A 141,546-nucleotide genomic window follows, 5' to 3' on the forward strand; every position below is an offset into this window, starting at 1 on the left:
GGATCTTAGCTCTGTCTTGACCACCTTTGGAGGTGTGTCCCATTTTGACTTTGGGACTTCCAGTTTGTACTCAGCACAGATGTTCCTGTAAACTATGCCAGCCACTTGGTTATAGCGTTCTATGTTTGCCCTGCCTGTTAGCATCTTGCATCCCGCTATTATCTGCTGTATTATTTCAGGGGCATCTTTGCACAGCCTGCACCTGGGGTCCCGCCTGGTATGGTAGATCCCAGTCTCTATTGATCTTGTACTCAGATAGGCAGACTGGATATATATATATATATATATATATATATATATATATATATATATATATATATATATATATATATATATATACAGTACACAAAATATAGATATGTATCTAGACTTGTCACTGTCCTTGGTAATAAGGTGACAAATAAGGAATGTTGCATCACTGCTGGGCTGAAAAGTGACATTTGAACTCAAAACTTGGTTGTTTTTCATTTTGACAAATTTAATTTTCTGATAATTTGCTGCAATATTGCTTCTGTGGAACTCTTTTCAAATCCACTAGGACCAAAAAGGAACAAATGCTGCATGGTTTTGAACTCATGATTCCATAAGAACTTATTAGTATGATTTGGGAGTGATTTGAAATCATGGGTAAATCCAAGTCCATTGCCTACATTTATTTAACTTGTAGATATCACACTCAAGAATGCTCTAAATTTTACGTCATCTGTATTTTTCATTTGTAGACTTAATTTGACACAGATTTGATTTATAATCAACATCCCTGTGTGTTTTTGCTCCTCTTTCAGACATTCACTCTGACGTCACTCTGCCATGTCGAAGTCCCAGAAACAAATCCATCACAGCTGTTATGTGGACCCGATCTGACCTGCAGCCAGATTCAGTCTATTTGTACCAGGATGGACAGACTGATCTAGAAAGACAGCATCCGTCTTTTAAGGACCGAGTGGAGCTGAAGGACAGGGAGATGAAGAACGGAGACGTGTCTCTGATTCTGAAGAATGTGACAACTGATGACAATGGAAGATATAAATGTGAAGTCATTCACAATAAAACAAACTGGAAGACGGGCGATTTGAACACTGTCCTCGTCAATGTTATCAACCTGACAGTGGTTGAACCAGGTGAGTTAATTTGTGTGTGTGTGTGTGTGTGTGTGTGTGTGTGTGTGTGTGTGTGTGTGTGTGTGTGTGTGTGTGTGTGTGTGTGTGTGTGTGTGTGTGTGGATCAGAGTTGAAGCTGCTTCCTGGTTGTTGATGTGAGAGTGAAACATCACAGATCAGATGTTGGTGTTGATGAGACTTTGTAGAAAACAGCTGGTATGAGTGATGGGATCAAAGTGCAGTAGATAATGTCTGACAGGAGTTTGAAGAGGAAATGGATTCTGTTGTGTTCTTCACTCATCACCTGGTTCAGATCAGCAGAAAACAACATGAGCAATTGAAGTTATGTTAGTAGGCTTTACTGTACGATCTTTAGAAAATGCAGGCACCATTAATATCAATCTATTTACTAAGAAAAGACACATGGTATTTAGTGACTTTAAGAAACATTCATGGTAAAATCCAAACATCTAATTAGTTAAAATTTTAACATTGTTTTATATAAAGATTCATATATACAGACAGTACAGTGGTGAATGTGGTTATAAAATAAAAGATATATGGTGCAGCAACAGTAATTGCTGAAGGTTTGGCAACTCACAGGTTTCCAGTTAGGTTCAAATTTATTTTATTGTTAAGGTAACATTTATTTTTTGTTAGGTAACACTCCATCTTCTTATTGTGTGATGAGAATCATCGTGGTGTTCTGTCCTTACTTCATTTCTACACTTCTCCTGATCTCTTTACATCTACGTAGAGCCACAGGTATGTTCAAATCAATTCAGGCTGTGAGGAGAGGAGCTCATGCAGCACTGTCCCTCAGCAGTCTATAGTAGCACTATGATATTCATTTACTCTGACATCAGTTAGACATGTTAACATCTTTGTGAGGCTTTGATCTAAATGCTAATATCAGCATAATAACATTAGCTAATCAGCAGTAAACACAAATCACAGAAGATGCTAATGTGCTAATAAGTGTTAATAGTTCTGCAGATATGAAGCAACAAAATGATTAACAACATGACCTCTGAACTCTGCAGGAAGAAACACACCTGTCTCCATGACAACACCTGCACCGAATGAAGAGAGCGATGGGTTGTATGAAGAGTTTGATGAGGCCGTGGCCCACGTCACCACTGAGCATCATTTCTAAGATAAAGTGGAACATTTACCATTTTCTGTTTATAATATTTAGCTTCGTTGTTCTGCACATTTTATTCAGTTTACTGTGTAATATGTTAACGTTTGCCCCCATGTCCATCAACCCTTAAACAGCTAAATGTATGTATTACATCATGTGTTACTTTGATTTTGTTACCTGGAAAAAAATAGAAATTGAAACTTGATAAATTCAATTCAAATATAAATAATATATTATATTATATATTATAGTTTAATAAAAACAAATATGAATTTGTTTGATGATCTAAATAATTTAAATTTGACAAATAAAACAAAAACTAAACTAAAAATAATTGTGTTTTGTTTTCTCACGTTATGTTATGTTATGTTATTTTATGTTATGTTGTGTTATGTTATGTTATGTTATGTTATGTTATGTTATGTTATGTTATGTTATGTTATGTTATGTTATGTTATGCTATGTTATGTTATGTTATGTTATGTTATGTTATGCTATGTTATGTTATGTTATGCTATGTTATGTTATGTTATGTTATGTTATGTTATGTTATGTTGTGTTGTGTTGTGTTGTGTTATGTTATGTTATGTTATGTTATGTTATGTTATGTTGTGTTATGTTATGTTATGTTATGTTATGTTATGTTATGTTATGTTATGTTATGTTATAGGGGAAACCTCCAGCATAGAAACAACTCTTCATTAAATAGTTGGAGCTCCTTCTGTAAGGTCTGTGTGTGTTTTCATTACTGCTCCACTGCTGTTGTGGTGGTCTGCTGCCAACTGCTGGTGAATGACTGACAACTGCTTTAGTTCACAATAAAACATGTTACAGAGCTGATGAGAGTAACGAATGAATGAAGTCCTCTTCAAACCCTGGATGGTGACACCTTCACCACTGTTATGTGGAGGTTGTTTTTAAGTTTCCTCCTGATTCTTCTGTCATCAGCTGTTGATCGTTCTTATTGACCGACCTCTTCCGTGTATGTTGCTCAGTGCACCAGTGGTTTTTTACATTGTCAGACACTTGTTGGCCTGGTTCTCATTAGATAGAGCATTGACCTGTGATGTGTTCCTGGTTCTTGGTTCAAACCCTGTTTTTTTCACCAGGTGTGTCCTTGAGCAAGACACTCCATGCTAGCTTCCTCCGCGGGAGCTATTTGTGACCACTGCTCCCCCAAGGTATGGGTTGAATGCAGGGGCAAACGTCTTTGGAACATGTACATGTGACACATGACAGAAATAAGGCCTTCGTATTCTACTGGCTTTACTTCATGTAAATCAAAGCTTAACAAACATTTATATCTACAGACAACTTTAATATGACACAGACATGTTTCCAGGAACCAAGTGCTGGACAGATTCTCAGTACTGAGCATTTCAAGTGTTACACACTTCAGTGTCTGGAGGCTGTTTCCTTCCTCTATTTGAGAGGCACCATCTGAACTGAATTTCACGTGTCCTTATTACAATATCAGCAGATTGACCATATTATGTCCAGTGAAGATGTTTAATAATAAATTACTGAAACAAGTTTTTTATGAGGCAGGATTTTCAGATTTGAATTGAAAATGTTTTTTCTTTCATTTAAACCTTGAATATGTTCAGACTGTATGTTAAACCCACATGTTATTGTGTAAATTTTGTGTACGAGCATCATACCAACGGGTAGAATCAATGTAATGACACATGAGAGCTACACTGAACTATACTGAACCCATTTAATGATTATAAAGTAACGGGAATGCACATGTTCAGGTATTATTGTCTTTTCCAGCAACAATCATGTTTTAAATAGGGAAACAAAAAGCAAAGTTATTTGTTTAGAAATACACAGTGAATTTTAAAATAAGTCAGTTTGTAATGATACTACTGTAAAGTGTAATTAAACAGTGATTCAGACTTTTTTTCTGATAAAGTCAGAGCCCCTTGATGCACTCACTTAACAAACTGTCATAACCTTTGTGTCTTCTTTACCTGACAGTTGTTCTTTTTCTACAGACATTTTATAAAGAATATATAAAGAATATTTATGTAGGACTTGTAGAAATACAGTAATTTCTTTCTTCTTTTAGCACCACAAAGAAAAGCAGTAAGGACTTTATGTTTGCAGTTGTGCAGTTTGTACAGTTTAATTCACGCCTGTGCTGTGTTTGACCACCGAGGAGGGTATTTCTCAGAAATAGGGAACTGGGCACTCAGAAAAATGTGCGTTCAACTAAAATAAGTTGACACATTTCAACCAAAGGCACAAACCTCCAAGAACCAACCAAGAGTCACGTGATGTAGAACATCTTCAGCCAAAGCAGATCTGCTACTGATCACCGCCTGGTGTACATGAGGAAGTTGCAGCTGTGGTTTCTCTGTCTGCTAGTAGTAGTGGACAAAGTTTCTATAACATGTTGACTCAAATGTCTTTCTAAGAACCAAATTTGGGTCGATCTGCTGCTGAAAACAGTCTTTGACAAAGTCACAGTTTCTTCCTCTTTGTTTGATTAAAAGCCCGCTCTCTTCTTCAGGAACAGCCGTGATCAAACTAATACAATCAGAGGGACTTGAACACGACTGTTAAATCTCGTCATGTCGTATAAAGCAGGTGTCTTTTTTTCCTGCAGGGATGCAAAGTAAATATGTTACTGCATCATAACTGATATGTGAACGTTTCTGTGTCTGTATCTCGGCCCTTTGATAGACCGACGTACAGAGACTCCTGCAACCCTCAAAAGGAGAAGAGGTTAAGATGATGATGATGTCTAAACATGTTTAAAGTTAATTTGGATCTAGTGTTTAAACTCTGCCTGTTCTGTTTTCTTCAAGATCACTGTGGGCAGGTCCGTGTCAGATACTGAGACTGAGATGCTGTGAGATAAGTAACAGTATAAGGAAGAGGAAAACAGTTTGTCTTCAGCTCAGACATCAACTGTTTGCTCTCATGGCTTTAACATTCAAATCTGTGTCATGTGTGGCTCTTTTCTTGATCTTCTTCCTGACTCATGAAGGCTCTGGTGGTGAGTGATGTGTGATATTTATTTCACTTCTTTTAGCTTCTGTATGTTGTTTGATGAGCTGCACACTCTCATGACTTTCTGCATTTTTGAATTATATATGACCTTTTCTAATCTTCAACAGTCAGTAATTATTACTTCTTCTAACTACTAATATTGTTTTTGCAATTAAATATTCAGTCAATTTACTAATATTTTATAAGAAGGAGGAAGAACTCCAGAGAATTATTAAAGATCCTTTACTAAGGATCTTTCTCGGTTTTATCTTTAGCCAGCTACAAAGATAACAGTTTGTTTTCTGTTTTCAGGGACAGACATCGACTTCAACAGCGACAACAACCAGACTGTCACACAAGGCAAGTTTGTGGAGTTCAGTGTCCCTCAGTCAAAAACTGACTTCAGAATTCACATAAAACTGAAATAAAAAGAAGCTACAGCCTGAAAAATTTCGGATCGATATACTAATGAATGTTTCTGACCTGCTTATAATAAACTACTTTTCATTAGAGAAAGAGCCAATTAAAGAAGAAACTTAAAACATGTCTGCTCACACTCTTTACAGCTAATGAACTGAAGGGAAAACATCATTAATACGTTAAACAAAATAGAATGTAAACTGAACAGCAGTAAAAAGAAGCTAACTTACTCCAATTATTCAGTCTGACACATTATTCCTGTGGGTGATTTTTATTTATTCCAAAACGCTTTGTTGAGAAATACAGTGTACCTAAAGGCTCTCTTTGGTATTACTACCATAGTCCAGCCCACTATCATTTCTCTAATGTGAAAATAATAACTATCTGAAGCCCTGTGTCGAGCGTGGTGGAGCACAATCAGGGAGAGAGAGAACTGAAGTAGGTGCATGTTTTAGTTTTATTAAAGTTAAAAGTTAAAGTTTAAATTTAAATTACACAACTATATAACGTGCAGGTTTTTAAAGAAATGTTAATGTTGTTCCACAGATCATTATAGTTAACTTGTTTTAGTTCAGGCCTTATAATTGGTTGATAATTAAAAAAATAACTTCCAAACTGGTTAACAATGAAATTAACACAGTAATTTAACAGTAATTTAATCTAATAATGAAAAATGTTGTAATAAGTCACTTACATAGACCATTTACAGTACAGTTACATTTAAATCATCTCTTTCTTTGTTTTCAGAGCAGTAGAAACAGTGGGCTACTATTAAAGGTTTCTATGTGTTCTAATATGTCGTGTCTGTCTCAGCTCCTTCTAAATCTGCAGCTTCTGATCCAAACCTGTCTGTGATGATCTGTGTTATCCCGACGCTGTTCTTTGTACTTCGTACACCATGAACCACAGGTAACGCTCTGAATCCGTCACTGACTCTACAGTTTATCAGGTTAACTTGTGATTTATTAAATGATAGCTTCTCTCTGCAGGAATTAACCTGCTTGCTTCCATGATGACGTCTGCACCAAATAGGGATGTGGGATACAAACAGTATGATGACGCCTGTCTGAGCACCATTACTAAGATACAGTGTAAAATAACTGTGCTGTGCTTTGTGTGCTGCTTTTATCTCTTCCGAACTTTTTATTTACCTTGTGCTTTTTCGGAGCTGGGTCACAGGGGCAGATGCCCAGACTTCCCTCTCCCAGACACCTCCTCCAACTCGTCTGGTGTTTCCAGGTCAGTTGAGAGACATAGTCCCTCCAACGTGTCCTGAGTCTTCACCGAGGACCTCCTTATTTACAAAGACAGACCTGTACATCAACCATTACTGCTGCCGATGCACTGATCTGTCAGTCTTATCCTTCATCTTTCCCTCACTCATGACCAAGACCCACGAGATACTTAAACTCCTCCACTCCAGGTGCTGATTCTCACCTAAGCTGCTTTGCACTCGGCTGCAAACCGCCCCAGTACAGGTCCTGGCTTGATGAAGCCAACAGGACTACATCTCCTGCAAAAAAAAGACCCCCATGTTTATGATGGTAGTCTGCTGTTGTAGCTGAAGCTTGTTTGTGTCATTCAATAAATATAAGAGATAATTTTATCGCTATGTTTTATTGTTGTTTTTTCATTTTTAAAATAGTTTAATTTTCCCTTTTTGAAATAAAAATCTAATATATGTCTTAACTAATTTCTACTTTCTAAACTGGAAGAAAAACCTCACGCCTATCAGCTGATGTGTGTAAGTTATGTGTATTTATAGTTAAAAAAATGATAAATGTTTTTTATGGAAATAAAAATCCAAATATTGAGATTATACTATAAAAAAATAAATGCTGATTGAATGAATGAGAATGATTTAGGTCCCCCCAGAGTTTCCAGATAGGAACCAAACATAGAGACTTTAACCTATTAAGGTTTCTAAATTAAAAATAAATAAGAAAGGTCCATTAAAATCGAATGTCCTGTCATCTGTGATTTTAAATGTATTTGCGTAGCTCTGGATGGTGGACATGAGCAGTGACCATCATCAGTAGTTTATTCTGTAAAGTGTAACGATCAAATGATTTGGTGCAGTTTTGACCCTTTGACTGAAGAAGTGACCTGCATAAAATCTAAATCTTAAGAAAAAGAACAAACCTCAAACAGAGTGGCACCATCTTGTATATGTAGCAGTCCAACGTTAATTGAATCAATACCATCATGTTGTGATGATGTGCTCCCACCTGCTGGTGACGTCCTGTCCACAGGTAACACAGGTGACAGTACTGTACATACCATATGCTAATGTAAACTGAACAACAACAGTAAACAGCCTAATTTTAAGATGGAACAATATATAATATGTTATTTAGAACATTTTCTTTTTTTTGTCTCTTTGCTTCTGCGTGATCACAAATCTCCCATTTTAAAGTAAAGAAACAATAACAGAAGTGCAACAGTTGTATGCAGATGGGAATTATGAATATTTTGCTAACACCATTAATATTTTTGTACATCTTTACATAGAAAAAGTAAGAATTGAAGTAGGTGGTATCAAAATTACTTTACCAATAAACCTGGTGAAATAAATAAAGTGAACATTTGGTTTGAATAAAAAAACAAAATATAATTTCTTTCTGCTTGTTCTGCCATATCTGTCATTTCTTTATTCTCTAATAGGAGAGCACGTCTTATACCTCCCCGTGCTGTGTAAAACATACCAAGCCGATGTGAGACGCTGTTTAACTCACTTTAGGAGGTTGTGTCAGAGGCGAGTTCATCCCTGTTATGTAACAGTTTTATCGTGAGACCAGATACTGTGACTGTTTCACTGGAGGAGAAGCTGTTTTTGATTTGAAGTCAAGCAGAGTGGTCATATATTCTGTCCCTTATGTTAATGGTTACTGTTATATTCGGCTTTGTTTAAGCAATATGTTCAAGTGACCAGACATAACGCTCTGCTGGAGAACTGGAAGATAAAGAACTGCTGTGATGTGAAGTAGTTGGATGAAAGCAGCAGAACAAGAATTCCACCATTCCAGGTGACTACCTCACGAGGCTGAGAATACCACGAGAAAAGCTGTCATCAAAGCAAATATATCTGTCCTGTTTAACATGTGTTCATTTACTAGATAATTCAATGCATGTTATTTTATAAGTTGGATGTCTTTAGTATTGAAAAAAATAAAAGTGAGGGGATCAAAACAAAGAAGGAGAAGTTGTGTCCAAACTTTTGAATGTTGCAGTGGTGCACATGACCCTGCTCTCCTGAGAGAGATGTAATCATGGTGCAGAGACAACACACATTCAGGTGTCATGTGAATAATCCATTCAACTGGCAGAATACCATCAACAGGAAAATCGCTAGGTGACACTTTGTCACCGTTTCAGCTCAGCACCTGCTGAACTGTTTTCCTCCTCTCTTCATCTGGTCTCCACCCACCAGCCACTTCTCTCCCTGCTCTCCTAGTCATTAATTGCACATTGGCTCCACCTGTGTCCCCCTGTCCCTACAAAACATCTCCTCAGTCCTCTCCCCACTCTCAGGTCGTTGTCTATTCCCAACCTGCTCCTAGCCATCGTCCTCAGCCCTGCTTTCTTCCCCCCGGATCCTCTGGACTTTGCCTCTCTGACCTTTGGACATTACTTAGTCACCAGTTTCTGTGAGTTGTTTTCCTGCCATTGAGCAGTGGTTTTCTGTTGTACTTTGGTTTCTTGATTGTCACTTTGTTTCCCGCCACATTGTTAGTTTTATGTTTTTACTTTGTCTTAGTGTTTTTTGTAGTGTCTGTTGACACCCCCCTTAGTTCCCCGTTTTATGTACTCTTTTATAAATAAATCTAGTTGTCGTTTATCCCTGCCTCGTCTCTTCCACTTAATTTGTGACAAATTTGCATCACTGACCTTTCAAGCAAATGGCTTCATTCAATTGTTGTTATTGTAATTAGCCATAGAACATATGATTATTGTTGCATTTTAAAATATTAATAATAAAAGTAACTGTGTTGGTGGTGAGTTGTTTCTCTTATTGTTCATGTTCTGCCTCTTACACCACTACTGTAATAGATAACTGATTTCTAAGTCTATCACACAGTGAGTGTTTCCTTGTTGGCCACAACCAAACAAGAAGAAGTCAAAGTTTCCATCTGACTGTGTTGTGAAACTCACACAACCACATGACACAAACAATACATTTCTAAAAACTACCACTTACTGATTCTGCAGAGAAAATAGGTCATCGCTGCAACTTCAACAGCATGTTCAAAAACATGACTCAAATATAAAGAACAGGAAAGTTAACAAGGACGTTGACTTTAAAACAAACAAATCACTACACAGTGCCTGTAAAAAGTATAAATCCCCTTTGAAGTTTCATCTTTGTATTGATATTGTAAATCAATCATGGAAAATGGAGAAAAATACCTCAGTAATGTCAATGTGAAAACAGGTTTCTACAAAGTAATGTCAATAAATAAAAAATATATAAGGTGAAATCAGTGTGGGGAGAGTGTTGAGAACATGCACGGAGTAGAAAATGATGAGTAGATCAGATAGTGGATCAGGAAGTGAGGGGGATTAGTAAGGATGAGGTTCAGAAAGTTATGAAGAAGATAAAGAACCGATGAGCACTTGGACCAGTCGGTCAGTCAGTGAGCAGCAATAGGATATGTATGAACAGAGGGTGACGGTGGTTATGTGTGCGGTAGGAATAATGGAGGGATTCAAGCTGAAGATGAGTTTGTTTCAAGAAATGGTTGAGATCTCTTGGATGGAGTCGAGTGTCAGGACAAATACTCTACAGATCCCTTCAAATCAATGTGTTCTTAATCTTGTTTCAGGTAAATGAAAAAATTCCTTTAATAAATACAAATTAATCACATATTCAGTCTTAAATGACCAAATGAACTGACAACAGTAAGTAACAATGAGGCACTCTTTCCTCATAGTGCGGATGTGGGCAGGCCCCTATGAAACAAAATCAGTGGTTTAGGAGAAAGGAGGAAACGTCTGCTCAGTTCCAGCTCAGTCAATATCAACTGTTTGTTCTCATGGCTTTAACATTAACATCTGTATCAAGTGTGGCTTTTTTCTCCTTTTTGTGGATTTTAGCTCCAGCAGCAGATGAAGGTGAGTATGTGTGCTCGGACAGCAGTCATGCTCTATGTGTGGTATAAAAAAGGTTTTAGAGTGTGATAGGCAGTTCTAACAGGATAGAAAAGCTCTGTATAACATCAGTGTGTGTTCTCAGTGTGTGATCTGGGTCAACACCGCTGTGGTGACGGTCAGTGTGTACCCCAACACTCTCTGTGTGACGGAGGCAACGACTGTCTGGATGGGAGTGATGAGTTCAACTGCTGTGAGTAACTGCGAAGAGCACATTGGATGGAGTGAGATTAAGATCAATTTATATAAGTAACTTGTATAAACATATCATTTTTTTCCACATGTTCATGGATGTGAAGCTCTGGGATTTGAAGTAACCGAGGGTAAGGGATGTGTGTGTGTCTTATTTCAATCTATGTCACGTCTTTTGGCCAGTTTATCTTGTAGCTGCACATTTGAGTTGATTGATAGATTTCTACCTAATTATAAAACAGTTTGTTCTCATGGCTTTAACAATAACATTCCTATCATATGTTGATTTGTTCACATATTTATGGAACACTTTTATACTTGTTATTATTACTACTAGTATTGTTTTTGCAATTAAAGCAACATTTTCATCAGTTGTTCTGGATACAAAAGCACTATAATGTTATAAGTGTTTCATTTCTTTCAGCTGTCAATGGGGCAGTGATGGCATAAAGGTTAGAGAAGGGAGTTTATGACTGACAGGTCAGACTGTGATGCTGCCAGGTTTAATTAAGTTAAACTGTCTGAATGTAATCAGGGCAGAGGAAACTCGTCTCATTGTTCCTGAATGAGTAAAAGGTTAAAAAAAGTTTTACATTTGCTGAGAATCTTAATAATCTAAAATAAAATGTCCTCTAAATGCTCAAGATAGGAGGTGAGTGTCAACACTAAAGAGTACAGGAAGTAAATTACTAACGTTTCTGATGTTTCAGCTCAGACAGCAGTGTTTGCTCTCACACCTTCAATAACATCTGTCTTATCTGTGTCTTTGTTCACATGTTCATGGATCTTTGTCCTGACTTATGAAGTCTATTGCGGTAAGGGATGTGTTTCGGTTCTTTAGATTCTGTATTTTGTTTGATGCGCAGCACATTTTTGCTCATCTAAAAGCAGCATCTGGCATTTGGCCACAATGTTTATTATGTCATTGTTTACGTCCAGATGTAAGGAAATGTAGAGATACTGGAGGTTTTCATGACAGATTTGTCTTGTGATTGGCTCCAAATCAGCCGTAGCTCACCCACTAGCTCCAAAATCATATCACTGGACAATGTTTGTATTATGTTTTTTTTTTTTTTTTTTTTTTTTGGACATTCAGAATATATAAGCACATGTGGTTCCTCACAAATTATTCCATTTGTCCAATGCCCCTCCTCCTAAAAAGAACAGTTCAACTACTGGAAGAAGTTTCAGCTCTCACAGCTTCATTAACATGTGTCTCATCTGTTTCTTTGTTCACATGTTCATGGTTCTTTGTCCTGACTAAAGAATTGGATGAAGGTAAGGGATGAGTGTGTTCTTTCAGTGTATGGCACTTCTTTTAGCTTCTGTATCTTGTTTAATGAGCTGCACATTTGAGAATGACCATGTTTGTAAGTAATGATTTTAGAATTCTTAGAAGTCTCCTTACTCACCATCAGAATAATGAAGCTGTTTTTTTGCTGACTGAGGGTATTTGACTACAATGTTGGTTGTGACATTGTAGCAGTAACAAACAATTGATGTAAAGAAATGTAGAAATGTTTTCACAGATTTGTCTTGTGACTGGCTCCAAATGGCCTCTCCTCCTTACGGGAGGATTATTTCAACTACTGGAAGAGGTTTCAGCTCAGACAGCTGTGTTTGGTCTCACAGCTTCATTAACATCTGTCTTATCTGTGTCTTTGTTCACATGTTTATGGATCTTTGTCCTGACCTATGAAGAGTATTACGGTGAGGGATGTGTGAACATCAAGACATTAGTGACTTTTATTTCGTAATGATGGTTTTTTGGTGTTAAGACTGAAGATATGTGTGCACATGCGCGCAGGAGATATTATGACACTTGTCAAGTGCATAAAGTCGCCATCTAATTTTCAGAGGATCAACCTGTCTTTGATTCTGAAAAATGAGACAATCAAGTGTCATAACATATCCCACATTCTCTGCATCCAAAAACTGACTTCAGTATTCACATAAACTTCCTGTTGATGAAGCTCCAGGCTGAAATATATCAGATCTATTGACTAATAAATGTTTCTGCCTTGCTGATAATACAACTTAATACAATATAATAATAAAATACATTATTTGCTATTTGTATGTATTCTAATATGTCGTATTTGTCTCAGCGTTTTCCAAAGCTGCAGTTTCTGATCCAAACTCTGTGATGTTGGTTTTCCTGATGCTGTTCTGTCCGTCCTTCATCTCCACTCTCCTCATGGTAAGATAAGATAAGATAAGAAAACCTTTATTAGTCCCACAATGGGGAAATTGCATTTTTACAACAGCTTAAATACTAGAGTGTCAGAAAGACAGTCTGACCAAAGGAGACGAAATACTAAACTGGCACAGTCCGAGATAAATAGGCTATGAAACCTGACAGTATAAACAGTTCAGTAATAAATAAAATATATACATGTAAGTATAGTATATGTAGCAGTATGAGTATGTACAGTATATGGATATTACTAGATGGCAGTATTGAAAATGTACATTGTGTAAGTTGGTTTATGATTATTGTCCAGGTGTAATATGAGTATCAGCAGTGTTCATTGTACATGGTGTGACATTATGAACCACAGGTAACACTGAATTATTCACTGACCTCAGAAACACTGTATTATCTTATGGTTTATTAATTTAATGCTTATGTCTGCAGGAATGAACCTGCCTGCTTCCATCAAGATGTCTCCACCCAATCAGGATGATGAGGGTTTGAACGAACAATGTGATGACGCCACCTCTGAGCATCGTTGCTAAGATAACATTTAAAATAGCTGTTCTGTGCTTTTGTGTGATGCTTTTTGCTCTTCTGTACTTTTTATTCAACATGTTGTGGAATATGCTAAATTAGCTCTCTTTTTACGGTGTCAGCTTTTATTATTAGCTGTTAGTCATGTAGTTGAACATATTCCGTGTGTCAGGAAAGTAAACAGAGCACAAACAAAGAAATGAGTGGATTTTTATTTAATGATTTGCTTGGATTTTTGAACACATGCTTTAAGGGGCTCATCATGTTTATGACAATAGTCTGCTGTTGTGTAGCTGGAGTTGGTTTGTGTTATGCAATAATTATACAAAAATTATTGCAAAGTAAAAGTAACCTGCATGAAAGCATATGTCAAAGAAAATCTGGAGCCTTTTTAATATTTTACAGTAACATCTTAGAAAAGAGAATAAACCTCAAACAGAGTGGCACCATCTTGTATATGTAGCTGTCCAACAACAATTTGATCAATATCAACATCCTAATAACAAACAGAAAATGTGTTTCATGCTTTCATTACTGCTCCTCCAATGTTGTGGTAATGTGCTGCCACCTGCTGGTGATGTCCTGTCCACAGGTGACACTGGTGAGTTTGAGCTTCACAATAAAACAAGGAAATATGTCTGTGTACAGATGGTAGTACTGTACATCCTATATGCTATATGTAAACTGAAGATCAACAGTAAACAGCAGCAGTCTAACTTTAAGGTGGAACTATACGTTTTGATTGGATTATATATATATATGTATATATATATACTAATCAATATGTACAATACTTGATATAAAATAATATTAATATTTTGCTACATACATTTTTCTTACTAATCAACTTACTTACTAAGAAACACTGTTGGTGGGATATACTCCGACATGTATTCATTGATTTCAAAAAGTCAAACGGTAAAGTCAGGAGGTGGAGGCGGATTTAATCTGTTCTACCGTGTCGAAAACAGGAAAAAGAATAGAGTCATCATGAAGAAGAACAAGTATAATGGACATAACAAGAGCATCTGATAATATGATTGGTGTGAAAATGGAAATTGAAAGGGAAAGAGTTAGATTCAATTCAATTCAATTCAATTCAGTTTTATTTGTATAGCGCCAATTCACAACAGAAGTTATCTCAAGGCACTTTACAGTGTAAGGTTTAAGACCTTACAGACATTAATTATACAAAAAATGATACAGAAAACCCAACAATCACATTTGAGCAAGCTTTAGGCAACAGTGGAGAGGAAAAACTCCCTTTAGAGGAAGAAACCTCCAGCAGAACCAGGCTCATAGTGGGCGGCCATCTGCCTCGACCGGTTGGGGTGAGTGGAAAGAGAAGAGAGAATGAAACAGCAGGCAATAAAGACAACAACAAGCAGCAAGCAACATTGGACAGGACAACTGGATTCTGGAGATAAGTACAGAGAGAGGGAGACAGAGAGGAGGAAACATAACTATAGGAGAGAGAAGACACAAAGTTAATGACATGAAATCGTAGAATTAGAATGAATAGACAAGAGGATAGGAGGGGAGAGGAGCTCAGGACAACACAGATGGGAAGAGTTTTGCAATTCCACATAAAAATATTTTACAGTTGTAGAAATCTTTCATGTAGTGTAAAGAGATTTACTAAGGAGAAGTGTTTCAGTTTTTGTTTTTTTAGTTTTCATTCACGCCTCTGTTGTGAGTGACCAAAGAGGGAGGGTATTTCTCAGAAATAGGGTAGTAGTTGCAGTGATATGCATTTCTAAGAAAAAGTTCACATATTTCAAACAACTGTACAAAATACACACATTTTCACACACTGTAAAACCCGATAAGTTAATAGAACTCAAAAAATTAGTTGAAACTGATTACATAAGAAATTTTGATTTAACATAACTTGTTTTTATAAGTCCAAAAAACAAATGTTATCAAGTGAGTTCTACAAATTAGTTTTAATTGATACTAACTTGAGTTTGTAAGTTCTAAATACTGCTTTTTATCATTGTTTTTAACTAGTTATTTTAAGTTCAGAATACAGAACTAATTTAAGTATAGTTAACTCTTATATATCAATTACAAGTAACAAAAAATAATTAGTTGCTCAGTAATAGATTTTTCAAGTAAAGCGCACATGTTAAATAAAGTTGTATGCACTCTACTCTAACTTAAAGCTTTGCTTAACTAAAACTCAAAAATTAAAACACAATACTTAAAATTTCTTTTGAAACTGATTACATAAGTTTTTTTAAGTAGCTTAACTCAATTTGTTAAACCCATACACTTTAACAGTAGATTACACAACAGAATAATAGGCAGTTTCAAAACAAGTTACTTCTTTATTAAGTAACCATTACTCAAGTCCATTACTCAACATGCATGACAAAATAGCATCATAAAACAGTGCAAGAAATACTTGTAAACACTTCTAACACATATATAAGTGTTACATATTAACCCACAGTGATCAATGTAATTACATACTACAGTATGGCTAAACTTCTTCACATTTACCTAATTTAAAAATGATCAAATCACAAAAAATACTTCAATTGCTAACTATATTACAAAAGTGACTGTAGTGCATGTGTACAATCTTCAAGATAATAAAGTCACATCAGATTACTCCACTGATAAAAGGTCCTTTTTAAGACTCAGCACCCTGGGCCTTAACTTCCCATCATCTAGGCCCATCAACACATTCTGGATATAGTTAAATGTGTTGGCCAACTTATTTGGGTAGCTCAGATGCAGGGCATAAATGAGTGCCAAAAGCATTACAAAAGCATCAGCCAGTGTGGTGCAATCAACAACTACATTACCCTCAAGCACAACTGAAATCCTATCTGGAGAGAAGAATGTTGCTGGAGGTGGAGTTGATTAAGAGGAGTCCAACTGGTCACCTGTGTCTGGTTGTTCAACCTGTGACAACTGAAGAGAAAATAAGGTTACCTTACTTGGGGTACATCGCCTATGGTATCTCCAAAGGTAGACAGTATCAATCAAATTGAGCCATACAATAATGGTGTAAGGGTCAACCCATTCAGATGTGGAGAGTGCTGTCTGACTTAACAGGTCGACACAAAATGGGCTGTAGTTGTTAAAATGTGTTTATCTGGAATAATTCACAACATTTTCATATTAAAGATTTAGTGACCCAACACACAAATTGTTGCTTATCTCCCACATCCTCTCATACTGTATAAACATCTAACTAATGCCTCCATATTGATCACATTAAATAAGTAAAAATTAGGTAAAAGTACTTGCATGAAGGAAAAGCATGACTTTAACATTATACTCTTTTAGTTAAACAGTCCATGAACCAGGTTGGTGGATTAGTCCAATTAATGAGGAAAAAAAAACTCTCTTGTTGATAATTAAATGCAACTTTAATCTGAATGTGATGAAAATCTGAAGGTTTAATAATGTGCCCTAATCACACCAGGCATATTGCACGTTATTCTTTAGCATAATGACATTTGTTTATATAAATGAACTGTTGCCTAAACTATAAACAATGTGCTAACTTACATCTCACATCTTAAGAAATGTTGAGTCATCCTCATGCAGATATGCAGGAAGAGCTTGAAGGACAGCAGCACGTCTCACATCAACATCAATTTGATCCTTGAGTGTGAGAACAGAACTTGTTTCAGCATGGATGGTAAAGGTCACAGCAAAAAAAAACGTATAATAATGTGTCTCTTTCATTTCTTTGTGTGGTAAACCTAAGATTCCCAATGTTAGTATGTTCAGGTACCAATTTGTTTAAATAACTTACCTGAAGGTCATAAATCCGGAACAGCTCCAGAACTTCAGCTACTTTTCCTGAACGAATGAAGAATGTATGGTCTGTGTTGAAAAACCACACATAGCAGAATATTAGAATATATATATTTGAACATTTGTTATAAGTTGTTTAATGTAAAAACTGAAAGATAAACTGCCAAAATATATCTAATGGTGGCTGAAGACATGAAAACCATCTTTATACTAGCACAATTCATATGCCAGGTGTTAAGTGAAACTGACCAAGATACTATTGACACAAATAATTACATTTACCTAGACAAATAGATGAACTAAGAACAACATTTTCACCTGTGACTCCAGTTTAAGGGCAGGCCAGCGTTCCAGTATGTCATTAACAGGCAGGTCATCACAGACAACCTCTTTCCGCAGCAGGGCAAAGGTGGTCTGCGTTAGCTTAGTGATCATAGGAAGATTTTTCTCAATCTTCTGAACTTCTCCAACAATTTGCAGTCTCAGTTGTTCAAGGATCACAGCATCTTCACTTCTTGGGAAGTTAGGAAGGAAATCCACTTCGGTCTTTTAATGTTAGTATGGGGAGCTTGTTTGTCTGGATTGTTTCTACTCCTCTTGCCTGAAAAGTAAATATAATCTTTTATCAATGGTGGTAACACAAAGTTTGCACCTCCAAGTCATTTCATCGGTTTCAGACAGACGCGGTCAGTGGTGTGATGGTTCGGTCCGGAAAAAGATGGTGCTGCCTGTCTGACCCTGTCTGACCCGGTCCAGTAGGAGCTGGTGCTGTCTGTCTGACCCTGTCTGACCCGGTCTGACCCGGTCCACCACCTCAGTTCACTTTCTCCACAATGCGAGCAAACAACATCGCGGACTTCCGCGCGCGCTTCGAGTTTGAACCGCGTGACGTCAGACAGAAATGGTCAAAACATTTGAGTTCAATGACTAAATTTACTCAAAGAATTTGATCAGTATAAACTTAAAAATAAAAAACTGTTCAAATGACTCAAAATATTAAAGGTAAATCAACTTTTTAAAATTTTTGAGTTAATAAAACTCAGTTCATTTGACGAGCTTTTACTGTTCGGTCTTACAGTGTACTGAATATATAATATCACTATCTATCTTCATGACATGAAGTGTGAAAGTACTGAGGCAGAGTGACAAGTTACTGGTTTGAATCCGCACATGGGCTTAATTTAAGTTTAGTTCAGGAAGAACCTCCTCCTTTTCAGCCAACTTAACTGGTATGACCTCCAGTAGTTGTTAGTTTTTATACTTCAGTAGGTGCAAATTGTTGATTACGCTCCATCAAAATTTTGTAGTAAGTATAACAGGAGCAACACTGACAGTTGCTCTTTAAGTAACTTGTTTGGTACTTTAACCCAAACTTTCTTAAACGTATCCAACACATATTTGTGCCTAAACCCAACCACGTTTACTGTTGTAACTGTTATATTGTAACTGACCTTACAACAAATAACGATATCTGAACAATGTGATAACATCCAGTGCAGGTGTTTTGTTGTTGTTGTTATTTTTTTTAACATGGATGCAAACATAGCTGTGGAGAAAACTGTGGATCAGTTGATATAAAGTCATCTACCAACACCAGGGTTGACGTTGCGACTCACAGTTCCCCTGATGAAGTGTCCCTGGACAAGACGCTGAACCCTGAACTTTGCCTTGAATGCAGCTGCCTGTCAAAAGAATTTGGACAGGGATTAATAAAGTATCAATATAACATCATGCATATTTAATATTCTGTTTTCTTTTTTATTATACTCCCTCCCAGTGTTTTGACTAACTCACTGTAAACTATAACAAATTAAAAAAGTCATGTTGCAGGATTCATGTTACTGTTTAAATCTAGGTATTCAGTTTTTGTCAAGGTTTTTATTTGAGGCACTTCTTCCTCTAAAGCCGGATGTGGGAAGGACCACAGTACAATTAAGTCAGAGGTTTAAGAAAAGGAAGAACACTTCTGGTTCCTGCTCAGTCAGCAACAACTGTTTGCTCCCATGGCTTTAACATTAACATCTGTGTCATATGTGGCTTTTCTCTCATGTTTATGGATCTTAGCTCCAGCAGCCGATGAAGGTAAAGTATGTCTACATATACTCAGATAGCAGCTATGTTATGCTAAGCTATGCTAAGTTTTAGATCTACTTATCTAAATGGTACAGACCAGTTGCTGCTTAATATTTAAAAGAGGAAGTGTGTCAGTGTTAAACCTTATATGTACTGAATTACTAAATTTACTCTTGCAAGAAATATGTGATACCGCTGTTTTTCATTTTCAGGTTTACCTTAATTAAAATTACACAAACAAACACAATATTTAGGCGAATAAAACACAAACAGTCATGAAATGTCTTTATTAACACATCAATTAAACAGAGTGATGGTGGAAAAAGTTAGTGAAACAGTGTTTTATTAACAGTAGCTTGTTTCCCACATATTTTAAGCTGCTAGTTTTTAAATTTGTGTTCTTAACTGTGTTATTTATGTCTTCTTCTAGATTTTTTGTAGAAATATTCTCGAAAAACATACTTTAAAGTGAAGAGGTAAAAATTAGTATATGAAGAGCTGCTGAACTTTTGAAACTACACTGTCCCTCACTTTCTCATTTCACACTGCATCATAAAGTCTCTCTGATTCTACTTAACTCACAGTTCATAATAACTGAACCATGCGTTTCTCCTGCACAAACATGCAAACATTTTGCCTTGTAACACAATATAATGTGAACTGTACATTGTTATTGATTTGTTGCAAGTCTGAGACATCAAGACAACCTGCAGGCCATTGAGCCAACACTGTTTTATATTCAGAGTATTTATAGATGCAGTATTTGTTTATGTATCTGTGATGATAAGGATGATAATGTTGAATTTCATTAACCAGATCACGCTATTAATGAGATCAGAATCAGTCTCCTGTCAGAGAGACTGAGAGAGAGAGTCTGTCAAAACAAATTGAGGATGTGATTAAAACAGTTACATTTAAGGACTAAAACCAATGGAGTCTGACAGTGAATGAAATGCAGTGTTGAGGAACGTAGTATCAGTCAGTTACCATCTATAATGACTAAAGCTTAGTCTGAAGTTTTACTTAGACCCTTTAACCTCTCTGATCTGTTTTTTTATCTCCTTCAGTCCCAATAACCATCACAGTAGAACCTGGTGAGACTGTCACTCTGCCATGTGAAGATTCCAGGGAACGTCGTTTCTATGCTGTAAGGTGGATCAGACCTGACCTGGTTCCAGAAAATATATTTTTCTTCCCACCTGTTCCTTACTACTTTTACATGTATGGTGGTCGCTATGATCTAGATGATCCACATGTATCTTTTAAGAACCGGGTGGAGCTGAAGGAAAGGGAGATGAGGGACAATAAAATGTCTTTGATTCTGAGAAATGTCACATTTAATGACACTGGAACATATGAGTGTCATGCCTATTATCAACCCAGAAGATCTAAGCTCATCAGCATCATCCACCTGGATGTTCATCTACCAGGTGAGTTAGTGTGTGTGTGTGTGTGTGTGTGTGTGTGTGTGTGTGTGTGTGTGTGTGTGTGTGGATCAGAGTTGAAGCTGCTTCCTGGTTGTTGATGTGAGAGTGAAACATCACAGATCAGATGTTGGTGTTGATGAGACTTTGTAGAAAACAGCTGGTATGAGTGATGGGATCAAAGTGCAGTAGATAATGTTTAAAGAGATCTGACACAGTTACAGTAGTAGTAGTAGTAGTAGTAGTAGTAGTAGTATAGTACTATATAGAACAGTATATTACAGTAAACTTTATCTAAGTTGAATCAGTCTTGGAGAAAACACTTCACACCTAAGACTATGTGGTGTAAGGAACTCGAGCTTCAAAACTAAAGGATGAGCGTTAAGGTAGCTCTTAAATTTTTACCTTTAGGTGTAGACAAACCACAGGAAGATAAAATGGCAGCATGGACATAGAGGTCTAAACATTCTAACTATAGCAGTTTTACCCCATCTATTATTGTCAGGCATTTAGCAGTAAAGTGCACACCCCCTCTCCCGCCCTGTTGAGTTGGTTTACATTAGTCTGTGTCTGTTTATTTTATTTTACAGAAACCAGACTCCAACACCTCGAGATTATAAAAGATAGTGTCAAAAGGTTGTCTGTAGCTCAATGGATGGTCTTGGTAAAATCATTGTACAGTACATTTAGAGTTAGATTTGAAACACTATGTCAGACAGACACTGACTCTGATTGGAGTGAAGTGAAGAGATGAACTCGGACTCTTCAACCTCTGTGCTCTGCGTGTTTATTGTACCTCAGTCCAGATAAACCTCACAGCTGAACCTGGAGTCACTGTCTCTCTGCCATGTCGAGCTCTCACACACAACACCACTGTCAGCACTGTAAAGTGGATCAGACCTGACCTGGAGCCAGAAGACATCTTTTTGTACCAGGACAGCTGGTTAGTTCCAGAACAGCAGCATCCATCTTATGTGGACCGGGTGGAGCTGAAGGACCATGAGATGAAGGATGGAGACGTGTCAGTGATTCTGCAGGATGTGACTGTTAAGGACACTGGGACATTTGAGTGTCATGTTGTCCGGAAAGAAACAAAACACAGACTGAGCATCGTTCACCTGGATGTTAACTCAGGTAAGTTTCCTCAGAGTCTTTTTCTCTAGCTAACAGGCTAACAGGCTAACTTGCGCTCTACTCTGATTTTAATCATTATCTAACCAGGTGTGTTTGATTTCTTTACTTCCAAAGTCCAAACTCCAGCTGATCTAAATCTGTCTTTGGTGAGAATCCTCCTCCACCTGGTGGTGTTCTGTCCGTTCTTCATCTCCACTCTCCTCATGGTGTCTTTATATCAATGCAAACCCACAGGTAACTCTGAATCAGTCACTGACTCTCTGTCCAGGTCTCCAGGTTGAATTAAAACCATGTGATGACTAAATTATCTCATAATCCTGCAGGAAGCAATCAGCCTGTTTCCATGACGATGTCTCTGTCCAACCGAGGTGGGGAGGACTTGAACGAACAAGATGATTATATCATGGATGATGTCACCATTGAGCATCGTTTCTGAGATCAAGTGTAAAATGACCATTTTCTGTGTGTTATGTTTTTCTTCTTATCTACTCTTCATTCTGTTTTTTTTGTGTGAGACTGTTTGATGGTTACTGGAACACAGTTAGTGGGGTTTGTTGAATTAAAGTATAAATTTAACCACCAATGAATTTCTAAACCTGACACATCAACACCATAAATATTATTGTCGTTTATCCACTGTCTCCGTCACTCAGTAGTAATTTTATAAGTTCATCATCAAGTTATTGGCTGTAAATTCACTTTTATTTGTATAACGCCAAATCACAACAGAAGTCATCTCAAGGCACTTGACAGTGTTTAGGGTTTAAGAAAAAAATATATAGAAAACCCAACAATCCCTTTTGAGCAAGCTTTGGGCAACAGTGGAGAGGAAAAACTCCCTTTAGAGCAATGCTTCCCAATTATTTTCTGTTACGCCTAGACTCTTGTTTTCAGTGGCCTGGTCGTTATAAAATTGACTACACTGACAGTGTCAGTCGTGACCTCACTTAATTCAGAGGAAATGTGTCTTGATGCCAGTTCTTCTCTGTGTATAACACAGTGTGTCCACTCAGCATTAGGTGAGGCCTTCTTGACGAGTGCCTGAAGTCGTTTTGAATGCAGTTCTCACACTTTAGCCCATTGTCAGTCAGGAAGCAGTCCAGCATTTTGATTAGGTCTTCAGCTGTGATTCTGTCTCTGACATATTTACAACAAAGCAGATCCTGGTGTCTCTTAAGTGTTTGTTCACTGCATGTCACATCTCCGGCTCCGTGCTGTGTGCGCTTGTTCAGTGCAAAAACCCTACTTCCTGTGGCAATAAGAAGCATGTTCCTGGGGTCACACACGCCCCCCTGGTATCACTTCGACCCCCCCAGGGGGATGAGCCTCACTATTTGAGAAGCACTGCTTTAAAGGAAGAAACCTCCAGCAGAACCAGGCTCATAGTGGGCGGCCATCTGCCTCGACCGGTTGGGGTGAGTGGAAAGAGAAGAGAGAAAAGAACAGCAGGCAACAAAAAAGAACAACAATAAACAGCAAGAACATTGGGCAGGTCAACTGGATTCTGGAGATGTACAGCTCCAGGCTGAGGATACCTGCAGAAAAGTACGGAGAGAGGGAGACAGAGAGGAGGAAACACAACTACAGGAGAGAGAAGACACAAAGTTAATGACATGAAATGGTAGAATTTGAATGGATAGAGGAGAAAGGAGAGAGGAGAGGAGCTCAGGGCAACAAAGGTGGGAAGAGGTTTACAAGTCCACATAAAGATATTTTACAGTGGTAGAAACCTTTCATTTAGCATTACAAAGAGATTTACTAAGGAGACATGTTACAGTTTTTGTTTTGTTTTTTTGTTTTCATTCACACCTTTGTTGTGAAGGAGGCTATTTATCAGATATAGGATACTGAGCGGTTTCAGAGAGGTGCATTTCTATAAAAAAGTTAACATATTTTAAAACTTGCAACAAAATATGCAGACATTTTTACACTGCATATATAATGTCACCATCATCCTGACCTTTAGCTGCTAATGAACCTCACCAGCCACCAGAGTAGGGAAGTGAGAAAGAGCTGAGGCAGAGTGACACATTACTGGTTTGGATCTGCACATGGGCTTATTTGAGTTATTCCGTCAGAACCTCCTTGAACCTGCCTTTTCAGCCGATTCAGCTGTTTGTTATATAGTGTAATTGTTAGTTGTTATGCTTCAGTTATCAAGATTCCTGCTTGTTCTTTCTCTCACCTGGCCAAACTCATGCCTCTGCTCCTCAGCCACTTCCTGCTATGCCCATATATGGACGGATTTGCTCTCTTGTTGTTATAGTAAGCAACACTGACAGTTGCCCTTTAAGTAACTTGTTTGGTACTTTAACCCAATCTCTCTTAAAGTTAACCTACATGTTTTTGTACCTAAACCTAACCAGGTGTAACAACAAAGGTTGAGTGCATTATGTCACAGAGTTTACTAGAAAATTGAGGAGTGGGTTTACAACACGCTCTCATATCTGTAGGATATGATAACATTCAATGCAGATAGCTTTTTTCCAACAAATGGCAGAGTTGGTAGGGCAGTCGTCTACAAACCCCAGGGTTGATGGTTCGACAAGAAGTTATTTCCTTTAGTTAAGGGGATTAATAAAGTATCAACATAATTAGCTATGAATATGCATATTTACTATTATTTATTTATGTAGTGTTGTGACTAACTGGCTGTTTGAGGCCCTCCTTCCTGTAAAGCAGTATGTGGGCAGGTCCACTGTGAAATAAAGTCAGCGCTATAAGAAAAGGAAGAACACTTGTGGTTCCTGCATCAACTGTTTGTTCTTATGGCTTTATCTGTGTCATATGCGGCTTTCTTTACATGTTTGTGGATCTTCAGTCCAGCAACAGGTCAAGGTAAGGGTTGTGTACTCAGTAAGCAGCTGTGTGTGATACAAAACAGTTTCAGAATTATCTAGAATGTCACTAGTACAGACCAGATGCTGCTAAATATTCAAGAGAGGAAGTGTGTCAGTGTTGAGTTTTATATGTACTGAATTACTAAATGTACTGTTGCAAGAAAAGTGATGACACTGTTTTTAATTTCCTGGTTTACCTTCAACAACATCACACATATTAACAAATGCAGTATTTAAATGAATAACACAAATTAAATAGAGTGACAGTGGAAAATGTGAAAGTGTTTTATTATCAGTTGCTTGTTTCCCACAGATTTTAACCTGCTAGTTTTTAAATGTGTCTTCTTAGCTACAGCAGCTGCAGGTTGTGGTGAGAGAGAAATGTAGAGGAGTCAGCAGCGGGTTAGACTCTGATCAGCTCTGTAGAAGTAGAAGCTATAAATATCTTTGTCAGTTCCCGTTCTTATTTCTTCTTATAACTTCATCTTCTCTTGTGTTTCATGCTTCTTTGTGTAAGAAATACATGAACAAATAAGTTGTTTCTTGTGAATTAAAGTACTTATTAAAGCAACATTTAATTTTCTTAAGTGATATTTTATAGTACAATATAAAGGTTTTGTCTCCAGTTCTCTCTCATGGTTCAGTTCTGAACCACTGTGTCCTATCATCAGTGTTTCCCCAGTGTCTGTAAAAAGACCTGAAGCTGTGAGGGAGTGAAGTTGTACTGATGTTTAAGTGTGAGATCAGATGATTTCTCTTGGAGACTCCACCATGTACACTGTACTTTGTGGTCATGAACACAGTTATTCAGCTTGTTTTAAGTAATCAGACAATGGTTTGCTGAAGGAGAACTAAGAAGACTGATCATCAACATCTGTACTGGTTAGACTAAAGGTTTTAAATGTTTTACCTGTGACTGCAACACTTTAGTTTCCTCTATTTAAGATCAGATCAGTAAAGGTTTCTGTGATTTTCTCAAACATTGTGTTTTTAGCATGTGACAATATCTTTGAACATCGCTGTGGTAACGGACAGTGTGTACCTAAACGCTTTCTTTGTGATGGAGATGATGACTGTCTGGACAGGAGTGATGAGTTCAACTGCTGTGAGTAACTGGAGAGCACATCAATAACATATATGGAGTTGATTTGTACTGTGATTATTTTTTAGTTTTGTAAAGCTTTGTAAAGTTTAATATAATGTTTCATAGTTTTATTAAAATACTGTATTCCAGCCTTCATGTCACTTTTTAAATACTTCTGAACCAGATTATAGATGTGTTAATACAGTGGGCACTGAAAGTATTCAGACCCCCTTAAATTTTTTACTCTTTGTTATATTGCAGCCATTTGCTAAAATTCTTTTGCACTGAGACCCTTTGCTGTGACACTCATATTTAACTCAGGTGCTGTCAATTTCTTTTGATCATCCTTGAGATGGTTCTACACCTTCATTTGAGTCCAGCTGTGTTTGATTATACTGATTGGACTTGATTAGGAAAGCCACACACCTGTCTATATAAGATATTACAGCTCACAGTGCATGTCAGAGCAAATGAGAATCATGAGGTCAAAGGAACTGCCTGAATCTAGCCAAGGTTAAAAAAAAAGGTTACAAGCCTCCATAATCCTTAAATGGAAGACGTTTGGGACGACCAGAACCCTTCCTAGAGCTGGCCGTCCGGCCAAACTGGGCTATCGGGGGAAAAGAGCCTTGGTGAGAAACCCAAAGATCACTGTGGCTGAGCTCCAGAGATGCAGTCGGGAGATGGGAGAAAGTTGTAGAAAGTCAACCATCGCTGCAGCCCTCCACCAGTCGGGGCTTCATTGCAGAGTGGCCCAACGGAAGCCTCTCCTCAGTGCAAGACACATGAAAGCCAAATAGACATTTTGGCCTTAATTCTAAGAGGTATGTGTGGAGAAAACCAGGCACTGGTCATCACCTGTCCAATACAGTCTCAACAGTGAAGCATGGTGGTGGCAGCATCATGCTGTGAGTGTGTTTTTCAGCTGCAGGGACAGGACAACTGGTTGCAATCGAGGGAAAGATGAATGCTGCCAAGTACAGGGATATCCTGGACGAAAACCTTCTCCAGAGTGCTCAGGACCACAGACTGGGCCGAAGGTTCACCTTCCAACAAGACATTGACCCTAAGCACACAGCTAAAATAACAAAGGAGTGGCTTCACAACAACTCAGTGACTGTTCTTGAATGGCCCAGCCAGAGCCCTGACTTAAACCCAATAGAGCATCTCTGTAGAGACCTGAAAATGGCTGTCCACTAACGTTTACTGTCCAACCTGACAGAATTGGAGAGTATCCCCAAATGAAGGTCTGAAAAACTTGTTGCATCCTTCTAAAAAAGACTCATGGCTGTATTAGATCAAAAGGGTGCTTCTACTAAATACTGAGCAAAGGGTCTGAATACTTATCCATGTGAGACCATGTGCTATTTCAGTTTTTCTCTTTTAATAAATCTGCAAAAATGTTAAAAATTCTGTGTTTTTCTGACAATATGTGGTACTGTGTGAACATTAATGAGGAAAAAAATGTTAAAATGTTAAAAACTTAAATGATTTTAGCAAATGGCTGCAATATAACAAAGAGTGAACAATTTAAGGGGGTCTGAATACTTTCCGTATCCACTGTATATGACTGTGGAAACGACTGTTTCCTTTCATGATTTAATTAATGTCTGTGTCATTTTTTGTTTTTTTCACATGTTTATTGATCTGAAGCTCTGGGATCTGAAAGTAAGAGGTTATGCTGATACATTTTTCATATTTAGCACTGTAATATTACTGTGATTATTACAAATACAGCACATTTCTTAGATATTACCAGTAGAAATATTATTTAAAACATACTTAAATAAAGAGTTGCCATTAATGCAACTTGTGACCCACAATTATTGAACAAAGGACTGCAGACAAGTGATTGGATGAAGTGGATTCAGGATTCAGTGTGTGACAAGGCTGATGTACATCATTGTGGTGATGGTCACTGTGTACCCAAAAGCTATCTGTGTGATGGAGACTATGACTGTATGGACAGGAGTGATGAACTCAACTGCTGTGAGTAAATGTACAGAATGCAAAAATACAATGTGAGGAGTGATTACATTTCTAACTAGAAATCATCAATATCTGTAGTGGTTGGACTAAAGGATTTAAATGTTTCACCTGTGACTGTAACACTTTAGTTTCTTCTTTTTGAGATCAATAAAGGTTTCTGTGATTTTGACAAACATTGTGTTTTCAGCTTGTAATCTGACTTTTCAACATCATTGTGACGGTCGCTGTATACCCAAACGCTATGTATGTGACAGAAGCAATAACTGTTTGGACAAGAGTGATGAGTTGAACTGCAGTGAGTAAATGTACAGAATACAACAATACAATGTGTGGAGACTGTAGATAAGTTTATTTATATAATTTACTTGTTTATTGAGTTTTGTAAACCTTGTATTATAAATCTGAGGCAGGTAAGCCAAAGTATATTATAGAGAAGTTGAGTGAACAGGTGCAAAATTACAAAGAGTGAGTCACTGTTCAAAAACTTCTGAACCTGACTGTATACATATAAAATTATATATGTTTTATACACCATTATACAGCATTATACAGGTACAGTAGCAATATAGCATAGAAATAAGTTTCAAAACGTTCCTTAATTTAAAGACGTCCTGTGAACGCCTTCTGTGAAACAGACTCAGCTTGGAGGAGACAGGAAATATCACAGTGTTATTAGTGAAGGGCTGGCATGGAGAGTAATAGAGCAGAGAGAAATTAACTTCCTCATTCATACACCATGTTTCACAGCACATTTCATTTTCTAAAATTTATGTTGCTGGAATATTAAAATCTCAATTGAGCAAGTTGTTTAAATGTGTAAAACTTTTACATTTACTTTTAATTGAGAACCTTTTCACTGGTCACTTTGTGGTCATGAACACAGTTAGTCAGCTTGTTTTAAGTAATCAGACAGCTTAGCGACATTGATTATCTATTCACATCTTCATTCATCAGGATCATCCACCTGGATGTTCGTCCATTAGGTGAGTTAGTGTGTGTGTGTGTGTGTGTGTGTGTGTGTGTGTGTGTGTGTGTGTGTGTGGATCAGAGTTGAAGCTGCTTCCTGGTTGTTGATGTTAGAGTGAAACATCACAGATCAGATGTTGGTGTTGATGAGACTTTGTAGAAGCTGAAAAGAGGAAATTAATAGGGCTGGGTCCTGTTGCATGCTGCACACAGTGCTGTGTCCTGCCCGAACAGTGGTTTTACAGTAACAGATGTGACCCACTGCTGTATCACGTTGTCTGGTGAACAGGGGTGAAAGAAATCTTAAAATGACAGAATACCTACAGTATATGTAAAAAAGAATATAAATAATTAGAAACATGTAACCACACTTACCCTACCTTAGGATATTTGAATACATCTTTAGACAAACACGCAGTTAAACTTGTTATTAAAACGTCCATGACGTGTTGGACGACACTAGTAGGTCCACACAGAGGACTCTTCTGCTCAAAACTTTACAACGTGATGAAGTGAAATGAATGATGCTGCTAATTCTATGAGGCGAAAACACAGGAGACTTATGTTTAGCTGTTGCAACAATTCAGTTGCTTTTTTAATTGTGTGACGACTAAAAGATTCATTCTAGTGAGAAATACAATTAGCATTAAGTTAACAAATAACCCATTTCAATCAATATTGTTGTTGCTGTAAATACAAGACACAGTTCTGTAATAGTTTGAGTGATCACTCTGCTCATGGAAGGTTGAAAATGACCCAAGACACACACTAAACATCAGACAATGGTTAACAGCATTAATAGTCAAATAGTTTTCATTAATTAAAAATGTAACCAGGCTGCTCACCATAATTCCTCAGCGTTAGGCAGCAGTGAGACTTGTTTTATCTTTAAAGTACCTGAAAGTCTGCACAACCTGTTGTTTCTCAGTCCAGATAAACCTCACAGCTGAACCTGGAGTCACTGTCACTCTGCCATGTCGAGCTCTCACACACAACACCACTGTCAGCACTGTAAAGTGGATCAGACCTGACCTGGAGCCAGAAGACATCTTTTTGTACCAGGGCAGCTGGTTAGTTCCAGAACAGCAGCATCCATCTTATGTGGACCGGGTGGAGCTGAAGGACCATGAGATGAAGGATGGAGACGTGTCAGTGATTCTGCAGGATGTGACTGTTAAGGACACTGGGACATTTGAGTGTCATGTTGTCTGGAAAGAAACAAAACACAGACTGAGCATCGTTCACCTGGATGTTAACTCAGGTAAGTTTCCTCAGAGTCTTTCTCTCTAGCTAACAGGCTAACTTTCACTCTACTCTGATTTTAATCATTATCTAACCAGGTGTGTTTGATTTCTTTACCTCCAAACTCCAGCTGATCTAAATCTGTCTGTGGTGAGAATCCTCCTCCACCTGGTGGTGTTCTGTCCGTTCTTCATCTCCACTCTCCTCATGGTGTCTTTATATCAATGCAAACCCACAGGTAACTCTGAATCAGTCACTGACTCTCTGTCCAGGTCTCCAGGTTGAATTAAAACCATGTGATGACTAAATTATCTCATAATCCTGCAGGAAACAATGAACCTGTTTCCATGACTATGTCTCTGTCCAACCGAGGTGAGGAGGACTTGAACGAACAAAATGATTATATCATGGATGATGTCACCATTGAGCATCGTTAAGTGAAAAATTACCATTTTCTGTGTGTTATGTTTTTCTTCTTATCGACTCTTCATTCTGTTTTTTTGTGTGAGACTGTTTGATGGTTACTGGAACACAGTTAGTGGGGTTTGTTGAATTAAAGTATAAATTTAACCACCAAAAATTTCTAAACCTGATACATCAACAGCATAAATACCATTGTTAGATTATGTGTGATTCTTAAATATAATTAATTTAATCACTGCTTTTACATTTGATCATTTGTACAAAATAAATACAATAAATAAATGTATTGATATTTCTCAAACAAATCTTGAAATCCAAACACTGAGTTTAACAAACCTTCTATATTTTGTAGATTAGCTTGATCTGTGTGAACATTTCTCAGTGTCAACATGTGATGTGTTGTATTCATACTATTTACAGTCAAAGTAAAATAAAAATATTTGCTAATTCATTCTCTTTCTTATTTATATTTTTCCTAACATGTCCCAACTTCTCCAGGTTTTTACGACTGAGAAATTGTAACATGCGATGACCAACTTGAATTTAACCTTATGTAACTTTATGTTCTACTTTACATTTTGAATTCTCACTGTGGGAATAAGTGAACATGTTTATGTTTGTCGTCTATCTCCTGTATCTGTCACTCAGTGGTTTAAAAATACTCACAGTGTAAAAAAAGTTCATCATTCATCAAGTTCTCCCATTTAAAAATAAAGTAACAACAATTAAAGTACAATGAATTAATAAAAAGCAGTGCAACAGTAACTTTCTAACAGACTTTGTGACCGTCTGCCTTTACACAGCATGAACAGAAGCCATGGTGACTGAGATTATTGAGGAGAAAACGCCAGCAACGACATAAATGACTTTTTTTTCGGAGTTCATAACAGATGGACAACATTGCCGCAAAATTGAGGACACACTTTAAATGGGTAATAATAAATGCTATCAGCACATATGCCCTGAAAGTAGGATATGAAATAGCAAAAAGAACATTTCTCGAGTTGAAAAATGGTGGAGGGTGTACCGAAGGAAGAAAGAGTGGTTATTGGAGTGGACTTCAATGGACATGTTGGTGAGGGGAACAGAGGTGATGAGGAGGCGATGGGCAGGTGATGTGTCAAGTAAAGGAATAGGGAGGGGCAGATGGATTTAGCAAAAAGAGAGGTGAATCGAAATTTAAAGGAAGAGGAGCACAGACGTATAGACTGTTCAGACTGTAGACTGTAATGTGGTAATAGTGGATAGTTTAGCTAGACAGAATATGATGGTTGTTTGTAAGATGATTTAGAGGTGAAAAATAGAAAGAGAGGGAGGACTAAACCAGGGATCAGGTGGTGGTGAATCAGGGTGGACACAAAGTGAAGGTGGATCATCAAAGTTATTGATCATGATGAACAAGTTGGGATGGACAGTTGAGAAAACTAAGATGGGAGTACTAGGAGAAGTAGAGGAAGGTGAAGGAAGAGGTGGTGAAGGTTAAAGGAAAAGGCATATGAGGAGTACAAGAAGGTAAATACTAAGGACTTAGATCAAAAGGACTTCCATTGACTGGGCAGACAGAGGGACAGAGTTGAGATAGACATGATACAGGTTCGGATGATGAAGAGTGCAGAAGGAATGTATTGACAAGTGATTAGAGAGTGTTGAGAACCTGTAGGGAGTACTATGAAGAAAATGATGAGTAGATTAGATAGTGGATCAGGACGTCGGGGATTCAAGAGGAGTGGAGAAGTGGACTAGTTCAAGTTGAGATTCAAAGAGCTACAGCAACTGCAGCAGCAACTGTGGAAAAGAGTAGTGGAGGCTACACTGACAACAGAGATGACAGTAAGTCAGTCAGTGAGCAGCAATAGGATATGTAGGAGGACAGGGTGTGTTGTAGAAATGTTTCCTCTTCCTCTAAATGTTGTAAAATCTTAGTAGACTTCAAGGAAGGACTCAGTGTGATGAACCATCTCAGTTTAATTCGTACATGCCGGCATGGAGAAAACACCACAATCATGTAAATGTCTTCTGCTCTATCACCCTCTAACCCTCATACTTATACTTCTCAGGGCCCCCTCCACATAACATTCCTAAGGAACTAAGTACATGTGTACCTCACAGAAAACATACATTTCTTCTACATATAGGCTAAATGTTTATACCATAAATTCCCACTACAGGTCTGTTTTTTCACTCATGACCTTGTGACCCAGAACTCCTCTCCTCCCCATGTCCTATCTGTGAACCCTTGTCCTGTTTAATGTCTCCTATCTTCTTTCACACTGAAGTAGCTCTTTTCTCCTGCAGGTGACATGTGTTAGGTGTGTGGTAAGAACAACAGAAGATGACATTGTGATTTTTAGGGTCTGTAATGAGCCTGAAGAGATGGAGGTACACACTGGAGAGAAGATGAAAGGAGGAGCAGGAAGAAGTACATGTGTGTAAAAGAGAAAGAAGGTGGAGGAAGGAGTAGATGTGGAGAAGGTGGAGAAGGTTTAATACTTAGGGTCAGCTGTTCAATGTCATGGGGTGTGTGGTAGAAAAGTGAAGAAGAGATACAGGCAGGATGGAGTGGGTGGAGGTGAGTATCAGGAGTGATCTATGATAGAAGGGCGTCTGCATAGTGAAAGGGAGGTAGTTGAGTTAAGCATACTGCTGGTATTAGAAATTAGAATATTAGAGGGACAATTCAAATTTGTAGTTGGTTAGTATAATTGTACAGAAAATGTCATTGAAAACCCAACAATCCCATTTGAGCAAGAACAAACCTCCAACAGAACCAGGAGGAAGCACAACTTTAGGAGAGAGAAGACACAAAGTTAATGAAATGCAATGGTAGAATTTGAACGGATAGACAAGAGGATAAGAGAGGAGAGGAGAGAGGAGATGAGCTCAGGACAACACAGGTGGGAACAGGTTTGAATGTACACATGAAGAATATTTTACAGTTGGAGAAATAATGTATTTTTCATGTACCAGTACAAAGAGATTAACTAAGGGGACATGTTACAGTTTTTGTCTTTATTCACACCTCTGTCGTGAAGAAGGGTATTTCTCAGAAATAGGGTACTGAGCAGTTGCAGAGATGTGAATTTTTATAAAAAAGTTAACACATTTCAACCAACGGTGCAAAATACACAAACATTGTCACACTGCATGTAGAATATCACCATCACCATGACACGTAGCTGGTGAGAAACCTCACCAGCTACGTGTCATGGTGATAAACCTCACCAGCTACCAGAGTAGGAAAGTGAGAAAGAGCTGAGGCAGAGTGACACATTACTGGTTTGGATCTGCACATGAGCTTAGTTTGAGTTATTCAGTCAGAACCTCCTTGAACCTGCCTTTTCAGCTGATACAGCTGTTATCACATATTTGTTAGTTGTTATGCTTCCGTTGTCACGATTCCTCCTTGTTCTCTCTCTCACCTGGTCACATTCACACGTTATGTTGTCTTTCTTCATTGGCGTTCCCCCACCACACTACATTTCCCAGCATTCCTTGCTCCCTGAATCCTATTCCTGTCTCAGTTTTCTGCTTTGTACTCCTTGTTGCCACCCAAGCCTCTTCAATAAACCTGTATTTAATCTATTGTAGTGTTGTTGAGTCCTTCTTGTAACCGGTCGAGGTAACAACCCTTATGTAAGTAACTGCAAATTTTTGATTACCCTCCATCGAAATGTTTTAAGTACGACAGGAGCAACACTGACAGTTGCCCTTTAAGTAACTTGTTTGGTACTTTAACCCAATCTCTCTTAAAGCTAACCTACATGTTTTTGTACCTAAACCTAACCAGGTTTACTATTGTAACAGTTTTAACAAAAGAGAAAATTGAGGAGGGAGCTCACAACACGCAAGATATGACACTATTCAATGCAGGTGGCTTTTTTCCAACAGATGCAAAAAACAACCATGGCAGAGTTGGTAGGGTAGTCGTCTACAAACCCCAGGGTTGATGGTTCGATGGTGGGATTAGTAAAGTATCAACATAATTAGTTATGATATGCAGTGTTGTGACTAAGTGGCAGCTTGAGGCCCTCCTTCCTGTAAAGCAGTTTGTGGGCAGGTCCACTGTGAAATAAAGTCAGCGCTAGAAAGAATAGAGAAGAAAAGGAAGGACACATGTGGTTTCTGCACAGCAACAACTGTTTGTTCTCATGGCTTTATCTGTGTCATATGCGGCTTTCTTTACATTTTTCTGGATCTTTGGTCCAGCAGCAGATCAAGGTAAAGTATTTCTGCATGTACTCAGACAGCAGCTTTGTGTGGTACAAAGGTTTTAGACCTACTTAGAATCTCACTAGTACAGACCAGTTGTGCTAAATATTCATCAGAGGAAGTGTTAGTGTCAGTGTTAAATCTTATATGTACTGAATTACTAAATGTACTGTTGCAAGAAAAGTCATGACACTGTTTTAAATTTCCAGGTTTACCTTCACGAAAATCACATATATTAACAAATTTATTTGTTATGTATTTAAATGAATAAAACAAAGTGATTACATTTCATGTTTTTATTGAACACACAAATTAAACAGAGTGATGGTGGAAAACATGAAACAGTGTTTTAACAGTTACTTTTAATCTACTGGTTTTTAATTTTGTGTTCTTTGCAGCTGGAGTTTGTGGTGAGAGATGAATGTAGAGGAGTCAGCAGCAGGTCAGACTCTGATCAGCTCTGTAGAAGTAGCAGCTATAAATACAGTTCCTATTCTTATTTCTTCTTATAAATTCATCTTCTTTTGTGTTTCATGCTTCTTTGTGTAAGAAATATATGAACGTATTAGTTGTTTCTTGTGAATTAAAGCAATATTTACATTTCTTAAGTTATAATATTTAAGTTATACTATTTTATATTCATGAGTTTTAGGTGAAGTACAGTTCTCTCTCAAGGTTCAGTTCTGAACCACTGTGTTTACCCAGTGTCTGTAAAAAGAGCTGAAGCTGTGAGGGGGTTAAGTTGTACTGATGTTTAAGTGTGAGACCAGCTGATTTCTCCTGGAGACTCCACCATGTACACTATCAGAGAAACAGCATTTACACCACATTCAAACTCAAGCACAGTTGTCATACATGATGTTAATCATGGTCATGAACACAGTTATTGAGCTTTTTTTAAGTAATCAGACAACGGTTTGCTGGAAGAGAACTAAGAAGACTGATCATCAATATCTGTACTGGTTAGACTAAAGGTTTTAAATGTTTCACCTGTGACTGCAACACTTTAGTTTCCTCTGTTTAAGATCAGTAAAGGTTTCTGTGGTTTTGACACACATTGTGTTTTCAGCGTGTGACACGTTTTCTGAACAACGCTGTGGTGACGGTCAGTGTATACCTAAACACTATCTTTGTGATGGAGACGATGACTGTCTGGACAGGAGTGAAGAGTTCATTTGTGTTGTGATTAGGTTTTAGTTTTGTAAAGCTTAAAAATTCTAAGCAGATAAGGTTAATATAATGTTTGTTTCCTGTTTTACTAACATACTGTATTCCAGTCTTCATGTCACTTTTCAAATACTTCTGACCTATACGTTAATATATGACTGTGACAACGACTGTCTGCTCTCACGATTTAATTAATGTCTGTGTCATTTTGTTTTTTCATATATTTATTGATCTGAAGCTCTGGGATCTGAAGGTAAGAAGTTATTCTGAGTCATTTTTCACATTTAACACTGTAACATGTCATTATTACAAATACAGCACATTTCCTAGATATTATCAGTAGAAATATTCTTTAAAACATACTTAAATAAAGAGTTGCCATTAATGTAACTTGTGACCCACAATTATTGAACAAAGGGCTGCAGAAAAGTGATGGGGTGAAGTGGAATCAGGATTCAGTGTGTGACATGGCTGATGTACATCATTGTGGTGATGGTCGCTGTGTACCCAAAAGCTATCTGTGTGATGGAGACTATGACTGTCTGGACAGGAGTGATGAACTCAACTGCCGTGAGTATCCATAAGGAATGCAACAATATAATGTGTGAAGACTGTAGATAAGTTTATTTATATAATTCACTTGTTATTTGAGTTTTGTAAATCTTGTATTATAAATATGAGACAGTTAAGCCAAAGATTATTAAGTATATTATAGAAAGGTGTAGTGAACAGAAAAAATTACAAAGATTGAGTCACTGTTCAAATACTTCTGAACCTGACTGTATACATATATATTTGTATATGTTTTATACACCATTATACAGCCTTATACAAGTACAGTAGCAATATAGCATAGAAATCAGTTTCAAAACATTCCACAATCATCAATATCTGTACTGGTTAGACTAAAGGTTTTAAATGTTTTACCTGTGACTGCAACACTTAAGTTTCCTCTATTTAAGATTACTAAAGATTTGTTAATTCCATAAACATTGTGTTTTCAGCGTGTAACAAGTTTTCTGAACATCGTTGTGATGACAGTCAGTGTGTACCTAAAAGCTATGTGTGTGACAGATTCAGTGACTGTGTAGACAAGAGTGATGAGTTCAACTGCTGTGAGTAACTGTAAAAACACACACCAACATTTTTACTGCAATTATTTTTTCTTTTTACTTTGTAAAATTTGATTTAAAAATTAGAAGGAATTAAACCAAATTTTAATCTAATGTTTGATTGGATTTTTTGAAAAGCATATATATATACATATACACACATAATATATATGCTTATGATTCTACTAGGTCTATTATTACTACTACTACTACTCTCACACTGAGACATTGAGCTGGTATTAACTACTAGTACTAACTTGCTTATGGATCTTTATTCAAATAATATATTGGCAAGTGGATTTAGTAAAAACTTTTTGTTAAGGCAAACTTTTTTTTTCTTTTTTTTGTTCTAGAAAAAGATCTCCGGGTTGTATTAATTCTTATTATAACTCTTTCTGTGAACATTGGGACAACATTCAGGTTGTTAATCATTTAACTCAAACATTTACTTCAACTTTTACTAGAACTGTAATGACAGTCAGTCTCAGTCCAAAGCCTCAAAAAAATGTTTGGTGCTTTAGACAGAGACAACAATAAATGATTGACACCATAGAATAATAATGATATTTCTTCTTCTTCTCTTTGGGCTTTTCTTTCTACCCTAACACTAGCCAACCTCACGTCCTCTGTTAAGACATCCATATATCTCCTCCTTGGTCGTCCTCTTGTCCTCCTGCCTGGCAGCTCCATCTCCAACATCCTTCTACCAATATATTCACTATCCCTCCTCTGCACATGTCCAAACCATCTCAGTCTGGTCTCTCTAACTTTGTTGCTAAAGAATAACAATGATATTTATCGTGTCATATTGAAATTTGTGAACATTTCTACTAGACTGACTGTAGAGCTGCTGAACTTTAACTTTTTAAAACTGCACTGTTCCTCACTTTCTTATGTCACACTGCATCTTGAAGTCTCTCTGATTCTACTTGACTCACAGTACATGAGACTCTAGAAACTATGAGACTCTCTAGCTTAAATACATTTTGCCTCACCTCTACTGTGTTGGTACATAGCAGTGTAGTGAATAATAAAATAAATCTGATTAAATTTGGTAAAATTATTTTCTGAGAATCATCAGAAATCATCTAATTTAGTGGAAGTTTTAAATGTCAAATGTTGAGGGAGTGATTAAAACAGTGAGTGGTTTATTTACACTTTGACTAAAACCGATGGAGTCTGACAGTGAATTAAATGCAGTGTTGAGGCAGTTTCATCAGCATCTACATGAAAGTTAAACTTACCCACTATGATGACTTTATCTGTACTAGGACTAAAATAGCATTTCTAAAACTTTAGTCAGGAGTGTTACTTCAAACCTTTAACCTCTCTGATCTGTTTTTCTTCTCTCCTTCAGCCCAGATAACCATCACAGCAGAACCTGGTGAGACTGTCACTCTGCCATGTGAACAGCCTCACACCAGGATCCTTGCTGTAAAGTGGATCAGACCGGACATGACTCCAACAAATATCGTTTTCTCCCCACTTGACCCACACCTTTTGTTCAGAGAGAATGAAGATAACTATAATTTAGAGCATCAGCATGAATCTTTTAAGAACCGAGTGGAGCTGAAGGACAGTGAGATGACGGATGGAGAAATGTCTTTGATTCTAAGAAATGTCACATTTAATGACACCGGAACATATGAGTGTTGTGTGTCAGGACACAGATCACGACGTGTCAGTTCTCAGTTCATCCACATTGATTCTCTGTACACATCTTGGTTTATCAGGATCATCCACCTGGATGTTCGTCCATTAGGTGAGTTAGTGTGTGTGTGTGTGTGTGTGTGTGTGTGGATCAGAGTTGAAGCTGCTTCCTGGTTGTTGATGTTAGAGTGAAACATCACAGATCAGATGTTGGTGTTGATGAGACTTTGTAGAAGCTGAAAAGAGGAAATTAATAGGGCTGGGTCCTGTTGCATGCTGCACACAGTGCTGTGTCCTGCCCTAACAGTGGTTTTACAGTAACAGATGTGACCCACTGCTGTATCACGTTGTCTGGTGAACAGGGGTGAAAAAAATCTTAAAATGACAGAATACCTACAGTATATGTAAAAAAGAATATAAATAATTAGAAACATGTATCCACACTTACCCTACTTTAGGATATTTGAATACATCTTTAGACAAACACGCAGTTAAATTTGTTATTAAAACGTTCATGGTAGGTCCACACAGAGGACTCTTCTGCTCAAAACTTTACAACGTGATGAAGTGAAATGCTGTTGCAACAATTCAAGTGCTTTTTCAACGTGTCCTCCAGAGACAACAGACTAAAAGATTAATTCTAGTGAGAAATACAATTAGCATTAAGTTAACAAATAACCCATTCCAATCCCCTCTGTTCACACAGTGCACAGCAGCTTCACTGGTGTTGTCGCTGTAAATACAAGACACAGTTCTGTAATAGTTTGAGTGATCACTCTGCTGATGGAAGGTTGAAAATGACCCAAGACACACACTAAACATCAGACAGAGACTAACAACATGAACGTTCAAGTTGTTTTCATTATTTAAAAATGTAACCAGGCTGCTCACCATAATTCCTCAGAGTTTGGCTGTGGATGTCATCAGGTGTGAGACTTGTTTTAGCTTTGAAGTACCTGAAAGTCTGCACAACCTGTTGTTTCTCAAAGAAAGAGCTTACATGACAAGAATTATCTAAACTATTTTCAATCTGGAGAGCAGTGGTTGAAGTCTCCCATAATAAAATTAGAGGTCTAAAGGCACAGCAACTCAAGCGTCTAAACTGAAGGATGAGCATTAAGGCAGCGCTTACATTTTACCTTTAGGTGTAGACAAACCACAAGAAGATAAAATGGCAGCATGGACATAGAGATCTAAACATTCTCACTATAGCAGTTTTCATTTAGCGTAAATGTGCACACCCCCTCTCCTGCCCTGTTTAGTCGGTTTATCTTGGTGTATATCTGTTTATTTCCTTTTTCAGAAACCAGACTCCAACTCCTCGAGATTATGAAAAACTGTTTTAAAAGGTTGTCTGTAGCTCAATAGATGGTCTTGCTAAAATGACTGTACAGTACATTTGGAGTTAGATTTGAAACATTACAGTGGTGTGAAAAAGTGTTTGCCCCCCCTGTTAAAATATAACTTAACTCTGGTTCATCACACCTGAGCTCAATTTCTCTAGCTGCACCCAGGCCTGATTGCTGCCATACCTGTTTGCAATCAAGAAATCACTTAAATAGGATTTGCCTGACAAAGTGAAGTAGACCGAAAGATCCTCAAAAGCTGGACATCATGCCGAGATCTAAAGACATTCGAAAACAAATGAGAAAGAGAATAATTGAGATTTATCAGTCTGGAAAAGGTTATAAAGTCATTTCTAAAGCTTTGGGACTGCAGTGAACCACAGTGAGCCATTATCTACAAATGGCAAGAACATGGAACAGTGGAAGACCTTCCCAGGAGTGGCCAGCCGACCAAAATGACCCCAAGAGCCCAGCGATAACTCATCCAAGAGGTCACAAAAGACCCCACAACAACATCCAAAGAACTGCAGGCCTCACTTGCCTCAATTAAGGTGAGTGTTCATGACTCCACCATAGGACAGAGACTGGGCAAAAATGGTTTGCATGGCAGAGTTCCAAGACGAAAAACACTGCTGAGCTAAAAGAACATAAAGGACCTGGAAGACTTGCTGTGATAAATGGAACAATGTATTCTGCTGTGTAACAAAATATCCTGAAGAAGAATGTCCAAATCCAATTGGGATACTGTGGCGAGGCAGTTCATGCTCGAAAACCCTCGAATGTGGCTGAATTACAACAATTCTGCAAAGATGAGTGGGCCAAACTTCCTCCACAGCGCTGTATCAGACTGATTGCAAGTTATCGAAAAAAGGCTTGATTGCAGTTGTTGCTGCTAAGGGTGGCCCAACCAGCGGAAGCGTCAGCCCTTGTGTGAAGACCGATTTGGGTAAAGACCTGCGAGTCTACCTGCGTGAATCCACCGAGCAAGGACACCACAAGACGCAAGGTTTCCAACCTTTTTGCACTTCTTTTCTTCACTTTAACTCCCTTCCGCTTTGGAAAGCCTTTCTCTTTCTTTTCTTTCAATGTGTTTTTTAGCAGATTTCAGTTCTCCTCGGCAGACGCAGGACATGGCGTTCTCCGAGAGGACGATGCATTTCCCACCTGCGGCCCCTCACCCAGAACACCTCGCCGTCGGCCTCTTTTTCTCTTGCCCTGTGGAACTGTCAGTCGGCAGTGAACAAGGCGGACTTCATTCCAACCTTTTTTTACACACTCAGCCGCTCAGCTGCTTGCACTTACGGAGACCTGGATTACACCCCAAAACACGGCCACCCCAGCCACGCTCTCCACCGGCTTAGTTTTTTCACACACTCCTCGCCCATCACGTGGGGGGGGACTGGTCTCCTCGTAGCTGATGGCACCCTTTAGTAATCTGTCTTCATTAGAATATCATGGCTAGGATTACAGCACCGTCCGGGCCAGCTGGGGGACTTTTGTGATGAGCTGGATATGCTATTGTCTCAATTCCCTGAAGATGGCACTCGTCTCATCGTCTTAGGAGACCTCAACATCCACCTGGACAAACCACAGGCAACTGATGTGCTCGCTCTTCTGAACACGTTTGACCTGAGACTAGTTTCCACTCCTCCAACTCACAAAGCTGGTAACAACCTGGACCTCGTTCTGATCCGGAACTGCGCTGTGGACGACATCTGTCACTCCTCTGCATTTGTCGGATCACTTCTTCATTCAGCTCACAGTCTTTATCTCTAGACCGTCACATTCTTCCACTGCACTGGAAACATTCCGCCACAACCTCAGATCTCTCAACCCGGAGCAGTTTTCTTCCCTGGTTTCTTTTGGTTATATCCACCTTTAACACAGACGCAGCCACGGACAGGCTCTGCAATACTTCATTTTGCCCAGATAGTCTCTGCCCGATATCTACTAGATATCTACTAGACCTGCTCGTCCTTCAGCTTCCAACTGGCTCACTGACCAGATCCATGAACAACGCACGGTGCTCAGGAGTGTTGAGAGGAAGTGGCGCAAATCCAAGTCTCAACCTGCTCTAACTGATTATCAGGATTTGCTTCAATCCTTCTCTGACAGTGTCACCAGGGCGAAGACTGAATACTACCAGGACAAGCTCAGCAACACCACAGACACCAGAAAGCTGTTCTCCACTTTCAAATCCCTACTCTATCCACCCCCACCTCCACCACCCACCTGTCTCACAGCCGACAACTTCGCCTCTTTTTTTACCAACAAGGTGGCAGCCATCAGCTCCCAGTTCACTCCTCCTGACAATGACATTCTAAACCTAACGACGCATCTCTCTTTATGTTCTCAACCCTGTCAGAGGACGATGTATCCACCCTCCTCCTCTCAAGTCGCCCGACCACCTGCTCTCTGGATCCAATCCCCTCTACTCTTCTTCAAGCTATCGCACCAACACTAATACCAGCCATTACACAGATCATCAACACCTCTTTCACAACAGGCACCTTTTCACCCCTCATTCAAGCAGGCCCAGATTACTCCACTGTTGAAGAAGCCTTCTCTGGATCCCTCCCTTGTGGAGAACTACAGACCGGTCTACCTTCTTTCCAAGACTCTGGAACGTGCAGCCTTCAATCAACTCTGACTTTCTTTCCCAGAACAATCTCCTCAATGTCAATCAGTCTGGCTTCAAGAGTGGTCACTCCACAGAAACAGCACTTCTGACTGTTGTGGAATCCCTACGGGTGGCTAAAGCTGCAAGTAAATCTTCTTTCCTTATTCTTGGACAGACATTCGACCTATCTGCAGCCTTTGACACTGTGAACTATCAGATTCTCATGACTGCACTCTCAGACCTGGGCATCTCTGGATCAGCTCTAGCCTGGCTTCGGTCATACTTGTCCGAACGAACCTTCAAGGTATCTTGGCAGGGGTGTGTCTCTGACTCTCATAACCTCTCCACCGGTGTACAACAGGGCTCAGTCCTTGGTCCTCTTCTTTTTTTAATCTATACTTCTTCTCTAGGCTCTATCATCCATTCTCATGGTTTTTCTTATCACTGCTATGCAGATGACACACAGCTCTTCCTGTTCTTTCCGCCGGATAACTCAACTGTCTCATCTCGCATCTCTGCCTGTCTCTCTGACATCTCTGCCTGGATGAGAAAAAGACACCTTCAACTCAACATACCCAAAACTGAACTTCTAGTCTTCCCTGCCAGACCTTCAACTCAACACAACATCAGCATTAACATTGGATCTGCGGTGATTGTCCCTACTAAGTCATCCAGAAACCTGGGGGTCATCATTGATGACCAGCTGACCTTCATGGAACACATCGCCACAGTCTCTAGGTCGTGTAGATATGCCCTCCACAATATCAGAAAGATCAGACCCTCGCTGACAGAGTACACGACCCAACTCATTGTACAGGCGTTGATCTTATCTCGCCTGGATTACTGCAACGCACTTCTGATGGGGTTACCGGCATCCACGACCTACAGATGATCCAAAATGCAGCAGCACGCCTCATTTTCAATCAACCAAAAAGGTCTCATGTCACACCGCTCTTCAAATCTTTGCATTGGCTTCCTGTGGCTGCAAGGATCAAGTTCAAAGCTCTGTCTCCTACAGAGTGGTCAACTCCACAGCTCCATCTTATCTCAGTTCAATCATTCACGTCTACATTCCCTCCCGTCCACTGCGCTCAACCAGGGAACGTCGTCTGGTGGTACGAGCACCACACAGTCGACACCAAGGAAAACTGTTCATCTCAGTGATCCCATGATGGTGGAATGAACTGCCTATCTTTGCACGCTCAGCCACCTCACTTGCAATCTTTAAAAAACTGCTGAAAATAGAACTCTTCCACATCTTCCTATGCACTCTTGAAACAGAAAAACTTTTTTGATAGAACTTTGCTTTGATGTTTTTTCTCCTTGACTTAGATTTTGTTTGCTTGCCTTGTTCCTCACTTGTAAGTCGCTTTGGATAAAAGCGTCTGATACATCACTAAATGTAAATGTTATTAGGTTTATGGGGCAAACACTTTTTCACACAGGGCAATGTAGATTTTGATTTTTTTTTTTACCCTTAATAATAAAAACTCAGACAGACACTGACTCTGATTGGCTGCTGTCAAAGTGAAGAGATAAACCTATTGTTTCTCAGTCCAGATAAACCTCACAGCTGAACCTGGAGACACTGTCACTCTGCCATGTCGAACTCTCACACACAACACCACTGTCAGCACTGTAAAGTGGATCAGACCTGACCTGGAGCCAGAAGACATCTTTTTGTACCAGGACAGCTGGTTAGTTCCAGAACAGCAGCATCCATCTTATGTGGACCGGGTGGAACTGAAGGACCATGAGATGAAGGATGGAGACGTGTCAGTGATTCTGCAGGATGTGACAGTTAAGGACACTGGGACATTTGAGTGTCATGTTGTCTGGAAAGAAACAAAACACAGACTGAGCATCGTTCACCTGGATGTTAACTCAGGTAAGTTTCCTCAGTGTCTTTCTCTCTAGCTAACAGGCTAACAGGATAACTTTCACTCTACTCTGATTTTAATCATTATCTAATCAGGTGTGTTTGTTTTCTTTGCCTCCAAAGTCCAAACTCCAGCTGATCTAAATCTGTCTGTGGTGAGAATCCTCCTCCACCTGGTGGTGTTCTGTCCGTTCTTCATCTCCACTCTCCTCATGGTGTCTTTATATCAATGCAAACCCACAGGTAACTCTGAATCAGTCACTGACTCTCTGTCCAGGTCTCCAGGTTGAATTAAAACCATGTGATGACTAAATTATCTCATAATCCTGCAGGAAGCAATGAACCTGTTTCCTTGTCGATGTCTCTGTCCAACCGAGGAGGGGAGGACTTGGACGAACAAAATGATTATATCATGGATGATGTCATTATTGAGCATCGTTTCTGAGATCAAGTGTAAAATTACCATTTTCTGTGTGTTATGTTTTTCTTCTTATCTACTCTTCATTCTGTTTTTTGTGTGAGACTGAGTTTAACAAACCTTTTATATTTTGTCGATCAGTGGGATTCTCAGACTGTCAGGATGCTTGATCTGTGTGAACATTTCTCAGCGTCAACATGTGATGTGTTGCATTCATACTATTTACAGTCAAAGTAGAATAAAAAAATATTTGCTAATTCATTCTCTTTTTTTATTTATATTTTTCCTAACATGTCCCAACGTCTCCAGGTTTTAATAACTGAGAAATTGTAACATGTGATGAACAACTTAAATTTAAAGTTAATTGTTTTATAAACTACTTTATATTTAGTTCAGAGGTAGCCCCATGTGTGCAAGTTTAGCTAACTCTCACTGTGGAAATAATTTAACATGTTTGTTGTCTATCTACTGTATCTGTCACTCGGTGATATTAAATAATAAAATTAATAAAATAAAAGGAAAATATAATCAGTATAATCAGTAGAATAACATTCATTAAATCCAGTGAAGATCATATGTTACTGTGTAAACATTTTGTACAAACAGGAAAAAGTAATAAAGGGAGTAACAAATTTAAACTGATAAATAAAATGCACAGTACATCATCATTAGTTTATTCAGTAAATTAAATAAATGAACTTTACTCTGCAGTTTTTAAAATAAACTGATGATATCGTTTAGGATTGTATCAAATGTTACCACATAGCCATAATCTATATATTTATGACATTTCATTATTATTTAATATAAAATGATTATCTGGTCAAAATTATGTTTGTAAAAAAGTTCACTTGTTCGTGAATGCGGAACCTTTTCTATATTTTACAATAACATGTTAAGAAAAAGAATAAACCCTCAAACAGAGTGGCACCATCTTTAGTATGTAGCTGTCCAACAACAGTTGATCAATTCCAACATCATAATAAAAACAGAAAATTACTGCTCCACTAATGTTGTGTTAATGTGCTGCCATCTGCTGGTGATGTCCTGGCCACAGGTGAGTTACAGCTTCTCAATAAGACAATGGAACATGTCTACAGACAGATGGCAGTACTGTACATACTGAATGAAGACCAACAGTAAACAGCAGCAGTCTAACTTTAGGGTGGAACAATATTTTCTGTTTGAATAATATCTTATCTAGAACAGTTTAATCAATATTTAAACCTTTACTACGGTAAAGTGTCCTTGGACAAGAGACTGAACCCTGAACTGTGCCTTAAATGCAGGCTGTCAAAAGAACTTTCCTAAGGGGATTTTCTCCCTCCCAGTGTTTTGACTAACTCACTGTAAACTATAACAAAGTAAAAAAAGCCATGCTGCAGGATTCATGTTACTGTTTAAATCTAGCTATTCAGTTTTTGTCAAGGTTTTTATTTGAGCACTTCTTCCTCTAAAGCCGGATGTGGGAAGGACCACAGTGCAATTAAGTCAGAGGTTTAAGAAAAGGAAGAACACTTCTGGTTCCTGCTCAGTCAGCATCAACTGTCTGCTCCCATGGCTTTAAAATTAACATCTGTGTCATATGTGGCTTTTCTCTCATGTTTATGGATCTTAGCTCCAGCAGCGGATGAAGGTAAAGTTTGTCTACATGTTCTCAGACAGCAGCTATGATCTATGTGGTTTTAGAGTTTTAGAGTTATTTATCTGACTAGAACAGACCAGTTGCTGCTTATAATTCAAGAGAGGAAGTGTTTCAGTGTTAAATATTATATGTACTGAATTCTGAATTACTAAATGTACTGTTGCAAGAAATAAGTGATGACACAATATGTAAGTGAATTAAACACAGTCATGAAACGTAGTGTCTTTGAGTCAGAAGCTGGTCAGACTCTCTGTAGCAGAAGCAGCTATAAATATCTTCTTCAGTTCCCATTCTTATTTTATCACCACTAACTTCATCTTGTCCTGTGTTCATGCTTATATGGTTACATTCTTTTGGTTTGATGCTGGTGTTTTCTGTAACAAATGAATTGGATCAGCTGTCATTGTTTGTGTACTTCAGTGTCACCTCCTTACACCGAACAGAAACATTTGAACAAATCAGTTGTTTTTTCTACAGTTGGTTACAGTCAGCTTGTTTTGAGTAATCAGACAGTTTGCTGGATTAGAAGCAGACAGACTTAGAAAGAACTGCTACAACATGCAGGTGATTAGATGAAGGCAGCAGAATTAGGTGGTCAGTGTTTCTAGTAACAGAGACCAACCAGTTGGTCCAACTTTAACTTTATCCAGCTATATTTTTCTACTCCAAAGCTGTCGCTGCCTCTTCAGCAGTCTCAATTTGGTCATAGTAACCAGTCCCCTAAAAGATACCTAAACCCAATGTAAAGTACTTTGAGTATGTTGCTAAAGGAAAATTAAGTGACAAAGTTTTATTTGTTTTGGCAGATTTTGTTAGATTTTGTCCAGTAGTGGTCGATTTTTTAGTAAATAAATTTAATGTGAATGGAGCACAATAAACAAAATCAATCTGTGCCCCCCCGATGCCCCAATTGGGGCATTGAAAGAACAATTGAAGCTAATTGCAATACGACGAGAAATACAAACATTCCAATGCTTTTATCCAGTGAACATTAGCTCCTGGGAACTCTGCTGCAGCAACATTTTTGGATTAGTAAAGGTCTATGTGAGTGTTTTCAGGGTGATGAGGTTCTTGAACATCGTTGTGGTGACGGACTCTGTGTATCCAAACACTTTCTGTGTGAAAGTGTTTCTGTTCAGACCAGAGGTGTCAAATGTATGGCCTGCAGGCCAAACCCGGCCTGTTAGGGGATTCAATTCGGTCCGCTGGATAGATTTTGAAATAAAAAAAATGTATTAAAGACACAAACTCGAAATTATAATAATAAAATGTTATTCCTTAATATCCCCTAGGGGCGCTTCCTTCACCCTTTAACACAGTGCTTCTCAAATAGTGGGGCGCGCCCCCCCGGGGGGGGACTAGAATAAAGTGTAATTGTACATCCAGCACAGTAGATGGCAGTGGTGCTCTCAGAGTGTGCGCAGAGCGTATTAGCTCTACGGTGTTATTGCACCAAGGATGCGCACACACTACGACAAAGGTTATGTAACGCTTGGCTTCACTGTTATGACGGTGGGAGACGAGGAAAGATCGGTGTGTTTACTGTGTCTAAAAATGTTGGCAGCGGACAGCATGATGCCAAATAAATTAAGGCGTCACTTAAACACTTCAGTAAACCAGCGAGCACTGTTAGCATCATATAAGGTACCCTACCAAATTGCTCAATGCAAAAAACCCCACACGATAGCAGAGGAGTCGATACTGCCTGCAGCAGTAGACATGGTCTCTGTCATGCTGGATGATGCAAGTGCTGCAAAAATAAAAACTATCCCTCTGTCCAATGACACTGTCGCAGACGTATAAATGAGATTGCTAACGATCCCCAAGAACAGCTGGTAGATAAACTCAAAGACAAACGTTTTGCCTTACAATTTGATGAAGCAACTGACAGCAACAAAGACTGTTTGTTTATTACTTATGTACGATCTGACATGACAAACTACCTGTGTGAGGACCTACTTTTTTGTAAATATGTCAGAGACAGAGCCACAGCTGAAGAATTATTCAAAATATTGGACTGCTTCCTGACTGAGAATGGGCTAAAGTGGGAGAACTGCATTGGTGTTTGCAGTCATGGTGCACAGACCATGGCAGGGATGAGAAAAGGACTTCAGGCACTCATCAAGAAGGTCTCACCTAAAGCTGAGTGGACACACTGTGTTATACACAGAGAAGCACTGGCATCAAGGCACCTTTCCTCTGAATTAAGTGAGGTTATGACTGACATTATAGGTGTAGTTAATTTTATAAAGACTAGACCACTAAAAACAAGAGTGTTCTCTGCTATCTGTGAGGAGATGGGAGCTGAACATTAAGCTGTGCTGTTTCACAGTGAAGCATGATGGCTGTCACGAGGAAAAGTCTTGTCCCAAACTAAATCTACAGCTTCAAGGGAAAGATGAACACCTCCCTCAGGTCACAGAATAGATCATCTCTTTCACTCGAAAGCTTGCAATGTGGGGCAGGCGACTTGATGAAGGAAACACAGATTCATTCGACAACCTGCATGACTTTGTTAACACTACTGACTATGATGCCACCTCAGTGACGCCATATATCAAGCAGCATATTTCATCATTGATGGGATGCTTTAAAAAGGACTTCCCTGAAAACAGTTCTCAATATGACTGGGTGAGAGATCCTTTCAAAGCACCAGCTCCAACTGGTTTCAGCTCTGCAGAGGAGGACCAGTTCATTGATATGACGTCTGACTCCACATTGAGACTGAGGTTCACATCACAGACACTGAGTGAATTCTGGCTGAGTGTAGAGAAGCAGTATCCACTCTTAGGGCAGAAGGCTACGGGCATTCTTCTTCCTTTTGCAACGTCTTATCTTTGTGAGATTGGCTTCTCTGCTGTTGCTGCACTGAAGACCAAGTACAGATCCCAGCTAAACATTGAGCTTCAAACCCCGCTTTGAAAAGCTGTGCACTGCAAAACGTGCTCATTGTAGCCATTAATCCTGACTTCCTTATTTTGATAAAAGAAAAAAATCAGCACAAATAGTTTTATTCATTTTTGTTTTGTAGGTTAAAGTGTTTAATATATTGTGCTCCCGAGTTAATGTTGCTGATCACTTTGAATTTATTATTATTTATTGAGTTTAATTTCATTTTTCAGTATCAAATGTTTCAAGTCAGTCCAAAATGTTTAGAGTTTAGGTAAGGATTTAATTTCTTTAATATTTCAGGCAAATTGCTGCACTTTAATTTTTTTTTTCTTACAGACTAAAAAACAATGTTAATAAAGTTATTCTTTATTGTAAGTTGATCTATATTTCTTTATTTGTTGTTTTCTTTTATGTAAATAAGGATAAAGTGTTAAACATAGGTGTACTTATAAAAAATTTATAGACAAATGATACTACTTATAGTTGTGGGGGGGGCGAAAATGTTTTTTTTTCTTCCTAGGGGGGGGCATAACAGAAAATAATTGAGAAGCACTGCTTTAACAGAAGGACAGCACCCTGAGCTCATAACTTTACTTCCCCAAGTTAATTAATGAACACACCTTTAAGTTTAAAGAACAACAGAATGAAATCAATTAGTAAAATACTCCTTATAGTTTAGTAAGTCCTTATATAACAGTCATGCAAAACAGTAACTAAAGTCTGTACTGAACCAAAAGAAAACATTGATTAGTATCACCTTCTTACTTTAACTCAATTTTGTGGACTAATCACACAGCGCCGACCTCCTCGTCGTTGTTTAGAGTCAGTGAACTTTAAATCAGCTACTTAACTTACTGTAGTCCACTGTGCTGTAGCTGGTGCAACAACAGGACTAACAAGCACAATATTCACCGTAAAAACAGTACATTTCCTTCTTAGTGTCTCTGTTTCTCTCGTTTACATTTTCTTTTCGAGCGCAGCCTGCCGCTCTCTTTGCTGACCTCTCGACCTCTGTAACTCCCGCCCCTTAGCCAATCACACTACTAAACCGCTGTCATGACACGTCAATCACATTAACAGGATTAAACATCATTGGTTGTTCAAACAAAAGCACATTGTACATTTTACATTACAACCAAACTACAACATACACTTTAACCTCAATGTAAATTATTTCTATCGACTTCAACATCAAATGAAGAAATAAAGAAACAACACATCTGTAACCTTTTTATAAAGCAAAAGAACTGTTTATGCATAGTTATCTGCATGTAATTTAGCTTCCCAAGATATTATTCTAGGGGCTACACTAGAGAAAAAAAATAAATAAATAAAAAATGTGTCTTTGGGAAATGTAATATCAACCATATTGTGTGTCCTCTTTACTTAATGATCACAAACTGTAACGTAAAAGACAAGTCGCAACTATACTGACCAAAAACAACTTTCCCATCTTCCAAAACACTATTTTTTTAATTGTATGCTGGGAGAAGATTAAAATCCCAGTCGGCCCGTGTCTTATAAGTTCAAAAGTTTTAAACGTGTAAGGAGACATCTGTCTTTGTTCTCACATTCAGTTACGCATTGTAAATTCCTCCTCTGGTCAAAAAGGGGAAATATTTAGAGTGAAAAGAATCGGTCCAAGCACAGATCCCTGTGGAACTCTGTAGCTGACTTTGCTGTGCATGGAAGACTCATCATTAACATGTGCAAACTGAAATCTATCTACGATACGATTTAAACCATTTAAACCAACCGTGATTAAAGAGTTGTTTAGTTACACTTTGAGTAAAACCAATGGAGTCTAACAGGCAATGAAATACTGTGTTGAGGAACTTATTATCAGCATCTACACGGATGGTAAAGTTACCCACTATAGTGACTTTATCTGTACTAAGAATTAAAGCAGAAAGTCTGAAACTTTGGCCTGGAGTGTTACTGAGAACCTTTAACCTCTCCGATCTGTCTTTCTTCTCTCCTTCAGTCACAATAACCATCACAGCAGAACCTGGTGACACTGTCACTCTGCCATGTAAAGATCTCAGCGAACGTCATTTCATTGCTGTAAAGTGGATCAAACTTGACCTGGATGAAGAAGAAACCTTTTTCTCCTCGACTGACCCAGACATGTATAATGATTTTGACGTGAGTTCAGGTGATCTGCCTATATCTCTTGAGAACGGGGTGCAGCTGAAGAACAGTGAGATGAGGGCTGGTGAAATGTCTTTGACTCTGAGAAATGTGAACTTTTCTGATACTGGAACATACAAGTGTCTGGCCTTTGATCAAAACACAAGTTCACATCAGCTCATCAGCATCATCCACCTGGATGTTCGTCCATCAGGTGAGTTAGTGTGTGTCTGTGTGTAGATCAGAGTTGAAGGGCTTGGAAATGTTATTAATAATGTTATCTATTCCTCTAGCTAACCGGCTAACAAGCTAACTTGTACTGTACTGACTGGAAATCTTCATACTAATAAGTTATTACTGCGCAGGTGGTCACATAATTGCTTAGAGACTACCTTTTCAGATAATATGAAGAATGGATATCCAGAGTATCTTTTTGAGTAGAGGTTTGACTACAGCAACCTTAAAAGCCAGTGGTACGTAGGCTTTATGTAAGGATATATTGATCTGATCTAATATGGACGTGCTGATCAAAGACAAGACATCTTTGAGGAGTCTAGTCGGGATGGGATCTAAGAGACATGTTGATGGTTTAGAGGAATTCATTACTGAAATTAATTCAGAATGATCTACAGGGAGGAAGCAGTCTAAGTAAAAGCGTGGTCTTACAAATGAATCTAGAGGTGTTGTACAATCCATGCTATATGCAGGGAGGATCTGATCAATTTTATCTCTAAAAGTTATGATTTTATCTGTAAAGAAATTCATTAAATCATTGCTGCTGAGAGTTGAGGGAATACTAGGCTCAACAGAGCTATGACTCTTTGTCAGCCTGGCTACAGTGCTGAATAGAAACCTGGGGTTGTTCTTATTTGCCTCTATTAATGAGGAGTAATATGAGGTTCTAGCTTTAAGGAGGGCATTTTTATACATTATTAAACTATCTTTCCAGGCTAGGCAAGATTCATCTAAATTAATGGAACGCCACCTCCTTTCCAGCTCACGTGATTTCTGCCTAAAGCTGTGAATTTGTGAATTTTACAGAGGAGCTAACTTCCTCGGACGACAACATCATAATCCATAAGTATCATACGTAGCATTATTAAACAGATAATCTACTCATAAGCGCATCAAATTTTCCAATAGTATTGTAGTGGCCTGAGGTAAAGCACATATGTATTTTGGTGTTTGATGCTGTTGTTTCAGTTGCTGCTGTTATTTGTTGTGTGGTTCTCTTGGTTGGTTCTTTTATTGTGTAGTGTACATAGTTGAGTGATGTCAGGTGGGGAGGAGAGAGGGGACCTGGGAGAAGTAGGCGGGAGACTGTAATTTCCGGACTGTAAGACTGAACTGGGACTTGCTGTCACTGTCTTGTGTTCTAATAAAAATAATAGAGTTGTTCACTCAGAGGCTCCTTAAAGTATTTTTTTTAAATCATCTGTTCTGTCATCTGGTCAGATAAAAAAAAGGCTTTGGGGGAAACTATGAAATGTTGAATTTTAATTCCATATGTTAAAACCAATTGAGGATGTGATTAAAACAGTGAGTTGTTCAGTTACACTTTGAGTAAAACCTACGGAGTCTAACAGGGAATTAAATACAGTGTTCAGGAACTTATTATCAGCATCTACACGGATGGTAAAGTTACCCACTATAGTGACTTTATCTGTACTAAGAATGAAAGCAGAAAGTCTGAAACTTTGGTCTGGAGTGTTACTGAGAACCTTTAACCTCTCTGATCTGTCTTTCTTCTCTCCTTCAGTCACAATAACCATCACAGCAGAACCTGGTGACACTGTCACTCTGCCATGTAAAGATCTCAGTGAACGTCATTTCATTGCTGTAAAGTGGATCAAACTTGACCTGAATGAAGAAGAAACCTTTTTCTACTCACCTGACCCAGACATGTGTAATGATTTTGACGTGAGTTCAGGTGATCTGCCTATATCTCTTGAGAACGGGGTGCAGCTGAAGAACAGTGAGATGAGGGCTGGTGAAATGTCTTTGACTCTGAGAAATGTGAACTTTTCTGATACTGGAACATACAAGTGTCTGGCCTTTGATCAAAACACAGGTTCACATCAGCTCATCAGCATCATCCACCTGGATGTTCGTCCATCAGGTGAGTTAGTGTGTGTCTGTGTGTGGATCAGAGTTGAAGGGCTTGGAAATGTTATTAATAATGTTATCTATTCTTGCTGCAGCCGATTTACCGCTGTTCTCATCTTGTGTTGTCTTTTTCTGTATTTTTATCTTATTATTTTTATTCTTTTGTGTAGATAAGTAACTAGTTTTGAAATTAAGTTTTACCCTCTCAGATCATGTTGTTCGAGAGAGTTTTTATCTCCGTTTTTACCTTTGGATTCATTCTCTCACTAATCCGAAAGACCGGAGCGCAACAGCTGCTCCATCACCATGGAGCCAACTCCTTTGTTTACACTGGGGATCAGCTGATCTTACTGAGGACGGCCGGAGTAAAGGATCAAACTTTGCCCGGGACTTTAAACATCCCAGAGGAGATCAGAAGAAGGACAACGAGGGGATGTAGAGGAGGCAAAAAACAGCAAAAAGGAAATAAGGAACGGAGAAGAGCGATGTTCAGAGAGAAGGTGAGAAGATTCAAACCTCATCTCCCCTCTCTGATTATGGGTAATGTGAGATCACTGGACAATAAAATGGACGAACTGACAGCTCTAGTGAGGATGGAGAAAATCTTTACAGAGTGTAGTTTAATGTGTTTCACAGAGACATGGCTGCATGATGGTATTCCTGACTCCAGTGTTAATATAGACGGTTTTAGCACCGTGCGCTGGGACAGGAGGAGAGAGGAGAGCAATAAGAGGAGAGGAGGGGGGCTCGCCGTTCTCATTAACAACAGGTGGTGCCATCCTGGTCATGTCACTGTGAAAGAGCGTGTATGCAGCCCTGATATTGAACTTTTGGCTGTAGGACTTCGTCCATATTATTTGCCCAGAGAGTTTTCTCACTCCATATTAATGTTTACGTTCCTCCATCCGCTAACGCCGCTGCTGCGTGTGACGTCATTCAGACGGTCACCTCCAACCTGCAGACCAGACACCCTGACGCCTTCTTTATGATCTCTGGAGACTTTAACCACACCACCCTCACTAAGACACTTCCTACCTTTACCCAGTTTGTGAGCTGTCCCACCAGGGGGGAGAGGACATTGGACCTGATGTATGCTAATGTTAAAGATGCCTACAGCTCCACTATCCTCCCCCCTCTGGGAAAGTCGGATCACAACCTGGTACATCTCCTCCCACAATACACACCTTTGGTTCACAGGCAGCCTCCCACCATTAAAACTGTAAAGAGGTGGACAGAGGGGGCACACCTTGCCCTGCAGGGATGCTTTGAAGAGACAGACTGGAAGACTCTCTGTAAACCTCATGGTGAGGACATTGATGGACTGTCAGACTGCATCTCTGACTACATTAATTTCTGTGTGGACACCCAGGTACCCACAAAAACCATTTGCTGCTTCCCAAACAATAAGCCCTGGGTCACTAAGGACATTAAAGCCATCCTGAATGACAAAAAGAAGGCATTCAGATCAGGAGACAGGGAGGCACCAAAGAGGGTCCAGAGACTGCTGTCTGTCAGGATCAGGGAGGGGAAGGAGGTTTACAGGAAAAAACTGGAACAAAACCTTCAACAGAACAACACCAGGGAGGTTTGGAGGGCATGAGGACCATCACTGGCTACAAGTCCAGCAGCCAGGAGAATGCGGGGACTGTGGACCGAGCCAATGAATTTAATAATTTCTTCAATCGATTCCAGGCTGATCCACAGAGCCCACTTCAGTTCACCAACTGCTCCTCAGTCCCTCCCCCACACGACTCAGCCACCACCCTAACAATCTCAGCTGAGCAGGTGAGAAGAGAGCTGCACAGGCTTCACCCCACAAAGGCTGCAGGTCCTGATGGGGTCAGCCCAAGGGTGCTGAAAGCCTGTGCTCCTCAGCTATGTGTTGTTCTCCAACACATCTTCAACCTCAGCCTGCACCTGGAGAGAGTTCCTCTAGGGTGGAAAAAGTCATGCCTGGTTCCAGTGAATAAGACGCCACGTCCCAGAGTCCTCAATGACTTCAGACCAGTGGCTCTGACATCACACATCATGAAGGCTTTTGAGAGGCTGATCCTGGAGTCCCTCTGTCCTCTAGTCAAACCCTCACTTGACCCCCTCCAGTTTGCTTACCAACCCCATATTGGAGTGGATGACGCCATCATACACCTTCTCCATCGCACCTACACCCACCTGGACAAGCCTGGGGGCTTAGTGAGGATCATGTTTTTTGATTTCTCCAGTGCATTCAACACCATCCGGCCTGCACTGCTGGGAGAGAAATTAAAAACCATGCAGGTCAACACTCCCCTGATTTCCTGGATCATGGACTACCTCACCAACCGGCCACAGTACGTCCGCCTGCAGAACTGTGTGTCTGACACTGTGGTCTGTAGCACAGGTGGTCCACAGGGGACAGTTCTGTCTCCATTCCTCTTCACCCTGTACACCTCAGACTTCAGGTACAACTCAGAGTCCTGTCATCTTCAGAAGTTCTCTGATGACTCTGCAGTTGTAGGATATATTAAGGGTGGAGATGTCACAGAGCACCGTGGAGTGGTGGACAGTTTTGTGGACTGGTGTGGACTCAACCATCTGCAACTTAACATCAACAAAACAAAGGAGCTGGTGATGGACTTCAGGAAATCTGGGAGTCCTGTCATCCCTCTCTCTATACAGGGGGAGGAGGTGGAGGTTGTGTCCGAGTACAAATACCTGGGAGTGTACTTGGACAACAAACTGGACTGGACCAAAAACTCATCAGCATTGTACAGAAAGGCTCAGAGCCGGATGTACTTCCTGAGGAGACTCAGGTCCTTCAACGTCTGCAGCACCATGCTGCGGATGTTTTATGAGTCTGTGGTTCCAGTGTCATCTTTTATGCTGTGGTCTGCTGGGGCAGCAACATGAAGGTGGCAGACACTAACAGACTAAACAAACTGATTAGGAGGGCTGGCTCTGTTCTGGGGGTGGAGCTGGACCCTCTACATGTTGTTGCTGAAAGGAGGATGCTGTCCAAACTCCTCTCAATCTTGGACAATCCCTCCCCCCCACTGCACAGTGTGTTGGTTGGACAGAGGAGCACGTTCAGCCAAAGATTTATTAACATTAAATGTTCCACAGAGCACCACAGGAGATCCTTTCTACCTGTGGCAATCAATCTGTACAATTCCTCCCCCCTCTGTAAGGGGTGGGGGAAGTGAAACTGTCATAACCTTGCTGTGCATATATTGACCCAATTTCATTTATCTATTTTACATATTCTGTATATATATTGAGTTTTTCGGTATTGATGTTATTGTGTATTTATGTTTGTGTATTTATGTTGGTGTTGGATCTTTCCTGGTTGTGGTTCCTTTTCTTTCTGTCTGTTTTGAGAAAAATTGTAATGAGGCAAAACAATTTCCCTCTGGGATCAATAAAGTTTTTTGAATCTTGAATCTTGAATCTATTCCTCTAGCTAACCGGCTAACAGGCTAACTTGCACTCTACTCTGATTTTAATCATTATTTAACTAGGTGTGTTTGTTTTCTTTGCCTCCAAAGTCCAAACTCCAGCTGATCTAAATCTGTCTGTGGTGAGAATCCTCCTCCACCTGGTGGTGTTCTGTCTGTTCTTCATCTCCACTCTCCTCATGGTGTCTTTATATCAATGCAAACCCACAGGTAACTCTGAATCAGTCACTGACTCTCTGTCCAGGTCTCCAGGTTGAATTAAAACCATGTGATGACTAAATTATCTCATAATCCTGCAGGAAGCAATGAACCTGTTTCCATGACGATATCTCTGTCCAACCGAGGAGGGGAGGACTTGGACGAACAAGATGATTATATCATGGATGATTTCACCATTGAGCATCGTTTCTGAGATCAAGTGTAAAATTACCATTTTCTGTGTGTTATGTTTTTCTTCTTATCTACTCTTCATTCTGTTTTTTGTGTGAGACTGTTTGATGGCTACTGGAACACAGTTAGTGGGGTTTGTTGACTTAAAGTATAAATTTAAAACCACCAACAAATTTCTAAACCTGATACATCAACATCATAAATACTATTGTTAGATTTTGTGTGATTCTTAAAAAGTATAATAAATTTAATCACTGCTTTTACATTTAATCATTTATACATTAGGATAAAAATGAATATATTGTTTGCTCTGCTAAAACTCTCAACCCATCTCGACACACAGTTCGGGGTTCTCACATGAACAATCAAAGTTACAACACTGCACTGAAATTTAACATCATGTTTTGTAAACTACTTTACATTTTGTTCAGACGTAGCCTGGGCCCCGTGTTTGTACGCTTGTACGTTTAGTGAACATGTTTCTTGTCTATCTACTGTATCTGTCTCTCAATGTAAAACATTTATGAGTTCATCATAAAGTTATTGGTAGATTAAATTGTATCATGGACATCATCCGCTTCTTGTTTTATTTTGAAAGTTCCTGTCATTTCCTGTCTTTTCCCTGCTTCAACTCCATAACTTTATCTCTAATCAGTCTAATTATTTTCTCCTGTCCCTCCCCCTCTATAAGCAGCACCACACTCTCCCTCTCTTTACCAGATTGTCTGTTCTTCTTTCAGAAGTGGCTCGCCTGCTTTCATTATTTGTTTGTTTATGTTTGTTGACTCTGATTCCTTCCTGTTCCTCACCTGACTATTTTTTGTGGCTGTGGACTTCCACTATCTTTTTTGATTTCCCCTGTCTGGATTAACTGGACCTGTTGGAGTCATCTCTGGTTTCTCCACCCTCTGTGTTTCAGGAAGAGCATTGTGTTTTGACTTGTTTTATTTTATTTATTTATTTTTTGGACAGTGGACACGTGTCCCCTCTGCTGAGTTATACCTTGTGTGAGAGGAGCATTGATTCGAGGGCTTGCTGTGTACTGTGTGATGCCACCGGTGGAAGCTGACATCTTGACCTCATCCTTCAGCGGATTCTCGTGGGCAAAAACTCCCCTTCACTGCTTTTGGAACACACACGAGGTCCGCTCTACTGCTATTCACTTCTGCTCTACACTTGTGTGCAGAGGTACAAATCACACAGGTGAGACATGATGTTTCCTAAAAGTGGTATTTACCATGTATTCAAACATCCACATGATATTTGCCCTTCCTGTACAAGCATTAACTTGGGTTTCCTCAAAGTATTAAACTTTGTTCTTCGGCATCTGAAAGCTGTTTATACGTAATTAACAGACATCTGACCTCGATTTTACTATAACAAGTTTATATAAGATCAGGTAAATTACATTAAGATGAAACTTTATTCTGCAGTTTTAACCTTTGGAAAGAAAAATAATAAACTGATGGTACAGTTTGGGATTGTATCAAATGCTACTACATAATCTTAATCTATACATTTATGACATTTCATTATTATTTAATATAAAATGATTATCTGGTCAAAATGATGTTAATAGAAAAAGTGCACTCAATATGTAGCTCTCCAACAACAACTGAGTCAATTTCAAGATTAAATTAAAAACTGAAAATTACTGCTCCACTGATGTGTTAATGTGCTGCCATCTGCTGGTGATGTCCTGTTCAACTTCTTCATTAAAACTTAATATCTATAGTCAGATGGTAGTTCTGTACATACTAAATGCTAATGTAAACTGAAGACCAAAAGTAGCAGTCTAACTTTAGGCTGGAACAATATTTTCTGTTAGAAAGTATTTTATCTAGAACAGTTTAATCTACTTTATGGTCACAAAAATCCCCCAAATTTAAAAATAAAGTATTAATTAAAGTATAATAAATGAATATAAAGCAGTGTAACAGCTATATTTAGATTTAAAATATTAATAATTTTCGAATACTAACATCTTTCTTATGAATGTTCTTGTGTAAGAATATAAAATAGGCAACCTCAGAATAAACACTTACTGAGTAAATATAATAGGTGACAATCCATCAGATTTTAACATAACTGTAATGTATAACTTAATGTCATGTTGAGAGTCCAGTACTGAGAATGTTTAAGTGAAGGTAAATCTCACAGGTGAAATAATTAAAATAAAAATGCTATTATTTGCTAAAACAGAGAAACAATTTTCTTTCTGCTTCTCGTCACATATGTTGCTGCAGGGAACTGAATCTGCCACCATATAGTTAATGATCATGTTGTACTGAACACACATCAACTGGGTTTTGTGTTTTTTTGTGGTCAAATCATTTCAAGTTGATTTCAAAGCTCAGTCACTAGCGTGAAGACTAGGGCCTATTATCTCTGACAACAGAACGTCTGTCTTTGCACAACATGAACAGAGCCATGGTGACTGAGATTATTGATGAGAAAATGGCAGCGATGATATAAATGGCTTTTTTTATTTCTGACATGACAAATGATGGAGGAAGCAAAGTTGAGGACACATTTTACATATGGCAACATATGTGCTACATACTGTTACGTTTTAACATATTAATAATAATAAAAAAGAAGCGATCAAGTGACTATGTTGGTAGTGAGTTCTTTTATTTTTCTTCTTCTGTCATTGATGTTCTGCCTCTTACACTATTACTGTAATGGATAACTGATTTTTAAGTCTATCTTTAAGTGAGTATTACTTTAAGAGATTAAATGGATGAGTTGTTATTGGAGTGGACTTCAATGAACATGTTGGTGATGAGGAGGCGATGGACAGGTGATAGTAAAGGAATAGGGAGGGGCTGATGGATTTCGCAAAAAGAGTTGATATTGATATGGCAGATGAATCGAAATTCAAAGGAAAGGTGTTAAAGGACAAAGGAAAGGCATATGAGGAGTTGTGTCATAATTCCAGCCCCTCTTTCCTGTCTTGCCCTTAGCAAACTTCCTGTTTCCTCCCTGTCTAATTACCCTCACTCGTCTGATTGGCTGCACCTGGTTTCCCCTGGACTATACATAAAGACCTGTTTGCCTTTCTCCCTTGTCAGATAGACTCACATCTTCCAAGAGTTAGGGTTGGGGTTAGTTAATCTATTCAGCGTTCTTCATTTTTCATTAACCATTACCAGATGTACCCAACCTGACCCCGACTTCTACTTGTTCCCTTGGTTCCGTGAGTTTACGCTCTTACGGACTTCTCTTTAACCTGCCCCTGTACATAACCCTGGAATTCAATTCAATTTTATTTGTAGAGTGCTTTTTACAATTGACATTGTCACAAAGCAGCTTTACACAACCAAAGAACAGTACATGAACAGTGAATGTGTAAGAATCATAAATATCAGATTGTCCCTGATGAGCAAGCCGAGGGCAACGGTGGCAAGGAAAAACTCCCTGAGAAGGCAACAGGAAGAAACCTTGAGAGGAACCAGACTCAACAGGGAACCCATCCTCATATGGGTGATTACATGCTGTGTAGGCAGCAGTCCAGTATAACAGTTAATGTCTTTTAAGTTAATGTGGAGTCCAGTTAGTTAATTGCAGGCAGACTTGTTCCATTCCTGGACTATCGAGCGTTGAGTCGAGACCTCCAAGAAACAGCTTCCGACGTCCGCCGAGGCCAAGACCGACTTCATAGCGTGTGACCAACTCCAGTCTCCAAACGCATCCCAAAGGGCAGACGGTGGATCCAGGCGACGAGATCTCCAACCAGAAGTTGGGCATCAGGACGAGTCAGACAGGTCCAGAGGGCAAAGGGTGGAATGACGTGTAGCTCGACAGAGAGACAGGAAGAGGGAAAAGAGAGAGGGAGAGGGAAAGAGAGAGAAGAGGAGAGATTGCAGTTAGTTGTATTCACAGTCAGATAAAGTTTGAGGTGAATGTATATTTAGAATAGTGCAGCAGGGACTCCGGCAGGACTAATTATGACAGCCTAACTAAAAGGGTGGGTTCAGAAGGAAACACAGACATGAGGGCGTGCTGGGATGTAGAGCAACCAAACATTTCACCATCAACAAACCTGAGTGATCAGTGAGAGTTGGGAAGACAGCATCTAAACATACCAGTTCACCATAATGCTCTACGTCCATGAGTCCTTCCCAGATCTATTTACTCAAATGCTTGACTAAATAAATAGGTTTTCAGCCTAGACTTAAACACTGAGACTGTGTCTGAGTCCCGAACGCTATTTGGAAGGCTATTCCATAACTTTGGGGCTTTGTAAGAAAAAGCTCTGCCCCCACCTGTAGTTTTTATGATACGCGGTACTGACAGGCAGCCAGCATCCTTTGTTCAAAGTAGACGTGGTGGATCATAAGACACTAGCAATTCCCTTAGATACTGCGGCACAAGACCATTTAATGCTTTAAATGTCAAAAGTAGTATTTTAAAATCAATGTGAAATTTCACGGGGAGCCAATGAAGTGTAGATAAGATAGGCGTGATGTGATCGTATCTTCTGGTTCTAGTGAGGACTCTCGCTGCTGCATTCTGAACTAACTGAAGCTTGTTTATGCACCTGGTTGAACAGCCAGACAGTAAGGCATATATTAGCACAAAGTTTATTTGGACTTTGGATTTCACAATCATCATCCCCATCATCAACTGTGTTAGGATTTGGACTGTCTTTCTGTTTGTTTGCTCTCCTGGACTCAGCCAACTGTTGCCATCCGCCACTCACGGCATTCACTTCCTCCATCTGCCTCTGCTGCTCCACGTGCCCTCCGCTGGCCGGTCCTCCACATTAACCCTACACTTTCTCCACTGACTTTTTTATTGTACACTGGTTACTAATAAACTTTAGTTCATAAGTAAAAAGGTGCTATACAAATAAAATTGAATTGAAAAGAACAGCAGGCAACAAAAACAACAACAAGCAGCAAGAACATTGGGCAGATGAACTGGATTCTGGAGATGTACAGCTCCAGGCCGAGGATACCTGCAGAAAAGTACAGAGAGAGGGAGACAGAGAGGAGGAAACACAACTACAGGAGAGAGAAGACACAAAGTTAATGACATGAAATGGTAGAATTTGAATGGATAGAGGAGAAAGGAGAGAGGAGAGGAGCTCAGGACAACACAGGTTTGCGAGTCCACATAAAGATATTTTACAGTTTTTATGTAGCATAACAAACAGATTTACTATGGAAATGTTTCAGTTTTATTTTTATTCACACCTCTGTTGTGAATGACTAAAGAGGGAGAGTGTTTACCAGAAATAGGGTACTGAGCAGTTGCAGTGACGTGCAATTTTATAAAAAAGTTGACACATTTCAACCGTTTCAAAATACACACTCATTTTCACACTGCATATTTAATGTCACCATCATCATGACCTTTAGCTGGTGATAAACCTCACCAGCTACCAGAGTAGGGAAGTGTGAAAGCACTGAGGTAGAGTGACACATTACTGGTTTGGATCTGCACATGGGCTTATTTGAGTTAGATTCTGTCAGAACCTCCTTGAACCTGCCTTTTAAGGAGATTCAAGTGTTTCCATGCAATTGTTAGTAGTTATGCTTCAGTTATCAAGATTCTTGCTTGTTCTCTCTCTCACCTGGTCAAACTCATGCCTCTGCCTTTTTGAACTTTACTTTTTCAGATTGACCTGATTTTTGTACCCGACCTCTGATTTTTTTTTTTTTATTTATGCCGTCTGTACTGTCTTTGTTTGGGTTCCCTGTTTAGTTTAGTCCCTTAGTCTGCTTATAGTTTCACACCCAGGTGCTCCTGTTATTTGGTTATGTTGTCTTTCTTCATTGGCGTTCCCCCACCACACTACAATTCCCAGCATTCCCTGCTCCCTGAATCCTATTCCTGTCTCAGGTTTCTGCTTTGTACTCCTTGTTGCCACCCAAGCCTCTTCAATAAACCTGTATTTAATCTATTGTAGTGTTGCCAAGTCCTCCTTCTAACCCGTCAAGGTAACAACTCTTATATAAGTAACTGCAAATTTTTTATTACCGGTGACAGGTGCCCTTTAAGTACATTGTTTGGCTCTGACCCTGATCACTAATCGCTTTTTCAAATTTTTGATTATGTCAGCATGTAGTAAGTACGACAGGAGCAACACTGACAGTTGCCCTTTAAGTAACTTGTTTGGTACTTTAACCCAATCTCTCTCAAAGTTCTCAGGTGTAACTGTTATAACAATGGTTGAGTGCATTATATCAAAACAGTTTACTAGAAAATTGAGGAGGGGGGTCACAGCACGCACTCATATCTGTAGGATATGATAACATTCAAAGCAGATGGCTTTTTTCTAACAGATACAAAAAACAACTATGGAAGTGACCAAGGCTGAGTTGGTAGGGCAGTCGTCTACAAACCCCAGGGTTGATGGTTTGACTCACACTTCCCCTGATTACTGGACAAGACGCTGAACCCTGAACTGCGCCTGAAATGCAGCTGCCTGTCACCAGAATTTCCTTTAGTTGAGGGGATTAATAAAGTATTAAAATAATTAGCTATGAATATGCATATTTTATTAAATATATTTTGTATTATTCTTTTATGCAGTTTTGTGACTAACTGGCTGTTTGAGGCACTCCTTCCTGTAAAGCAGTATGTGGGCAGGTCCACTGTGAAGTAGTCACAGATATAAGAAAAGGAAGAACACTTGTGGTTTCTGCATCAACTGTTTGTTCTCATGGCTTTATCTGTGTTATATGTGGCTTTCATTACATGTTTGTGGATCTTCGGTCCAGCAGCAGGTCAAGGTAAGGGATGTGTACTCAGTAAGCAGCTGTGTGTGATACAAAATAGTTTCAGAGTTACTTAGAATGTCACTAGTACAGATCAGATGTGCTAAATATTCAAGACAGGAAGTGTGTCAGTGTTAAATCTTATATGTATTGAAATAGTAAATATACGGTTGTAAGAAAAATGATGACACTGTTTTTAATTTCCAGGTTTACCTTCACCAACATCACACATATTAACAAATGCAGTATTTAAATGAACAAAACAAAGTCAATATATTTCATTTCTTTATTGAACACACCAATTAAACAGAGTGATGGTGGAAAATGTGAAACAGTGTTTTATTATCAGTTGCTTGTTTCCCACAGATTTTAACCTGCTAGTTTTTAAATGTGTGTTCTTAGCTACAGCAGCTGGAGTTTGTGGTGAGAGAGAAATGTAGAGGAGTCAGCAGCAGGTCAGACTCTGATCAGCTCTGTAGAAGTAGAAGCTATAAATATCTTTGTCAGTTCCGATTCTAATTTTATCACAACTAACTTCATCTTCTCCTGTGTTCATGCTTATGTGGCTACTGTTATTTTGGTTTGATGCTGGTGTTTTCTATGACAAATGAATTTGATTTTTCTTTGTGTAAGAAATATTTGAACAAATTAGTTGTTTCCTGTGAATTAAAGCAACATTTAATTTTCTTAAGTGATATTTTATATTCCTGAGTTTTAGGTGAAGTACAAATAAAAGGTTTTGTCTACAGTTATCTCTCTCATGGTTCAGTTCTGAACCACTGTGTCCAATCATCAGTGTTTCCCCAGTGCCTGTAAAAAGAGCTGAAGCTGTAAGGGGGTGAAGTTGTACTGATGTTTAGGTGTGAGATCAGTTGATTTCTCTTGGAGACTCTACCATGTACACTGTACTTCGTGGTCATGAACACAGTTATTCAGCTTGTTTTAAGTAATCAGACAATGGTTTGCTGAAGGAGAACTAGGAAGACTGATCATCAACATCTGTACTGGTTAGACTAAAGGTTTTAAATGTTTCACCTGTGACTGCAACACTTTAGTTTCCTCTATTTAAGATCAGATCAGTAAAGGTTTCTGTGATTTTCTCAAACATTGTGTTTTTAGCATGTGACAATCTTTCTGAACATCGTCAGTGTGTACCTAAACACTAATAATAACACTAATAATAACAATAACTGGAGAACACATCAATAAAATATATGGAGTTGATTTGTACTGTGATTTTTTTGTTTAGTTTAGTTTTGTTTTAACTTGCAAAGCTTACATTGAAAATTATAAGCAGTAAAGTTTAATATAATGTTCAATAGTTTTTGGGTTTTAATAACATACTATATTCCAGTCTTCATGTCACTTTTCAAATACTTCTGAACCAGATTATAAATGTGTTAATATATGACTGTGACAACAACAGTTTCCTCTCATGATTAAATTAAGGCCTGTGTCATTTTGTTTTTTTCACATTTATTGATCTGAAGCTCTGGGATCTGAAAGTAAGAAGTTAGGCTGATTAATTTTTCATATTTAACGCTGTAACATGTCATTATTATAAATACAGCACATTTCTTAGATGGTATCAGTAGAAATATTCTCAAAAAAATACTTCACTGCTGGGATTGAACCCCAGTCTTGCACATGGGAGGTGGTGATGTTACCACTACACTAACCAGCTGCTCTACTTAAATAAAGAGTTGCCATTAATATAACTTGTGACCCACAATTATTGAACAAAGGACTGTTAAAACATACAAATGATTGGATGAAGGCAGCACTTGAATTTCAGTTGAATTTGTGGATCAATAATGTTTTATCTGATCTTGCAACAAACAGTGTTTTCAGTGTGTGACATGGCTGATGAACATCGTTGTGGTGACGGTCAATGTGTACCCAAAAGCTATGTGTGTGATGGAGACTATGACTGTCTGGACGAGAGTGATGAGCTCAACTGCTGTGAGTAAATGTACAGAATGGAATAATACAATTTGTGGAGACTGTGAGTAGGTAGATTAATATGATTCACAGTTAAACCAAAAGGTAATAAAGTATAGAAGTTGAGGAAAAGATGCAAAATTACAAAAAAGGTGTCACTGTTCAAATACTTCTGAACCTGACTTTATACATATATTTGTATATGTTTTATACACCATTATACAGCATTATACAAGTATAGTAGCAATAGAGCATAGAAATAAGTTTCAAAACGTTCCTTAATTTACAGACGTCCTGTTGACACCTTCTGTGACACAGACTCATTGATCAGCTTTGAGGGACACAGGGAACATCACAGTGTTATTAGTGAAGAGTTGGCATGGAGAGTAATAGAGAAGAGAGAAATAAACCTTATTCATACACAATGTTTCACAGCACATTTGATTTTCTAAGATATATGCTGGGAGATCATTAAGTTAAGAGCAAGTTGTTTAAATGTGTAAGACTAAAATAAAGTTTTACTTTTTTAACTGCAAATCAGTTTCACTAGTTAGAATAAAGGCTTTCAATCATTTTCTTGCAATTGCAACACTTTAGTTTCCTCTATTTGAGATCAGCAAATGTTTAAGTGATTTTCTCAAACATTGTGTTTTCAGTGTGTAATCTGACTTTACAACATCGTTGTGGTGACGGTCTCTGTGTACCTAAACACTATCTGTGTGATGGAAACTATGACTGTCTGGACAAGAGTGATGAGTTCAACTGCTGTGAGTAACTGTGAAAAGCATTCAAAAAATTATTTGGTGATCATTTATTCTGCTATTGCTACGAGTCTACTAATACTCTCACACTGAGACATTGAGCTAGTATTAACTGTCTTATTTTCTTATTTCATACTGCATCATGAAGTCTCTCTGATTCTAGCTGACTCACAGTACATAATAACTGAACTATGAGACTCTGATGCACATACTGCTAATATTTTGCCTCATAACATAATATAATGTGAACTATACATTGATATTGATCTGTTCTATTTCTGACGGTGAATATATCAGCAAGACAACTTTTAGACCAACACATTCAAAACTGAAGTCTTCTCAATGCACTTTACAGTGCTAGGTTTAAGACCTTACAGAGTATTATTGTAAAGAAATTTACATAGAAAACCCAACAATCTCATTTGAGCAAGCTTTGGGCAACAGTGGAGAGGAAAAACTCTCTTTAGAGGAAAAAACCTCCAGCAGAAACAGGCTCATAGTGGGCGGCCATCTGCCTCGACCGGTTGGGGTGAGTGGAAAGAGAAGAGAGAAAAGAACAGCAGACAATAAAGACAACAACAAGCACCAAGAACATTGGGCAGGTGAACTGGATTCTGGAGATGTACAGCTCCAGGCCGAGGATACCTGCAGAAAAGTACAGAGAGAGGGAGACAGAGAGGAGGAAACACAACTAAAAGAGAGAGAAGACACAAAGTTAATGACATGCAATGGTGGCATTTGCATTGATACAGGAGAAAGGAGAGAGGAGAGAAGCCCCGTTTATCAGTAGAGGTCTTCCTGAAGTACATTTGTTAGTGAATGTGGAACCTTTTTTTAAATATATCAAGGAAAAGAATAAACCTCAAACTTATGTGTAGTTAAATCTTACTGGTGAAATAAGAGAAACAATTTTTTTTTCTGCTTCTCATCACACACATGTTGCTTCAGGAAACTGAATCTGCCACCATATAGTTTATGATCATGTTGTACTCAACACACATTAACTGGGTTTTGTGGGCAAATCATTTCTAAAGTTGTACACTGTACATACGGCAACATAATTAATAATGTTGTATGTACAGTGTACACAGAGTAATGTGGTGACAGTGGATAGTTTAGCTAGACAGAATTGGATGGTTGTTTGTGAGATGACTTCAGAGGTGAGAAATAGAAGGAGAGGGAGGACTAAACTAGGGATCAGATGGTGGTGAATCAGGGTGGACACAAAGTGAAGGTGGAAAACTGAATCTGTGATCATCATAGTTTTTGATCGTGATTTACTTAATGCACATCAACCAGAGCAACCAACACAAAGAGGAACTGGATGAATGGGAAACAACTTGGTAAAACATAGTAGGCAAGACCACTAGGAAGGTATTTGGAAGGTCTTAGATTAAAAGGACTTCTATTGACTCGGCAGACATAGGGACAGAGTTGGGATAGACATGCTACAGGTTCGGATGATGAAAAATGCAGGAGGAGCAGGTCCGCTGTCTCCTTGGCTAATGGGAGCTTGAGTAAAGGGATGAAGTGGACCATCTTAGAGAAACTGTCCACGATCGTCAGGATGGTGGTCATGTCTTTGGAAAGAGGAAGTCCCTTGACGAAGTCTACCGAGATGTGAGACCAGGGTCGAGGGTGAATGGAGAGTGGAAGGAGGTGTCCTGCAGGGGCTTGATGCCCCAGGCTTGAATTGTGTACAGACAGAACAAGCAGAAACGATGGTCCAAAAGTCGCTAGAATCGACGTTTGACCACAAAGAGGGTGCGGGCCATTCCAGAGTGGCAAAACAGATGAGAGGAGTAGCACCAATTCAGGACACTAGAACACAGATTGTCAGGGACCTACACTTTTGACAGTGGTGTCATTCTTCCAAGGCCAGCTTGATGGCTAAAAGTATCAGATCGCTGATGCTGTAGTGACGTTCGGCTGGGGTAGTGCGTCTGGAGAAAAAAGCATAGGGATGGCAGAACCAGAATGGGAGAAATGGTGAATTGTTTCTTCAGGATGTCAAATGCCTCCTGGGTTTCAGGGGTCCAGGTAACCCGGGTCTTGGTGGAGGTCAGGGTGTGAAATGGGCTAGCAGGCTGGCAGTAATTGCGGATGAACCCCAAGAAACGCTGTAAGGGGAGATGATTCTGTAAGAGACATTGCAATACCTGTCGCACGTGTTCAACATGCTCGATTTCAGATCTGGAGAAAATAAGAATGTCATCAAGATAGACGAACACAAACTTCATGCATGTCTCCTAGCACATCATTAACCAGATTTTGGAACACAACAGGGGCATTGGTAAATCCTAAAGGCATGACCAGATATTCATGGTGACCAGAAGGTGTGTTGAAGGTAGTTTTCTGTTCGTCTTCTTCCCTCATTCTGACCAAATGGTAGGCGTTGGAACGATCGAGTTTAGTAAAGATGTCCGACAATGGTTATTCTAGATGCATTGTTGAGTCACGTCCATCCAATCTGCATAGGTTCAGGAACAGCGCCCCATTCTGGTTCTGCCATCCCTATGCTTTTTTCTCCAGACGCACTACCCCAGCCAAACGTCACTACAGCATCAGCGATCTGGAACTTTTAGCCATCAAGCTGGCCTTGGAAGAATGACACCACTGTCAAAAGTGTAGGTCCCTGACAATCTGTGTTCTAGTGTCCTGAATTGGTGCTACTCCTCTCATCTGTTTTGCCACCCTGGAACTTGTACTGTAACTAACTAAACAAAACTTGTTTGTACTACACAAAGATCAGCACATCAACTGAAAGAAATAACCATTCTAATGCTTTAAATCCAGTTAACCAAAGCTCCTGGATGTCTGCAACTGCAACACTTGAATTTCCCTTACTTGGGGATCACTAAAGGTCTATGTGATCTTAGTGAACACTGTATTTTCACTGTGATCTGACTCATGAACATCACTGTGGTGAGGAACTTCAGCTGGATCATGTGTTCTGTTAACATTATGATCATTTACCATAATTTAAATTGCCAAATGCCATTCTTTGAGAGCCCTTCACTCTGGTTGCTGGGGATGTTCACTTCAATTGAATTGTAGCTACATATCGACAAATCACAAGAAAAACAACAAAACAAAATAAAAAATCCAAAGCAATTTACGTTTTAAGGTCAATGTGCAGAACAATTGAGTAAACTAATTGAACCTCTCTTGCTGACACTAGGTGACACTGGAGAGTAAAAACTTCCTTTACTGGAATAAACCTGTAAATCTTTTGTGAGAGTTAAAGGACATAACCTGATAAAAAATAACTCCAGGTTCCTCAAAGTAATACTGGAGGTCTGCACTTTAACTAATTAATTTATTATATCTGGTTCCACTGATGAATATACCTACAGTAGCTGTTACAGGAGGAGGTCTTTCTAAATGGTTATTCTTTCCAGGTCATATCCTCATTCCCTGCCTTATTTTTCAGTATGATGCAGAGGCAGATAATCTACTTTTAAGTGAGTGAAGTTTAAAAATAGTATTTTTTTTTAATTAATCTGCTGTAGTGGAATTTTCAAATGGTCAGATAAAAAAAGGCGGGGAAACTATTAAACGTTGAGTTTTAAATTCCACACGCCAAAACAAATTGAGGGTGTGACTAAAACAGTGAGTGGTTAAGTTACACTTTGAGTAAAACCAATGGAGTCGGATAGTGAATTAAATGCAGTGTTGAGGAACTTATCATCAGCGTCTATATGAATGTTACAGTTTCCCTCTACAATGACTTTATCTGCACTGAGAAATCAGTCACACTAAAAGTCTGAAGTTTTACTTAGACCCTTTAACCTCTCTGCTGTTTTTTTCTTATCTCCTTCAGTCCCAATAACCATCACAGTAGAACCTGGTGAGACTGTCACTCTGCCATGTGAAGATTCCAGGGAACGTCGTGTCTATGCTGTAAAGTGGATCAGATCTGACCTGGATCCACAACATATATTTTTCTTCCCACCTGTTCCTGACTTTTTTCAAATGTATGGTGGTCGAGTGCAGCTGAAGGAAAGGGAGATGAGGATTGGTAAAATGTCTTTGATTCTGAGAAATGTCACATTTAATGACTCTGGAACATATGAGTGTCATGCTTGTTATCGACCCACAAGACCTAGGCTCGTCAGCATCATCCACCTGGATGTTTGTCTACCAGGTGATTTAGTGTGTGTGTGTGTGTGTGTGTGTGTGTGTGTGTGTGTGTGTGTGTGGATCAGAGTTGAAGCTGCTTCCTGGTTGTTGATGTGAGAGTGAAACATCACAGATCAGATGTTGGTGTTGATGAGACTTTGTAGAAAACAGCTGGTATGAGTGATGGGATCAAAGTGCAGTAGATAATGTTTAAAGAGATCTGACACAGTTACAGTAGTAGTAGTAGTAGTAGTAGTAGCAGTATAGTACTATATAGAACAGTATTTATTACAGTGAACTGTACCTGATCCAGTCTCAGTTGAATCAGTCTCAGAGAAAACACTTCACACCTAGACTATATATTGTAAGGAACTTAACCGTTAAAACAGCGGATACATTTTACCTTTAGGTGTGGACAAACCACAGGTAGATAAGATTGCAGCATTACGGTGTCAAAATGTTGTCTGTAGCTCAATGGATGCTCTTGTTAAAATTACTGTACAGTACATTTAGAGTTAGATTTCAAAACGCTATGTCAGACAGACACTGACTCTGATTGGCTGCTGTTGAACTGAAGAGATGAACTCAGACTCTTTAACCTCTGTGCTCTGTGTGTTTATTGTTTCTCAGTCCAGATAAACCTCACAGCTGAACCTGGAGACACTGTCACTCTGCCATGTCGAGCTCTCACACACAACACCACTGTCAGCACTGTAAAGTGGATCAGACCTGACCTAGAGCCAGAAGACATCTTTTTGTACCAGGACAGCTGGTTAGTTCCAGAACAGCAGCATCCATCTTATGTGGACCGGGTGGAGCTGAAGGACCATGAGATAAAGGATGGAGACGTGTCAGTGATTCTGCAGGATGTGACTGTTAAGGACACTGGGACATTTGAGTGTCACGTTGTCTGGAAAGAAACAAAACACAGACTGAGCATCGTTCACCTGGATGTTAACTCAGGTAAGTTTCCTCAGTGTCTTTCTCTCTAGCTAACAGGCTAACAGGATAACTTTCACTCTACTCTGATTTTAGTCATTATCTAACCAGGTGTGTTTGATTTCTTTGCCTCCAAAGTCCAAACTCCAGCTGATCTAAATCTGTCTGTGGTGAGAATCCTCCTCCACCTGGTGGTGTTCTGTCTGTTCTTCATCTCCACTCTCCTCATGGTGTCTTTATATCAATGCAAACCCACAGGTAACTCTGAATCAGTCACTGACTCTCTGTCCAGGTCTCCAGGTTGAATTAAAACCATGTGATGACTAAATTATCTCATAATCCTGCAGGAAGCAATGAACCTGTTTCCATGACGATGTCTCTGTCCAACCGAGGTGGGGAGGACTTGGACGAACAAGATGATTATATCATGGATGATTTCACCATTGAGCATCGTTTCTGAGATCAAGTGTAAAATGTCCATTTTCTGTGTGTTATGTTTTTCTTCTTATCTACTCTTCATTCTGTTTTTTGTGTGAGACTGTTTGATGGTTACTGGAACACAGTTAGTGGGGTTTGTTGACTTGTAGTATAAATTTAACCACCAATGAATTTCTAAACCTGACACATCAACACCATAAATACTATTGTCGTTTATCCACTGTCTCCGTCACTCAGGAGTAATTTTATAAGTTCATCATCAAGTTATTGGTAGATTAAATTGTATAATGGATACAGTCTTGTTCTTGTTTTACTTTGAAAGTTCCTGTCATTTCCTGTCTTTTCCCTGCTTCAACTCCATAACTTTATTTCTAATCAGTCTAATTACTTTTACCTGTGCCTTCCCCTCTATAAGCAGCACCACACTCTCCTTCTCTTTACCAGATTGTCTGTTCTTCTTTCAGAAGTGACTCTCCTGCTTTTATTGTTTGTGTATGTTTGCTGACTCTGACTCCTGCTTTTTTCTCACTTGTCTACCTGAACCAACTATGTCTTTTCTTGGCTGTAAATTCACTTTTATTTGTATAACGCCAAATCACAACAGAAGTCATCTCAAGGCACTTGACAGTGTTTAGGGTTTAAGGAAAAAATATATAGAAAACCCAACAATCCCTTTTGAGCAAGCTTTGGGCAACAGTGGAGAGGAAAAACTCCCTTTAGAGCAATGCTTCCCAATTATTTTCTGTTACGCCTAGACTCTTGTTTTCAGTGGCCTGGTCGTTATAAAATTGACTGCACTGACAGTGTCAGTCGTGACCTCACTTAATTCAGAGGAAATGTGTCTTGATGCCAGTTATTCTCTGTGTATAGCACAGTGTGTCCACTCAGCATTAGGTGAGGCCTTCTTGACGAGTGCCTGAAGTCGTTTTGAATGCAGTTCTCACACTTTAGCCCATTGTCAGTCAGGAAGCAGTCCAGCATTTTGATTAGGTCTTCAGCTGTGATTCTGTCTCTGACATATTTACAACAAAGCAGATCCTGGTGTCTCTTAAGTGTTTGTTCACTGCATGTCACATCTCCTGCTCCGTGCTGTGTGCGCTTGTTCAGTGCAAAAACCCTACTTCCTGTGGCAATAAGAAGCATGTTCCTGGGGTCACACACGCCCCCCTGGTATCACTTCGACCCCCCCAGGGGGATGAGCCCCACTATTTGAGAAGCACTGCTTTAAAGGAAGAAACCTCCAGCAGAACCAGGCTCATAGTGGGCGGCCATCTGCCTCGACCGGTTGGGGTGAGTGGAAAGAGAAGAGAGAAAAGAACAGCAGGCAACAAAAAAGAACAACAATAAACAGCAAGAACATTGGGCAGGTGAACTGGATTCTGGAGATGTACAGCTCCAGGCCGAGGATACCTGCAGAAAAGTACAGAGAGGAGGAGACAGAGAGGAGGAAACACAACTAAAAGAGAGAGAAGACACAAAGTTAATGACATGAAATGGTAGAATTTGAATGGATAGAGGAGAAAGGAGAGAGGAGAGGAGCTCAGGACAACAAAGGTGGGAAGAGGTTTACAAGTCCACATAAAGATATTTTACAGTGGTAGAAACCTTTCATTTAGCATTACAAAGAGATTTACTAAGGAGACATGTTACAGTTTTTGTTTTGTTTTTTTGTTTTCATTCACACCTTTGTTGTGAAGGAGGCTATTTATCAGATATAGGATACTGAGCGGTTTCAGAGACGTGCATTTCTATAAAAAAAGTTAACACATTTCAATACTTGCAACAAAATATGTAGACATTTTTACACTGCATATATAATATCACCATCATCATGACCTTTAGCTGCTAATGAACCTCACCAGCCACCAGAGTAGGGAAGTGAGAAAGAGCTGAGGCAGAGTGACACATTACTGGTTTGGATCTGCACATGGGCTTATTTGAGTTATTCCGTCAGAACCTCCTTGAACCTGCCTTTTCAGCCGATTCAGCTGTTTGTTATCTAGTGTTATTGTTAGTAGTTATGCTTCAGTTATCAAGATTCCTGCTTGTTCTCTCTCTCACCTGGTCAAACTCATGCCTCTGCTCCTCAACCACTTCCTGCTATGCCCATACATGGACTGACTCTCTCTCTCTTGTTGTTGTAGTATGACAGAAGTAACTTGTTTGGTACTTTAACCCAATCTCTCTCAAAGTTAACCTACACGTTTTTGTACCTAAACCTAACCAGGTGTAAATGTTATAACAAAGGTTGAGTGCATTATGTCACAGAGTTTACTAGAAAATTGAGGAGTGGGTTTACAACACGCTCTCATATCTGTAGGATATGATAATATTCAATGCAGGTGGCTTTTTTCCAACAGATGCAAAAAACAACTATGGCAGAGTTGGTAGGGCAGTCGTCTACAAACCCCAGGGTTGATGGTTCGACAAGAAAGAATTTCCTTTAGTTAAGAGGATTAATAAAGTATCAACATAATTAGCTATGAATATGCATATTTACTATTATTTATTTATGTAGTGTTGTGACTGACTGCTTGAGGCCCTCCTTCCTGTAAAGCAGTATGTGGGCAGGTCCACTGTGAAATAAAGTCAGCGCTATAAGAAAAGGAAGGACACTTGTGGTTCCTGCATCAACTGTTTGTTCTCATGGCTTTATCTGCGTCATATGTGACTTTCTTTACATGTTTGTGGATCTTCGGTCCAGCAGCAGATCAAGGTAAAGTATGTCTGCATGTACTCAGACAGCAGCTTTATGTGCTACAAAGGTTTTAGACCTCCTTAGAATCTCAGTCATACAGACCAGTTGCTGCTAAATATTCAACAGAGGAAGTGTTAGTGTCAGTGTTAAATCTTATATGTACTGAATTACTAAATGTACTGTTGCATGAAAAGTGATGACTTTATTTCTAATTTCCTGGTTTACCTTCACCAAAATCCCACATATTAACAAATGTAGTACTTAAGTGAATAAAACAAAGTCAATATATTTCATTTCTTTATTGAACACACCAATTAAATAGAGTGACAGTGGAAAATGTGAAAGTGTTTTATTATCAGTTGCTTGTTTCCCACAGATTTTAACCTGCTAGTTTTTAAATGTGTGTTCTTAGCTACAACAGCTGCAGGTTGTGGTGAGAGAGAAATGTAGAGGACTGAGAAGCTGGTCAGACTCTGATCAGCTCTGTAGAAGTAGCAGCTATAAATATCTTTGTCAGTTCCCGTTCTTATTTCTTCTTATAACGTCTCTTGCGTTTCATGGTTCTTTGTGTAAGAAATACATGAGGAAATTGGTTGTTTCTTGTGAATTAAATCACCTATTAAAGCAACATTTACATTTCTTAAGTGATATTTTATACCCATGAGTTTTAGGTGAAGTACAAATAAAAGGTTTTGTCTACAGTTCTCTCTCTCATGGTGAAGTTGTACTGATGTTTAAGTGTGAGACCAGCTGATTTCTCCTGGAGACTCCACCATGTACACTATCAGAGAAGCAGCATTTACACCACATTGAAACTCAAGCACAGTTGTCATACATGATGTTAATCGTGGTCATGAATACAGTTAGTCAGCTTGTTTTAAGTAATCAGACAACGGTTTGCTGGAGGAGAAACAGAAACACTTATCATCAGTATCTGTACTGGTTAAACTAAAAGTTTTCAATCTTTTTCCTGCAATTGCAATACTTTCTATTTGAGATCAGTAAAGATTCATGGGATTTTAACAAACAAGATATTTTCAGCGTGTGACAATTTTTCTGAACATCGTTGTGGCGATGGTCAATGTGTACCTAAACACTTTCTGTGTGATGGAGACGATGACTGTCGAGACAGGAGTGATGAGTTCAACTGCAGTGAGTAAATTTACAGAATGCAACAACATAATGTGTGGAGTTAATTTGTACTGTGATTATTTTTTAGATTTGTAAAGCCTCCATTGGGAATTATCAGCAGTAAAGTTTCATATAATGTTTGATAGTTTTTGAATTTTATTAAAATACTGTATTCCAGTCTTCATGTCACTTTTCCAATCAGACTTATACACGTTAATATATGACTGACAACAACTGTTTCCTCACCATCATTTTTGTTTTTTTCACATGTTTATTGATCTGAAGCTCTGGGATCTGAAAGTAAGAGGTTATTCTGAGTCATTTTTTACATTTAACACTGTAACATGTCATTATTACAAATACAGCACATTTCTTAGATATTATCAGTAGAAATATTCTTAAAAACATACTTAAATAAAGAGTTGACATTAATGTAACTTGTGACCAACAATTATTGAACAAAGCACTGCAGACAAGTGATTGGATGAATTGGAATCAGGATTCAGTGTGTGACATGGCTGATGTACATCGATGTGGAGAAGGTGGCTGTGTACCCAAAAGCTATCTGTGTGATGGAGACTATGACTGTATGGACAGGAGTGATGAGTTCAACTGCTGTAAGTTACTTTAGAGAATGCAAAAATACAGTGTGTGGAGATTGAGTTTTTATATAATTTACCAAAACAATATACTGTAGAGAGGTCCTGTTTACGGCTTCTATGACACAGACTCATTGAACAGCTTTAGAGGACACAAGAAACATCACAATATCTGTACTGGTTAGACTAAAGGTTTTAAATGTTTTACCTGTGATTGCAACACTTTAGTTTCCCCTATTTGAGATCAGTAAGGATTTATGTGATTTTGACAAACATTGTGTTTTCAGTGTGTAATCTGACTTTTCAACATCGTTGTGGTGACGGTCTCTGTGTACCCAAAAGCTATCTGTGTGATGGAAGCCATGACTGTCTGGACAAGAGTGATGAGCTCAACTGCTGTGAGTAACCGTGAAAAGCATAAAAATAATTTATGTGGTGTTCAATTATACTGCAATTATTTTTTGGTCACTTTTGTATAACTTATTATGATTGATTGGATTTTTTGAATGTTTACATATTTGTTTTTGTTCTAGAAAGAAATCACTGAGTCAGGATCTCAGAGTTGTATTAATTCTTATTATAACTTATTCTGTGAACATTGTGACAACATTCAGGTTGTCAATCATTTAACTCAAACATTTACTACAACTTTTACTAGAACTGTAATGACAGTCAGTTTCAGTCCAAAGCCTAAAAACCTGTTTGATGCTTTAGACAGAGACAACAATAAATGATTGACAGCATAGTGCTATATAATAATAATATAACAATAATAATATTATAGTGTCATATTGGAATTTGTGAATATATCTATGAGACTGACTGTAGAGCTGCTGAACTTTAATTTAAAACGTAAAAACTCCCTTTACTGGAATAAACCTCCAGCAGAACCAGGCTTGGTGTTTGTCTTATGTGAGAGTTAAAGGACATAACCTAAAAAAATAACTCCAGGTTCCTCAAAGTAATACTGGAGGTCTGCACTTTAACTAATTGATTCATTTGATCTGGTTCCATTGATGAATATACCTACAGTACAGTAGCTGTTACAGGAGGACGTCTTTCTAAATTAGGATAGTCACCTTCTTTCCATCTTTTCTGCTTTAAGCTATAGATTTGTGAATTGTACCATGGTGCTTCCTCTGATTAATTGCCTACTTTTCCAAAAGGATAAAAGTAGCAAGTACCATAAATAGCATTATTAAACAGATAATCTACTTATAAGCTAGTCAGTTTTGGTGACTGCCCTCCACTGTGTTGGTACAAAGCAGTGTAATTAATAATACAATGAATGATCTGATTTAAATTTGGAAACATTATTTTCTGAGAATCATCTAATTTAATGGAAGTTTTAAATGTCAAAAAAAAAAAAAAAAAGATTTGGGTTAAAAAACTGTTCAACTTCAACAGAGTATGTCAAAACACATTGAGGGTGTGATTAAAACAGTGAGTGGTTTAGTTACACTTTGACTAAAACCAATGGAGTATGACAGTGGATTAAATGCAGTGTTGAGGAACTTAGTATCAGAATCTACATGAAAGTTAAACTTACCCACTATGATGAGTTTATCTGTACTAAGAACTAAATCAGAAAGTCTGAAACCTTAGTCAGGAGTCTTACTTGGGACCTTTAACCTCTCTGATCTCATTTTCTTCTCTCCTTCAGCCCAGATAACCATCACAGCAGAACCTGGTGAGACTGTCACTCTGCCATGTGAACAGCCTCACACCATGATTTTTAACGTAAAGTGGATCAGACCTGACCTGAATCAAACAAATATAGTTTTCTCCCCAACTGACCCACACTATATCTTCATGGATATTGAAGATGACTATAATTTAGAGCATCAGCATGAATCCTTTAAGAACCGAGTGCAGCTGAAGGACAGTGAGATGACGGATGGAGACATGTCTTTGATCTTGAGAAATGTGACAGTTAATGACACTGGAACATATGAGTGTCGTGTGTCAGGACACAGATCACGACGTGTCAGTTCTCAGTTCATCCACATTGATTCTCTGTACACATCTTGGTTTATCAGGATCATCCACCTGGATGTTCGTCCATTAGGTGAGTTAGTGTGTGTGTGTGTGTGTGTGTGTGTGTGTGTGTGTGTGTGTGTGTGTGTGTGTGTGTGTGGATCAGAGTTGAAGCTGCTTCCTGGTGAGTGAAACATCACAGATCAGATGTTGGTGTTAATGAGACTTTGTAGACCCAAGACAACATAATTATTCAAATAGTTTTCATTCATTAAAAATGTAGCCAGGCTACTCACCATAATTACTTAGAGTTTGGCTGTTGATGTCATCAGGAGTGAAACTTGTTTTATCTTTGAAGTACCTGAAAGTCTGCACAACCTGTTGTACCTCAGTCCAGATAAACCTCACAGCTGAACCTGGAGACACTGTCACTCTGCCATGTCGAGCTCTCACACACAACACCACTGTCAGCACTGTAAAGTGGATCAGACCTGACCTGGAGCCAGAAGACATCTTTTTGTACCAGGACAGCTGGTTAGTTCCAGAACAGCAGCATCCATCTTATGTGGACCGGGTGGAGCTGAAGGACCATGACATGAAGGATGGAGACGTGTCAGTGATTCTGCAGGATGTGACTGTTAAGGACACTGGGACATTTGAGTGTCATGTTGTCCAGAAAGAAGCAAAACACAGACTGAGCATCGTTCACCTGGATGTTAACTCAGGTAAGTTTCCTCAGTGTCTTTTTCTCTAGCTAACAGGCTAACAGGATAACTTTCACTCTACTCTGATTTTAGTCATTATCTAACCAGGTGTGTTTGATTTCTTTGCCTCCAAAGTCCAAACTCCAGCTGATCTAAATCTGTCTGTGGTGAGAATCCTCCTCCACCTGGTGGTGTTCTGTCTGTTCTTCATCTCCACTCTCCTCATGGTGTCTTTATATCAATGCAAACCCACAGGTAACTCTGAATCAGTCACTGACTCTCTGTCCAGGTCTCCAGGTTGAATTAAAACCATGTGATGACTAAATTATCTCATAATCCTGCAGGAAACAATCAGCCTGTTTCCATGACGATGTCTCTGTCCAACCGAGGTGGGGAGGACTTGAACGAACAAAATGATTATATCATGGATGATGTCACCATTGAGCATCATTAAGTGAAAAATGACAATTTTCTGTCTGTTATGTTTTTCATCTTATCTACTCTTCATTCTGTTTTTTTTTGTGTGTGTCTGTGTGTGAGATGGTTGATGGTTTGATGGTTACTGGAACACAGTTAGTGGGGTTTGTTGACTTGTAGAATAAATTTAACCATCAATGAATTTCTAAACCTGATACATCAACACTATAAATACTATTGTTAGGTTATGTGTGATTCTTAACAAATATTATTCATTTAATCACTGCTTTTCCATTTGATCATTTGTACATTACAATAAATAAATGTATTGATATTTCTCAAAAAAATTTTGAAATCCAAACACTGAGTTTAACAAACCTTCTATATTTTGTTGATTAGCTTGATCTGTGTGAACATTTCTCAGTGTCAACATGTGATGTGTTGTATTCATACTATTTACAGTCAAAGTAAAATAAAAATATTTGCTAATTCTTTCTCTTTTTTATTTATATTTTTCCTAACATGTCCCAACTTCTCCAGGTTTTTATGACTGAGAAATTGTAACATGTGATGAACAACTTAAATTTAACCTTATGTAACTTTATGTTCTACTTTACATTTTTAATTCTCACTATGGGAATAAGTGAACTTGTTTGTCGTCTATCTCCTGTATCTGTCACTCAGTGGTTTAAAAATACTCACAGTGTAAAAAAGGTTCATCATTAGGTTATTGGTAGATTAAATTGTATTATAGACACATTTGCTTTTTGTTTTATTTTGAAAGTTCATTGTCATTTCCTGTCTGTTAATATGTAGCTCTTCAACAACAATTGAATCAAAATCAACATCATAATAAAAACAGAAAACTACTTCTCTTACTTATGTTGTGTTAATGTGCTCCCACCTGCTGGTCATATCCAGGCCACAGGTGAGTTTCAGCTTCTCAATGAAACAATGGAACATGTCTACAGACAGATGGCAGTACTGTACATACTGAATGAAGACCAACAGTAAACAGCAGTAGTCTAACTTTAGTTTCTGTTTAGATAATATTTTATCTAGAACAGTTTAATCAAAAATCTCCCATTTAAAAATAAAGTAACAACAATTAAAGTACAATAAATTAATAAAAAGCAGTGCAACAGTAACTTTCTAACAGACTTCGTGACCGTCTGCCTTTACACAGCACATTGCTATAACTACAAGAGACTGACTGACTAAAATAAAAGTACAGGTGTAATGGAAACAAAGAACTCATCTCATAACATGATTAGTGTGAAGCTGGAAATTAAAAGGGTCATAATAAATGCTATCAGCACATATGCCCTGAAAGTAGGATATGAAATAGCAAAAAGAACATTTCTCGAGTTGAAAAATGGTGGAGGGTGTACCGAAGGAAGAAAGAGTGGTTATTGGAGTGGACTTCAATGGACATGTTGGTGAGGGGAACAGAGGTGATGAGGAGGCGATGGGGAGGTGATGTGTCGAGTAAAGGAATAGGGAGGGGCAGACAGATTTAGCAAAAAGAGTTGACATTGATATGGCAGGTGAATCGAAAATTAAAGAAAGAGGAGCACAGACGTATAGATGATGTGTAAGATTGTGGGAAGATGTACACAGGTAGACTGTGTTTTATGCAGAAAATTGATAGAGCACTTCTAGAAAATACAGACTGTAATGTGGTGACAGTGGATAGTTTAGCTAGACAGAATAGGATGGTTGTTTGTAAGATAACTTTGATGGTGAAAAATAGAAAGAGTAGTGGAGGCTACACTGACAACAGAGATGACAGTAAGTCAGTCAGTGAGCAGCAATAGGATATGTAGGAGGACAGGATGACAGGTGTTAGGTCTGTGGTAAGAACAAAGGAAGATGACATTGTTATTTTTAGGGTCTGTAATTAGCCTGAAGAGATGGAGCTGCACACTGCAGAGAAGATGAAAAGAGGAGCAGGAAGAAGTACATGTGTGTAAATGAGAAAGAAGGTGGAGAAGGTGGATGAGGTTAAATACTTAGGGTCAGCTGTTCAATGTCATGGGGGAGTGTGTTAGAGAAGTGAAGTAGAGATACAGGCAGGATGGAGTGGGTGGAGGTGAGTACCAGGAGTGATCCATCATAGAAGAATGTCTGCAATAGTGAAAGGGAGGTAGCTGAGTTAAATACATGCTGTTTGTTTTTTTTTTTTAGGGGGAGGGTATTTATCAGAAATAGGATACTGAGTAGTTGCAGAGATGTGTATTTGTATATAAAAGTTGATGTAATTTTAACCAACTGTACAAAATACAGAAACATTTTCACATTCCATGAATAATATCACCATTATCATGACATGTAGCTGGTGATAAACCTCACCAGCTACCAGAGTGAGGAAGTGTGAAAGTACTGAGGCAGAGTGACACATTACTGGTTTGGATTTGCACATTGGCTTAGTTTAATTTTAGTTCAGGAAGAACCTCCTCGTTTTCCGCCGATTTAGCTAGATCGTGATTTGAAACACGCACAGAAACAGAAGTAGAGTGCATATAGATGAATGTATTGATATTTACAGTATTTACAAAGGAAAGACAATAAACTCCAATAAAATAATCAGTCCATAAGCCCACCAGGGCAAAAGTCCATGGCACAGAGACTGCATAGGCCTCAGGAGGACTTGGTACGCAATTGGGAGAGAAGGCAACAGCGCCTGTAGGGCTGTCAGCTCTCCTGGGCTGGTTCTTTCGGCCCAAGGCCTAGTGGAACATCGCCATATCATAGAAAGAAAAGATTCCTGGGCTAGGATAAGAAACCTGGCCAGTTCCCGGTTGTAATATACCTCATACAGCACAAACAAGGTATGTTTGCAAATGGCCTGAGACATCTACAACTGCAGCAGCTCCAAACTTTCTTACTCCACCCCTAACAATGAAGCGCCGACATATTTAAATAGCCGCAAGTTCCTGCGAAGTCTCGTGGCAAATCCCGTGAGAAACCTTGCGAGATTTTAGACGGCTGAACTAGGATAGCCTAGAAACGGCTGGGTTACACCCTCCCCTCTTTTAGTTTATGTACATCCCTGTTGCATGCATAACTACAGGTTCGGGGTAACTGTGCACTCTGCAGGTGCACGACTGAGAACCTTAGTGTAGGTATCAGATAGGCCTTTAAACACAGCCTGGAAAACCGAAATTAATGGGTTACCCAATACTGAATATTGCAGTCGGCTTGGTGGTTGACACTGCCGAGTAGAGCGTCTGAGGGACCAGCAGGCATGTCAACAGAACCAGGATTTGTAGCACGTACTGATGACTCAGATCGGTCAGGCTCCAGATCTCCAGCCTCAGCCTCAGGTAAGTTCTCAGACACATTGGCAAGAACAGTTCCACAGTTCCAGGATTTGCTTCCATCCCAAGCTCTTCGAAGGTTTCCTCTGACTCGTTGCCGTCGTGGACGTATCTCCTCCCTCGGACAGAGACACAGATCCTTGGACCTCAAGCAAGCGATGGTCAGGTGGTAACACAGGTGCGGGAGCTGTTATTGGCAATGGATCGGAGTCAGTGCCACATGGAGATGATAGAATGTACTCCCTGGTATCTCTAGACACAAGTAATGGCTCAGGTCGACAGGATCCTGCCACAGCGAATGTGACTGGTGGCTGTTTTTTTTCAGCCGACTTGAGTGCATTCCTTATAGCCGGCTAATAGCTCTCCTCAAGATGAGATCGCAGGTCCCTGACATACTCTGAGTAGGAGACAGATGGAGGATCTTGAACTGGTAAGCCAAAAGCTCGATAGTCCAGGAATGGAACAAGTCTGCCTGCAATAACTAGCTGGACTCCATATTAACTTAAAAGACATTAACTGTTATACTGGACTGCTGCCTACACAGCATGTAATCACCCATATGAGGATGGGTTCCCTGTTGAGTCTGGTTCCTCTCAAGGTTTCTTCCTGTTGCCTTCTCAGGGAGTTTACCTTGCCACTGTCGCCCTCGGCTTGCTCATCAGGGACAATCTCATTATTATGATTCATACACATTCACTGTTCATGTACTGTTCTTTGGTTGTGTAAAGCTGCTTTGTGACAATGTCAATTGTAAAAAGCGCTCTACAAATAAAATTGAATTGAATTGAATTGAAAAGCCAAGTCAACTGGAAGCCTTGGTGATTGACTAAAAAGGAGTTCATAAAGAGTGAACCCTGTGGCCTCATTTTCTGTACAGTTGTTGGCGTGTACAAGAGGTTTCACGAACCCTCGCCATTAAGCTTTTTGCTTGGATTCCAAAGTTCCCAGCATGCTCAGGAGGGTCCGATTGAAGCGCTTAACTGGATTTCCCCGTGGATGATAGGGAGTAGTTTTGAGTCCTCTTGATTCCTGTTACCTCGCAGAGTTCCTTGATCACTTTTGACTCAAACTCTGGCCCCTGGTCTGAGTGCAAGCGCTCTGGAATGCCATAGTAGACCATAAACCCATTCTAGAGACACTTAGCAACAGTCTTAGTTTTCTGGTTGGGAGTGGGTATAGCAGCTGCAAACCTGGTGAAGTGATCAGTAAGAACAAGAATGTCAGGTTCCAGTGATAAAAAGTCCAAACACACAAGGTCAAGTTGACGATAAGTTTGGATGTTGACCAATGGAGCGGCCTTCTCTGCCAGGGCCTTACGTCTGACACACGGGCTACAAGTTTTAACGGTCTGTTTCACATCTGCTGCCATCTTTGGCCAGAAGAATCGCTGGCACACAAGGTCCAGAGTGCACTCTATGCCCAATTTCATGATGAAGGGCTTTCAGGACTGTCAGGCGTAGATTGGGAGGAAGAACTAATTGGAGAGTGAGATGGTCTTCCTCCTGCCTCCTTCTATACAACACGCCGTCCTCTAACTCCAGCCGGTTCCACTCCCGCAACAGCAAAGGCAGCTCTGTTAGCTCCTCTCGAGCCGTAGGAGGAACCTTTTCACCAGTCTCAAGCTGATGGATGACCTCACGGATAGCAGGGTCAGCTTGTTGGTCTGCTTTTTCATCATGGGACAGAGATGGGATGACCGGAAGTCTACGAAATTCTTTGTCATGGAAACTGTCTGGGATAGCTTTGATACTGGCTGTTAAGGACTCAATCAGGGTAATTTGAGAGTGAGGAGGGTCGGATTGGAGATTTGCTCTCACCAGGCAGCTCTGGCAGATAGCGTCCACAATATCAGTAAAGATCTCGTCTGCATCGCCAGGCTTGCACAGTTGCTTGGTCAGATGTTGAACCAGCTCCAACTACTTACAAGGATGATCCTCTTCAGGCACTTCTCCCCCCGATCGTCTTGATAGGGAATCAGTTTCGAAGTTGTACCGACCAGCCGGTACTGCAGCTTGAATGAGTATGTAGAAAGTGCAGCTAAACATCGATGACTGGTGGCATAAAGCTTCGCTGAGGTCAGGACATACTTGAAGGGATTCATGTTACTGTTTTGTTTCATGTCAGTATTTTTCAAGGTTATTGTTTGAGGCACTACTTCCTCTAAAGCCGGATGTGGGCAGGACCACAGTGCAATTAAGTCAGAGGTTTAAGAAAAGGAAGAATACTTCTGTTTCCTGCTCAGTCAGCATCAACTGTCTGCTCCCATGGCTTTAAAATTAACATCTGTGTCATATGTGGCTTTTCTCTCATGTTTATGGATCTTAGCTCCATCAGCGGATGAAGGTAAAGTTTGTCTACATGTACTCAGACAGCAGCTATGATCTATGTGGTTTTAGAGTTTTAGAGTTATTTATCTGACTAGAACAGACCAGTTGCTGCTTATAATTCAAGAGAGGAAGTGTTTCAGTGTTAAATATTATATGTACTGAATTACTAAATGTACTGTTGCAAGAAATAAGTGATGACACAATATGTAAGTGAATTAAACACAGTCATGAAACGTAGTGTCTTTGAGTCAGAAGCTGGTCAGACTCTCTGTAGCAGAAGCAGCTATAAATATCTTCGTCAGTTCCGATTCTTATTTTATCACCACTAACTTCATCTTTTCCTGTGTTAATGCTTATGTGGTTACATTTGTTTTGGTTTGATGCTGGTGTTTTCTATGACAAATTAATTGGATCAGCTGTCATGGTTTGTGTACCTCAGTGCCACAACCTCGCTGAACAGAAACATGAACACATCAGTTGTTTTTTCTGCAGTTACAGTCAGCTTTTTTTGAGTAATTAGACAGTTTGCTCGATTAGAAGCAGGAAGATTACAAAGAACTGCTACAACATGCAGATGATTGGATGAAGGCAGCAGAATTAGGTGGTGAGTGTTTTTAGCAACAGAGACCAACCAGTTGTCTATTGTTACCGAACCAGACTTCAGTCTTACTCCAACTTAGTCTTAGTCTTAGTAGTCGTAGTCTTCTTCAAATCTATTTCAATCTTTGAATAAATTATAATTAGGCCCCAACTGGCAGGTGAAAGCAGACATTCAAGCGTCTAATGTTTAACATTAGATCCCAAGTTTACACAATGCAGTTTTAAAATGATGATTTTATTTATTAAGCGTTCAAAACCTGCCTTGTCCTGCGTGAAAAGGCTCCTTTGATGGCAACAACTGCAATCAAGTGTTTGTGATAACTGGCAAAGAGTTTTTCACAGCTCTGGCGGAATTGTGGCCCACTCTTCTTTAAAGAAATGACATACATATACTGGAGGGTTTTGGAGTATGTAGGTTATAAGGTCAAGCTGCAGCATCACAATCTGATTTAAGTCCAAACACTGACCACTTCAAACCCTTAATTTGAACCATAGTTGTTTATCCATTCAGAGGTAGTATTGAATGTGTGTTCCTGATTGTTGTCCCTCTGTGGTGGAGGGCCTCTTAGTTGAGGAAGTATTAAATAAAATAAGACACATCCTTGCTTGATAAACAACGTTTTTCAATTCCTTATGGCTATAAATTCCCTTCCACCATGTAAGTAGTTCAGGGCTAGGGTTATCAGGAACCTAACCTGAAAAAAAAAATAACTCCAGGTTCCACCAGGTTAACTAATTGATTTATTTTATCTGGTTCCATTGATGAATATACCTACAGTAGCTTTTACAGGAGGAGGTCTTTCTAAATTAGTGGATAGTCACCTCCATTCCAGGTCATATCCTCATTTCCTGCCTTTTTTTCAGTATGATGCAGAGACAGATAATCTACTTTTAAGTGAGTGAAGTTTATGAATAGTATTTTTTTTTTAATTCATCTGCTGTAGTGCAATTTTCAAATGGTCAGATAAAAAAAAGGCGGGGAAACTATTAAACGTTGAGTTTTCAATCCATATGTCAAAACAAATTGAGGGTGTGACTAAAACAGTTACATTTAAGGAGTAAAACTAATGGAGTCTGAATTAATGATCTGAATTAAATACAGTGATGAGCCAGTTATCATCAGCGTCTATATAAAGGTAAAAATTACCAACTATAATGACTTTATCTGCACTGAGCAATCAGCCACCCTAAATAAGTCTGAAATTTTACTTAGACCGTTTAACCTCTCTGATCTGTTTTTCTCTTATCTCCTTCAGTGTCAATAACCATCACAGCAGAACCTGGTGAGACTGTCACTCTGCCATGTGAAGATTCCAGGGAACGTCGTTTCTATGCTGTTAAGTGGATCAGACCTGACCTGGATCCAGAAAATATATTTTTCTTCCCACCTGTTCCTGACTTTTTTCAAATCTATGGTGGTCACTATCATCTAGATGATCCACATGTATCTTTTAAGAACCGAGTAGAGCTGAAGGAAAGGGAGATGTGGGATGGTAAAATGTCTTTGATTCTGAGAAACGTGAACTTTTCTGATACTGGAACATATGAGTGTCATGCCTATTATCAACCCAGGAGACCTGAGTTCATCAGCATCATCCACCTGGATGTTCGTCTACCAGGTGAGTTGGGGTTTGTGTGTGTGTGTGTGTGTGTGTGGACATGGTGCTACATACACATTTTAATCATTATCTAACCAGGTGAGTTTGATTTCTTTGTCTCCAAACTCCAGCTGATCTAAATCTGTCTGTGGTGAGAATCCTCCTCCACCTGGTGGTGTTCTGTCTGTTCTTCATCTCCACTCTCCTCATGGTGTCTTTATATCAATGCAAACCCACAGGTAACTCTGAATCAGTCACTGACTCTCTGTCCAGGTCTCCAGGTTGAATTAAAACCATGTGATGACTAAATTATCTCATAATCCTGCAGGAAACAATGAAACTGTTTCCATGTCGATGTCTCTGTCCAACCGAGGAGGGGAGGACTTGGACGAACAAGATGATTATATCATGGATGATTTCACCATTGAGCATCGTTTCTGAGATCAAGTGTAAAATTACCATTTTCTGTGTGTTATGTTTTTCTTCTTATCTACTCTTCATTCTGTTTTTTGTGTGAGACTGTTTGATGGTTACTGGAACACAGTTAGTGGGGTTTGTTGACTTATTATGTGAGATTCTTAACAAGTATTATTATTTATTTAATCACTGCTTTTACATTTAATCATTTATACATTAGGATAAAAATGAATATATTGTTTGCTCTGCTAAAACTCTCAACCCATCTCGACACACAGTTCGGGGTTCTCCGATGAACAATCAAAGTGACAACACTGCACTGAAATTTAACATCATGTTTTGTAAACTACTTTACATTTTGTTCAAACGTAGCCTGGGCCCCGTGTTTGTACGCTTGTACGTTTATTTAAATCTCAAATAAGTAAACATGTTTGTTGTCTATCTACTGTACCTGTCTCAGTGGTTCAAAAATACTCAAAGTGTAAAAAAAGTTCATCATTAAGTTATTGGCAAATTAAATTGTATCATGGACACCATCTGCTTTTTGTTTTATTTTGAAAGTTCTTGTCATTTCCTGTCTGGTCCCTGCTTCACCTCCATAACTTTATTTCTAATCAGTTTAATAACTTTCACCTGTGCCTTCCCCTCTATAAGCAGCACCACACTCTCCTTCTCTTTACCAGATTGTCTGTTGTTCTTTCAGAAGTGATTCCTCTGCTTTTATTGTTGGTGTGTTTTTACTGTCACTGACTCCTGGCTGTTCCACACATGTCTGATCCTGAACAAACTATGTCTTTTATTTGCTGTGAATCTCTGGCTTTCCTCTAAACCTCTGAATCTGCCTCCGAATCTCTTAACTGGGCCTTTTGGAGCCGTCTCTGATTTCAGGAAGATGATTGTGTTTTTGACTTGTATTTTTGGACATGTGTCCCCTGTGTTGATTCAAGTTATACCTGGTGTCTGAGGAGCATTGAACTGTACTGTGTGACGCCACCAATCAAGTGCCATTTAACACTTGGGTCGACCCAGTGCTGAAGCCCCAGAACTAACATCTCCAGATTTTTAAGATTTCTCCCTTTTCCATACAAACATGAGCACGAGTTTCCTCAAAGTATTGAATACATTTCCTTGAATTAAGTATTACACACCTTCTCAGTACTTTAAAACAGGACATAAGACCTGCAGAGCTTTGGTTCTTCAGCATCTGGTAGATGTTTATACATGATCAATAAAATAAAAGGATCATATAATATTTGTAGAATCACATTAATTAAATCCAGTGAAGATCACATGTTACTGCGTAAATGTATTTTACATTCTAATACCAAAAGGAAAAAGTAATACAGGGAGCAACACATTTACACTGATAAATAAAATGTACAGTACATCATCATTAGTTAATCTGTAAATTACTGTAATTGAACTTTACTCTGCAGTTTGGAAAATAAACTGATGGTACCGTTTGGGATTGTATCAAATGTTACTACATAATCTTAATCTATATGTTTATGACATTTCATTATTATTTAAAATAAAATGATTATTTGGTCAAAATTATGTTTGTAAAAAAGTTCATTTGTTAGTGAATGTGGAACCTTTTCTATATTTTGCAATAACATGTTAAGAAAAAATAATAAACCTCAGAGTGACAATATCATAATATAAATAGAAAATTACTGCTCCACTAATGTTGTGTTAATGTGCTGCCACCTGCTGGTGATGTCCAGGACACAGGTGAATTTCATCTTCTCAATAAAATAATGGAACATGTCTACAGACAGATGGTAGTACTGTACATACTGAATGAAGACCAACAGTAAACAGCAGCAGTCTAACTTTAGGGTGGAACAATATTTTCTGTTTGGATAACATTTTATCTAGAACAGTGTGATCAATATTCAAACCTAATACTAGTACCTTCAAACCTGTCGAGTCTGGTTCCTCTCAAGGTTTCTTCCTGTTGCCTTCTCAGGGAGTTTTTCTTGCCACTGTCGCCCTCGGCTTGCTCATCAGGGACAATATGATTATTATGATTCTTACACATTCACTGTTCATGTACTGTTCTTTGGTTGTGTAAAGCTGCTTTGTGGCAATGTCAATTTTAAAAAATTGAATTGAATTGAATGGATATAATACTACTAATACTATAATACTCTAATACTGCTAATACTATAATATTATGATTTTACTAATATTATAATACTCTTAAACTACTAATACTATAACACTATAATACTATAGTACTACTAATACTATAGTAATGCTAGTAGTGTTCTCTTTAGGTGTTGTGGACACATCAGTAAAACGAACCTGTACTTCAGCAGCTCTGGTGTGGAACAGATGAGTTTGTAGTTTTCTGGTATGGTCCTGGTTCAGTTGTCTGTGCACTAGTCTGGTGGTACCAGGGGTGGTTCTAGTCAATCAACTGCATGATACTGATGACAGCAAGACCATTAGACAGAAACCCAGAAGAACCTGTCTATAAACTGCAACTGGTGAAGCTCAGAACCAGCTGAATTCAATATTCTCTGTCCAACTCCAACAAACACACAGCGACACGAGTCGTTTGGATCAGTCCTTTATTATTTATCAGACTCATACCGGATCATAAACCTGTGAGTGAACCACATGTTGAACATCATCACACCACCTGCACCAGCTGACTTTAAACTCCACCCTGATGGTTTCTGATTGGTCTGCTGCAGATCACATGACACCACCCTGTACATCTCTACATCCAGGACATCACCTGTCATAGACAGGTTTGTATTTAGTGGGACCCAGAATCCATCCTGGGACAAAGAGAAGAGGAGACAATGACAGGGCCAACCTTTAGAACTGGTCCAACCTGGTCCCAGACAAACATCAGAACCCACTACAGTGTAGTACAGTGTTGTCTTAGTCCAAAACCTGGTGGGAACTGTATCTGACTGCTGTTACCTGCTCTGTTCTGGACCTGAATCAGCTTTTTGGGGCTCTGGTCTCTGGTCTTCCTCCAACAGTAGATCAGTAATCCAGCCAGGAATAAGACCAGACCCAGGATCAGTTCTGAGGTGATTATGATGGCCAAGTTCATGTCTGAGTCAGGTGTGGGCGGGTCTGAGGACAGACAGGTAGAGTCAGACAGGTCAGACAGAAAGACAGGTGTAGAGACAGACAGGTGTAGAGACAGACAGGTCAGACAGAAAGACAGGTGTAGAGACAGACAGGTGTAGAGACAGACAGGTGTAGAGACAGACAGGTGTAGAAACAGACAGGTGTGGAGACAGACAGGTCAGACAGAAAGACAGGTGTAGAAACAGACAGGTCAGACAGAAAGACAGGTGTAGAGACAGACAGGTGTAGAGACAGACAGGTCAGACAGAAAGACAGGTGTAGAGACAGACAGGTGTAGAGACAGACAGGTCAGACAGAAAGACAGGTGTAGAGACAGACAGGTGTAGAGACAGACAGGTGTAGAAACAGACAGGTGTAGAGACAGACAGGTCAGACAGAAAGACAGGTGTAGAGACAGACAGGTGTAGAAACAGACAGGTCAGACAGAAAGACAGGTGTAGAGACAGACAGGTGTAGAAACAGACAGGTGTAGAGACAGACAGGTCAGACAGAAAGACAGGTGTAGAGACAGACAGGTGTAGAGACAGACAGGTCAGACAGAAAGACAGGTGTAGAGACAGACAGGTCAGACAGAAAGACAGGGGTAGAGACAGACCGGTGTAGAGACAGACAGGTGTAGAAACAGACAGGTCAGACAGAAAGACAGGTGTAGAGACAGACAGGTGTAGAGACAGAAAGACAGGTGTAGAGACAGACAGGTCAGACAGAACGACAGGTGTAGAGACAGACCGGTGTAGAGACAGACAGGTGTAGAAACAGACAGGTCAGACAGAACGACAGGTGTAGAGAAAGACAGGTGTAGAGACAGACAGGTCAGACAGAACGACAGGTGTAGAGACAGACCGGTGTAGAGACAGACAGGTGTAGAAACAGACAGGTGTAGAGAAAGACAGGTGTAGAGACAGACAGGTCAGACAGAAAGACAGGTGTAGAGACAGACAGGTGTAGAGACAGACAGGTCAGACAGAAAGACAGGTGTAGAGACAGACATGTCTAGAAACAGACAGGTCAGACAGAAAGACAGGTGTAGAGACAGACAGGTGTAGAGACAGACAGGTCAGACAGAAAGACAGGTGTAGAGACAGACAGGTCAGACAGAAAGACAGGTGTAGAGACAGACCGGTGTAGAGACAGACAGGTGTAGAAACAGACAGGTCAGACAGAAAGACAGGTGTAGAGACAGACAGGTGTAGAGACAGAAAGACAGGTGTAGAGACAGACAGGTCAGACAGAACGACAGGTGTAGAGACAGACCGGTGTAGAGACAGACAGGTGTAGAAACAGACAGGTCAGACAGAAAGACAGGTGTAGAGAAAGACAGGTGTGGAGACAGACAGGTCAAACAGAACGACAGGTGTAGAGACAGACAGGTGTAGAGACAGACAGGTGTAGAAACAGACAGGTGTAGAGACAGACAGGTCAGACAGAAAGACAGGTGTAGAGACAGACAGGTGTAGAGACAGACAGGTCAGACAGAAAGACAGGTGTAGAGACAGACAGGTGTAGAGACAGACAGGTGTAGAGACAGACAGGTATTTACCCCAGTCAGTAACCAGAGGTTCCTTCAGGCTGGCGTGTTCCACCACACAGGAGATCTTCTCTCCAGACCTGGTTCAACACAAACCAACACATCACTGGTTCTGGTCTAACTGGTCTAACTGGGTCTAACTGGGTCTAACTGGTCTAACTGGGTCTAACTGGGTCTAACTGGTCTAACTGGTCTAACTGGGTCTAACTGGTCTAACTGGGTCTAACTGGGTCTAACTGGTCTAGCTGGTCTAACTGGGTCTAACTGGTCTAACTGGGTCTAACTGGGTCTAACTGGTCTAGCTGGACCTGACCGATCTTGTTGGACTGCTGCTGATTATTTACTGGTTCTCCATTTGAACAACGCCTGTTGCTCCAACATCAAACTGAGTTTGCTTCTTCAGATCCAGGATCACACGTCACTGATCATTAAATCACTACAGTCCAAAGTCTCCAGCTGCCTCATTACTCATTATTCATTAGGTGATGTTCTGGTTGGTTGGAGGTGAACACAGAGGAACCTTCATCAGTACCTGACCTCCAGGTAAGACACTAACTTCAAGAAACCCTCTGAGACTTTATCTCCTCAGAGGACTCAGCAGCTTCTGAGCTCGTTTAGAATCAGTGTAGAGTTTTAATTGTTGGTCGAACAGCGAAGTGACCAGGACTCTAGTGGAAGAGTCAGTGTGAACTGGTTCAACATTTAACTGTTCAGATCTAACTGTGTCTAAACTGGACCTGGACCTGGTCTCACCTGGGTGTGTACTCCAGGTGAGAGTGGATCTGGTAGTACCAATCCCCATCGGCCATCTCCTCAGTGGAAGTGACTCCAGATTGGACTTCCTGTCCGTCTCTGGTCCAGCTCACTCTGATCTGTTTGGGGTAGAAGTCGTAGACGCTGCAGACCAACATGGCAGGATCTTCACCAACAGGGGGCTCGACAGAGTCGAGTCTGACGTAGGGTTTCGCTGGAGCACAGAAACATGACCAGTTGAATGTTTAATGGTCCCAGTACATTTCCCAGTGGACCCCCATCAGATGATGGGCTGTGTGTTTGTGTCAGTCAGTGAATCTGTCGTTGTGCTGATAATGATTCACCGTGATGATGTCACACAACGATCAATCTGATGATGTCACACAAACACTCACCTGTCTTATTCAGAGCAGACTTGTAGAAAAGTCCAGCGTTAGGACGACAGTACATCTCCTTCTGTGCTCTCATTGCAGCCAGTTGTCCTGGATCATGGTTCCATCTCTCTGCAGTCTTTACACCAATCTCAGTGTATCCAACAAATTTCCCCACGCTGCTGCTGAACCTGACGAACTCCAACTTGTTGTAATATTCAGAGCGGATGAACTCGATGTCGCTCAGCTCGGTGGAGTTAAACTCACAGCTGAAGACTGAATAATACGTCCAAGAATCTGAGGAACAAAAACCCAATCAGAGGATTCACACTGTAAAACTGTCTCTGTGGAGTAAAGTTAACAAGGAGATCACCTCTGCTACACTGACCCACACTGATCACCTCTGCTACACCGACTTACAGAGATCACCTCTGATACACCGACTTACAGAGATCACCTCTGCTACACTGACTTACAGAGATCACCTCTGATACACTGACCCACATTGATCACCTCTGCTACACTGACTTACAGAGATCACCTCTGCTACACTGACTTACAGAGATCACCTCTGCTACACTGACCTACAATGATCACCTCTTCTACACTGTCTTACCTACACTGAATCCTTTGTCTCAACATGTTTTTGTAAGTCATCGAAACTGATTTAACTTGTTTTCACTTCCTTCACCTTCACACTGTGAATTGAAACAGTGACTTATGTTCCATCTTCCACTGGGAAAAAGAATCAGTTCTTTATGTGACATGAAGCAACTCTGTTCCAGTCGTGATTTATAGTAAATGCATTCATCATGTTGTGCTGAATGAATGAAGCATCTTATTTACTAACAGACGTGATGATGTTGGGTTTTTTTATCTATTAACCCACAATGTTTCTTTCACCTTGACACTCAACTCAACCAGGAAATGTTCAGTAACAGTCACGTATCTGGATGTTGAACTGCAACATCTGATATTTTTGAGGAACAGGAAACTGGATTTAGTAGATTTGATATTTTGGCAAACCATAATAAGTTACCTGTGTAACTTTGATTGATATGTTCAGTATCAGCGTGTTGGTTAACGACCTGTTACCTGTGTTAACTGTGAACATGTGGTCATTCTGATAACAAAGAACCTCGTCTTACAATTCTTCACAGTTAATTACAGCTTAGTTTCTTGGGAGATTGAGTTTCAGGATCTTTAAGCTGCAACTAATGAATTTTGGACCAAACTCAGTGTAAAGACGTCTGTTTGTTATAATGTAGGAGTCTGTGGGTCTGGACTGATTCATCAGTGACCTAGAATAATTTTATTATTATGGACAGAAACACACACATCATGAAACACATGCAGAAAGATTTTTTAAAACTACATAACAAAGCATGCTGGGAAATCTGTTTGCTAAAGACGTTTAGACTTTAGTTTAATGAGTCATGAGTCAAGTTGAAAACCATGATTTTAAATTAAATATGAATAAAACTCAACATTCAAAGTTGACATAAGACAAACTGATCAGTGTATTGATCATTGATCAGTGTCAGGGTCCTACCTGCTGTGTGGACAGTGATGAAGAGGAGGGAGAAGCTGAGAAGGGATGAAGCCATGTTTCTCATGTTTCTCATGTTTCTCATGTTCCTCTGTTCTCTTCACAAACACTGACACAGTCTGACTGAGAGCTGCTCTAAAAGCCAGAGGACAGAGGATCACATGACGCTGCATCACCTGTTACCAGGCAGAACATGGTATTCAGGCAGGTCAGAAGATGTTTTCAGAGTAAGGTTCAGTTTGTCACATGGTCTATATATAGAGAAAAAAATCAATTCACCCAAGCCGGTGAGAGTCGAATGTGATGAACAGGTGTTTCCTGTTTCCAGTCAGTGACATCAGCAGGGTGAAGGTTTCAGAATCCACTATCAGAACAAGACTTCAATTCAATTCAATTCAGTTCAATTCAATTCAATTCAATTCAATTCAATTCAATTCAATTCAATTCAATTCAATTCAATTCAAGTTTTATTTGTAGAGCGCCAATGCACAACAGAAGTTATCTCAAGGCACTTTACAGTGTAAGGTTTAAGACCTTACGGAAAATATTTATACAGAAATTATAGAGAAAACTCAACAATCGCATTTGAGCAAGCTTTAGGCAACAGTGGAGAGGAAAAACTCCCTTTAGAGGAAGAAACCTCCAGCAGAACCAGGCTCATAGTGGGCGGCCATCTGCCTCGACCGGTTGGGGTGAGTGGAAAGAGAAGAGAGAAAAGAACAGCAGGCAACAAAAACAACAACAAGCAGCAAGAACATTGGACAGGTCAACTGGATTCTGGAGATGTACAGCTCCAGGCCGAGGATACCTGCAGAAAAGTACAGAGAGAGGGAGACAGAGAGGAGGAAACACAACTACAGGAGAGAGAAGACACAAAGTTAATGACGTGCAATGGTGGCATTTGCATTGATACAGGAGAAAGGAGAGAGGAGCTCAGTTTGTCAGTAGAGGTCCCCCAGCAGACTAACCTATATCAGCATAACTAAGAGATGGTTCAGAGTCACCTGATCCATCTCTAACTATAAGCTTTATAAAAAAGGAAAGTTTTAAGTCTAGTCTTAAATGTGGAGAGGGTGTCTGCCTCCAGAACCTGAACTGGGAGCTGGTTCCACAGGAAAGGAACTTGATAGCTAAAGGCTCTGCCTCCCATTCTACATTTGGAAAATCTACGAACCACAAGTAAACCTGCAGTCTGAGAACGGAGAGTTCTGCTTGGAAGATATGGAACTATGAGGTCTTTAAGATAAGATGGAGCCTGATTATTAAGGGATTTATAAGTGAGGAGAAGAATTTTAAATTCATCAGCAAAAATACATAGTGGGACAGCTGTTAGACTGCCAGAGACCCTGAAACTGATGTATTGGTCTCTGTCTGTTTAATGACTGATGCATGAAGATGCACATTTTGTTGGCTGAGATCCAACAAGCCGTAAAGCCTGTAGCAGCAAAAACTAAACAAGTGGTTAAACACAAGTTTAACTTTTCACCTGAAAGAGGAACAAGGGCTGTTTGGTTTTTGATGGTTCCTAGTTTTATACACACATTCCCCAAGGACAGTTAACTTAAAATCTCTCACTTCTCTTTATTTGTTACTTTCACAGTAAAAATACTTCTTTCATTTCCACAGAGTACAAGTTACTCAGGCCCTGACAACCAAAGAACTCAAGGTAAAAAGGAGGTCAACAGAGAGGTGACGTGTGCAATTAAAAAGGCCAAAAGGGGGTAAAAGAATGAGGTGGACAAATTCACTCAAAGAAATGAGAACATGGCTGCCGTAGGCACCACTCCAACAGGACCATCCAGGTGGAGGGCAGCGGCCCAAAATCCCTCTCTATGACCTGAACTCCTTTTCTAGATTAGAAACAAACATCACCACTGAACTAAGAAACGAAGAAATGAGAAGCTTTCTACTTCCTCAAACGTGCAGAATTGGAAGTTACCTTCAACACTGTGGAGGTGGTGAGAGCTCTGATGGGGACCAAAGCCGACACCACACCTGGCCCTAACAACACCAACGGCCGTGCTCTGCGGTGCTGTGCAGAGCAGCTGTAGGTTGAACACTGATGTGGCTCCCCAGCTATAGAAACACTCCATAGTGGTTCCAATAACCAAGAAGAGCCATGTCAAAGTTCTGAACCACCTCTTACCTATTGCTTTCACCTCCCTTGTGATGAAGGCTATAGAGAGGGACATAAAGAACCACATAGACACAAGGATGGATGACGCAAAGAGCTTCATTGTGGACTCAAACATCTGGAACAACCCAATTCTACTGTTAGACTACTAGACTGTTCGTTGACTTCTCCTCCATACTCAACATTTCAGGTTATAACAGTCAGTGCCATGTTCAGCAGTTTATTCCTTTAGTCCAAGTCTTGTTTTGTCCCCTTGGATTTCTCCTCTTTAATTCATCTTCTTTATCAGTTGTTGTTTTATGTTACTGTAAAGTGTATGGCCTTTATTCATTCATTCATCTATTTTACATATTCTGCACATATATTGAGTTCTCTATAATAATGTTTTTGTGTATTTGCGTTGTTGTTGATCTTTCCTGGTTGTGGTTCCCTTTCTTTCTGTCTGTGTTGAGAACAACTGTAATGAGGCAAAACTATTTCCCTTTGTTAAGTTTTTTGACTCTTGAATCTTGAATTTAGTTGATCGATGTAAACTTATCTACAAGCCTTGAATTGCCCCTAGAAGACAAATGAATTGAATTGAACCAACAGATCCAGTAATAAATGAGTCAGTGTGAGTGTTTGAAGCTGATGTAACTCTCTCTCATCAACATAGAATCATGTTTATGTCCATGAAAGTTTGTCCTGATGATATGATGCAGATTAACTTAGTGAAGAAAAACTGTCCGAACATGTAGTTGAAAAGATGATTTATTTTACGAAGACCTGGTCCGACTGTGAACCGGCAGCTCTACACTGCTGTTTACATCCACACACTCCTGTAGGAGCCACTTTATACTCCATCACTAACAACACTTGTTCAAACCAATCAGCTGCAGGATGAGGAAGAAGGTTCCAGTCATGACAGCGAGCAGAGCAGCAGTCAGACAGAGGCCCCAGAAAACTACAGGTCCACGTCCAGGAGCGAGAGGCTTCACCTGCACATCTGGAGACAGAAAACACACAGACGGTAACACGGACTGCACATGTGGACACAGAACCCATGAGCTGCAGCTTAATCGGTTTCTCACCCCAGAATCTGGTGAGCGGTTGGTCCAGGGCCGGATGTTCCACTGTGCAGCCGTAGATGTCTCCTCGATGTGGGACGAACTGCAGTCTGGAGGTCTGGCTGAAGAAACCGTCTTTGTTGAGGTGGGGAACACTGGTGCTGGCTCCATGGGTCACGTTCTCTACGTTTCTGGTCCAGTAGATCTTCACAGGAGCAGGATAGAAACCTGTCACGTAACAGATGAGGGTGTTGTTGGCGCCGTGGTCCAGGTGGTCTCTGGTGTAGATCATCACTTTATCTGGTGGATCTTCAGAGAAACATCACGTCAGTTCTTCAGCTCTCAGGATCCTTCAGGATCTCATTACTTTGTCTCAGTCTAACAACGTCTCACATCTGCTTTTCATAAAACACTGATGGAACAGTTCAAGTATCTACAGAGAGAAACGTCCTCACCCAGCTCCAGTGGGACGTCCCGGCAGATCCTTCGCAGTTGGTTCAGGTTCGCTTTACAGATTTGCTGATCAGCCACAGCTGCTTCATAGGTTCCCTCTTTGTACGATATATGATCTATGAAAGTGGGCTGAGGCTCGACTCCTCTCTTGTGGATGAAGTCAGCGTACCACAGCTCGTCACCGTCCAGGGAGTACAAGGCCTCTCCTTCAGTATCTGAGCAGCCGCTGATGTAGAGGTTCTCATGGAAAACTAAAGAGAAAACAGAAGGACAGGACCGTTCTTATGGTCCTGACAGTTTGACAGTGCAGAAATGTCATATGTGAAAACAGATTTCACATCACATTTTTCTATAGAGAAGAATATTTGGCTGCAGTTCAGGAAGGTTTTTGATAATTTTCTAGTGTTTCCAGCTAAACACAGAAGATTCATTTATTTGCTACGTTAGGTCAAAACCCACTGTTAACAGAGTTTAGATCAGACAGTTTAAAAGTGAGTTACCATCAGCAGAGACACAGAGGACACAGGACAGGACAAGGACCGACTCTGACAGCTTCATCTCCTTCATCATCCTCAGCAGCAGCAGCAGCTGTTGTTGTTGTTGTTGTTGTTGTTGTTGTTGTCTGTGACTTTCTGAGAATGAATCAGTGACAGGAAGAAACTGACAGAAAATCCAGCAGCAGAGGGCGGGTCCTCACACGACAACCAATCAAACTGAAGAGATCACATGATGTCATCGGTAACCAGCTGGATCTGGCAACAAATAAAAACCTTAAACTTAAGACAAATACTACAAATAGTCCAAAGTAAAACCAACACCGCAGAGTCCAAATGTCTAGAACACAATCAGTGAAGTCTGCTGGTTGTTTTTCTGAATGAATTCAAACACTTAACATTTTATGTACAACTCAGCAATACAATCATTTTGAAATGATCTATCTTTCTGAACTGGGTCAGATCTCACCCCCTCAGTCAAAAGCATGTACGTGACTGGAACCTGAAAAGAACTAAAAGACCTTATAATAATAATAATAAATTTATTTATTATTGAAGTCATCGCTGCAGATTTGAATTTCAAAGAGACTCGGAAGAAAAGTTTCACTTCTCACAACAAACACAGTTTCAGATTTTGAATGAAGCTTCAAGACCAATGAAGGTATCAACTCAGACCCAGCTGCTGTTTGCCTCTCAGGTGAGTCCTGAACCAGGAAGACAAACCCAGGTGAGGGTTCCACCCTCTTTTTAATAAACTCTGCCCCCTGTGAGGGTCCTAATGCTTTACTTCCTGTTTCCTTCTCTACATTTATGTAAAGCTGTTGATCAGCTGCTTCCTCACCAGTTTTCCTTCGTGTGTCAGCTTCCTAACGATCATAGAAACACCAACAACAAGAAGCTTGTTAACAACCACCTGTCCAACATGTCCACCCTGGTCTCCTCCATCGTCTTCTAACATGTTGTGACCAGTCTCATCTGTAATGTTTCACATTAACGTCTTAACACAACATTCATGAATCAGGGTTGTTCTTCATAGTCTCAGAAATGTGTTTGTCCTTCATCTGTGGAGGTCTCAGCGGCAGTTGGTCCATAAAATATGTATAGTACAGCTGTCTTTTAATGGAAAGACGTCTTTCTCTGGTCTGAACTGAAACATGGACCAAAAACACACTGACGTCTATAAAGATCAGTGAACTCATGTTAAAACACTGAGAGTACAGGGTCTTCATATTCTCTCCAGTAAGCTATGATGACTCCATCAGACCCTCAGAGTCCAGTTAGTCCATGGTTCACAATGTGGAATCATGAAATTCTGGATACGACCAGTAGAGGGAGGCAGAGTTCAACATTTCTACTAAACTGGTTCCAGAAAAACGTCTGAAATGATCCGTAAAGTTGGAGCATCAGTTAAAGGAGACTTCAGTTGGATCATGGAGAATTATTTCTGGAGAGATCTGTGAGGTGGTTTCAACTCATCATGGCTTCATCATTATTAGTCACATGTTTGCAGGAAACAATAAGAAGAATAATGAGAATCTCACTAAGGTTCAGGTGAACGACGTGATGAATACTTTTCTCACTCTAGGTTTTTAGTATTAAAATCACTGAGATTCATCAGTAAACAACTCGTAGGTTGGTTAAAACATCTTGTTCATTCTTTCTTCTATCAGATGTTTGGTATCTTGTGTGGACTCACACGTCCCCCTCTTCAGTTCCAACACTCCCTCACATATTATGATGGATCAGTAAGATCATCATCTACGTTTGAAGTCACCCCACTTGGTTCATGACGTCTACTTCCTGCTCAAACTGTTGATTTGTTCATGTGTTTGCAGATTTGATGCTTTGGTTTCTGGTTTGTTTATTGGATTTAGGCTGAGCACTACCCCTAGAAAAAAAGTGGCCAGACGATGGGGAACAGAACCGTCCTGGTCCAGGACGTGGACCAGCTCCAGGCCTGCAGTGGAGCTCTGGTTCAACAATGCTCAAGGCAGATTCTCAGAGACTCTCAGTAAAGATTCATCAGTACACCAATGACAACAGCAGAATCAGGAAGACGCTTCAGGACCCCAGAGGAAGACCAGGACACAGGGCCGCCTTAATGCTCCAGCTGTGGACGGTGTTCTCCATGGAGAAGGAACGTGTCAGACGTTCCAGAGGAAGGATAGCAGGTAAAGCACACACACAGACAGAGAGACAGACAGATCCATGCAGGTCTCTATTCTTTCTGTGTAGTTGACACCAACCTGAGAAATTATCCAGCAAAATGCTGCAACGTGTGTTTGAATTAGTCTCAATAGTTTAGTTTTTAGTTGTGTTCCCTGATATTCCTGTAATCAGACAAAGATTTCATACATTGTTCACACAGCAAATAGAATTAGAAGAAATTTTTCCTAACATAAGATGAATTAATAAAAGATAAATTACATATTTGGTGTGTTTGACATTAAATAACAGCTGAATCTTTCCCATGGTCCATGTTATTGAACACACCGTGAAGTTCTTGTGAAATTGAGACAGTTGCTGAACTATGAGAACACGGTACCTGGAAACAATAACCTAGAACCTCTGATCTGCATCCAGAACCACATCAGACCCTGTGAGGAACAACTCGCACTGAAACAAGAACATTAGTGAGAAGATTTCCTCATGATTTACACTAAATAGTAGAGAAGACAGTCGCTTGTGTTCCTGCTGCTGCACTCTTTCTACATTCAACAACTTCTGACTTCATCCCATCTGGGTGGTGTCAGAGTGTCAGCTCCACCGTCTCACTGAAATCTGAGCTGTGTGCTCCATGTGTGGAAGACACTGACTCTCCTGACACCGTCCAGCTTTAGATGCAGTTTTACTGTTGTCACATGTGAAGCTTGCACCACCCTCTCTGATTCTGTATCCACAGGAAATGCAGCAGCTGACTCAGCAGCAGAGGTGGAGGCGGTTGAAGGGGAAATAGAAGTGTTGACAACAAACCATGTATGTTATTAATGTTAAAGTAGAATTAGGTGGTGGAACTGGATCACATTGACAAAGGGTGGATGAGCTCAGCACTGAGTGCAAATTGGTCCGACCTGCTTCTAATCCACTTCCCAGTTATTAGATAGTCGGTAATTTGAAGGATCTGTCAGCCAATCAGTTGTCATCCGTTCACATGGAACCTACACCCACACATCTTAGTTCAAATGTTTTCTATGAACTATATAATTAACAATACCTGAAGAATAATGTAGCTCAGAGCCTGGACCTCATGATCAGGGTCACTGAGACCAGAACAGATCACACACTAGTTCATCACAATGATGTCGTTTAATGCAGATTTAGAAGGTTTTTAAATGTGTACTGTTCAGAATCAGTATCAGTGTAGCTGGTACAGGTGGATCCACTGATTCAGAACCGGTGGATCCACTGATTCAGAACCGGTGGAACCGCTGACTCTACAAACTTTGAGCCGTGCTGTGTGTGACATGTAAAACCTCATGAGGTTTGGTGGTGGTGAAGTAAAGCGGCAGCAGCGGCACCTCAGTGTTATTTTTAGGGAAGTGCTGAGAGTGAAAACGTCTCTCTGCTCTTCAGTCGCTCAGTCGTCATCCGGACACCAGATGAAGATGTCTCCTGTCTCTCTGCTCCTCGGTGAGTCGAACACACACAGACACTTTCATTATTTAATTCATGTTTTACACAGAAACTGCACATTTACACTAAAGACAACAGGAATCTGAAACCAGAGTCTGAACTCAAACAGGAAACACAGTTTTAATAAAGTGCAGACGAGTGTTTCACCAACAGAAGCTCAACACTCAGAGACTCTCACGTCTAAAGTGGTTAATTTGTCTCTTCATGCTCGCTGCACGTTGATGAAGACGAGGAGGAGGATGGTATCAGTGATTATCTGTCCTCCAAGGGTTCTGGGTTAGAACAGAACCACAAGTGTCCATTTGAAAGGAGAAGTGAGCTGAGCTGAGTCGAGTGACCTTTCACACAGGAAACGAGCGCCGTGTGTTTATGTCACCTGGTCAAACACTTTCACTTTGACGCTTACAGAGACAACAGAGTGCAGACAGCCTGGTGTCTCACCAGAGAGGGGGAGGACGTCTAATCCTGTACATATAGTACAGCTGGGATTTACTTCTGTCCACACCTGAGCGACACACAGGATGAACCCGGGTCGATGTTTCAGACCCTGATGATCTGTGATCTGTAGACGAGTGTCTCTGTGCAGCTCACTGTCACCAACCACTAGTTCACAGTCAGACAACACACAGCAGCCTCTGTTCTCAGTCCGACTCTTCACTCAGATCAGGAACACCCCCAACCCTAAACCAACCAACCAGGGAGACAATGGAAGAAACCTGGGGAGGAGCAACAGGTGAGTGGTCCACCTCCTAGATGAAGATGGACTACACAGATGAAGAGTGTGGAGCAGTTTCCAGGTAACGCTATCTTTAATGTAAGGAGACGTGGAGACGAGACGAACCCGAGGACATCGTCCACACGAGGAGAAGGAACCGTCACAGGACGCTGAGAGCTCAGGATGGACTGAGACATCACACAGGTCTGAAGAAGATCTTCTCTTTAACGTTCAGTTAAGGAGCCAGTGAGGAGAAGTTAAGACGGAGGAAGACGGTTGAACGTTGAGAACATGAAAAGAACCCAGAATGAAAGTCAGCTGTGTGACAAGAACACAGAATGAAAGTCAGCTGTGTGTCAAGAACCCAGAATGAAAGTCAGCTGTGTGACAAGAACCCAGAATGAAAGTCAGCTGTGTGACAAGAACCCAGAATGAAAGTCAGCTGTGTGTCAAGAACACAGAATGAAAGTCAGCTGTGTGTCAAGAACACAGAATGAAAGTCAGCTGTGTGACAAGAACCCAGAATGAAAGTCAGCTGTGTGACAAGAACCCAGAATGAAAGTCAGCTGTGTGACAAGAACCCAGAATGAAAGTCAGCTGTGTGACAAGAACCCAGAATGAAAGTCAGCTGTGTGACAAGAACCCAGAATGAAAGTCATCTGTGTGACAAGAACACAGAATGAAAGTCAGCTGTGTGACAAGAACACAGAATGAAAGTCAGCTGTGTTACAGAACACAGAATGAATGCTGTGTGACAAGAACCCAGAATGAAAGTCAGCTGTGTGACAAGAACCCAGAATGAAAGTCAGCTGTGTGTCAAAAACCCAGAATGAAAGTCAGCTGTGTGACAAGAACCCAGAATGAAAGTCAGCTGTGTGACAAGAACCCAGAATGAAAGTCAGCTGTGTGACAAGAACCCAGAATGAAAGTCAGCTGTGTGACAAGAACCCAGAATGAAAGTCAGCTGTGTGTCAAAAACCCAGAATGAAAGTCAGCTGTGTGACAAGAACCCAGAATGAAAGTCAGCTGTGTGTCAAGAACACAGAATGAAAGTCAGCTGTGTGACAAGAACCCAGAATGAAAGTCAGCTGTGTGACAAGAACCCAGAATGAAAGTCAGCTGTGTGTCAAGAACACAGAATGAAAGTCAGCTGTGTGTCAAGAACACAGAATTAAAGTCAGCTGTGTGACAAGAACCCAGAATGAAAGTCAGCTGTGTGACAAGAACACAGAATGAAAGTCAGCTGTGTGACAAGAACCCAGAATGAAAGTCAGCTGTGTGACAAGAACCCAGAATGAAAGTCAGCTGTGTGTCAAGAACACAGAATTAAAGTCAGCTGTGTGACAAGAACACAGAATTAAAATGTTTGAGGAAACTCCAACAAGTAGTCTGTCTCATTCCTTGATGGGTGACCTCTGACCTTCAGTGACCTCTGACCTTCAGTGACCTCTGTCCTCCTGTTCCAGGTGTGTCTGTGCTGCTGCTGTCTGGACTGACTGTTTCTGCAGGTGAGCTGATGGAGGAGAAAACAATCACTGACACTGACAGTAATACACAGACATTTACTCTGTCTGTCTGTCTGTCTGTCTGTCTGTCTCTCTGTCTCTCTGTCTGTCTGTCTCTCTCTCTGTCTGTCTGTCTGTCTCTCTGTCTCTCTGTCTGTCTGTCTGTCTCTCTCTCTGTCTGTCTGTCTCTCTGTCTCTCTGTCTGTCTCTCTCTCTGTCTGTCTGTCTCTCTGTCTCTCTGTCTGTCTCTCTCTCTCTCTCTGTCTCTCTCTCTGTCTGTCTGTCTGTCTATCTGTCTCTCTGTCTGTCTGTCTGTCTGTCTGTCTGTCTCTCTCTCTGTCTGTCTGTCCTCCAGTCTCTCTGAATCTCAGTCCAAACCGTTTTCAGTTCTTCAGTGGAGACCCAGTGTCTCTGAGTTGTGTTGAAGATGGACAGACAGTTGATGGGACAGTGAAGAGGACCAGAGGAGGACAGACTGAGGACTGTGGACCGGATCACCAAGACTTTGGGCTGTTCCAAGACTCCTCCTGTGTTCTGGATCTGTTGTCATCCTACACTGGAGTTTACTGGTGTGAGACGGGTTCAGGACGGAGCAGCGATAAGATCAACATCTCAGTGTTTCATAAAGCAGGTCTGAGGTCCTCGTGTTTCTAAACAGAACACAAACCATCTAGAACTCTGTGATTTATTTGTCTAGAACATTCTCAGTATTTCATAAAGCAGGTCTGAGGACCTCGTGTTCTAAACACAACACAAACCGTCTAGAACTCTGTGATTTATTTGTCTAGAACATTCTCAGTATTTCGTAAAGCAGGTCTGAGGTCCTCGTGTTCCTAAACACAACACAAACCGTCTAGAACTCTATGATTTATTCGTCTAGAACATTCTCAGTATTTCGTAAAGCAGGTCTGAGGTCCTCGTGTTTCTAAACAGAACACAAACCATCTAGAACTCTATGATTTATTTATCTAGAACATTCTCAGTATTTCATAAAGCAGGTCTGAGGTCCTCATGTTCTAAACAGAACACAAACCATCTAGAACTCTGTGATTTATTTATCTAGAACATTCTCAGTATTTCATAAAGCAGGTCTGAGGTCCTCGTGTTTCTAAACAGAACACAAACCATCTAGAACTCTGTGATTTATTTGTCTAGAACATTCTCAGTATTTCATAAAGCAGGTCTGAGGACCTCGTGTTCTAAACACAACACAAACCATCTAGAACTCTGTGATTTATTTATCTAGAACATTCTCAGTATTTCATAAAGCAGGTCTGAGGTCCTCGGGTTTCTAAACAGAACACAAACCATCTAGAACTCTGTGATTTATTCATCTAGAACATTCTCAGTGTTTCATAAAGCAGGTCTGAGGTCCTCGTGTTTCTAAACAGAACACAAACCGTCTAGAACTCTATGATTTATTTATCTAGAACATTCTCAGTATTTCATAAAGCAGGTCTGAGGTCCTCGTGTTTCTAAACAGAACACAAACCGTCTAGAACTCTATGATTTATTTGTCTAGAACATTCTCAGTGTTTTATCTGTTCACATCAGTTTCACTCTTTAATCGTTAGAGAACTGAGGATGTTCACTGTTCCACTTAGTATTTGTCCAGCTGATGGAACTCTCTGTGCTCCATGTTTGTCTGATTCTGTTCCTCATGCTGCTCCTGGATCAGATCCGGGCTGCACACTGGTCAGTCTGCTGTAGTACCTGCACAATGTGGACTGATGTTGTCCTGCTGAAACGTGCTCTGAGGTCTATAATCCTGATGTTCAGTACCAGACAGAGTCGATGGGACCTTCAAAGACTGACAGTCAGTCCTGAGGGACACCGGTCCACCCCCACACCATCACAGACACTGGTTTTTACCAAACCACCACATCCTGTGAAGTCCTTTCTGTCTCTGACACAGAGAACCTGACATTTCATGACAACGAGCTGACACCTGGACTGACACCTGGACTCACCTGGACTGACACCTGGACTGACCTGGACTGACACCTGGACTCACCTGGACTGACACCTGGACTGACTGACATGGACTGACTGACCTGGACTGACCTAGACTGACTGACCTGGACTGACTGACCTGGACTGACCTGGACTGACACCTGGACTGACTGACCTGGACTGACCTAGACTGACTTACCTGGACTGACTGACCTAGACTGACTGACGTGGACTGACTTTTCCTCACTGATCTGGTTTTTGGCGTCCTCTGTGTGTAGTCCAGTTTCAAGTTGCATTTCTGGATGCAGCAGTGGACTGTTCAGACCACAGTTTTCCAAAGACCTCCAGAGGCCACAGGTCCAGGTTCATCCCAGTCTTATATAAGCTGTAGAACACTTTGATCAGTAGTTTGTGCCTGAATCCACAAACACACATGAACGTTCTTTGTGATCTAATCTGAGTCTTTTAGAGCCGACTTGAACTGAAGTTTAAGACCTGGTAGGATCCACAACACATCTTATAAACTGTTCTTTTCTTATTTTACCGTCTGTCTCTAATGATTCAGGTAAATTAACAAATCAGAGAATTGAGCCTTATTGTTTTTATTTTAGAGGAAGAATCTTTCCTGTGTTTTATTTCCTCTGACGTAACTCGACTTTGACTCTGGTCACTGAATATGTCTCTGTTCATTAGATGTTCCTTTTATTCTGGAGATCCCCGCACTTCCTGTGATGGCAGGAAGTGATGTCACTCTGCGCTGTAGAAACAAAGATGGCTCCACACGTGCAGCTTATTTCTTCTGGAACAATAAAGTCTCTGGAGGTAAAGTCCAGGAGTTCATCCTCACTAGAGTCCAACGGTCTGATGAAGGTCTCTACTCGTGTTCTACTGATGTTTCTGAACCGTCTCCTCAGAGCTGGCTGAGGGTCAGAGGTCAGACACTGACATCACTTCCTGTTTCTATGACCCTGATCATAAACTGATCACTGAACCAGATTCTATTCCTCTCTCTATAGAACCTCCTTCTACAACCTCTGCTCCACCCACCACCACCCTCCTCTACACTCCCACTGTAAACTCTGCTGTTACTGCCCCCCCCTCGCCCTCACCCTCTCCTCCGCCCCCCGTGTCTCTGGTCAGACTCGTCCTCCACCTCGTGGTCTTCTCCCTCTACTGTATCTGCACCGTCCTGATGGTGTCGATCTGCTGCAGCAGGAGGCCGGACGACAAACAGACGGTCTACGTGGAGATGACCCGGACAGATGAAGTGGACGATGTCACCCGGAAAGATGAAGTGGATGATGTCACCCGGAGAGATGAAGTGGATGATGTCACCCGGAAAGATGAAGTCGACGATGTCACCATTGAACAGGACCTCCGATCTGCACAGTGATCATTACTGACACACAGGAAACCACTGTAATGTCAGTGGGGGGTTGATGTCAGCTCACTTCCTCCTTCACTTCGTGTTTTTGTCAGAACCTCTGCTCTGACCTTTAGAGAATCTGCAGCTTTACAGCTTTCAGCAAACGATTCCCACATTCAGCTCTCTACAGTAAAACCTCCATCGTCTGACTCCAACTCATTAACAATCTAACAGTGACTTTAAACAACACAGGACCCGCGCTGGGGCCTGCAGGACGTGGTTCTCACTGGGTCTGACTGTCTGTTCAGAGAGTCCATGCTGCCTTCTTCATGTCTGGGTTCGAAGCAGTGGGACTAACTGTGAGAACACGCTGTCCTGTGGTTGTTGGCTGTTTAACTGGTCTGAAATAAAACATTCTAATATTATAAAATGGACCATTGAATCATTATGACGGTAAATTACAGCTCATGTCTGACATTAAATTTATATTTAGCCACTAATTGTTCCACGAAGGGAAGTTCAACTTTAACCAGTTTAGATTTAGATATAAAACCCTGATAAATTTAATTTAATTGAAACAACAACGTGTCCAACACGGAAATAAACAAATGATTTCCCTGAATGCTAAAACAGGGCGACTTGAGGAAACACAGTAATTATTATGTAATTAGTGGGTTTGTTACTGTAACAGTCAGTCAGTGTGAAACTGACACTGTCATGTTTTAGAGAAGTTGATGAATTTCTATCCTCAACTGAACTGACAGGAACCAGAAAAGAGGGTCTAATGAAAAACCCGGAAGAACTAACAGTTAACTTAATGACCATCAGAGGAAAACATCAAGAATTAAATTATTATTATTATTATTATTAAACATCAAGAATTAAATTATTATTATTATTATTAGAAAACATCAAGAATCAAATTATTATTATTATTAGAAAACATCAAGAATTAAATTATTATTATTAGAAAACATCAAGAATTGAATTATTATTATTATTATTAAACATCAAGAATCAAATTATTATTATTATTAGAAAACATCAAGAATTAAATTATTATTATTATTAGAAAACAGCGATCTGAGTGTTTTCAGCATCAGTTTGACGTCTGCTGGAGTAAAAGTACAATAAGTATGCGAAGTACTGCAGTAATGAAGTGTACAAATAGTTTAATTATACTACACTGTATGTGAAGTACTGAAGTACTGCAGTGTACAAATACAGTTTAACATATAATCACTGTATGTGAAGTACTGCAGTGTACATATACAGTTCAACATATAATCACTGTATGTGAAGTACTGAAGTGTAAAAATACAGTTTAACATAATCACTGTATGTGAAGTACTGAAGTAGTGCAGTGTACAAATACAGTTTAACATATAATCACTGTATGTGAAGTACTGCAGTGTAAAAATACAGTTTAACATATAATCACTGTATATGAAGTACTGCAGTGTTTAAATACAGTTTAATGTATACTACACTGTATATGAAGTACTGCAGTGTTTAAATACAGTTTACTACTCTGTATATGAAGTACTGCAGTGTTTAAATACAGTTTACTACTCTGTATATGAAGCACTGCAGTGTTTAAATACAGTTTACTACTCTGTATATGAAGCACTGCAGTGTTTAAATACAGTTTACTACTCTGTATATGAAGCACTGCAGTGTTTAAATACAGTTTACTACACTGTATATGAAGCACTGCAGTGTTTAAATACAGTTTACTACACTGTATATGAAGCACTGCAGTGTTTAAATAATACAGTTTACTACTCTGTATATGAAGTACTGCAGTGTTTAAATACAGTTTACTACTCTGTATATGAAGCACTGCAGTGTTTAAATACAGTTTAACGTATATTACTCTGTACATGAAGTACTCCTTCCCAGCACCAAACAGCAGCTTTTAGTTTCATACATGATGTAAACGACTCAGTTCCAGATGTTGACGACTGAGTTTATTTCAGTCACATGTAAACGGTGGTTTGAACTACATTCACTGTAGAAGATGTAAACAACCCTCCTTTCTATATGAAACCTGGTCCTCAGCAGAGTCCTCACAGACATTACCAGAGAACATCCAGGACCCGGTGTCGCTACTGAAGCTTCAAGTCCAACAGGTCTGTGTGCAGAACCGTGTTGATCTGAAGCTCGACCTGGAGCTGAGGTTAAATCCTCCTCCTCACACACACAGTCCCTCAACCAAAGGTTAGAAACACATTTAGTCATTAGGCAGATTAAGACGGACCCCCCACCCCCGACACCCCCACAGCAGTGTTTAGCAGATATGGATCTGGATTCATGCTGATCCAGTTCAGTGTAAACATCAGTAAGATCGTGCTACAGACGGAGAGCTGGTCCAGCTGGTTCTGATGTGGGAACTAAACCACATGCTACTGTAAACCGTGCGTTTAAAATCTAAAAAGAAAAGACGTCTGAGCAGGTCTGCAGCTGGTCCGGCTCAGAGAACATCGACTGATCCAACAGGGACTTCAGACCGCGTGGACCCTGAGGTTCTGCTGACGGCTCGGTTCTCTGAGCGGTTCTGTTTGGCACATTTCACGGTGTGCTTCCCTTTGACTCGTTCTTCCTCTGATCCGGCTTCACGTTGACAACAATCAACAGATCGGAGCCGATGTGAAGGAGTCAAAGCGTCACAGTCGGATCAGCAGGTTTGGAGATCCATCAGAGGAGTCGGGTCAGTGGGGTCGGTGCTGTTGTTGGAGAAACAGTGGAACAGGCCTCTGATGGTTTTAATCCAGGTCTCTGAGGAGGACAGAAACCAGAATCAGTCACAGGTCCACTACAGAGAGTCTTTGTCTCTTTCATTAAACTGTAACTTAAAGTTAAAGTGGTTCCTGTGAAACTGGACTTCAGTTCTACCCGACCTTTATTTATTATTCAGCTGCCTTATTAATCTGATCGCTGGTCCAGAGTCTGTTATCAGACTGTTACTATACTAAAGTACAAACTCTGTTTGACCCCTCGTCCTCCTCAGCCACTGTCATACTCACTACGGTCACTAGGTGTCGCCTCGTAGTCAGTTCTGCATGATAATGAGTCTACGGGAGGTCAAAGGTCCACAGCAGGACCCAGGTGTTGTTCCAGCTGTGGTGACTGAAGACTGAGGACTCACCTCTGACACTGAGCACCACGATCTTCTGTCTCAGGATTTCTCCGTCTTTGTAGACGGTGCAGATGTAGACGCCTCCGTCATCCAGGTGGGGGTTCTTTAGGTTCAGAGTGAGGACTCCTTCGTTCTGCGGGTTCTGCTTCATCTCCGTGCGGCTCTCGTAGCCCGCCACAGGCTGGTTGGAGCCGTTCTTGTACACGTGGATGATCTTGTATTTGGGAACTGAGCGTCTCCACTCCACACTGATGCTCCCGGACAGGTCGGCTGCGGTGGTGCAGGGCAGGTCCACCTCCTCTGCTCCCTCCGTCACCTCTGCTACCTTCAGCTGCTGGTCTATGGTGAGAGACACATGTCATCAGAGTCCACGGTCTGGATTCTACCTGCAGCTTCGACTGTCTGAAGACAGTAACAGGAACAAGAAGCTGGTTTCACTCTAACGAGGTCACAGAGCTGCTCTGACTCCAGAGACCCTAAACCCTAACACAAGGTGTTTACTACTCTTCATCATCATCATCACCTGCTGCTCTAATATTTAAAGATGGAGATTCTTCTGCACTGAGAGTGAAACCAGCTTCTTTTTTATGACTAATTCATGCAGAAAACCATGAAATTCCAAAAGGTTCACAAAGTTTTTCTTGTCACTGAACTTATAGTTTATATAGAGGGTGAAACTCAACACACACACACACACACACACACCCACACTTACTAAGTCTGTCCTTCATCGCCTTGTTTGCCAGAAATGCGATGGTACCGAAAATTAAAGCCAGGAGAATCAGTGGACCCAGGACGGCAGCGGCAATCCAGAGCCAGATTGGAGGAGGTTCTGCAGGGGACACCAAGACAAACAACAAACACGTTCAGCTTCACATCACAAACAGGATCTGGTTCATGTCTGATGTCAGATTATCTGTCTTTGAGCTTTTAATAACTAATGACCACCGATTATGATGATGATGGTGATTAGAACCATTAAACTGTCTCTGGGACTAAAGAGGATCCGTCTGACTGAAACATCCAAAGAACTGTAGCAGAGCAGGAGTCCCGCTCGTCTACATCATCTCACATCAGACGACTGATTTAAGAGGATGTAGCAGAGCGTCTAGAGGGTCGATCTAAGAACTAAAGAACTAAAACCAGAGTGGACATGTGATGAACTGCAGCTGGAGAAGCGTCTTCTCACTTCAACATACTGTATATTACAGTTGTACCTTGACCTCAGGACAGTTCCTAACACGGTGCAGCTCTCACCAGCAGCAGAACCTCTTCCTGAACTTTAAACACATGTGGCTCCTGTCTAAACCCGGCTGAGACAGGAACCTCAGCGAGGATCAGTTCCACCAGGAAACACTAGAAGATCGACTTCCTCTGACCTGTGACCTGCAGCTGCACGTCCGTCCGGTTCAGTTCTTGCCCGATCCTGCGGACGGTGCAGGTGTAGGTGCCGCTGTCCCTGATGGTGGGTCTTCTCAGAGTCAGGCTGAGGTCTCCGGTCTGCAGGGCGTCGGTCCTCATCGACGTCCGGTTCATGTAGTACTGGTTCTGTTCTTCGTGGTCGTCTCCACTCGGCTGACGGATGTGGATCTTTGGGTATTTCAGTTCCTCTCGTGTCCAAACCACCGTCGACCTCTCGGAGACGCCGACGTCGACGTGGCAGGTCAGGACGACCGATCCCACCCCCTCATGCACCTCCACGCCCAAGGCATGCTGGGAAACTGAAAGGACACACAGACACAGAGACGTTGAACCAGTTGCCTGCAGACCCCCCCCCCCCACACTGAGATCCAGCAGAGGTCCAGAGACCACGTCTGAAGTCTGAGTTTGATTTGAGTTTGGTCTTAAAGTTTACGTGTGTTTCATGTATAAATCTTAAATTTACAGACCAGCTGATTAGTTTCTATCTTATACATTTAAAATAACCACAGCTTAGGTTTGTAAGTTAGTCAGTTTAAGTTCTAACAATTATTACACAGTAAAAATAATTGATTTAATGTTAAAGTGCAGTAGACTACCAGATTATTCAGATCACTGTACATCAATGTACTGATTTCCACTAAAACAAAGTGGAGAACATGAATTTATAGTTAATAGTTATTAATTAACATTAAAGTTCGAGTTAATTCTTCTTTAACACTTTGCTTTGATGTTTTTCTCCTTGACTTAGATTTGTTTCCTTGTTCCTCATTTGTAAGTCTCTTAGATAAAAGCGTCTGATAAATGACTAAATGTAAAATACTGGTTAGCTCAGTAACAGTAATAATAATAATAATAATAATAACAACAACAACAACAATAATAATAATAATAATAATAATAATAATAATAATAATAATAATAATAATAATAATAATAAAAACAGTTCAATCGACAGTAACCAGTTCTCTTCCTAGTAACTACTAGTCGGTCACTAGTGAACCTGGTCCCTCGTAGATCTGGACCCCCCCTCACTGATGGTTTTACTAGAAACCACTTGTATAAAGTCCTCGGTTCGTTTTCAGTTCCGGACGTTTCCTGAGGACACACCCAGTCTGAACCGGTTCGCTGTTAAAATGACGTTTTTCTGAACGGAGTTCGGACAAAGAGCAGTTTTCTTACCGAGCACGAACACGAGCAGAGCCACAACCCGGTCCATGTCGATCTGTGGATCCTTAAAGACCTAAAGGATCCAGAGACCCGATCCCTGAGGCTCCGGTCGACGCCGGCAGAACAAACTTTACTTTCGGTTTCGTGGCCGCAGCAGCGCCACCAGCTGGTCCGGAGTCTGGACCGAGAGGAAAAACAGGGACAGACCCGGTTTCTCTGGGTTATAGGACCTGTTGTGGACCTGAAAATATTATTTTAAATGAAGTTTTCTGAATGTTTTGGAGAAAACAGGATAAAGAGGTGTTTGTAGAACAGGTGAAAGACGAGGGTGGTGTGATGTAATCTGATTACTGCTCCTGAAGAACTAAACGACTCCTGTTCTTTATTTTCAGATGATAAACTTTAAAAACACTCGGCAGCTCTGTTCAGTGAGTGTCTGTCAGTAGATCTGAGGGTCGATGGTGAACTGTGAATCAACCAGTCTGCACCGTCAGAGTCCAGTTAGAGTCCAGCTAGAGTCCAGTTAGAGTCCAGTTAGAGCCCAGTTAGAGTCCAGTTATAGTCCAGTTAGAGCCCAGTTAGAGCCCAGTTAGAGTCCAGGTTAGAGCCCACCGTTAGAGTCCGTTAGCCATTAGAGTCCAGTTAGAGCCCAGTTATAGTCCAGTTAGAGTCCAGTTATAGGGCCAGTTAGAGTCCATTGAGTTTTAGTCCAGTTAGAGTCCAGTTAAGTCCAGTTAGAGTAGAGTCCAGTTAGAGCCCAGTTAGAGTCCAGTTAGAGTCCAGTTAGAGCCCAGTTAGAGTCCAGTTAGAGTCCAGTTAGAGCCCAGTTAGAGTCCAGTTAGAGTCCAGTTAGAGTCCAGTTAGAGTCCAGTTAGAGTCCAGTTAGAGCCCAGTTAGAGTCCAGTTAGAGTCCAGTTAGAGCCCAGTTAGAGTCCAGTTAGAGTCCAGTTAGAGTCCAGTTAGAGCCCAGTTAGAGTCCAGTTAGAGTCCAGTTAGAGCCCAGTTAGAGTCCAGTTAGAGTCCAGTTAGAGCCCAGTTAGAGTCCAGTTAGAGTCCAGTTAGAGCCCAGTTAGAGTCCAGTTAGAGTCCAGTTAGAGTCCAGTTAGAGTCCAGTTAGAGCCCAGTTAGAGCCCAGTTAGAGTCCAGTTAGAGTCCAGTTAGAGTCCAGATCCCCTCCTGGTCCAGTTTGCTCTGATGTCTGATGTTGGCAGGAATCAATGCTCATCATCAGCTGACGTCTGCGGGTGGTGTTCATGCTCCAATACCTGAAGCTGCAGTCTGAAAGAGGAACAGGGTGCTGAGTGTCGTCCGGTTTCAGGGTCCACCTCCAGTACTGAGTCTGTTCCAGTAACATTTAAACAACATGGAGACCAGTACACATCCTGGACCAGTGCCACTGCGTCTGTTCTGACGGGTCAAACAACTCATTGTCAGCTGATTGACGTCTTCCTGAGGGTCAAGGTCGGAGCTGTGTAAAGCAACATGTCACAGTCCAGAGACCAGGAGGAAACTACACGAGCTGATAAATGAATCATCACGGAACAATAACAGTAAATGAAAACGGACTGGAAGTTCATCAGTTTGACCTCTTACTGAGTCGATGACTTAATGCTGAGGTTTGTTTATGAGTCCAGAGCTGCTGCTCAACACACACTGTACAACAACAGCTGATAAAACATGAGATGACAACATTATAATATTTTATATTATTACTATATTATATTATATTATATTATAATAACAGATAACAAAGAACAACGTGTTTGAATGTGTGATGAAGTCCGTCAGCTGTACTCTGATCACTCCTCCTCCTCATCGGTGACATGAATAAAGACGTAGTCGTTCTCTTCGTCCAGTTCGTCATCTCCTTCTCCACCGTTCGCTTCGGGACCTCCTGCTGCAGCAGATCGACACCAACAGGCCGGTGCAGATACAGTATAGACACAAGGCGACGACATGGAGGAGGAGTCCGACCACAGACACACAGGCAGCAGGAGGAGGAGGAGTGTCAGAGGTCAGTGACGGAGGGGAGGAAGGGGAGGTCACAGAGGAGTTTACAGTAGAGGTGTAGAGGGTGGTTGTGGTGGGTGGAGCAGAGTGTTTCAGAGGATCTGTAGAGAGAAGATCAGTGATCAGTTTAGGATCAGGGTCATAGAAACAGGAAGTGATGTCAGTGTCTGACCTTTGACCCTCAGCCAGCTCTGAGGAGACGGTTCAGAAACATCAGTAGAACACGAGTAGAGACCTTCATCAGACCGTTGGACTCTACTGAGGATGAACTCCTGGACTTTACCTCCAGAGACTTTATTGTTCCTGAAGAAATAAGCTGCACGTGTGGAGCCATCTTTGTTTCTACAGCGCAGAGTGACATCACTTCCTGCCGCCACAGGAAGTGCGGGGATCTCCAGAATAAAAGGAACATCTAATGAACAGAGACACAGATAAGAGATATTTTGCCCCGTCCACGTACAGTGCAGCACTTTTTTCCATTTTAATTAATTTATCCTTTAATACAGTTTTATTTCCACTGTGGGCTCGTGTGTCAGGTGATCAATGTTCCAGAAACATGCCAGAGAAAATATTTCAGAATAAACTGTTGTAATGATTCTAAATACAAATACAAGCTGCTCCATCAGACACGAGACCTTCTTTACGATGTACACTGATGTTGATCTTATCGCTGCTCCGTCCTGAACCCGTCTCACACCAGTAAACTCCAGTGTAGGATGACAACAGATCCAGAACACAGGAGGAGTCTTGGAACAGTCCAAAGTCTTGGTGATCCGGTCCACAGTCCTCAGTCTGTCCTCCTCTGGTCCTCTTCACTGTCCCATCAACTGTCTGTCCATCTTCAACACAACTCAGAGACACTGGGTCTCCACTGAAGAACTGAAGACGGTTTGGACTGAGATTCAGAGAGACTGGAGGACAGACAGACAGAGAGAGAGACAGACAGACAGACAGACAGAGAGAGAGACAGACAGAGAGACAGACAGACAGACAGACAGAGAGACAGACAGAGAGACAGAGAGAGAGAGAGACAGAGAGACAGACAGACAGAGAGAGAGAGAGACAGAGAGAGACAGAGAGAGAGACAGACAGACAGACAGACAGACAGACAGACAGAGAGACAGACAGACAGACAGACAGACAGAGAGACAGACAGACAGACAGAGAGAGAGAGAGAGAGACAGACAGACAGACAGAGAGAGAGACAGACAGACAGAGAGACAGACAGACAGAGAGAGAGAGAGAGAGAGAGAGACACTGACAGGACAGACAGAGAGAGAGAGAGAGAGACAGACAGAGAGACAGACAGACAGAGAGACAGGGTAAATGTCTGTGTATTACTGTCAGTGATTGTTTTCTCCTCCATCAGCTCACCTGCAGAAACAGTCAGTCCAGACAGCAGCAGCACAGACACACCTGGAACAGGAGGACAGAGGTCACTGAAGGTCAGAGGTCACTGAAGGTCAGTAAAGGTCAGAGGACATGACAGAACTTTAGTAAAATCACCAGCGGTGAGGAAAACGTCCCTGTTAACCATAATGAGAGTCACCACCTGGATTTAACTGAGTTAATAGGTCAGAACCTCCCACTGGATGAATGATTAGTTGTTGAAGTCTAACTGATGCAGTGAGGAGCTTCTCATTTCTTGAACAGACACATCCTGTGGTCGTGGAAAAGATGTTAATCTGTTTCAGAAGGATCAAATTATTGACATGAATCAAAGAAAACATCTGAGGAGATTGATGGAACTACTAAAACTGGGTTAAGAACTGTCCAATGGAAGAAGATCATGTGGTCTGATGAGTCCAGATTTACCCTGTTCCAGAGTGATGGAGCATCAGGGTAAGAAGAGAGGAGGGTGAAGTGATGACCCATCATGTCTAGTGCCTAACGTACAAGCCTGTGGGGGCAGTGCTATGATCTGGGGTAGCTGCAGTTGGTCAGGTCTAGGTTCAGCAACGTTATGAGTCCAAAGACTGAGGTCAGACATTAATGTAACTTGTGACCCACAATAATTGAACAAAGGACTGTTACAACATACAAGTGATTGGATGAAGGCAAGAAGAATAAACCTCAAACTTACTGGCACCATCTTTAATATGTAGCTGTCCATCAGCAACTGAATCAATATAATGATCATGTTTTCATTACTGCTCCATTAATGTTGTGTTAATGTGCTGCCACCTGCTGGTGATGTCCTGACCACAGGTCAGTTTCAGCTTCTTAGTTAAAACTTAATATCTACAGAGAGATGGTAGGACTGTACATACTGAATGCTAATGTAAACTGAAGACCAACAGTAGCAGTCTAACTTTAGGGTGGAACAATATTTTCTGTTAGATATTATTTTATATAGAACAGTTTAATCGATATTCAAAACTTTACTACTGTGTGGTCACTAAAATCTCCTATTTAAAAATAAAGTATTTAAGTACAATAAATAAATATAAAGCTGTGCAACAGTTATATGCAGATTCAAAATAATAATATTTTGCTAACACTAACATATTTCAAAATACAATCTTCTTGTGTAAAAAGATAAAATAGGCAGCATCAGAATAAACACTGTAACTGAGTAAATATAATAGGTGACAATCTGATTTTAACATTATGTTTAATAATATATTTAATATCATGTTCAGAATCCAGTACTGAGAATATTTATGTGTACAGGTGAAATAATTACAATGAACATGCTATTATTTGCTAAAACAGAGAAACAATTTTCTTTCTGCTTCTCGTCACACATGTTGCTGCAGGAAACTGAACCTGTGACCATATAGTTTATGATCATGTTGTACTGAACACACATCAAATGGGTTTTGTGGGCAAATCATTTCTAAAGTTGATTTCAAAGCTCATTCACTAGCGTACAGACTAGAGTCTAATTATCTCTGACCAACAGAACGTCTTTGTGACCATCTGCCTTTACACAACATGAACAGAAGCCATGGTGACTGAGATTATTGAGGAGAAAACGGCAGCATCGGCATAAATAGCGTTTTTTCTGACTTCACAACAGATGAGCCACATTTGCTGTCGTCTGCTGGGGCAGCAGCATCAGAGCCAGTGAAACTGAATAAACTGTTAATAAGCAGTTTTAGTCAGAGACTTCTCCAGAGCGACGCTAGGGGGGTCCGTTTTGTCCGTACTTGAATAAAGTGTAATTGCACATCCAGCACAGTAGATGGCAGTGGCGCTGTCATTGTCAGAGTGTGCGCAGAGAGTATTAGCTCTATGGTGTTATTGAGTTCTGAGCTAAATGTTAACATCAGAATGCTAACATGACATATTCAGCAGTCAACATACACAGATCTGTTGTACAAATAAAAACATGGAAGTGATGATGGTGCTAGATAAAAAAAACAGCTGTCACACAATGAATCACAGTTTCCTGTTTTAAACTATTTCTCTAGGTTGAATTAAAACTGTGTGATGACTAAATTATCTCATAATCCTGCAGGAAACAATGAACCTGTTTCCATGTCGATGTCTCAGCCCAACCGAGGTGGGGAGGACTTGGACGAACAAGATGATTATATCATGGATGATGTCACCATTTAATTCGTTTCTGAGATCAAGTGTAAAATTACCATTTTCTGTGTGTTGTGTTTTTCATCTTATCTACTCTTCATTCTGTTTTTTGTGTGAGACTGTTTGATGGTCACTGGAACAAAGTTAGTGGGGTTTGTTGACTTGTAGAATAAATTTAACCATTAAATAAATTTCTAAACCTGACAGCATAAATACTATTGTTAGATTATGTGTGAATCTTAACAAGCATAATTCATTTAATCACTGCTTCAACTCTATAACTTTATTTCTAATCAGTCTAGTTACTACCTCCCCCTCCATAAGCAGCACCACACTCTCACTCTACCAGACTGTGTACAGTGAGGAACAAGGCAAAAAATCTAAGTCAAAGAGGAAAACATGAAAGCAAAGTGTTATTAAAAAAGTGTTTCTGTTTCAAAAGTATGAGAGACTTTTTTTAGTACAAAGGAAGATGTGGAAGAGTTGAGCGTGCAGAGTTCTGCAGCTCATTCCACCATCGTGGGATCATTGAGCTGAACAGTTTTCCTTGGTGTTGACCGTGTGGTGCTGGTACCACCAGACGACGTTCCCTGGTCAAGCGCAGTGGACGGGAGGGGATGTAGACCTGAATGATTGAACTGAGATAAGATGAAGCTGTGGAGTTGACCACTCTGTAGGAAAGAGACAGAGCTTTGAACTTGATCCACGCGGCTGTGGCTCAATAGGTAGAGCAGTTGTCTGCCAATCACAGGATTGGTGGTTTGATTCCCGGCTGTCACGCCACATGCCAAAGTGTCCTTAGGCAAGATACTGAACCCCAAGTTGCCCCCGGTGAGTCAGGTCAGCTGCATAGCAGCTTTGCCATCGGTGTGTGCGTGTGAATGTGATGCAGTGTAAAGCCCAGCTAGGTAGAAAACCGCTATATACAGTAAGTGCAGACCATTTTACCATCCTTACAGCCACAGGAAGCCAATGCAAACATCTAGAGAGCAGTATGACATGAGTCCTTGCTTTCATTATTTGTTTATGTATGTGTTGTGTGTATATTTGCTGACTGATTCCTTCCTGTTTCTCACCTGACTTTTGTGGCTGTGGACTTCCACCCTCTCTTTTGATTTCCCGTCTCTGGATCAACTGGACCTGTTGGAGTCATCTCTGGTTTCTCCACCCTCTGTTTCGCGAAGAGCATTGTGTTTTGACTTGTTTTATTTTATTCATTTATTTTTTTGACTGTGGACATGTGTCCCCAATGCTGAGTTATACCTTGTGTCAGAGGAGCATTGATTCGAGTGCTTGCTGTGTACTATGTGATGCCACCGGTAGAAGCGGACATCTTGTGCCTCCAGAGGCCTCTGTCACGAGCCTAGGATCCGACTCCATTGCCAGAGATCACACAGGACCAGAGAACTGAGATAAGAAATGTTTTATTGACAATAATAATGCAGTAGATGAAAGTCGGGACTTGTGGCCGAACAGAGCTGTCGTCAGGTGAGTATGGTGTTCTAAGGGAGGAAACAGAGTTAAATGGAGTCTGGCTGGATCTTGGGTAATGTGAATCTTTGAGTACTCCAATAGACTGATAACGATGTCAGGGGACGGTCCAGGTCACAAACAAGGGAATCCAATTTAGGGACAGAACAGGGACAGAGGCAGAGGGGAGCAGGAACAGGTCAAGCAGAAAACACTCACGCTGTCAAAGAGCAGAGCAGACGCAGGTCAAAACAGAAGGCAGGTCCAGTTAGTCAGGCAGAGACAGGTTTCAGGTCAGGCAGGGTTCATTTCCAAAAAGCAATCTTAATGCTGGATAGTGCTGTTCACAGGTTGAAGTACAACTATCTGGCAAAGAGGAAAGTGACTGACCTGCTAATAAAGAGACAGGGGAAGCCCAGGTGCAGACAATCGTAATTAGCAGGTCACCTGACAGGGAGAAAACAAGGAAAGCAGGGACAGACAGGCAGGCAGAGATGGAATCATGACAGCCTCATCCTTCAGCAGATTCTCTTGGGCAAAAACTCCCCTTCACTGCATTTGCAACACAGATGATCTACTACTATTCACTTCTGCTCTACACTTGTGTGTGCAATAAAACTCTTAGAATGTGTTCCCAGCTAAAGTATTAACCTTCAGTGTTTTTGTTTTTCGGCATCTGGTAGCTGTTCATACGTGATTAATATCCTTCCTGTAAAGCAGTATGTGGGCAGGTCCACTGTGAAATAAAGCGCTATAAGAAAAGGAAGAACACTTGTGGTTCCTGCATCAACTGTTTGTTCTCATGGCTTTATCTGTGTTATATGTGGCTTTCTTTACATGTTTCTGGATCTTCGGTCCAGCAACAGGTCAAGGTAAGGGATGTGTACTCAGTAAGCAGCTGTGTGTGATACAAAACAGTTTTAGAGTTACTTAGAATGTCACTAGTACAGACCAGATGCTGCTAAATATTCAAGACAGGAAGTGTGTCAGTGTTAAATCTTATATGTATTGAAATAGTAAATATACGGTTGTAAGAAAAATGATGACACTGTTTTTAATTTCCTGGTTTACCTTCACCAACATCACACATATTAACAAACTAATTTAAATGAATAAAACAAAGTCATTACATTTCATGTCTTTATTGAACACACAAATTAAACAGAGTGATGGTGGAAAATGTGAAACAGTGTTTTATTATCAGTTGCTTGTTTCCCACAGATTTTAACCTGCTAGTTTTTAAATGTGTGTTCTTAGCTACAGCAGCTGAAGTTTGTGGTGAGAGAGAAATGTAGAGGAGTGAGAAGCTGGTCAGACTCTGATCAGCTCTGTAGAAGTAGAAGCTATAAATATCTCTTTCAGTTCCAATTCTAATTTTATCACAACTAACTTCATCTTCTCCTGTGTTCATGCTTATGTGGTTACATTTCTTTTGGTTTTATGCTGGTGTTTTCTATGACAAATGAATTGGCTCAACTGTCATGGCTTACGTACATTTTTTTGTGTAAGAAATCTATGAACAAATTAGTTATAAAGCACCTATTAAAGCAGCATTTACATTTCTTACGTTATAAGATTTACGTTCTTCTCTTTCGGCTTTTCCCATCAGGGGTCCCCACAGTGAATCATCCTTTTCCACCTCACTCTATCATGAACATCTTCTACCCTAACACTAGCCAACCTCATGTCCTCTGTTATAACATCCATATATCTCCTCTTTGGTCGTCCTCTTGCCCTCCTGCCTGGCAGCTCCATCTCCAACATCCTTCTACCAATATATTCACTATCCCTCCTCTGAACATGTCCAAACCATCTCAGTCTGGCCTCTCTGACTTTGTCGCTAACACAGGCAACGTGAGCCGTCCCTCTGATGTACTCGTTCCTTATTCTGTCTAACCTGGTCACTCCTAAGGAGAACCTCAACATCTTCATCTCTGCTACCTCCATCTCAGCCTCTTGTCTCTTTCTCACTGCTACCGTCTCTAACCCATAGAGCAGAGCTGGTCTCACCACTGTCTTGTACACCTTTCCTTTGAGTCTTGCTGACACTCTTTTGTCACACAACACTCCTGACACTTTCCTCCACCCGCTCCAACCTGCCTGCACTCTCCTCTTCACCTCTTTTCCACACTCCCCATCACACTGAACTGTTGACCCCAAGTACTTAAACTCCTGCACCTTCTTCACCTCAGCCCCCTGTAACCTAACGCTTCTACCTTGATCCCTCTCGTTCAGACACATATATTCTGTCTTACTACGACTGACCTTCATGCCTCTTCTTTCCAGAACAAACCTCCACCTTTCCAGCTGTTCCTCTACCTGCTCTCTACTCTCACTGCAAATCACAATGTCATCCGCAAACATCATTGTCCAGGGAGATTCCTGTCTGACCTCATCTGTCAGCCTGTCCATCAACATAGCAAACAAGAAGGGACTCAAAGCTGATCCTTGGTGTAGTCCCACCTCCACCTTGAACTCCTCTGTCTGACCTACAGCACATCTCACCACCGTCATACTTCTCTCATACATGTCCTGAACTACTCTGACGTACTTCTCTGCCACTCCCGACGACCTCATACAGTACCACAGCTCCTCCCTCGGCACCCTGTCATACGCCTTCTCTAAATCTACAAAGACACAATGCAGCTCCTTCTGACCATCTCTGTACTTTTCCATCAACATTCTCAAAGCAAAAATGGCATCAGTGGTGCTCTTACGGGGCATGAAACCATACTGCTGCTCACAAATCTCCACCTTCTTCCTAAGCCTGGCTTCCACTACTCTTTCCCACAGCTTCATTGTGTGGCTCATCAACTTTATTCCTCTATAGTTGCTGCAGTTCTGCGTGTCACCCTTGTTCTTAAAGATCGGAACCAGAACGCTTCTCCTCCATTCCTCAGGCATCTTCTCACTCTCTAGAATCCTATTGAACAAACTGGTTAGAAACTCCACTGCTGTCTCTCCTAAGCACTTCCACACCTCCACAGGTATGTCATCAGGACCAACAGCCTTTCCACTCTTCATCCTTTTCAGAGCCTTCCTAACCTCATCCTTTCCAATCTCTGCTATTTCCTGCTCCACAACATCCACATCTTCCTCCCTTCTTTCCCTGTCATTTTCCTCGTTCATCAGCTCCTCAAAATACTCCTTCCATCTTTTCTGCACACTCTCCTGGGTTGTTAGCACCTTTCCATCTCTGTCCTTAATCACCCTTATCTGTTGCACATCCTTCCCATCTCTATCTCTCTGTCTGGCTAGCCTGTACAAGTCCTTCTCTCCTTCCTTTGTGTCTAACCTGTCATACAGCTCATCGTAAGCTTTCTGTTTGGCCTTTGCCACCTCTCTCTTCACTCTACGCTGCACTTCCTTGTACTCCTGTCTACTTTCCTCAGTCCTTTCTACATCCCACTTCCTTCTAGCTAACGTCTTCCTCTGGATGCATTCCTGTACTTCCTCATTCCACCACCAAGTGTCTTTACCTTCTTTCCTCTTTCCAGATGACACACCTAGCACCTTCCTACCTGTTTCCCTGATAACTTCTGCTGTAGTTTCCCAGTCATCTGGAAGCTCATCCTGACCACCCAGAACCTGTCTCAACTTCTGCCTGAATTCCTCACAAGTTTCTTCATTCTTTAACTTCCACCACTTGGTCTTCTTTTCTGTCTTCCCTCTCTTCTTCTTCCTGACCTCCAGAGTCATCTTACACACCACCATGCGGTGCTGTCTGGCTACACTCTCTCCTACCACCACTTTGCAGTCACTAACCTCTCTCAAATGACCACGTCTACAAAGGATGTAGTCCACCTGCGTACTCCTACCTCCACTCCTGAATGTCACTCTATGTTCCTCTCTCTTCTGGAAGTAAGTGTTGACTACAGCCATTTCCATCCTCTTAGCAAAGTCCACCACCATCTGTCCTTCCAGATTCCTTTCCTTCACACCAAACCTGCTCATCACCTCCTCATCACCTCTGTTGCCCTCAAGGTTTCTGTGATTTTCTCAAACATTGTGTTTTCAGCATGTGACAAGTTTTCTGAACATCGTTGTGATGACGGTCAGTGTGTACCCAAACGCTATTGTGTAATGGTGAAAATGACTGTCTGGACAAGAGCGATGAGAGCAGCTGCTGTGAGTAACTGGAGAACATGTTAATAAAATATATGGAGTTGATTTGTATTGTGATTTTTATTTTTTATTTTTTATTTTTTAACTTGTAAGGCTTGCATTGAAAATTATAAGTAGTAAAGTTTAATATAATGTTTGATAGCTTTTGCGTTTTAATAACATACTATATCCCAGTCTTCATGTCACTTTTCAAATACTTCTGAAACAGATTATATATATGTTAATGACTGTGGCAACAACTGTTTCCTCTCATGATTTAATTAATGTCTGTGTCATTTTGTTTTTTTCACATGTTTATTGATCTGAAGCTCTGGGATCTGAAAGTAAGAAGTTATGCTGATTCAGTTTTCATATTTAACACTGTAATATGTCATTATTACAAATACAGCACATTTCTTGGATATTATCAGTAGAAATATTCTTTAAAACATTAATGTAACTTGTGACCCACAATTATAGAACAAACATACAAGTGATTGGATGAAGGCAGCAGTTGAATTTCACTTATTTGTTGATCAATAATGTTTTATCTGATCTTGCTACAAACAGTGTTTTCAGTGTGTGACGAGGCTGATGAACATCGTTGTGGTGACGGCCTCTGTGTATCAAAAAGCTATGTGTGTGATGGAGACTATGACTGTCTGGACGAGAGTGATGAGCTCAACTGCTGTGAGTAAATGTACAGAATGGAATAATACAATTTGTGGAGACTGTATGCAAGTAGATTAACATGATTCACAGTTAAACCGAAGAGTAATATACAGGTTGTATGAAAAGATGAAAAATTACAAAGATTGAGTCACTGTTCATCTGAACCTGACTGTATACATGTATAATCATGTGTTTGTTACACTATTATACAGCCTTATACAAGTACAGTAGGAATATGGCATTGAAATCAGTTTCAAAAAATTCCTAAATATACAGATGTCCTGTTGACGCCTTCTGTGACACAGACTCATTAAACAGCCTTGGAGGAGACAGGAAACATCACAATGTTATCAGCGAAGGGCTGGCATCGAGAGTAATAGAGCAGAGAGAAATTAATTTAATTTTATAAAATTTATGTTGGTGGAATATTAAAATCTCAATTAAGCAAGTTGTTTAAATGTGTAAAACGTAGTATTTAATTTTAAATGAGTCCTTTTTTAACTGCAAATCAGTTTCACTAGTTAGAATATAGATTTTCAATTATTTTCTTGCGATTCCAACACTTTAGTTTCCTCTATTTGAGATCAGTAAGGATTTATGTGATTTTCTCAAACATTGTGTTTTCAGTGTGCAATCTGACTTTACAACATCGTTGTGGTGACGGTCTCTGTGTCCCTAATCACTCTCTGTGTGATGGAAGCCATGACTGTCTGGACAAGAGTGATGAGTTCAACTGCTGTGAGTAACTGTGAAAAGCATAAAAATAATTATTTGGTGATCATTTATTCTGCTATTGCTACGAGTCTACTAATACTCTCACACTGAGACATTGAGCTAGTATTAACTGTTTCATTTTCTCATTACATACTGCATCATGAAGTCTCTCTGATTCTAGCTGACTCACAGTACATAATAACTGAACTATGAGGCTCTGATTCACACATACTGCAATTATTTTTATTTATTTTTGCCTCATAGCATAATATAATGTGAACTATACATTGATATTGATCTGTTCTATTTCTGACGGTGAATATATCAGCAAGACAACTTTCCGACCATGAAGAGATTTTGTACTTGCACTGAATATGTTGTTGTTTTTTCAATATTGCCAGGGATGTTCAACTTCAATTCACTTCAATTAAATTATATTTATGTATCAACAAAAACAATTTCAAAACAATTTGCAATTTACATTTAAAAAAAATAGTGGATAGTCACCTCTTTTCCATCTTTTCTGCTTTCAGCTGTAGATTTGTGAATTGTACCATGGAGCTCCCTCTGATTCATTACCTCCTTTTTCATAAGGGCAACAGTAGCAAGTACCATAAGTAGAATTATTAAACAGATACTCTACTTATAAGTGAGTCAATTTAAGGTGACTGCCCTCCACTGTGTTTGTACATAGCAGTGGAATAAATAAAAAATGAATCATTAAATTTGGAAACATTATTTTCTGAGACTGATCTAATCTAGTGGAATTTTCAAATGACAAAAGAAGATTTGGGTTAAAAAATATTCAATGTGTGTCAAAACTAAATTAGGGTTTGTGTGGTTTAGTTACATTTTGAGTAAAACCAATGGAGTCTGACAGTTTATTAAATGCAGTGTTGAGGCAGTTATCAGCATCTTCATTAAAGTTAAAGATACCCACTATAATTCAATTCAATTCAGTTTTATTTGTATATCACCAATTCACAACAGAAGTCTACTCAATGCACCAGTTTAAGGTTTAAGACCTTACAGAGTATAACTGTAAAGAAATTTACATAGAAAAAACTCAACAATCCCATTTGAGCAAGGTTTAGGCAACAGTGGAGAGGAAAAACTCCCTTTAGAGGAAGAAACCTCCAGCAGAACCAAGCTCATGGTGGGCGGCCATCTGCCTCGACCGGTTGGGGTGAGTGGAAAGAGAAGAGAGAAAAGAACAGCAGGCAATAAGACAACAACAAGCATCAAGAACATTGGGCAGATGAACTGGATTCTGGAGATGTACAGCTCCAGGCCGAGGATACCTGCAGAAAAGTACAGAGAGAGGGAGACAGAGAGGAGGAAACACAACTAAAAGAGAGAGAAGACACAAAGTTAATGACATGCAATGGTGGCATTTGCATTGATACAGGAGAAAGGAGAGAGGAGAGGAGTTCAATGTTTCAGAGGTCCCCCAGCAGAATAACCTATAGCAGCAGAACTAAGAGGAGCCTGAAAACTGAGAGTTTTGTTGGGAAAATATGGAACTATGAGGTCTTTAAGATAAGATGGAGCCTGATTATTAAGTGCTTTATATGTGAGGAGAAGAATTTTAAATTCAATTCTGGATTTAACAGGGAGCCAATGGAGAGAAGCTAACGTAGGAGAAATATGATCTCTCTTACTAATTCCAGTCAGAACTCTGGCTGCAGCATTTTGGATTAACTGGAGGCTTTTTAATGAGTTATTGGGACAAACTATTAATAAGGAATTACAATAGTCCAGTCTGGAACTAACAAATGCATGGACTAGTTTTTCAGCATCACTTTGGGACAGGATGCTCCTAATTTTAACTTTAATGTTTCTCAGGTGAAAAAAGGCAGTTCGAGAGATATCTTTGATGTATGAAGTGAAGGAGATATCCTGATCAAAGATAACTCCGAGATTTCTTACAGTATTACTTGAGGCCAATACTAAGTCATCAAGGGTGAGAATGTGTTTAGACATAGTGTCTCTGAGATTTTTAGGCCCAAACAGTATAACCTCTGTCTTGTCTGGATTTAGGAGAAGGAAATTGGAAGACATCCAAATCTTTCTGGTTTCATAGATAAGTATAGCTGAGTATCATCTGCATAACAATGGGAATCTACAGAGTGTTTCCTAATAATATTGCCTAAGGGGGACAGAGTGGTAACAAAATCCGTCCAAGCACAGATCCCTGTGGAACTCCATAGCTAACTTTGCTGTGCATGGAAGACTCATCATTAACATCTACAAACTGAAATCTATCTGATAGATACGATTTAAACCACTCTAGTGCTGTTCCTTTGATTCCAATGACATGTTCCAGTCTGTGTAATAAAATGTTGTGATCTATAGTGTCGAATGCAGCACTAAGATCTAAAAAGACGAGTATAGAGAGTAGTCCATTGTCTGATGCTAATAGAAGATCATTAGTGACCTTTACCAGTGCTGTTTCTGTGCTATGATGTACTCTAAATCCTGACTGGAAATCTTCATACAAGTTATTACTGCGCAGGTGGTCGTACAATTGCTCAGAAACTATCTTTTCAGATAATAGGAAGATTAGATATCCAGAGTAGGTTTCTTGAGTAGGGGTTTGACTACAGCAACCTGAAAAGCCTGTGGTATGTAGCCTATTTGTTAAGATAAATTGATCTAACTGATCTGATCTTCTTTTAACATCAGACAATTGAGTTCTCTCTATACTCCTCTTTGAGGAGTCTAGTTGGGATGGGGTCTAAGAGACACTTGATTGTTTAAATGATGATGATTAATTACTGAAAATAATTGAGAATGACCTATGGGGAGGAAGCAGTCTAAGTACCAGTGTGGTCTTACAGATGAATCTAGAGCTGTTGTACAACTGAAAGTATCCATTTTTTCTCTATTAGTTATGATTTTATTTGTGAAGAAATTATGACTTTGTCTGTACTAAGAACTAAAGCAGAGAGTCTGAAACATTAGTCTGGAGCCTTTAACCTCTCTGATCTGTTTTTCTTCTCTCCTTCAGTCACTCTGCCATGTGAACAGCCTGACACCAGGATCCTTGCTATAAAGTGGATCAGACCAGACCTGACTCCAAAAAATATCTTTTTTTTCCCACCTTACCCATATCGTTGGCCCACGTATGGTCATAATTATGCTCTAGAGGATCAGCATGAATCTTTTAAGAACAGAGTGGAGCTAAAGGACAGCGAGATGAGGAATGGGGAAACATCTTTGATTCTAAGAAATGTGACAGTTAATGACACTGGAACATATGAGTGTCATGTATTAGGGCGCACGTCACAACACATCAGTCCTCAGCTCAGACCTCGGCTCAGATCTCGGTCCAGATCTCAGTTCATTCACATCATCCACCTGGAAGTTTGTCCACCAGGTGAGTTTGTGTCTGTGTGTGGATTAGAGTTGAAGCTGCTGTCCAAGTGAAGAGATTAACTCAGACTCTTCAACCTCTGTGCTGTGTGTGTTTATTATTCCTCAGTCCAGATAAACCTCACAGCTGAACCTGGAGTCACTGTCACTCTGCCATGTCGAGCTCTCAGACACAACACCACTGTCAGCACTGTAAAGTGGATCAGACCTGACCTGGAGCCAGAAGACATCTTTTTGTACCAGGACAGCTGGTTAGTTCCAGAACAGCAGCATCCATCTTATGTGGACCGGGTGGAGCTGAAGGACCATGAGATGAAGGATGGAGACGTGTCAGTGATTCTGCAGGATGTGACTGTTAAGGACACTGGGACGTTTGAGTGTCACGTTGTCCGGAAAGAAACAAAACACAGACTGAGCATCGTTCACCTGGATGTTAACTCAAGTAAGTTTCCTCAGTGTCTTTTTCTCTAGCTAACAGGCTAACAGGCTAACTTGCACTCTACTCTGATTTTAGTCATTATCTAACCAGGTGTGTTTGATTTCTTTGCCTCCAAAGTCCAAACTCCAGCTGATCCAAATCTGTCTGTGGTGAGAATCATCCTCCACCTGGTGGTGTTCTGTCCGTTCTTCATCTCCACTCTCCTCATGGTGTCTTTATATCGACACAGACCCACAGGTAACACTCTGAATCAGTCACTGACTCTCTGCCCACGTCTCCAGGTTGAATTCAAACTATGTAATGACTAAATTATCTCATAATCTTGCAGGAAGCAATCAGCACATTGGCACCGTGATGGTGCCCCTTCCCAACCGAGGTGGGGAGGACTTGGACGGACAAGATGATTATGTAATGGATGATGTCATCATTGAGCATCGTTTCTGAGATCAAGTGTCAAAATTATGTTAAACTGCATTTGTTCGTGAATGTGGAACCTTCTATATTTTACAATAACATGTTATTGTAAACCTCAAACAGAGTGGCATCATCTTGTATATGTAGCTGTCCAACAACAATTAAATCAATTTCAAAATTATAATAAAACAGAAAATTACTGCTCCACTAATGTTTTGTTAATGTGCTTCCACCTACTGGTGATGTCCTGACCACAAGTGAGTTTCAGCTTTTTAATTAAAACTTAATATCTACAGACAGATGGTAGTTATGTACATACTGAATGCTAATGTAAACTAAAAACCAACAGTAACAGTCTAACTTCAGGGTGGAACAACATAATGGGTTTATTGTTATCTAGAAGAGTTTAATCGATATTTAGATCTTTACTACTGTGTCGTCACAAAAATCCCCCCAAAAAAGTTAAAAAAGTACAAGAAATTAATATAAAGCAGTGCAAGACTTACATGCAGATTTGAAATTAATATTATGCTAACACTACTTATATTTTCCTTAAATATGTACTTGCAATGTAAGAACATAAATTAGGCAATATCAAAATCACTTTACAGATGAAGTTCCTTAGGTATAGACACAGTAACTGAGTAAATATATGTGACAATCTGTCAGATTTTAACATTATGTTTGTTAATATAATTTAAAATAATGCCCAGAATCCAGTACTGATAAAATTTATGTGTAGTTAAATCTTGCTGGTGAAATAATTGAAGTGAGGACTGTTTTTGTTTGCAGAACATTTTATGTAAGTAAAAAAAGAGAAACAGTTTTTCGAGGGGACCACAAGTCGTTTGAAGAATGCAGTGTAGACCTTAATGAGGGAGTTCAGGTAGGCAGGTCCTGTTGAGTTGACAGGGACAGGACTTTGAACCTTTTCGAGCAGATACAGAAACAGGAAGCCAGTGCACTGACCTAATAATTGGTGTGACATGTTCTTTTTGGCTCATCAGAAATGAGACGTGCTGCATTTTGAATCATCTGGAGGAGTCTGATGGTGCAGCTGGTAACCTTGTCAGTAAGACGTTGCAGTGGTCAAGCCAAGATATGACTAGATCCTGTACTATGAGTTGTGTTGTAAAGCTTAGTTGATCATTAATGATCATCCCCAGATTTCTGGCAGACTTAGTGGGGACAAACACACAATGCCTTATGTTGATGATAATGTGATGTATTGAAGGTCTGGCTAGGAAGACAAGAACTTCCTGAATGAGAGCTTCTCTCTAATCCAGGCAGCGATGTCAGCGGACCATGCAGAGGTTGGTAGTGAGACAGTGGAGTCATCAAGTAGAAATGACAGGAAGAGCTGTGTGTCGTCAGCATAGCAATGATAGGAAAAGCCATGTGACTGGATAATGGAACCTAGGCATGTAGAGAACTGAGCCATGCAGCACGCCGGTGGAGAGGCAATGAGAGTAAGAAACCTAACCCTGCCAAGATACCTTGAAGATACATGCAGAAAGTAGGACTTTGGAAAATCTAGAGAGGAGGATCTGGTTTTGCAACAGTTGGACAAATGATATATTTTTCATGTAGCATTGCAAAGAGATTTATTTTTAATTTTTTGTTTTCACTCACACCTGTGCTGTGAATGACTTTAGAGGGGGGTATTTATCAGAAATAAAGTATTCGGTAGTTACAAAGATGCCCGTTCCTATTATAAAGTTGACTTATTTCAACCAAAGGTAAAAAATACAAACACAGAAGCAACACTGACAGTTGTTCTTTAAGTAACTTGTTTGGTACTTAAACCCAATCTTTCTTAAACCCAACACATTTTTGTACCTAAACCTAACCAGGCTTACAATTTTTACAATTTTTTAAGTTAAATGCCTTATATCACACTAAAAGAATACAAGTCCATCAGCACATAATAGACTGACATTACAGAACAAATTTCTATCTGAATAACATAACATCCAAAGGTGGCAAAACAAACAAACAACAACCGTAACTGTAACTGTAAACTGTGAACCATAACAAAGTAAAAAAAAAAAAAAAAAAGGCATATTGAACGATTCATGTTACTTTATAATTCCAACTGTTCAGATTATCGCTTGACACAATCCTTCCTGTAAAGCAATATGTGGGCAGACCCTCTGTGAAATAAAGTCAACTGTTTAAGAAAAGGAAGAACATACTGTACCTGGTTCCTGCTCAGTCAGCATCAACTGTTTGCTCTCATGGCTTTAACATTAACATCTGTTTCATATGTGGCTTTTTGCTTATTGTTATGGATCTTAGCTCCAGCCGCGGATCAAGGTAAGGGATGTGTATGTGAGTCCTAAGACAGCAGCTTTGTGTGTTACAAAAATAGTTTTAGAGTTACTTAGAATCTCACCAGAATACAACTACTCCTAGTGCTTGACAAATATTCATAGGGAAAGTGTGTTTCAATGAGTTGAGTTTTATTTCTCCTGAATTACTAAATGTACTAAATGTAAAAAGTGATGACATTTTAAATTCTCCGGTTTACCTTCACCAAAATCACAGAATTAAGACAAACACGATATTAGAGTGAATAAAACACAGTCGTGATATGTTATGTTTTTATTAAAACAAATTTATTGATTCCACTTAAACAGTAATGGTGGAAAAAGTAAGTGAAACCATGTTTTTAAACTTTAAACTTGTTTTTGTGAATCAAAGCATTTAAAAAAGCAACTTTTACATTTCTGAAGTGATATTTTATATTCATGGGTTTTACCTGAAGTAATTACCTGAAGCTATGAGGGGGTGAGGTTGTACTGCAGTTTTAGAGTGAGACCACATACACTACTCTACTATGCAAAATGGCTCAAGCAGACTCAAGCAACTCAAGCAGAGTTGTGATAGACTGCGTTAAATGTGTTTGAGATTTTTTGAGTAATGATACAGTTTACTGTAGGAGAAACAGGAAGACTTACAAAGGACTACTACAACATGTAATTGATTGGATGAAGGCAGTTTATTTATATAACTGATTTGTTATTTAAGTTTTGTAATCCTTGTATTATAAATCTGATGTTTAAATGTGTAAACCTTTTACGTTTACTATAAAATGTGTACTTTTGAATTGCAAATCATCAATATCTGTACTGGCTTAACTAAAGGTTTTAAATGTTTTACTTGTGACTGCAACACTTTAGTTTCCTCTGTTTAAGATCAGTAATGATTTATGTGATTTTAATATAAACACTGTGTTTTCAGCATGCGACAAGTTTTCTGAACATCGTTGTGGTGATGGTCGCTGTGTACCCAAACGCTATGTGTGTGACAGATTCAGTGACTGTCAAGACAAGAGTGATGAGTTCAACTGCTGTGAGTAACTGTAGAGAATGCATAATGTGTGGAGGCTGTAGATAAGTTTATTTATATAATTTACTTGTTTTATAAACCTTGTATTAGTAGAAGTAGTAGTTATTAGAACAGAGAGAAATGAACTTCCTTATTCATACACCATATTACACTGCACATTTAATTTTGTGAAATTTATGTAGGTGGACTATTAAACTCATTTGAGCAACTTTTTTATATGTATAAAACTTTATATTTACTTTTAAGTGAGTATTTTTGAAATGCAAATCTTCAATATCTGTACTGGTTAGACTAAAGATTTTAAATGTTTCACCTGAGACTGCAAAACTTTAGTTTCCTCTATTTGAGATCAGGAAAGATGTGATTTTAATACAAACATTGTGAATTCAGCAAGTGATGAGTTCAACTGCAGTGAGTAAACGTACAGAATGCAACAATACAACGTGTGGGGACTTGTGGTATTTTGTATTAGAAGAATTCCCCAGACATCACTGTACTTTTACACTCCTTTATTCCCTTGTTATTTCTCACGTCTTCACTCAGAGGTAGAACAACACCTTTTCACCTACAGTACACCTTCGTAGCGCCCTCTTCAGGTTCTTATTTGCATATCACAACACAACAGGACTGGATGCAGGTTTATTTATATAATTCACTTGTTATTTAAGTTTCGTAAACGTTATGTTATAAATCTGAGGCAGGTAAGGTCTCAAGCCAAAGTGTAAAGTATATTATAGAGAAGTTGAGTGAACAGATGTAGTACAGTAGAAATATAGCATAGAAATCAGTTTCAAAACATTCCTTAATTTACAGACGTCCTGTTGACGCCTTCTGTGACACAGACTCATTGATCAGCTTTGGAGGAGACAGGAAACATCACATGTTATTAGTGAAGAGTTGGCATGGAGAGGAATAGAGCAGAGAGAAATCAACCTCATTCATACACCATGTTTCACAGCACATTTCATTTTCTAAAATTTATGTTGCTGGAATATTAAAATCTCAATTAAGAAGCTTTTTACCCGCAATTAATCAATATTTGTACCAGTTAGAAAAAACAAGTTTATTTTCCCTGTGACTACAACACTGTCTGTAGTTTCCTCTATTAAATAAATATTGTGTTTTCAGCATGTGACAAGGTTTTTGAACATCGTTGTGGTGACGGTCTCTGTATACCCAAAAGCTATGTGTGTGATGGAGGCAATGACTGTCGAGACAGGAGTGATGAGTTCAACTGCTGTGAGTTAATGTACAGAGTGCAACAATATAATGTGTGGAGACTGTGAGTAGGTTTATTTCAATAAGTCACTCGAGTTAAACCTTGTATTCTTTTTTGACATTATAATTCAATCATGGTCAACAAAAATTGGTGAATTTGACAAAAAAAATCTGAAAAACACCTCATTAATGTCAAAGTGAAAAAAAAAAGGACTCTATGAAGTAATGTCAAATAAAAAAAATACATATACAAGGTCAAATCAGTGTTTGAATTAATATTCACCCCCTTCAGGTCAGATTTAGTAGATGCAGCTTTGGCCACATTCACATTATGGAGTCTGTGTGGCTAGGTCTCAATTAGACTTGCACATCTCGACACTGGAATTTTCTGCCGTTCTTCTTTGAAAAGCTGCTCAAGCTCTGTCAGGTTGCGTAGGGATCAGGTGTGAACAGTCCTCTTCAAGTCCATCTAAAAATTCTCTATGGGATTGAGGTCTGAGCTTTGACCCACTCCAGAACATTCACCTTGTTGTCGGTAAATCATTTCTGTGTAGTTTTCACTGCACTCAGGTAATCCCCATTTCACTAATTGTGGGACTACGAGCACCAAATATCTGGACCTCTGTTGGATTAGGTCAGTCATTTTAAAGGGCGTAAATATTATTACAAACACTGATTTCACCTTCCATTTTTTTGTTTAATTATCATTACTTTGTGGAAACCTGTTTTGACTTTGACATTAATGAAAATTCTGAAATGTCTTTGTCAAAGTTGACAACTTTTATTGAACATGACTGATTTATATTGTCAATTGTAAAACAAACATTGTGTTTTCAGCGTGTGACAAGGTTTTTGAACATCGTTGTGGTGACGGTCGCTGTGTACCCAAAAGCTATGTGTGTGACGGAGGCAATGACTGTCAGGACAAGAGCGACGAGATTAACTGCTGTGAGTAAATGAACAGAATACAATCTAATCTAGTACTGATCTGCTGAGGTTAGCTCGTCACCTGCGTCAACTAAATTGTCTGGTTTTAAAGCTTGAATTTTCTGCCTTATATTTACAATTTTGTTATTGAAAAAGTTCATGAAGTCCTCACTACTGCATAACGTTGTTGTGGAGATATCTGCAGTGGTCTTCTTTCTAGTTAATTTGGCTACTGTATTAAATAAAAATCTAGGGTTGTTTTTGTTGTTTTCTATGAGAGTGGAGAGATACGTTGATCTAGCTGCACCAAGAGCTTTTTTATAGTTCAGGATGCTCTCCTTCCACGCTATCTGGAATACTAACAATTTAGTTTGGCGCCATTTACGTTCTAACTTTCGAGCAGTCTGTTTTAAGGCGCGCGTGTCATCCTTATACCAAGGAGCAAGTTTCTTATCTCTGATGACTTTTCTTTTAACTGGAGCTACATTATCTAAGGTATAACAGAATGACGACTCGAGATATTCAGTCGCCTGGTCTAGTTCTGTGGTGTCAGATGGTGATCCAATCAAAGTTGATAACTCTGGAAGATTACTAATAAAGCTCTGTGCCGTAGTTTTGATGCTATTTATCCAAAACACTGTAGATTTCTGGGTGTCTGTAACTGCAGACTTTAATTTTCCCTACTAGCGGGTTACTTAAGGTGATCTCAATACAAACATTGTGTTTTCAGCGTGTGACACGTTTTCTGAACATCGCTGTGGTGACGGTCAGTGTGTTTCCAAAATCTATGTGTGTGATGGAGACTATGACTGTCTGGACGAGAGTGATGAGCTCAACTGCTGTGAGTAACTGAAGAGGATCAACAAAATATGTGGCGCCCATTTCTACTTTATATCTCCAGTATTTTTTTAAATGTAGTAAATATTTGTCGTATAAGATGTTCAACCAAGGTTTAACATAATTTAAAACAATATTTGATTGGACTTATTTCATACTTTTATTTATTTTTTGTTGAGACAGATTCTATATTTTAATATGCAGTATGACACCACCAACTCTTCTAAAGGGTTTTGAGTTAGTTTAGAATATATATTATATATTTAGAAATATACCAAAAGATAGCCTGCAGTAATATAATAGTTGTTGTCTGTCAGTCAGTGAAGTTATGATAACAATGTATACATATTATTATATTATGTATTATTATATGTATTTGACATTATACATTGCAGTAGTAGTACTAGTAGTAGTAGTAGTAGCAGTAGTACCAGTATATGTTTTCAATTCAATTTTATTTGTATAGCACCAACCTGTATTTGGACTCCCTCTCCCTCCACTCTCTTGCTCATTGATTATGGATTCTTTTCACCTTTGTGTTCCCCAATCCTTCAAAAGCTCCCCTCAGTCTTTGTTTGCATCAGAGCAGCTATTCATGTTACCTTCTGTGTTCGGTCAGTGTGTTTAGTTTGCTTCTTTTTTTTTTTACTTTTTGCGTCACATGCTTTGTTCCTATTGTTCCCCCCCTAGTTTTGTTGTAGTGTGTTTGATCCCCTCGTCTTGTTGGTTCCCCGTGTCCCCTGTTTTTGGTCCGGGTCTTTACTCGCCTGCCTAGTTCATCAGTTTGTAACAGATCCTAAGCTTCTAACCTTGCTACCTTTCCACCTTGTCTCCTGCAAATGCAGGATGTCCACCGTCCTTCTCTACATTATGTCACCCAACTTTCCACGTGGCCCTGATAATTTACATGTTTGGTTTGGCAAATGCCTGTCCTGACACAACCCTTTTCATTTATTCAGACTTGGGCCTGGCACAAGATGCCCCCTGGTGGTTGCATTCAGCTTTCCCACAGTGTGGCTGTCATTCAAGTTAGAAGACACAATTTTTATTCATTATCTAACAAGATCTTTTTGTTTTCTTTGCTCCCAAAGTCCAAACTTCAGCTGATCTAAATCTGTCTGTGGTGAGAATCCTCCTCCAGCTGGTGGTGTTCTGTCCGTTCTTCATCTCCACTCTCCTCATGGTGTCTTTATATCGACACAGACCTACAGGTAAAACTTTCAGTCATTCACTGACATTATCAGTCTACAGACATACAAGCAGCTCTGAGGTTCTAAGCTAAACGTTATGATCACCAATCTAACATTAGCTATTCTATTTTAATGTGATGATGATGCTATTTAAAAAAAAAAAAAACTGAGGATCATCAAAGTTGTCACATAATAAATTACAATCAGTCAGTTTCCCTATTACACTTTTTCTCCAGATTAAATTAAGATTAATATTATTATCTCATAATCCTGCAGGAAGGAATCAGCCTGTTTCCATGACAATGTCTTGAACCGACCAAGGATGGATTCAGATGAACAACATGATTATATCATGGCTGATGTTACCATTAAGCATCTTTTGTAATGTCAAGTGTACTTTGTTCTGTGTGTAATGTTTTCCATTCTACATTTTATACTGTATTCTGTTGATAAGTTAACATTTGAACTCAATGTGCTAATTTATTCAGATTTCTAACTCATAGTTCAACAGCGTAAATATTGTTGTGCATCATGCTTAAAGTAACAGTATAAGTAAAGAAATTAATTTAATCACTGCTGTTGCATTTCATCATAATAAAATAAATGTATTAATGTGTTAAAGTCTTAACCCAGCCAAGTGTTTGTAAATCCATCTACTTTAACAGTAAGAAAATATAACTTTTAGAGTACATTACATTTGAAATGTAGCTCACAAACATACGCACTGAGGATTTGAATGAATGTTGTTAGTGTTGTACAGTTTTCATTCACTGAGCAGTCGCACAAGTAAATGTTTATATTGAAATAAGTTGACACATTTCCACAAAAGATGTCAAAAACATTTACATTTACCTTTAGTCATTTAGCAGACACTTTTATCCAAAGCGACTTACAAGTGAGGAACAAGGCAAGCAAACAAAATCTAAGTCAAGGAGAAAAAACATCAAAGCAAAGTGCTATCGAAAAAGTGTTTCTGTTTCAAGAGATGTTAGAAAGAAAGGGTAGAATTTTTTTTTTTTTTTTTTTTTTTGCAAAAAAAAAAAAAAAGTGCAAAGGAAGATGCGGAAGAGTTCTGTTTTCAGCAGTTTTTTAAAGATTGCAAGTGAGGTGGCTGAGCGTGCAGAGATAGGCAGCTCATTCCACCATCGTGGGATCACTGAGCTGAACAGTTTTCCTTGGTGTCGACTGTGTGGTGCAGGTACCACCAGACGACGTTCACTGGTTGAGCGCAGTGGACGGGAGGGGATGTAGACCTGAACGATTGAACTGAGATAAGATGGAGCTGTGGAGTTGACCACTCTGTAGGCAAGAGACAGAGCTTTGAACCAGATCCTTGCAGCCACAGGAAGCCAATGCAAAGATCTGAAGAGCGGTGTGACATGAGACCTTTTTGGTTGGTTAAAAATGAGGCGTGCTGCTGCATCTTGGATCATCTGGAGGGGTTTGGTCGTGGATGCCGGTAAACCCATCAGTAGTGCATTGCAGTAATCCAGGCGATATAAGATCAACGCCTGTACAATGAGTTGGGTCGTGTACTCTGTCAGCGAGGGTCTGATCTTTCTGATATTGTGCAGGGCATATCTACACGACCTAGAGACTGTGGCGATGTGATCTGTGAAGGTCAGCTGGTCGTCAATGATGACCCCCAGGTTTCTGGCTGACTTAGTAGGGACAATCACCGCAGATCCAATGTTAATGCTGATGTTGTGTTGAGTTGAAGGTCTGGCAGGGAAGACTAGAAGTTCAGTTTTGGGTATGTTGTACATTTTCCTACTGCATATACCATATCACATCAAGCAAGTGATGCACATTTTTTAGTTGGTCCCTGTTAGTAAGAAATGTGTCTTTCATCAAAATTGTAGTAGAATTTCAGATCAAATTTTTAGATGAAAAATATTATCTGCGAGTTCCACATCTACCAGTAAAACTAGATCATGGGAGTTCCACAGGAAGTTTTTTTTTCTTTAGTTTTTTGCTGACGACTTCATCATTTTCGCTTTGTTGAAGGTCACATTGATCACACTGGATTAGTACAGAAGTGATGCTCTGTGGTGACATCTCCATTGCCACTATCCAATCTCTGCTTAGCCTGGATGGGTGAGGTCATCACCATGGATGCTGATTTACTAGGTTAGAAAGAAAAAGTAGGAAGCTCTTTACACTTGTGATGTTCTGTTAGACACAACTGTTATTGATTGACTGATTAATCAATGAGTGTCTGTGAGGTCAGGGACTGACTCAGAGTTACCTGTGTGGATCTGTGTTGATATAAAGACACTATGAGTAGAGTGGAGATGAAGTACGGACAGAACACCACCAGGTGGAGGACCTGTCTGCTACAATTGCCTGGTGGAGTGACCGATGGAAACCACTCCTCAGTAAAAGTTTGGAAATTCAAGACTCAAGATTCTGAGACCATAAGAATCTCGCCTGCTATAGAAAGAGTCCTGGGAGTCCAAATTTCTCCCATTTACAGATGATGGAGGTCACTGTGCTCGTTGGGACCATCAATGCTGTTGAAAGTTTTTTGTACCTTTCTCCAGCCTA

The 141,546-nt window shown here is 39.9% G+C and overlaps 12 protein-coding genes and 3 long non-coding RNA genes across 20 annotated transcripts in view; 11 read left to right on the top strand and 4 right to left on the bottom strand.

The window, feature by feature from the left end:
* Positions 1 to 2,256, top strand: part of LOC113168753 — a 17,958-nt gene extending 15,702 nt beyond the window's left edge. Inside the window, exons 7-8 of the mRNA XM_033326745.1 lie at positions 786 to 1,121; positions 2,144 to 2,256. Of these exons, the coding sequence (XP_033182636.1) occupies positions 786 to 1,121; positions 2,144 to 2,256 (449 nt within the window). The remainder of the gene's footprint in view (positions 1 to 785; positions 1,122 to 2,143) is intronic.
* An 8,223-nt stretch (positions 2,257 to 10,479) lies between these two features.
* On the top strand, positions 10,480 to 23,544 carry LOC113168752. Its single transcript, XM_026369783.2, has 6 exons — positions 10,480 to 10,776; positions 10,898 to 11,005; positions 20,653 to 21,015; positions 21,811 to 22,143; positions 22,258 to 22,377; positions 22,467 to 23,544. Exons 1-6 carry the CDS (start codon positions 10,617 to 10,619, stop codon positions 22,577 to 22,579), a joined length of 1,197 nt encoding a protein of 398 aa, XP_026225568.1. The 5' UTR covers positions 10,480 to 10,616; the 3' UTR covers positions 22,580 to 23,544.
* Positions 12,276 to 14,173, top strand: LOC113168755. Its single transcript, XR_003299516.2, has 3 exons — positions 12,276 to 12,714; positions 13,113 to 13,204; positions 13,643 to 14,173. It is a non-coding gene; the product is annotated as an uncharacterized LOC113168755 (long non-coding RNA).
* LOC113155661 lies at positions 16,109 to 18,171 on the bottom strand. The gene is made up of 4 exons (XR_004463489.1): positions 17,831 to 18,171; positions 17,511 to 17,581; positions 17,261 to 17,356; positions 16,109 to 16,657 (listed from the first exon to the last, which is right to left on the bottom strand). It is a non-coding gene; the product is annotated as an uncharacterized LOC113155661 (long non-coding RNA).
* Positions 23,545 to 24,644: 1,100 nt separating the features above from the next.
* Positions 24,645 to 28,476, top strand: LOC113168701 (atrial natriuretic peptide-converting enzyme-like). Its single transcript, XM_033326704.1, has 5 exons — positions 24,645 to 24,981; positions 25,978 to 26,088; positions 27,721 to 27,735; positions 27,904 to 28,056; positions 28,244 to 28,476. Exons 1-5 carry the CDS (start codon positions 24,912 to 24,914, stop codon positions 28,357 to 28,359), a joined length of 465 nt encoding a protein of 154 aa, XP_033182595.1. The 5' UTR covers positions 24,645 to 24,911; the 3' UTR covers positions 28,360 to 28,476.
* A 6,317-nt stretch (positions 28,477 to 34,793) lies between these two features.
* LOC113168475 (CD226 antigen-like) lies at positions 34,794 to 45,456 on the top strand. 6 transcript variants are annotated; one of them, XM_033326661.1, is made up of 9 exons: positions 34,808 to 34,905; positions 35,295 to 35,306; positions 36,302 to 36,316; positions 36,481 to 36,633; positions 37,068 to 37,178; positions 38,533 to 38,937; positions 44,347 to 44,679; positions 44,806 to 44,913; positions 45,003 to 45,456. In XM_033326661.1, the coding sequence occupies exons 1-9, from the start codon at positions 34,836 to 34,838 to the stop codon at positions 45,113 to 45,115; spliced, it is 1,320 nt and encodes a 439-aa protein (XP_033182552.1). In that variant the 5' UTR covers positions 34,808 to 34,835; the 3' UTR covers positions 45,116 to 45,456. The 6 variants fall into 6 exon arrangements, with proteins under 6 accessions (XP_026225276.1, XP_033182552.1, XP_033182551.1 ...); XM_033326660.1 differs by having other exon boundaries at positions 44,794 to 44,913; positions 45,003 to 45,447; XM_026369494.2 differs by having other exon boundaries at positions 34,810 to 34,905; positions 35,295 to 35,338; positions 44,794 to 44,913; positions 45,003 to 45,445.
* A 5,983-nt stretch (positions 45,457 to 51,439) lies between these two features.
* LOC113168700 (fibroblast growth factor receptor-like) lies at positions 51,440 to 58,244 on the top strand. Its single transcript, XM_026369738.1, has 5 exons — positions 51,440 to 51,485; positions 51,610 to 51,969; positions 53,515 to 53,874; positions 57,383 to 57,502; positions 57,592 to 58,244. Exons 1-5 carry the CDS (start codon positions 51,440 to 51,442, stop codon positions 57,702 to 57,704), a joined length of 999 nt encoding a protein of 332 aa, XP_026225523.1. The 3' UTR covers positions 57,705 to 58,244.
* A 16,997-nt stretch (positions 58,245 to 75,241) lies between these two features.
* On the top strand, positions 75,242 to 80,946 carry LOC113168699 (G-protein coupled receptor GRL101-like). Its single transcript, XM_033326658.1, has 9 exons — positions 75,242 to 75,327; positions 76,351 to 76,461; positions 76,726 to 76,740; positions 76,905 to 77,057; positions 77,327 to 77,437; positions 78,703 to 79,107; positions 79,409 to 79,741; positions 79,856 to 79,975; positions 80,065 to 80,946. Exons 1-9 carry the CDS (start codon positions 75,258 to 75,260, stop codon positions 80,172 to 80,174), a joined length of 1,428 nt encoding a protein of 475 aa, XP_033182549.1. The 5' UTR covers positions 75,242 to 75,257; the 3' UTR covers positions 80,175 to 80,946.
* A 4,753-nt stretch (positions 80,947 to 85,699) lies between these two features.
* Positions 85,700 to 89,049, top strand: LOC113168479. Its single transcript, XM_026369500.2, has 4 exons — positions 85,700 to 85,800; positions 87,641 to 88,003; positions 88,114 to 88,221; positions 88,311 to 89,049. The coding sequence occupies exons 1-4, from the start codon at positions 85,722 to 85,724 to the stop codon at positions 88,421 to 88,423; spliced, it is 663 nt and encodes a 220-aa protein (XP_026225285.1). The 5' UTR covers positions 85,700 to 85,721; the 3' UTR covers positions 88,424 to 89,049.
* Positions 89,050 to 90,961: 1,912 nt separating this feature from the next.
* On the bottom strand, positions 90,962 to 95,836 carry LOC113168477 (H-2 class II histocompatibility antigen, E-S beta chain-like). The gene is made up of 6 exons (XM_026369498.2): positions 95,721 to 95,836; positions 94,193 to 94,465; positions 93,798 to 94,011; positions 93,057 to 93,124; positions 91,340 to 91,498; positions 90,962 to 91,191 (listed from the first exon to the last, which is right to left on the bottom strand). Exons 1-6 carry the CDS (start codon positions 95,800 to 95,802, stop codon positions 91,145 to 91,147), a joined length of 843 nt encoding a protein of 280 aa, XP_026225283.1. The 5' UTR covers positions 95,803 to 95,836; the 3' UTR covers positions 90,962 to 91,144.
* Positions 95,837 to 98,583: 2,747 nt separating this feature from the next.
* On the bottom strand, positions 98,584 to 99,991 carry LOC113168478 (mamu class II histocompatibility antigen, DR alpha chain-like). The gene is made up of 4 exons (XM_026369499.2): positions 99,851 to 99,991; positions 99,353 to 99,601; positions 98,922 to 99,206; positions 98,584 to 98,836 (listed from the first exon to the last, which is right to left on the bottom strand). The coding sequence occupies exons 1-4, from the start codon at positions 99,918 to 99,920 to the stop codon at positions 98,697 to 98,699; spliced, it is 744 nt and encodes a 247-aa protein (XP_026225284.1). The 5' UTR covers positions 99,921 to 99,991; the 3' UTR covers positions 98,584 to 98,696.
* A 1,834-nt stretch (positions 99,992 to 101,825) lies between these two features.
* LOC113155780 lies at positions 101,826 to 109,422 on the top strand. The gene is made up of 7 exons (XM_033326746.1): positions 101,826 to 102,015; positions 102,747 to 102,820; positions 103,886 to 103,953; positions 104,064 to 104,210; positions 106,030 to 106,328; positions 108,344 to 108,583; positions 108,667 to 109,422. Exons 1-7 carry the CDS (start codon positions 101,826 to 101,828, stop codon positions 109,041 to 109,043), a joined length of 1,395 nt encoding a protein of 464 aa, XP_033182637.1. The 3' UTR covers positions 109,044 to 109,422.
* Positions 109,423 to 110,964: 1,542 nt separating this feature from the next.
* Positions 110,965 to 114,868, bottom strand: LOC113155615. Its single transcript, XM_026350342.2, has 5 exons — positions 114,757 to 114,868; positions 113,535 to 113,876; positions 112,871 to 112,987; positions 112,165 to 112,494; positions 110,965 to 111,794 (listed from the first exon to the last, which is right to left on the bottom strand). Exons 1-5 carry the CDS (start codon positions 114,791 to 114,793, stop codon positions 111,694 to 111,696), a joined length of 927 nt encoding a protein of 308 aa, XP_026206127.2. The 5' UTR covers positions 114,794 to 114,868; the 3' UTR covers positions 110,965 to 111,693.
* An 18,788-nt stretch (positions 114,869 to 133,656) lies between these two features.
* LOC113168199 (atrial natriuretic peptide-converting enzyme-like) lies at positions 133,657 to 138,109 on the top strand. Its single transcript, XM_026369192.2, has 5 exons — positions 133,657 to 133,792; positions 134,720 to 134,830; positions 135,956 to 136,066; positions 136,883 to 136,993; positions 137,703 to 138,109. The coding sequence occupies exons 1-5, from the start codon at positions 133,714 to 133,716 to the stop codon at positions 137,819 to 137,821; spliced, it is 531 nt and encodes a 176-aa protein (XP_026224977.1). The 5' UTR covers positions 133,657 to 133,713; the 3' UTR covers positions 137,822 to 138,109.
* Positions 138,110 to 138,916: 807 nt separating this feature from the next.
* Positions 138,917 to 139,615, top strand: LOC117153075. The gene is made up of 2 exons (XR_004463504.1): positions 138,917 to 139,020; positions 139,276 to 139,615. It is a non-coding gene; the product is annotated as an uncharacterized LOC117153075 (long non-coding RNA).
* The last annotated feature ends 1,931 nt before the right edge of the window (positions 139,616 to 141,546 follow it).

Source organism: Anabas testudineus, chromosome 18, assembly GCF_900324465.2.
Source record: "Anabas testudineus chromosome 18, fAnaTes1.2, whole genome shotgun sequence".
Classification (NCBI taxonomy): Eukaryota; Metazoa; Chordata; class Actinopteri; order Anabantiformes; family Anabantidae; genus Anabas; species Anabas testudineus.

Coding starts and splice junctions, on each gene's coding strand:
- LOC113168752 (XM_026369783.2), top strand. CDS start 10,617: ATGAAACAAAATCAGTGGTTTAGGAGAAAGGAGGAAACGTCTGCTCAG. Junction 10,777..10,897: donor AGCTCCAGCAGCAGATGAAG/GTGAGTATGTGT, acceptor GTGTGTTCTCAG/TGTGTGATCTGGGTCAACAC. Junction 21,016..21,810: donor CCTGGATGTTCATCTACCAG/GTGAGTTAGTGT, acceptor ATTGTACCTCAG/TCCAGATAAACCTCACAGCT.
- LOC113168701 (XM_033326704.1), top strand. CDS start 24,912: ATGGCTTTATCTGTGTCATATGCGGCTTTCTTTACATGTTTGTGGATC. Junction 24,982..25,977: donor CAGTCCAGCAACAGGTCAAG/GTAAGGGTTGTG, acceptor TTGTGTTTTTAG/CATGTGACAATATCTTTGAA. Junction 28,057..28,243: donor GAGTGATGAACTCAACTGCT/GTGAGTAAATGT, acceptor TTGTGTTTTCAG/CTTGTAATCTGACTTTTCAA.
- LOC113168475 (XM_033326660.1), top strand. CDS start 34,836: ATGGCTTTATCTGTGTCATATGCGGCTTTCTTTACATTTTTCTGGATC. Junction 38,938..44,346: donor CCTGGATGTTCGTCCATTAG/GTGAGTTAGTGT, acceptor ATTGTTTCTCAG/TCCAGATAAACCTCACAGCT. Junction 44,914..45,002: donor ATATCAATGCAAACCCACAG/GTAACTCTGAAT, acceptor ATAATCCTGCAG/GAAGCAATGAACCTGTTTCC.
- LOC113168700 (XM_026369738.1), top strand. CDS start 51,440: ATGAAATACTGTGTTGAGGAACTTATTATCAGCATCTACACGGATG. Junction 51,486..51,609: donor TATCAGCATCTACACGGATG/GTAAAGTTACCC, acceptor TCTCTCCTTCAG/TCACAATAACCATCACAGCA. Junction 57,503..57,591: donor ATATCAATGCAAACCCACAG/GTAACTCTGAAT, acceptor ATAATCCTGCAG/GAAGCAATGAACCTGTTTCC.
- LOC113168699 (XM_033326658.1), top strand. CDS start 75,258: ATGGCTTTATCTGCGTCATATGTGACTTTCTTTACATGTTTGTGGATC. Junction 79,108..79,408: donor CCTGGATGTTCGTCCATTAG/GTGAGTTAGTGT, acceptor GTTGTACCTCAG/TCCAGATAAACCTCACAGCT. Junction 79,742..79,855: donor TCACCTGGATGTTAACTCAG/GTAAGTTTCCTC, acceptor TTGCCTCCAAAG/TCCAAACTCCAGCTGATCTA.
- LOC113168479 (XM_026369500.2), top strand. CDS start 85,722: ATGGCTTTAAAATTAACATCTGTGTCATATGTGGCTTTTCTCTCATGT. Junction 88,004..88,113: donor CCTGGATGTTCGTCTACCAG/GTGAGTTGGGGT, acceptor TCCAAACTCCAG/CTGATCTAAATCTGTCTGTG. Junction 88,222..88,310: donor ATATCAATGCAAACCCACAG/GTAACTCTGAAT, acceptor ATAATCCTGCAG/GAAACAATGAAACTGTTTCC.
- LOC113168477 (XM_026369498.2), bottom strand. CDS start 95,802: ATGAGAAACATGAGAAACATGAGAAACATGGCTTCATCCCTTCTCAGC. Junction 93,125..93,797: donor CACCTGGAGTACACACCCAG/GTGAGACCAGGT, acceptor GTGTTGAACCAG/GTCTGGAGAGAAGATCTCCT. Junction 91,192..91,339: donor TCAGGTCCAGAACAGAGCAG/GTAACAGCAGTC, acceptor TCTTTGTCCCAG/GATGGATTCTGGGTCCCACT.
- LOC113168478 (XM_026369499.2), bottom strand. CDS start 99,920: ATGATGAAGGAGATGAAGCTGTCAGAGTCGGTCCTTGTCCTGTCCTGT. Junction 99,602..99,850: donor CCTCTGTGTCTCTGCTGATG/GTAACTCACTTT, acceptor TTTTCTCTTTAG/TTTTCCATGAGAACCTCTAC. Junction 98,837..98,921: donor ACCGCTCACCAGATTCTGGG/GTGAGAAACCGA, acceptor TTCTGTCTCCAG/ATGTGCAGGTGAAGCCTCTC.
- LOC113155780 (XM_033326746.1), top strand. CDS start 101,826: ATGCTCAAGGCAGATTCTCAGAGACTCTCAGTAAAGATTCATCAGTAC. Junction 102,821..103,885: donor AAGTGTTGACAACAAACCAT/GTATGTTATTAA, acceptor TGACGCTTACAG/AGACAACAGAGTGCAGACAG. Junction 104,211..106,029: donor AACCTGGGGAGGAGCAACAG/GTGAGTGGTCCA, acceptor CTGTCTGTCTCT/CTCTCTGTCTGTCTGTCCTC.
- LOC113155615 (XM_026350342.2), bottom strand. CDS start 114,793: ATGGACCGGGTTGTGGCTCTGCTCGTGTTCGTGCTCG. Junction 113,877..114,756: donor TCTGCTCGTGTTCGTGCTCG/GTAAGAAAACTG, acceptor GTGTCCTTTCAG/TTTCCCAGCATGCCTTGGGC. Junction 112,988..113,534: donor CGTGCAGCTGCAGGTCACAG/GTCAGAGGAAGT, acceptor TGTCCCCTGCAG/AACCTCCTCCAATCTGGCTC.
- LOC113168199 (XM_026369192.2), top strand. CDS start 133,714: ATGGCTTTAACATTAACATCTGTTTCATATGTGGCTTTTTGCTTATTG. Junction 133,793..134,719: donor AGCTCCAGCCGCGGATCAAG/GTAAGGGATGTG, acceptor CTGTGTTTTCAG/CATGCGACAAGTTTTCTGAA. Junction 136,994..137,702: donor GAGCGACGAGATTAACTGCT/GTGAGTAAATGA, acceptor TTGTGTTTTCAG/CGTGTGACACGTTTTCTGAA.